The following is a 133,763-nucleotide window of genomic DNA, read 5'->3' as shown; positions in this document are numbered from 1 at the left end:
TGTCATTGTATACAGCCTCTTTTCAGCCAGGTAACTCACAGTGGTTTCTCTGCCACTGTCCAAGGGATTGTGTCATCCTCCTTTGATGCTTCAAATGATTGGGCAGAGATAAGGTCACAAATCATGGATCTAGAATAAATCCTTCTCTCTTGCTGGGAAGACATCAGTTGTGAAAGGGAAGCTTGTTTTGCTCCACAGATTTCAAGAAGAGATGTTCCACAAATTAGCTTTTTTTAAACTGAATTTCCTTTTTTTTTCATACACAATGTGCAGACTTTAAGCAATAAAACTTCTCAAACAATAAAGTATTGAACTTTAGGAGATTATTAGCAGAATTAATGTTTTGCCTGAAGCATTTTTGTCCTTTTTTTACCCCACCCAGACCACAAATATAGCCAGAGGAAAAAAAAACCCATGAAAATAGGGGTAAACCATAAGGCACCTTTGTATCTCATACTTGCTTGTACATTTTTCCTAATAAGACTTCTGTGCTAGCTATTGGTTTTATGTCTCTGCTGCAAACCTGTGAGCTCAAGTTGCTCCTCTTACACAGCTCCTCAAACCCACACTTCGCAGACTTGGGTTTAGCCCTGCTTTCATCTTATCATATTACTTCTTTCACCTCTCTGAGAAAAGCATTATCTATATGGGAAAATATTTTTCCTGAGGAGTATTACTTGTTATAGAGCTAGTATTTTAAGGGTTGTCTATATATCCATGCATACATTCTCACATGAGCTTATTTTCCAGCTTGATCAGCTCTAAGGACAAGTATATTCAACAATGGTCTATAATTCAAAAGAGATTACTTTCTTAGCAGATAAACATTCACAGTCTATAATCTTTAGGTTAAGAGGGAATATTTTATTCTGTCAACAAGCCAGTAATTTGTTTGGATTATTTTTCAAATCAATTATTTATAAAAATGTTAATCTCATGACCTTGAGAGAATAATAAATGAAGTTGATAGTTGACAGGTTAAATTCAAACATTTACTTCACCTGCATTTCCTTAAGCAAGTATTGTATATTTTTTTTCTTGTAAAAAAATCCTTTTAATTTTTCATTTCCCAAGATCAAAGGTATTTTAGTAATTAATAGATCTGATTCTTTTGAATTTAAAATAATTCACTCCATTACCATACTGCCTTGGGTTCCAAAATTATAGAAACAAGGGACACGACTTTGAAAATTTTATGTACTTTAAGTTTCAAGAAGTATACCATTAAGCATATTTTAGCATGTTTCTTCACAAATAATGAAATACTTTCTCCTCTTAGTGAGAAACAAGAGCCATTATGCTCCTGAATTATTTAGAAATACTTTTGATTTGAGAGGAAATGTGGGCCAGTGCATTCATATCGTAACACTTGTGTGCACATCTGTAAATCTCTTAATTAAATGCAAAAAAGAATCATAGGGCAGAAAGATATATTAATCCCTCCACTTGCTTGAGGCAACCAAAATGTACATTGGCATATTTTAATTCCCTGCCAGCAGCAAGCTGAATTAGCAGTGCTAATTCACAAACAAAATAAGGTGGCAACTAAAAATCTCATAAAGACCAGGCTAGCATTTCACACAGAGCACCACACTCACCTGTGCCTTTAGTCTTCAGCACAAATCTCAGCTAATTACAAAAGCTAGACCCCTCTGTTATTTTCATGAGCAGGGAGCAGAGTTTGCCCACACTGAGCAGCAGAGGTGGGGCAGAGCCTGTCCCAGCCAGGAGCTCAGCACACAGTACGGGGGATACCTCACCTGGTAGTCTTTGAATTTCCCAACAACTGCATGGACTCCTGTCCAAATTCTCTGTATGTATCCCCTAGCCTCCTTCTAATTGTTTCTATTAGTTTGAGTGTGAAGCTCAAACCTAGAGGTAGAAGATCTGTATCCTGTTCTCACCCATGCACTGGCAGGTTAAACAGTTAGAAAATTCAGTCCCAAAGCCTTTTCTCTTGAGGCTGGTGAGTGACCACACCAGGCTTCAGCGACATTGCTATTACTGGCAGGGAGGCTGTTTGAGAAACTGATTTTCCTGAATATTGCAGAAAGGGAAAAAGAAAAAAAATCTCTCCCATCAATATTTTTTACATTCCTCTTTGTGTGGAAGCAGACTGTTGTGGCATGGAGAAGTGATGAGAAGGCCAGAGCAGGAACCACTGGTGTGATTTGTCACTTCTCCATTGGAAAGCACACAAAGTGACACAGAGGAAGCAGGAATCTGACCTAGTTAATACAGTGAGTTAACAGCTATTCCAGTAAGCACTTACAAGAAGTCTCAAGCAGGTCTGGTCTGTGATGTTTGTTGTCTGACGAAAATTTTTCAATACACAAAAAATACATTATCATCATAAAAGACCTGGTCTTCAGTTTTCCCTCATTTCCTGAAAGAAATTTTCTTTCTCTCTTTTCACACTACTGCCCATGCATTTATGGATCCAGCACAGCTTCAGCATCAAGGCATAATGATACTCCAGAGAAATATGCAAGCTACAGTCAATTTTGCAGGTATAATGAGACTGCTAAAGTATCTGAAGTGCCACTGTTCACAGCCTGCTCAGATATCTCTGTTCTTCAGCGCTGACAAAAGTATAGACATGGCTACTGAAGACATGACAAAACTGGCATTTAAACCACCTCCAGTTTTTGAGGTTCAGTGTCAGTGTACCAGTGTGACAGTAGTCTTCTCATGATAAGTGATTATATTTCATGATACATTTATACATATAGTATTTATAGTATTAAGTAAATAATCAGTAAATACGTAATGCTGATTTGTTTGAACTGACAAGGTAATAAAATGCCCCAGAATAAAGTGCATATTAATAAACAACTCTGGTTTTGCAGATGGTTCCTTACTGACCTTCAAGTAAGAACAGTGTGTTCTTTGAGTTTTACTTTAGCTAGCAATCAATTACAGGAGATGATACTTAGGAAACATGAAATTACTTTGCTTTCAGTATGGTGATGATGCAGGTGTAAAAGGATCATCACCAGAAGAACAGGTATGGAAAACAGCAACCCTATGACAGAGTTTTCCAAACATCTTTTTGGTTTTGTTTTTAGTTTGGATTTTCTTTTTATGTACATGATGCATATTCCCTGTAAAGATGAAAAACTGCAAACCAATCATAAAGTAAAAGTAGTGTGAATTAATGCATTCTGCTTGCTATAAATCAGCAATGTATTCAATATTTCCAGCTAATAGTAGGGCCCACAGATGATATATCTAAACAACACTGAGGCAATTTCTATGCTGATTTACACCTGAGAGAGGGCAGTCCCAAGTCCTGATTTTCAGGATGGGCAATATTTTTGAATTAAGTATTGGACTAGCATGTGGGAGATTAAGATTCAGCAGCTCTCACACAGGTTTCTTATGTAGCCAGCTAGGATTTGATTTCTAAACACATCATGCAACCCCATTTTTCTATCTTCAGTTTGTCCTCTAAGCTAAAATAAAGAAGCAGAGACAGATACAAGTGCCAAAAGGAAGGATTTCTTCTTCCATTGACCTAATTTCTCAATCAACACATACCTCTTTTCTTGACCTTGCCTGTTTTACTACCTGATTGCTCATCTTCATTAGTGGTGCTTCTACAGAGGTAGTCCAGGGGAGCTGCTGGCTCTCCCTCAGCTCCACGCAGACTTTATGAATCAACCAGGGACACAAAAAAGACCAGGGGTAGATGGAACAACCAGGTACCTTAAATGAAAAAAAATGGAGTAAAGCTTAACTGAGAAACTTTAAAGGCAGAGATATGGGAAAGGTGAGATGACTGTCTCTCTCCCAGCAAGATCTGGGGTGGCCAAAGCAGAATTTAAGTGGTTAGAAATTGTAATACTGACAGCTTACATGTCTGCAGTGACTTTCCAGTCTGGAAGAAACCAGGCTGGCTTTTGAGGCTAAATAATTTGGATCAATGCGAGTAAATTGTGTGTTATGCTGGAGGTACTTAGCTGGGATAGTTTCTGGTCCGTCTTTGCTCTTCCTTGTACATAGTAACATACACCATAAGAGGAAAAGAAACAAAAACAAGAGCAAAACAAAACAGACAAAAGACCCCACCTGAACAAAAGGACCCCTCAAAAACCAAAACCCTCTTCCATTTACCTATCTGCATCATACAATGGAAAAAATGCAATACATCTCCTGTGTCCATGGTACAGCTGGCTGCTGCAGTCTCATACCTTTTCTGTCTAGACAGTAAGAAATCCTAAATTGCCTCTTAATGTACACCTTTTTAAAATTTTCTGAGTTATATTCATTATAATCTTCAGGACAGAGTGATGAAAAAGTTTCTCCAGCTTCTTCACTAAGTGAAACTACTTCTATAAACTTACAGCTAGGTTTATTTGAATAGATTGAGCGTAACTTAACAGGTTTGTGAAAAAGACGGAAATTGTGCTGTGTAAATATCTTTAACATTGGTCACTGCAATGTGCAGCACTTGCAGCTCTACAACTCTGAATAAATATCTGTGTATTTCTGGAATTTTTACTAAGAAGGCTTGTACATGACTTGTTCTGCAATATATTTGTTTCAATGGTGCTCTTAAATGAAAATGATTGAATTTAGTTTAAGAAATCTACCGTGGCAGCAAAACAATAATTCTAAGTTTGTTCCTTTTTAAGGTAACTTTACTTTATCATCTTGAAATGGTTCCATCTCTCTTCTGTTTTTCTGTGATTTAGGATATTTTACAAGTGCTGACTTTTGTATGGCTGCCCAGCATCATTGTGATTCTGCTGAAGCTTTGGAATTTGCACTTCTGTGCAGTGTGGTGTGTCCCATTCTCACTCCTGCCTGCAACCCCCAGCACTGGGTACGTCCCTGGCACGTCATACAGGAGTCACAAAGGTGTTATGCAGGGTGGGTAGAGGGAAACCTCAGTTTCCCCCTTCCTGCACGAAGCCTGAAACTTCTGCTGCACATGGAGCTGTTGCTATTCTTCCCACGTGGCAATCTTTCTTCCTTGAGAGAGCATCCTCAAGGGATGCAGAGTATTTATTTATTGTAACCTTTGGTTTCAATGTGCAAGCCACACTGTGCATTTTATGAGTCTGTAAGCCATCTCTGTGGGTACAAGTTTGCTCTGGGATCTTTTTTAACAGATTCAGTGTTTCCTGATTTAGTTTAGCATTATTCAGCTTGTGACCAGTGAATTGCTGTTCCTCCACAAGACTTCACAGATGTTCCACAAAATTATTTCACACTCTCCCTCCTTCCCACCCCAGACAAGATACCACAAACAACCCTTCTGTGTAGTCAGGTACAAAATGAAGCAAATAATGAATGAGGACTTAAAATTTAGACTGCTGTTCTGTGTTGAAAAGAATTACTTTGTGATGGAACTTTATGAATTAGAACTTCCTTTTTCTCTGCAAATAGTAGAAAGTCCTTTAACTAAACAACTTAGCTGACATGCCAGTTAAACTAAATTAATTTGCATTTTGTTTTAGATACTTTGGAAGGCTTTTTGCACTTTACTGATATTCTAGCCACAATATAGTCCCAAGTTGGGCATTTAAAATTTCTTAGCAGTGATTTTTCAAAAGTGTAGCTAGCTAATACTAAATATGCTGATAATGAGATTTTACACAAGTTTGTGAGTAATGGATAAAACCTTCAGAAAATTCTTTTAAGTTTATCACTAGCATTTCTGTAATTGCCAGCTATGATACAGCAGCTGCATTAGACTTTGTTTACTGAAACAGAAGGAAAATATTGTTCCTTTTTAGATCTGTGTTAAGAACATCCTGTGGAAAGATGTCTTAGAATAACTTTTAGGGGGTGTGAAGGATAGGTATTGAGCCCTTTTCCCAAATGATACTTTTGTTTGCAGCTAGTATCTTATCAATACATCCTTGGAGAAAACTTGCAGTTAGCCCCAGTTGCAGATCCTGTGGATAAGCAACCTCTCCTAAGCCTGGTTTTAGTAGAGCCTTGGGATCCTTCCTTCACCCGTGGCCTCACGGTGCCAGGAGCAGGGCAAGTCAGGGTGCTGACTCTCATGAGATGGAGACCATCAGCAGTTGAGAACATATTTCTCTATGAAATAGAGAAAATTTCTCAGTGCATACTTGTTGCCTGAAAGCAGAGGATAGTGCAGTCCTTGAGGGAAGCTGCAGTGTTAGTGCATGGTGTTAGCTGGAGAGTGTGCCAGGTGGCCAGGCTCCTGTTTGCAAGCCCCAGCCCACTCCTCTGCATCCCAGCCTCTCCTGTGGCGCAGGGTCGGCCTCTCCCTTTGGTCCCTTTATCTGCTTTAATCACCTGATGTCTTTGAAGTCACTTCAAAGGTCTCCTGTTAAAAATTCATATCCAGTAGATGAAGCTTCCTGTTGTTCTAGGCAGGAAAACTGCCTCAAGTAATTGTCCTGTTGCTGTCTTGGTGCTTCATTCAACAACTGGCTACATTTCCGGGCACCACCTTGCCTCCTAATTATGTGGTTAACCCTTCAGAACCTCTTACCAACAGCATGAAGGAATGAAGACAAATAGTGAAAACAAAGAGTTTTATTGCATTTAAATGTGCAATTATTGTGCAAAGTCTGCCAGGGATTGTTTGCAAATATTGCGTATTTATGATTATCACAGGATCTAGAGAAAACTGCTTCTTTTCCCACTAGTTTTTGCATCTGGAAAAATCCACTTGCCTTCACAGTGATTTTCTTACATTTCAATGATGTGAGATTGGACAGAGGTTCCATGTGTGTTTGTCCCGTACAGAAGATTTACTGTACCATTGTGTAAGTCAGGATCACCCACACTGAAGTCATTACTCACAGTCATAATCCATATATATTGCTTTATTGCTATTAATGTTGTTATTTTGTGTGAAGTTGTAATTATTTAATATTCACAATTAAAATCCTATTCAGTATTCTCAAGTTATAGCTGTCAAGTGTTTAGTAGTGAGGAGGTTTTACAGGACTAAAGCTGAGATGCCTTAGAGCTATCAAGTGGTGTGTCTTACCAATACTTCAAAAGACTCAGTAGGGCCAATAGAAAAAATTTTAGGCCTCAGACATCTGTTTTGTCCTAGGTAATTTACAAGAAATGGAAAACTGAGGATTTCCTCGGTGTTCCTTCTTCTCTCATCAGTATCTTCTTCTCTTTCAACTTGGTCACCTTCAAGTGTGGGTATCTGGGGAGGGAGCAGAGACCGGAGCACCACTCACCAAGCTTTCAGTTATATGTTATATATTCATATATAACATATGTTATATGTTAAATTTTCAGTTATATGTGTCTCTGAATTACAGCTAACCTAGATACCCTCTTGCTGTTCTCTCAGTTGTGAATGTCTCAACCCTAGAGAAAATACAACTCATTGTGTGCTGTGAGTCTTCATTTTATCACATCTGTCTGAGAAATTTTGTGTACTCTGTAATAACATCTTCGTGTTTATGAACAGACATTCAGTACATGCGTTGATATTTTTTATAGAGTGCTGAACTGATCTATTTGAATCACAGTATTTCTCTTAAAAACACCTGTTTCAGATCTGAACTACAAATATCAGTGAAGTCTAATAAATAACTAGACTGCAAGATAAACTCTTAAGGGAATGCAAACTATGGTGAAGTGGATATTCCTCAATTCTTTTCTAAAATTTCTTCTTTGAATCTACCCTGAAATTACTTAGTAGATGTCTATATTAACAACAGAAAGCGGGACCTGGAGGTCTCCTCAGTGCAAAATATTTAGCTCTAAGGAGAGGAAGAATCAAGAACATGACTATAGTAAGACACCAACACAGTTGCAGGAAAGGTTTAACTGCAGAAAATAAAATTTAAATAAATTTTGAAGGTTTTTCACTAGAATTATATTTTTTAATTCATCTACTATGAAATTCCTTAGGCTCTCCTCAGAGATGTCACACCCAACGAGGACTCTGAAGTCTGTAAGTCAAGCCTGTTGATTATGGGCATGGCTATCCACTTAAGCATACTCCCTGCTGACTCACCTGAAAGTGCAGCTTACAAAGTGTCCTGAAAGGCTCATATTCATTGGAGCAAAGTGAACAGGCAGAATTTCTCTGGGGTGATTGTCTTGCATGCTGTGCACCTGCCTAATAACAAAGAAGTGGAAGTCATTCAGGGATGAATGCATTCAAAACCTTCATTTCCATGGAAATAGATGTAAGATTAGTGCAGAATGAAGAACAGGCCTTCAATTAAGTCATGAGGTATGAAATCTGACCTAAGTTAGCTCTTTGCAATACTTCTCAGGCATGTTTATTACTGAAGATGGAAGAAGTGTGATTCATTGGCATATGTGTATCTCCCTACCTGCAGGCCTGCTCAGCTAAGGAAAGGAGTTTATTTTCTGGTGTCATACATTCTCCTTCATGAATATTAAATTTTTTAGTCCCTACTACAGGTCTTCTTGAACTTAGCACAGGCTATTTTCTTGACTGTGTTTATCTTCAATTCTACCTCAGGAAGGAATGCATAGATATCATCCTTAATTAAAATTAAATTGTTCCCAAACTGTATTATTCCCAATTTAGAGAAAGCTGTACTCTAAGCAGCGACCAAATTGGAGACAAGGTTGCCCTGTCTGGTATGATATCTCATTTCAGCTCTCTCATATCTCTCCAGCCAATAGAAAGGAAGGATATAGTGCAATACAACAGCAAGACTTCTAAAACAACACAGACACTGAACAGTTCTTCAGGTTATTTATTAACCCATTAGGCCATAAAACTCAAGACAAGGTGTGTCATGAGGGTAACACAAAGAAGTAAGCCATAACATTTCTTATCTTACTGATAACAGAATCAAGGTGGCTTTTAAAGTGGAATCTCTGAATTTATGAATACTGTAGGATAATGAAGACTGATTGCCATCATACAGAAGCACAGAATATTCTGAGCTGGAAAGAACCAACTCCTGGCGCTGCACAGGACACCCTGTGCCTGACAGCATTGTCCAAATGCTTCTTGAACTCTGTCAGTTTTGGTGCTGTGACCACTTTCCTGGGATGCCTGTTCCAGTGCCCAACCACTCTTTGGATGAAGCTTTTTCCAATATCCAACCTACACCTCCCCTGACATAAGTTCAGGCCATTCCCTTGAGTTTTCATGCCATTGAAATGACATACAACTTGCTTGTTAAGCCATTTGTCAGATAATTTTGAAAATGGTCAAGTTAACATGAATAAAAAAATCTTAAAATATATTTTTTACTTTTAAAAAAATACATTTCATACAGATGCAGAAGATGTGAGGGTTAAGAAAGGAGGGGCAGGAAGAGATGTGCACCATGTAACAATATTCCTACTGCTCATGTGTGAGCATGTTTTCAGCGTCATATATCTTCTTCCTGACAAGCTCTTATGCTAATCAGACAGCCATTATTATACCTGTGAAGAGCTGATTTCAGGTAGATGCTGGTAAAAAAGCTGATGACTTTGCCTGTGCTTGATCCATCTATTTGCAAAGAGAAATATTAGATATGTGATGGGGTGCCAACTGTCCTCAACTTTTCACTTTTCAGAGGCCTCTGGAGTTGAGACAAGCTCTAGACATACCTACGAATTTGTGTGCAAGAAAGCTGTTTGTGGTCAGGAAATATTAAATGTAACACGGTTGAATCCTGGCTTGTATGGATATAGACATATCCTTTATCTCAGTGTGTCTCTTTTTGTTTATGGTCTGCTTCTGACTCTTCAGATACCACAGTCAAAAGGGTTACTGAAATCTGCTACAGCAGACTGAAGTCCTAAGCCCCTTTACCTGTATTGTTATACCATGCTTGTCTCAGATAAGTTCATTCTTTGCCCATTCTTGAGTATTTCCTTTCTTCCAGAAAGATACCTAGATTAATTAAAATTCCCTTTCAATAGAAAATAGCTGGAGTTTAATTTAATCACCATTTTAAACCAGGTCCTTTCTGTAACAATATTCAACCAGAGGCATTCAAGTATCATGCCATAAACTTCAGGAAAATTCTAGGCAAAATCAAGGGAGTCTTAATAGTTGTTTGTATTAGAGTGTTTAGAATTCTGTATGTGTATATATTTATATATGCTAGCATATGTGGAGTGAGCAGAAAGAAAGAACATACTAATTCATAACAGAAAAGTAGAAGATGCATTGAAATAACAAGTGCTCTTTTACTGCAATCTGGAGATCAGTTTTCAAAATGAGAACAAGGCAGAAATATCTAACAGTCCCCTGATGGGTTTGAAAGGCATTTCATTCTTACCTTACACCAACTTAACTGCCATGAAATAAAAGAATAATCTTCAAGCTCGTAATTTGGATTCATGTGGAAGTTTTCACAAAGACTGAAGAGTCTCAGGATCTGTATTTTTCAAAGTCAAATGCTCACTGATGCAGAAAAAGCACGTGTCCCAATGTGGTGTGTGAGTCACTTAAATGACCTATTTTCTTTCACCACCAATGTAATAAGCAGAAAAGCCCTTTAAGCCAATAAACATCAGTGAAATTTTTCCAAAATTATTTTAATTAATCTATGATGATACCAGAAGACTGTAGGACAGAATGTAAAATAATCTCTCTTTACAAGGTGCTCACATCTAATATGCGAATGCTTGACATTCAGCATTTTGGTTATGACACCTGCCATTTGGATCTGCTGTTGGAATTAGTAAATACTGTTCTATTCTGTGGTGTAGCACTGCCTTGTCCTACAAATTGCCTAGAAAAGAAGGGGTCTTAATGTTGCCGTTGATTCCTGAAGGTTTTGCTCAAATAGTCTCCTGTAAGATGTGTTTTGTGGCCTAGAGCCTGGAGATATCAAACTCTTCTCAACAATTCTAATAATTGTAATCACTGTAGTCTACTCTTATATTTCCCATTAAATATGTTCCAAAATCTAATGTCTACACTGGGCAATAAATAAGATTAAGAGTCTTTCTCAATCATTAATCAACAAAGGAGAATGATACATCATCTTTCATTAAAAGAGAATGTAATTTTCTTTTTAAAAATAGGTACATTTACTACTTCACAGGTACAATTCTTAATGTTTCCCATATGACATAGGTATGAAAAAGTGTGCCCCAATAATTATTAAAGTAAAAATACAAGGATTTTAAAAATACAAAGTTTGTCCTGAAAGTGAATTAAGTGTCTGCTTGTGCAAGCACATTGGAGCATTCAAGCTAGAAATGGTTGATCCAGCTCCAGGACTGGAAGAATGACAGATGCATGAAGGCAGTGTGTACCAGCCTTATTGAATGTATTTACTTGCTAGGATGCAGTGTGGTGCAAATGCAGAAATGCAAAAATGTAGAAATTTTTGACATGTAATTCATACATCCCTGCAGCCCTAGGTGTGCCATATTTATATAGCAAACACTCAGGGCTAATCTGGGTCTTTTTATGTGTTATATTCACTAAAGCACTTATGGAAACGTTACCTGGATCACCACTGTATTTATTGCAAAGCCATTTGCTTATCTCATGTCTGTACATCAGAAGCCATTGTCTTCCAGCTCAATGATGATGAGCCTTTGTCCACATCCAGTACCTTTTCCCTATCAGGGCCAGATCCCAGATCTTTGTGTCCTATTTGGTCTTCCTTGTCTGTCTGTATGTGGGCAGAGTGTTCCTGTTTTGTGTGCTGCACAGGGAATAATAACATCAGAGAAGTCAGTGCTTGTAAAACCAAATTAATGTGTGGATGCAGGTAGGCTTCCATTAGCCCTGTTGTACTCACACTGATGTCATAGTGACACTTCCAGCCTCTTCCTTTCTGCAGTTTGAGCTCCTCCCTCCATGATCCAGTTTTTCTACACTTTTCCCATCCTTTATTTGATTGCAGTCTGCACAGCGCTTCTTGGGGTCAAGGACTTGTCACGCCACGGGAATTTGAAAGAAGCCAATAAGGTTCCTATACATTTCAGAACACTAGTCTGTAGCTTGGACCACTGATGCTGATAGGGAACCCAGAGGGGTCATAATTTGTTTTTCAATTCCAGTAATATACTAAATACATTTGAATATGCTGGCATGTACTGTGACCCAATAATTCATATGCTAAACAGCAGCATGTTACAACTTGCAGAATCTGCTGTGAATACTTATCATAATTCTTGCTGGCATGATTTAGCATGCAAGTGCTGATAATTTTGACATTGTAGTTCTTGACCTTAAAACTGTTAAGGTCTATCACAACCTTTTCTAAAAAAAAGACTGTGATTTCTCAAGTCTAAAAATGTATTGACCAAAAGTGACCAATGTATTCTTTACCCACCTAGTATTTTTCCCTGTATGGATGTTCATGACAAAATACAGGGTCTCTTCCCTTTTAAGCATTATTTTATCTCTAGGCATAAAATATGCATCAATTAAATGCTGTCATCTCTAAAATCTGATATCATTGCTGTCTGGATCCCCTTAAAGACACACTTTTCCACCCACAGTGCAGCACTTTGCTGACAGAGGGAAACAACTTCATGTGATTACTGTATTTTAGGTTATGGCCAACTCTAAAGTTTGGGAATTGTTTTACTGTGTGTAGTACCGCATCTTCTTAAAGTTGCGTGGAACTGCTCATCAAGGGTGGAAATATAATGCAGTGTATTAATTAATGCCTTTCACAGTGTGTTATGGTGTATAGAATTAGACCTCATATTCATGTCCTTGTATTCAGCAAAAGCTATCTAAGATGTGTTCTTTTCTTCTCTGGCAGTTTGTGAAAAAGTTGTCTGTCTTCACTGTGAACTTCTGTGAACTTCTCTTCCAAAAGCATTTATTTTGTTAGAGCATAACTCCTCTCTGTGACTGTCACAGTTAGAAAATGTCTTTTATTAAAAAGCAATTAAAAAGGCAAAAAAAATCTGAAAATATTTTCACATTGACCTAAAGTATTTAATTATTTTTGTCACTGAATACAATATAGTTTTGTTGTCTTCTAGTCCTGGATTTCTTTCAGATTTGACATCATGAATTTTTGTTGTGTTTTATCAGCATCATAATTTTGACCATGGTATTGATCTTTTCCTGCCAATTCTCTTTAACATTTGGATGCAAAGCTCACTTTCTCTAGACAGACTGTCCTAGAAACTAGACTACTATACCTCACAAAATAAGCCTGTTATTAAGATTTTCTCCTTGAATTTCTGTGTGGATATCAGATTGCCCAACTCCACAGTGTATCTACTGTCTTTGCTGATTCTTGGTTTTAGTTTTAAAAGATAAGGCAAAACAGTCACCCAATTATCTCTCTACAATCTTTTTCATCAAACACTTTTAGCACTGTTACAGTGTTCCAAGCATCATTCTTTTGGCTGCACTTCAGATCTGTTTGTTTCATGAGTCTTTGATTGTAAAGTGAGATTGTAAATAGTTACTTACTTTTGTAAGGTGTAAAGAGATTGCAAAGTGTTACTTAGTTTTCTAAACTTAATTTTATGATCTCTATCTTCCATAGGCATATCTGTGTTCCAGAGTGCTTTGTAGCTCATAAAATCATGTAACATTTTAATCTTCAAGACCAGTATTTCCACTGGTCTCATTCCCTGCAATCTGTCTATTTTCTGTGCTTCTCACACCTGTCTGGCTTCCTCATGGATCACACTTCCTTTTCTGCAGGTCTAGCTAAAATGTATGATGCCAAACAGCTAGCTAATAGCACAGGAGGAATCTCTTTCACCATGAGGACAGGTGTTTTATTTAAATGTCATTTTGATACAGCTTAAGTTCAAGTAACAGTCATGAAGAAAAGCCTCTGAATACCTTCTCATTTTTGCCTCCATTAGGATTTTGATGCTCCAGTTCACAGAGGCTGCAGGAATCCCAAAGCCAGTTGGCTCTGTATCCCTGGGACATTATGTCTGGATAGTTCAATGATCCAGGACATCAGTTTCATGTTGTTCCCTTCTATCTTCAATTGACATGCAAGTCTTGTTATGAAGTAATAGCGGTTTAATTAACATCTGTTTTCAGCTGTGCTCAGCAATAGATTAGACTATGGGCTTGGTTTCTTAGCTAAGCCTTCTACCTGCTGTGACACTCCTGAGTGCAAACTGGTTCCATGGCAGCTCTGTCAGTGCACAGGGACAGAATATCTCTTCATGTAAGTTGTTTGAATGCCAACAAATACAGTGCACTAATGCGATTTTAATCCTTCAGGCACATCTGTGCATACATAAGCATAGGTCTTAGGAGAGATGGAAACATGAGGGTACAACCTGAAAGAGTTTTCTCAGCTGTGTTACCAGATCTATGAGATGGAATGACCTGCATTTGGCGTGTTTGAGAACCAAGCCAAGCCTTCAGTAATGATTTTGCCAGAGGAAGATAACAAAATATGTCCTATATAGATATTCTTTAAGGACTTCTATAATGCTCCTTATTTCAGTCTTCGTTATACTCAGTCCCCTGCCAAAACACAGAATACACAATTACAGAACATTAGCATGCTTTATGGGGTATGGGATATTTTCATTTTTGACAAGGAACTTTTCAGAGGATCCCACAGTATATAAACTAGGGAGTTGTTGTGGGATGTTATGGAATCAGTGCTGTGCACTTGCAATACTTAGGCATCCTGGAGATGTAAAAATATTGAAATATTGAAGGGGAGCCTGAATTTCACATGATGCTGTTTTATGGTATAATAGCATTCAACTATTCAATCTGGAGTTGAGGTACGATCCTTACAGGAAAATCTTATGGCTTGTGGCTTCAGTCTTGAAACCTGAACCTGGTCTGTTTTTAAAGCAGATGTATTAACTTAACAAAGATATTGTGTAGAGAACATTGCTTTGAAAAAGGAGGCTCAAGGACCAGATTCCAGTGATAATTAGGGCTCAAATATTATTAAAATAACCCATTTTTCAATGGTTTCTTGATAGATTGAAAATAAGATATAAAATAAAATAAAAATAGAGCTTTTTATAGATAATTATTGTTTAATTAAAAGAAGTGAGAAAATTCCTTGTCATATGCATAGACCTTTCGTGCACATCCACAGTAGAAAAGAGGTACACCAATAAGGAAGTCATTGTAGGATCAGTGTCATAGATCATTATAGGCAACAACATTAGGGAACAAATACAAATTAAATAATTAAAAATTACCTCAAGCATCAAATTAAATAATTTACAACCATCATAAGATATTGCAATAAATTTATGCCATTAAAATCATAAGCAATGCAGACAGACCAGTTGCCAGGCATAAAGATTCAGCAGTGCCTCTTTGGCTGCACTTCAGATCTGTTTGTTTCAATGAGTCCAAAAGCATAGACAGAAGCCCAGTAACCCAAAGGAAAGGGTCTGACCTTCTTTTCTCTTCTGCAGTGGCTCTGCTTTGCCAACTTGCTATAATAGTTTCACTATTTCACTATTCACTGGTTTAACTACCTTGTCTTCCAGATAGCCAGAATCTTTTTCCTATATGCTAGCTGACACTGAGCTGCAGCTGGTGCACTGGACACCAGCCACCTCTTCATCCTCTTCCCTTTTTAAACCTAAAAAGTCTTCTTTAGGTATGGTAATTTTATTTTTTGAATGTTCTTAGACTCTGATTCTATCTGTCCTGTCTTCTGTATCTCTGTACAGTGTGAAGAATTTTTGTCTCTTCCCATTCCACTTTCACCCTGTGGCTGTTTTGATATGCCTCCTCCATTTCTTTTGGTCTTGTCACCCCCAAAATATGGGTAGGCAGACTGAATTGCTGACACTCATTACAAATGAGGCTGTGAAAATTAAATGTCTCAGTACACTGATGGGTACAGAATTGCACAGATAAACAGAGACCTATGTATGTGCTTACTTAAGTTTCACTACCACTCTGAAAGAGAAGCATCCTTTTCCTAACATTGTATGACCTTCCCAGAAACAGAATACATAGATTTGGATGGCATGGTTGTGTTCACTTGTGTGGGGTCTTTGCAATGTTTTATTAGACTTGTGTTTCTTCACATGTAAAAAAAGCTGAAGGGTTTGCTTTGCTTTTGTGTCTGTACTCAGCTCATTATGGTACCTTCTTCTGTGGGTTCTATTTTCAAATTCCTCCCTTTCAACACTGTGGCATCTCTTCCTTTATAAACATTGAAGATGTCTCATCTGGGCTGTATGTTCAGTATCTGTCCTGGGGGCAGAAGTCCTCTATCTATCCTTCATGAGGACTAAGGGGAAGAAAACTGAACATCAATCTTCCAGGAAGCTGAACTGGGTACCTGGCAGTGCTTGCTGAATTCTGTATCTAGTGAGCAGCATTGTCTCTGCCTGCAGAGAAGCAGAAAATGGCTTTATCCTGAACTTTATCCTGATTTACACTCACAAAAGATTGTCCTCACAAAATAGAGACTAAGCTTTTTAATTTTTATTCTGTAAAATGTGTTCTTTAGGAATGTAAAATATTGCAGGTATTATTAATCAAGAAATGCAAGAGAAGACAATTATGTTTGTCATGTTATTTACTCTCTTCCATCTTACAAGCCAAGAAACGGGAGACAAGTGCTTTAGCTCCATCTAGGAGGCAGAAAGACTATTACTGTATCTGCCTGAAACCAGATCTCACAGGTTTTTCTCATTTCTAAACTGCATTTTAAAGGCTGCAATGAATTAGTCTTGCTGTATCTCCCTGAGTCAGATTGCCATTTCTGCCATCATTTTTGTACATGAAATTCTGCAATGCAGAGAGCCAAACTTTGCCCACTCTAGCAGCATCTAAGTTTACTTTTCACAAAATTCAGTTTAGATAATGGAACTAATAGAAAATAAAAAATTATTTAAACCAAATAAATTCATTCCTGAAAAGGGGGAAACCAATTCTCATTATCTTACTGAAAGGAAAGACCCATGTTAATGAGAACAGTGAATGAAGCATAAGAAGTACATCTGACTCTGGATACCTCATTCAAGGTCACACAGAACATCAGGTCCCAAAAAACCTTCTCACACTTTACTCAGCAGGTAATCCATTTCTTCCCAGTTAATAGGAGTCTCAAAGAATCATAAAATCACAGACTGGTTTGGGTTAGAAGGGACCTTAGAGATCATTAGTTCAAACTGAGCAAATTGACTCCTACAAAGAGATTATGTTTTTCATTCCTATTAAGTTTATTTACTTTTGCTCTGTAGTGCCAGTACAAAGAAATGGTGGATTTTTACCTGCCTGATGTAGTAGATATGTGAACGTCTTCTGACCATCAACAACATTTTCTCATTCTTTGTATGAAAATTTATCAATCTAGTCAGTAGATCATAAACTTAGAGTAGATCTCTCACTTTTATGGTTGTCTTCCTGCTCCCTTCTCCATACACACTTTCTACCTACCTGTCTGGTCCTTATACAAATAACTGATTGTCCATCTTTCATTATTTTTTCCTGTGTAACAGAGACATGATTTTGCAACTTTTCTGAGCTTTAAAAAACACCACAGAGCATCTCCAGTTCTCTTCACTTAAGCTCTCTGGTGAGCTAATCCAAATTGCACCGTTTTTTGGCAAGCCTAGGGGCATGTCTGCAGTTTTCTGACATCTTAATAAAATGTAATACATTACTCCTAACACTAAACTCAGACAGAGGCAGAAACAGGAAGGTTACCATCTTCTGCTTAGTGCATTTTGTATAACAGTTCAGTCTAGACTACCTATTTTATTATCATTCCCCTTATCATCTTACGTATCTTCTATTATATCATGCATTCTGAATGCACACATAGAGTCAAAATGTAATTCCCAAGTTAAACAGGGATTTAAGGAGCTGTTTAATTTTAAGAACTGTTTCTGTCTACATGCTTTTCCTTTCTGTTGCCCTGCACCATTTGCAGAATGAAAGTACCCGGGTGAAATCCATGGTTAAGTTTTGTCACTGTGTTTAAGTTTTTGTCACAAAATTGCGCAGAACACCATACAACCACATAAATTGCTTTTCCCCCTAATTTTAGCCATTAAAATTTATATCACTTTATAACAATAAGACCTCTTCACAGCAATTTATAACAGAAGTGGGAAGTACTGCTCTGGTACACTTCTTATTCCAAAATTTACAACTACAAAAGGAGTTGCAGAGATTTAACTAGCTGTGTTGGTTTATTCACAAAAAAATAACAAGTGAAGGCCTTACATTAAAGTTTTAAGCCCACCACTATCTAGGGAGTAAAAAGGCTTGTTATTAAAAATGTTACTATATGGCATTGTTGTCTTCCCTCACTTGTTTTGTATTCTCCAAGACCGGTGCAAATATAAGTTTTTGTTGGTTTATAACTTACATGCTACAGAGGTTGGGATTTTTGCACTTCAAATATCAATATCCTTAAAAATGCAGGTACACAACAAGTTAAGATGCTTTTATGTTTTGAGTAAATAGTCACTTTTTTCTTTCACAAAATTGCCATTTCACTTGTTGGATCAGAAGATTAGATCTATTTTTATAAACACAGGTCTTGTGTGTTTCTATGAAGGAGAGAATTATGAAAAATTAGTCAAGGCCAAATGAAATATTCTAGCCAGATTCAACTTACCACTAAATATGTGCAGACACATTTAAATAGTAAGATCCAGATACCCTTTAATTTATTTTTTCCTTAGTCAATAAATCTTCCAGACTTTCAGATTTTCATTTCTGAAGAATTATCCTTTCACAAGTAATGTTTGCTGAAAAATGCATGATGTAGCCAGCAAGGATACCAAACTGATAAACAGAGATATTAGGAATGAGCAAACCATAATAAAGCCAAGGCCAGAGGACACATGCTGAGAAATCACTTCTCTGGTGAAGCCACGACCTTTAAATTAATGCAGTAGGATCTCACATGTAACTATGCATATCCTGAAAATGATCCAATTTGCTGGAACATAATTACCAGGTATAAACATTTCGTCTGTGGGGTACTGTACTCTTAAAACCATAATTATATCTTTACATTTTGTGTAAAATCATCTTATTTTGGAAAATTTGCATAAATGTATATTTTTCCACCTGGGATTTTCTGCATTTGTTAGATTTGATTGAGTTTACGAAATGCATTTCAACTGTTGTTTGATAAAGTGTTTGCCAAGGTTTAGCTTTTCCATGATATGACTCTGAAATCTTTACTGGAAATATTCAGCAAAATATTTGAAGATTTCATTCAAAGCTATTTGAGGGTGCTATGCAGATGTTTAAATAGCTAAACCTTCTTGAAATTCAATGTTTTTCAATTAGTTGCATGCAGTAGGGTTTCCATGACCTCTTTGTTTTCATTCCCATAGAAGATCTTTTCCTCTGGAAAGAATAGCTGGATTCAGTGAACATTTCAGTGTTCTTCAGTATTCATTCAAGCCCTGAAGCTCTCTGCTTTCAGGAGAATGTATCTGGTCAGTGTTCATTTTCTTTTGCTTATTTTTAAGGGAAAAAATACTGGGCCACATTTTGTCTCCTATTTGCAGCTACAGTGAAAAATTAGAACCAGGAGGTGTCTTTGCTCTTCTGCTTCTTATTAGGGATCACTGATCTGAGCATCAAAGAGGGAATATGAAGGCTGTTGGCAATTTTTAACATGAGGGAAATACAGAGAGGGAGAATAGAAAAGATGACTACACCAGTCCATCTGATTCTGCATCATATCATCACTAATGTCCATTGGGAGATGCCCAGATTACCAGGACATCAGGCTACCCCTTGAATGTTCAGCACCCTGAAGGTCAAAAATCTCTTGATGAAGATATGTATTTAATGAACACAGCTTATATCTGCACCAAGAAGAACTACTGTCTTTTTTGGGGTGACCAGCCACTCTCTAGGTTTATTTGATTGCCCTTATTATTTCGTTGGAAGACATGGTGAGCAATTCCTTATTTGTTTGTATTTTAATCTCTCATATGAGTCAGGTTGTTTTACCCAACCCTTCTTCTTCCCAGTCGTCTGTCTTGGGTCCTAAGGCCAGTTGTGGGTGCACTAAAATGCAGCCTGAAAGCAACAAAAGTAGGTACAGCATCTCTAAGGAGGCACTCACTGCTGGAGTTGTACACAAACCTGTATAATGCCAGAAGACTTAAAGTGACAGGAAACGAGCTGCAACACTTCTCTGCTCCAGCTGGTAGTTGAGAATAATAATTCCATATTAATTTTTTCTGTGGACTGACTGTATTTGCCAGCTGCTGTTTTCATATAATAATAGCAAACTTAATTTTAAAAGATGCTATTTATCATATTATTATTATTATCCCTAGCTCTTATCCCCCGTTTCTCTCTTTGCTCTTCCTCATTTACTTTGGCTAACAAGCTATGAAATGAAGAAGTAATGTCCAAAATCAATGCTTGCTTGTGTCTCAATTAGAGGTGTGTTTTCTGTGCTCTGAAGATTGACAGCTTTAAAGAAACTCTAGTGTACTGAATCAGTATTGCCTGAAGCAAAGTACTGCATCATTTCATATGAAAATTAACTTAAAATCCACTGGTCCCAAATGGTAAACAGCACCAATATTCTTCCTTTGGGAAATTCTAGTATGAACAATAATTACTATCCTAAGAACTAATAGCTGTTGATTCCACATTTATCTGAATATTTGTAGCTTACTTTTTAAGTCATAAGATCAGATTTAATGAATTGAGTCTAGAGTGTGATTTTAAGGGACTAAGAAGAAATGTATTTCTTCTGAATGATGACAATTTCCATGCTCTGTGCAAAATTTTCCCCAGTTTTTCAAATAAAAGATTCCTTTATTTTTTAAGGAGTTGTAGCAGAGGAGAAAGGATTGTGACCTGGAGGTTTTCATGTTTTCCATGCTCCTTTGACATTTGGCCATTTGAAAGGAAAAGGGATGGTGACCTTGCTTCTGTCTTCACAGCTGATGTGGGAAAAGTTTCCATAGTTCGTAGACAGAATGTAATTTGCTCTCATAAAGGGAAGGTTATATAACGAACCTAGCTAAATAAGAGCCAGGAAGTACAAAGGTTGGACAAGTTGCTCAATATTTAATTAAACATTCCATTACACAATTGTGTAAAGTGCCAAACCAAATTTGTTTCTCAAACGGACTAAATTACTTCTAAAGTTCCTGGTTATTTGGTCATGAACACATCTCCAAAATTCATTAACTGGCTAAACTATTTTGATACGTGTACATATAAACTCTTGTTTCTGGGGGCTTTTCTCCATGTACTCCTCTGACCTTGTAAATTAGCAAATTTAAACATGACAGGTATATTGTGAGATAAGAACTACCTGTTTGTCTCACAGAAAGCCTTTTGGTAGTGGTTAAGTGTCACTGTCCTTGTTGAAAACACATCTCAAACATCTCTAATGAAACCTACTTTGAATATAAAAGATCTAATTCACCTGCAGGTAGTTAAAGAGGACATCACTGCAAACCCGTATGTTCCCCAGTTGTGATACAGTGCCTTTGCTAAATGAATTGTGTTAGTCAGTTCTAGAGGGTCCAAGATTAGGTCTGGTTTAAATATTGCTGGTAACATTTTTTGGGTTTAGTTTCCTCTTTCTGGGTTTAGGTTCCTCTTTCTCACTTTTCTGTACTTTTCCGTATCTGCAACCTAATTTCTTGAGAGCAGTGGGATGGACACGACGCAGTCCTAGCTACAGGGCAAAGGTGGAGTCTGGTGTCACGTACTGATCACTGTTCATATCGTGATCTTTTATGAGATTGTTCTCATCTCTTGTCCTGAAACAGGAACATAGTATCCAGAATAATCTTATTAATGATACTTATTGCAAAACTGCTCATAATTTGCCAGTTTCTGTGGATGTCTAATTAAATCCTTTTCTTCCTCATTCTCAGCCTCTTCAGGACTGCATGCAATGCCTACGCGTTTCCAAAAATTAAGCTCTAAATAACATTCTCAAAAGTGTACACAAAGTGTTCGAGTTCTGCTTGGATTTCTATTTCATTTGGAACAGATTGTTGAAAAGATCAAGCAGGCTTCATCCCTGGAGGTTTTCAAGACCTGGATGAAATAAGGGAATGAGAAACCTGGTCAAACCTCAGTTGACCTGCAGAAGGTAAGACTATAAACTCCTGAGATATCTCAAATGTGAGTTATCCTTTGTTCCACTATATCAACTCTATTTTATCTACAAGTTTTTGAAGCCTCTAGCACCTAAAAGAAAACAAATAAGACTATTTATGCAACTGCATCTCAGTGTTGGATCTTTCAGATGAAGTAATGTAATTTTATAATTCATCTACCCATGTCAGCTAAGAGCAAAATGTATGTTACAATACATGCTTCTTATCACATACAGTTTCTGTAACAGATAGAGGCAGAATTCTATTCAAGACTCCCATTTAGGTATTTAGGTGTGTTGTATGTGTTGAAGTTTTCTTTGCAGCAAGTGGAGTGAGTTAGTTGAACCAGTATTATGGGCAGGATTCAGCTGATTCTATGTAGTCCCCTAGTGCCAGTTCGGACACACTGGGAAGTGCATTATACCTACTGAGGCACAGCTTACATGGGACTTGCTTCCCTCTGAAAACTGAAAAGCAGGTGTATTGTACCATACACCAACTGAGAAAACGCTTGACATCAATATCTAGGCAATTGAATTTCATTGTAGGCTACTGCTGAAGGATGAGCTGCTTTCTCTAAAACTCCACCTCCATGGACCCTAACAAAGAATGAGACACTTGATGTACCTACAGACACCTATTAAGTTAAATATCTTCATCTTAGATTGAACCCCAGCATAGATACCCACCTGCTCTGAATGCAGAGAGAGGGCATGGCTTAGCACCACGTGGCATGGCCAGGGTGCTGTTCAATGCCACATCATCACTGGGGCTGTGGTTTTAGGGGGAAGAACATCCACTAGAAGTGTGATGTTTTGCCTTCCTGTCTCCATCAGGGAGGTTGTCAGGATCAGCCCTCCAGACATTGTCCTCTGTCACCATCCATACCCTTCCCATTCCTCCAAGACACAGCTCCATGGAGTTTTGCTGAAAAGTGGTTCTGGTGTGGGAAGTATCCATGGGCGACAGAGCAGCAGAGGTGAGCCTGATCCCAGCCCAGCTGGAAGGACAGAGCCAGGTGGAGAGGGGCAGAACAGTGCAAAGCAATGGCACCATATGGGATTGAACCAGCAGAGCACACCTGCTGGAAAACAACAGGTGGCACAGCACAGCTGGTCCAGGTTCTGGGGGTTTGTGAATCATTGTTTTTCATTGTCTTGGGCTCAGGGATGGGAAAACCACCTGTGGAGAACACCCACCATCTTGTCTTTGTCTGGGGAAACCGTGTGGTGCTGCATGGGAACGGGCGCCATCTTGTCTTTGTCCTGGGGCCATGTGGACTCAACCTACAGGGAGCTCCACCACCCTGACTTTGTCCCGGCAGCCACACAGACCTAAGTCAAGGTGGTGAACAGCTTTTGTGTGTGAAGCACCTTCTCTTTTCCTATACTTTTGTTATTTATATTTCTGCTGTTACTGTGGGTTCTTTATTCCAAGGCTGTTTGTCTTCAGTAAATTGTTACCTCAACCCATAGTCTCTGCCTTTGTCCATCTCTTATCAGAAGGGGAAGGGGGAAGGGGAGTGGCTTTTTGGAGTCTAATTTCCAGCTAGCATTAAACCACCACACCATCTCAAGTTGATTTTTGTATTTATCATAGCTGATGAAGTATATCTTTGTCTGGGATGAGCATGTGAAGTATTCATAGGCTGATTGGTCTTTGGGGATGGTAGAAATAACTGCAGAGACATGTTAATATGTTCTGCTCTTAATTTGTAATTTTTGAGCCATAGGAAATGAGCTCACATTTCTTTGTTCAGTTTGCTTACACATTGTTATGGCTGAATCCTTTATCCTTTTTCTATTTGTTTAGGCATGCAATTGTTTGGATATCTCAGATTTTCAGTATCCCAGAACTTATTTTCTTTATAAGGCACCTAAACCAAAATAATTCACTTCTTGGTTTTGATAAGGCAGCATGGCCTTTATTCTCTTGAAATCTCTGCTTAGCCTTCTGTTTCTTTTTCTTGTTTCTGGGCTTCATCTGCTATTGTCAACTGGTGTACTGGCATACTCTTACCAGTCAGGCTCTTGAGCTATTTCTCATGTATTTTGTGGTGTTATATTACTATATAAGCACTTAAAGAATAGAAGATGAAGGCAAAAGGAACAGCTGGGTAGCACTAACATTATGCTCACACCACATAATAGGGCTGCTGTCCAGAATAACATTTTGTTTTGGTCCTTTCCTGAAACCAGAGAATTCAAGACCAAAGTCACACTGGTTATTTTCATAGCACTGTAATTTAGTAGAGCTTTGTTGATGCTCTTAGTGTAGTACTGCTGAGATACCCACCTACACCTATACCTATACACACACTGATTTCTTTAAATGGGCTAGAGGACAGACCTAAGCAGTATCTTCCTCCATTCTTTTCTCAGCATTGGCCCTGGTATGACTGGGCAGTAACCCAGCCCCAGCTCAGGAATCAGTGTATGCTGTAGATCCATCCAGTATAGCTCAAATGTGTCCATCTCCTGGGTTTGTGGAGATAAGGACTGAAGTATGTGTTTTGGCTGGCCTTCAGTGCATGCAATATCAGTCAAACCATGTTATCAACCCCAGGTTTGCCAAAACCATTTGCCAGGAACCTCTACTAACAGATTGTTAATGGTGTCAATAATGTCCCAGCACAGCCACAGTGCGCTGGGAGCTGGTAGGAAGCTCAGGCATGAACAGCCAGAAAATATTTATTACTTCAGAAAAGAGGAAAGAGAACAGGATTTGGGAATTACATTTCATAACAACAAGCTCTTTAAATTATTGCTAATTATTCCTTTTTATTGTTGTATAATCTTCTCAGTAATGTTTGAAGTGTTGGGTTTAATTCTCTTTTACAGCCACAGGAGGAGTATTTTCAGCTGCTTTCCAACAGTCAGTCATGAAGACTCTGCAAAAGCATTCTGTCAGTATGGGATAGAAGGGGTCACTTGTTTTTAACATACAACTTGAGCAGGTATCTTTTGACCATGTAGTGGGAGGTACAGGTAAGGTTCTCAATCTGAGAGGTCTTTTTGTCCAAAGAATAATGTGAATGACAGTGTTAAGACAAAATTCAAAACAAGCCTACAGTGGTTCCAGATGAAGAGTTTGAAACAGGCTGGAATTATCCCCCCCGCAGGGCTGACACTAGCAGTGCACAGAGCCTCAAGGCGGGACAGCTTGCCCTGGCAGCTGCAGAGACACCAGCCCATAGTGGGCTCACAGCCAAGATCTGGGCATAGGGCATGACAGGACATGCATTGAGGATTCTGACCCAGTCTGTTGTGCCATGGCATTATACCAGGGTAGCTCAGCACAGAGAAAGTCAGGTTGTGCCATGGGACCATATGGTGATCTGTGCAGGCTTGCTCTGAACACTGACTATAGGATTGCTCCCAGGAGATGGATCAATGGCTGGCTGTTAAAATGAAATTCAATATCTCTGCAAGAGCTTAATATTCCCCCACCTCTTCTTATGAATTCCAACATTTAATTTTCATCCTCAGGGAAGTGGCCTGACTTCATCGTCTAGCAACTGTGCTATCTCATGCTCTTTTATGTAGGTCTGAAATGCTTCTCTATATGCCACAATGGAAATTACAAGCTCACATTAATTGTTATGGACAAGTAATGTCCTTAGCTTCCCTCTGACTAGATGGATAGAGTGTGCTTTTCATGTTTTGCATCAAAAGGTTTCTTTTTTTTTTCTGAATCTGCCATCTTTTAAGACTGCTTTGAACAAATTGCAAGGGTTGAAGTGTGAGTATATAGTCAGTCACTCAGTGTTGGTCAGTTACATGCAAAGTCACTGTTGCTGGTCCTGAATTAGCATTGAATATTGTTTAGAAGTGATGTTTCACTTTACTCTTTTTATCATATCTAAATATTGGAAACACATGAGCAGATTCTTCCAAAGGGTTTCTTCCATATCCAAAGATTAATTCCTAATACATAATTCATTAAACTATATGATGTTCACAGAGCTTTCTGGCTCCTTTTTTTAAGGCCATTAGGTGTAATTTGTCTGGGCCACATGATGCCATGACCTGAAACGGTTGCATCGTGCCAGAACACTTTTATTGTTCATAAAGCACAAATAAAAAAACTATATTCTGCATATACATGTAAAGTCTTTTATACTTCAGATGTTGCACTGGAGTACAGATTTTTCTTTTTAAATGTTTTTTAAACACTTTCTTTTGCCATTTTACCTGCTGGGATTTAATTCAAGCCCTTTTGCTACCTCCGTATTAGTAAATTAAGCAGCATGGTAAAAGGACCAGAATGGCAACTCAGCTGCCTATACCATTTAGCTGTTATAACCATACCTGGCAGCCTCAACCGATAATACTCCCCCAAGCACTTCCCAAAGTTTGGGATTTAGTCTAGTCCAAACCTCCTTTCAGAAGATGGGGACTTTTAATAAATAGCATGCCTATATTAGCCTTGGAATCACAAAACTTTTAGTTTGCAAGCTTAGAGAAATGTTTCAATATGTAAATGAAAATATTTTTCCCACTTTTTAATGGGGATATTAAATGCAAAGTTAGAGGTGATGACTAATTTGGTAAGAATTGAAGTTTTTATAGCTAATTAAAATATTATTGATCAATCCAATGAAATGAAAAGTTCGCAGGAAGTAAAAAAATGCAAAGTATTAGATAAGTGTCTTTCACATTAAGATTACCAAAGCAGTGACCAGTTATATTCTATACTTTACAAAGAGAGATGCAAGACTCATTTTAACCTTAGGATGTCTGCAGTATGACTGTAACATGTACGTAGAATGACTTACACTGCCACATAAACTGTAGGTCCTTTACAGCAGGCTGCTATACATTCAGCTATTTCCCACCTATTATTATTAAGGGATTTTTCTCCAGGAGCAGACCTTTGCACTTCTTTTTGTTGAACTATGTGAGGCTTCTCTTAGCTCAGTCCTCAAGCTTTTCAAATCTGCTCTGGATTAAAGCCCTCCAGTTTAGCCCTTCACCCTTTATCTACCATCACGTGGTAAAATGCTCACAATCATATTGATTAAGCAGGGTTTGCAGGCTGCCTGTTCCATGTTATCTTCTTGTCTCTGAATAAACTGGAAATGGATTGCAAGAAAATGTGCTCTAAGACCTTTCCCTGGACTGAGGTGAGGCTGATCAGCCTATTGTTCGGAAGGTGGTTCTTACTGCTCATGAAGATTCACAGAACTTTAAACTTTTTCCATTTGGCAGATAATTTCTAGAGCTGTCATCTACTGTCTGCAGATGATAGTCAACCTCCTCATAATAATGTGCCATTTCAACACCCTTGAATTAATCTCTTATAGCTCCATGTACTCACTAGTATCAGCTTCTCCAAGTAGCCCCTACCTTTTGATTCCCCACTTCAAGTTGTTCTCTATCTCAGCAAATTTGCGGAGATACCAAGCTGAGTGGTGCACTTTACACACCAGGGGGACCTGGAAAAGCTTGAGAAGTGGGTCCATGTGAAAATCATGAGGTTTAACAAGGCCACTTGCAAGGTGCAAGACAACTCACACGGGTTGGGGCAATTCCTGGTATCAGTAAAGGTTGGGAGATAAAGGAACTGAGAGCAACTCTACTGAGAAGGACTTTGGGATGGATGGATGGATGGATGGATGGATGGATGACATGAGCAGGCAGTGTACATTCACAGCCCTGAGGACCAACTGCATTCCAGACTGCATCAAATGTGGCCGGCAGGGCAAGGAAGGGGATTCTGCCTTTCTACTCTTCTCACTCTACCCTGCTCTGGTGAGACCCCACCTGCAGTGCTGTGTCCAGTTCTGGGGTCTCCAGCACAGGAAAGACACATACTTATTGAAGCAGTTCCAGAGGAGACCATGAAAATGATCAACAGGGCTGGAGTACCTCTTGTATGAAGACAGGTTGAGAGATTTGGGGATGTTCAGCCTTAAGAAGAGGATCTCTAGGAAGAGCTTATTGTGGCATTCCAATAATGAAAAGGTACTTATATGGAAGATGGGGACAGACATTTTAGGGGGGTCTGTTGCAACAGGACAAGGGGAAGTGGTTTTATACTAAAAAAAGGATAGATTTAGTCTAGTTATAAAGAAGATTTTTTTTTACAATGACGGTGGTGCAACACTGGAACAGGTTTCCCTAGTAGGAAAACAGTGGTAGATGCTCTACCACTGTAAAGATTTGAGGCATGTTATATGGGGCTCTGAGTAACCTGGTCTAGTTTAAGATGTCCCTGGTCATTGCAGAGGGCCAGGACTAAATGATCCTAAAACCTCCAAATTATGCTTTTTTTTTTTCTTTTTTTTTTTGTGCCTTGAACAGCTGTAGCTGACAATAGAAGTGCTCCTTTTCATCAAGACTGTTGGTACAGACCTGAAAGAAAGCAATCAGTGCAGATAACCTGTCTCTTCTCCAAAGAAAACTATCAAGAGATGTCCAGGGTGAAGTTCAGTAATCTGAGAGGAATGAACTCCTGATATATTTTTGACATGATAGAAGTAATAGAAAAAATAATATTAGATTTCCAGTATCCTTCTGAATGTAGCAGGATGTTCATGATATCAAATATAATTGCCTTCACCAAATACTCTAATTTTGTCTATGGTTATAACCAATGTTTTTATCATTTCACCTGTGTGATCTCTGATCTACTGGCCAAATATTAGCAACTCCAGCAGTAATGTTTTTTTTCTTTATGGATGAAGGCCAATACACAATTTTAAAAATATTCTGTTGTCATATATTGTCTTCATATTTACTTTCAAATTTTCATGGCTATCTTACTATATTTGATAGCTGATGTTCAGCAGGAGCTAACAGAAAATCAGTTTCTCTCTGTGAGTAAATGCCATGATGTACATAATGTTCTGTTGTTAAATCTCTCTAAATTAGCTTGGTGAAGAACAACCATTTCTGCACTGATTAATTTCTAGTCAATTGAAATGGAATTGCCATCAGTGCTTCCACGCAAGGCCAACATAATTTTAAGTGCTATGACAGTCATATGTTTTTATTCATACATTATTCATAAAAGAAAAATGGCATTTCAGTTGACCAGAGAACTCAACAAACCTTCACACAAAATTTTTGGTGGTGTTGTTTGGGTTTTGTTTCTTTTTTTTTTTACATTTTACCATTTTCTGTGAACTCAACCTGATTTGTAGAGTTGTTAGAGCCTCAGATTATATTTACCTTCACAGCTGAGTCTTTGATTCAGCATTCAAGTACATAAAATAAGTTCAAAATAAGGCAAAAAAACTTCTTTTCATCCTTGCTTGCTGAAACAACACTTCCCTACTGGCCAAGGACAGTAAAAGTGGTCAGGTCCCTGACCGACTTTCAGCAGTCCAGTCCCCTGCAGGCATTTTCCAGAAAAATGTTGGCGGTTTTGAGTTATGTCTCTAGGCAACCTGTTCCAGGGCACTGTCCTTGCAGTAATAAACTTTTTTTCCATGTTTAAATGGAATTTCCTGTATTTCCATTCATGCTCGTTGTTTGTTCTCCTTTTACCAAATGCCAGTGAAAAAAGCCTGACTCTTTTATATCCTCCCATCAGGTTTATATATCCCATCATGTTGATAAGGTTCCTCTTCTTCAGCCTGTTCTCTAAACAATCCCATCTCTTTGAGATTCGATTTGTGTATTAGATGTTCCTGTCTCTAAACCATGTTCATGTTCCAGAACTGGACCTGTTCCAGTATGACTATGTCTTTCTTGTACTGGAGAGCCCAGGACTGGACACAATACTTCAGATTTGACCTCAGCAGAGCTGGTTTGATGAGGGACCACTGTGTCCCATTGTCCAGGTAATTAATGGCAGTGTTGACCAATACTGGCTCTCACACTGACTCTTCCACTACACCCCAGGTGATGGCCTTGACCTGGACATCATGTTGCTGATCAAACCACTTTGAGCCAAACAGTTCATTTTGGTTACATAGTTCAGACTTCACCAGTTTGTTGAGAAGGGTATTATGGAAGTCTGGGATATCTTCTTAAAAACAAGATAAACAAAAACCACTGCTCATTTCCCAGCTACTAAGCTGGATGTTTCATTTCAGAAGGCTATCAAGTGCATCAGGAAGGATTTCTCCTTTGTACATCCATGCTGACTATATTTAACCAGCTTCTTGTAATACATATGTTTGAAAATGTCTGCTCTGTCATATTCCAAAGGAATTGAGGTGAAACTGCCTGTAGTTCTCCAGATCTTTCCTCTTGTCCTTTTTGAAGAGAGGAATTATATTTGGTCCCTTCTAGCTCTCAATAGTTTCTCTTGATTGACCTTTCAAAGACAATTGAGAGTAGTCTTACAATAACGTCAACTTCCAAGTGATCATTGTTGCACCACACGAGACCCCTTAGACTCATGGATGTTCAGTTTATTTACATATTCCCTAACCTGGTCCTCCTCCTCCAAGGGAAAGTCTTCCTTGCCCCAGATTTTCCAGCTAATCTTAAGGACCTGGGAGAATCAAAGGCCAGTCTTACCAGTAGAGACTAATATAGTCAGTAGTCCTCAGATTCAGCTCCCCAGTTTCACATCCCTACAGTCTGATTTTCTAGAGTGCTAAAATTGACAGTTCCAGAAATTTTAAACTGAAATTTTACTGCCTATTCATTTTTTCCCTCTGCAGATAAGCATCTAAAATTCAGTAATCATTGCCAAAAGTGTTAATATTCCTGTCTGCTCTTCTCAGTTGAACAATGTCTCATATGCCTCCAAGAACGTGCTTCTTTGCACCCCAACCTGAAGTGCTTAAGAGCTGTGCTGAAGAACCCAACCATCAATCACACACCCCTGATTTACTTTTCATGTGACTTGCATACCAAAAAGGTGCACTCTGCACCTGTGCATCTGTATTTAGTCATAAATTAAGAATTTTATTAAGAATTTAATTAAGAAACAAGGAAGACAAGATGAAGACAAGATTAATATATTTATTTCAAGATCAACAGTTGAAGGTTTTGTCCCACAGCTCATCCCACATCAATGGGCTGCATTCTGAACAGAATGCAAGTTGGAGGTGATTGCTGTATTCTGTACATCTCTTCTCACCTGGATTTTAATTGAGGGTTACATGATTATACAGAAAGTCTAGTGTTCCTAAATGAGAGGTTCAAGATTTAGTAGGATGGACAGAGGACTTTCTCTTCCGTTCTTTAAAGACTGTAGCATAAGTATAAGCATCAGGACTAAGCTAAGAAAGCTAGCTATCACGACACCTCTATGGGGTTTTTTCCTGGTGTATTGCATCTGGATGACTGGAAAAAATTTCTCTGATATTAAAGTAGAAATGAATGACAAAGAGTAAAAAGTATGTTTCTGTGTGATCATTTAATTTATATAATGATTCCTTGCAGGAATATATTAATGAAACCAGAAACAATGAAAAAGTGAATGAATCTCATAAATATAGGAACTTACCTTCTCCTATTCTGTTTTGGTGATAATTTCTTACTATAACTCTTCAGTATACACTATATTGAGGGAATATTTATTTTTGATTAAACAAGCGTTTTGGAATTTAAATCCAACATGAACTTAATTGAAGGCTGACATTTCCATTTGCCATAAAACCTTTCTGTAATTAGATCTACTGTAGAAATAATTACTTTTCCTTTTTCTTATGTATGTGAAACTGTATAATTATTCCTAAATATAAAAATTATGTGAACAAATGTTTCTTGGAAATGTTAAAGACCTTTTTCAAAAGTCATTTTGGATACACATAAGTTACACAGTAACTTAATATTGATTTTTTTTTCCCAAATAACTTCCAAAAAGAGGGTAATTATTTCTCACAGACTAACAGATTTAAAGATCAAAAATCTGTATTATAAAATCAACTGTGGTTATTGCTAAGAGTTGTTAGTTGAAGTCCCCAGGTCTGCCCCAAGACTTTCTCCTGACTGACCTCTGGAGGCCAACCTGGTGCCCCAGAGACTTGGGGTATCTGCCCAGGCTGTGATGTGAATATGGCTGCCCTTTTCTTTTTCAGGTTCATCTCCTGGGGAAGTGAACACTTGTCACAGATACACAGGACACTTACAGAACACGGCCATGGCTAGCTGGACAAAGATGCTGCTCCCACATAGGGCTCCCATCACATCAGAGAAGCACAGAGAACACCATGCCCTCCTCCCCCGGGGCTGGCAGAGACAGGAGGTCTCCTGTGTGGGCACACACACATCAGAGTCCAGGCTCACAAGCACATGCTTGTGCGCAGTCACAGATTCCCTGAGTACAGCATGACCTTTCTGTCCATTTGATGCCCCTGCCAGGACTCCAGGCTCCCTTACCCCCACCTTGGGTCCGAATTTGCCAGCTGGTCTAGCTCAGGGCTTGCTGCAAAATGACATACAGACTCACATACTCATTGCAGAGGCACCCCACAGCCCCCCATCCCCATGGACTCTACCTGCCTGATGTTCTTGCTCCAGCATGGTGCATCTGACTGCTGCTGAGTCCAGCTTGGAGTTTGCTGTTGAATGACAGATGTGTACTCCATGCACACCCATCTTCAGAGTGATAGAGACACTTGTCCCCCGCACCCCAAACTGGCACCAGGCAAGTGAGCTGTGAGCCATGGTCCTGCTTCAGCTGCCACTGCTGAACCACAGTGTCTCACCCACCCCAGAATCCCAGTAGGCAGCACTCAGACCTCACCCTCATCCATGTGGATGGAACAGAGGATGAGATCATTCAGAGCTAGTTGCTACAGTATGCTATAAAAAGATAGGATGAATTGTGATGGTCAGCTGCAGGGCAAGAAGACAAGTGTGTTAATGGATCCATTTTACATGCAACCAGACCCTTTATAACCCTTTTTATCAGTTTCCCCCCTCATTCCTCCCTGCTCCCCCTTCCCCTGCATATTCTCTCATCAGCATGCATAGCTTCATTGACCCCCTTCCATCTTCATTGACCCTTAAGTTTGCAAAGTCCAGGTTTGCTTGCAGCTCCTTGATAACCCACAAATTACTGTGACAGGACAGGTTTATTTCTTGTCTTTGTCTCCATTATGCTTGTGTGTCAGGTTTGTGCCTCTGCATCTTCTTGTTTATGTCTTCCATCTATTCTAACTAACCCCTTTTTGCATTGAAAAGGTCCTTGACCACACATCCTTAAAGGAGAAGATGCTCTCTCCTCCCATACACACTTGAAGTTTATTCCATGGGTTGGCTGGATGACATGTCTGTTCCTTACAGGCTTCAATAGGGAACAGTTCAGAATATTGAGTGAGAGTTTAATTCTGCCACAAGGTATCATATTATTTATAATATCTAAATATGTGTTTAATCTACTCCTGCCGAGTGGTTTTGGGGTTTATAGACATGAAAGGAAATCCCTGACTTGAAGAGCTTACAGTATTTAGGTAGAAGATAATTAGAAGAAAGGCTCATTGCACTGAAGTGGAGTTAATCTTTCTAGAGGCATTCTATCCTCAGTGAATGAAGAAGTGCCTTCAGAAAGCTATTCAGACCTACTCTTAACTCCCCTACAGGAAATCCTTTCTCTCTCTGGAGAAGGAGCCTTGTCATATTAACCTTCTTCACATTCCAAGAGATGTTTCAAAATTACCAGAACAGTATCAGTCACCTTTGGAAAAAAAAAAAAAAAAGCTGGATATGAAGGGTCAAACAATGCACCACAAAGAAGGTGAGAAAGAGAAAAATTGGGAGAAGAGAAATTAAATGGAAGTAATAGAGACTATGTCCAGTGTTTGACGTATCAAAAAATGCAAATACTCTTCGCATTTTTTGATACCTCAAACAACCGGGCATAGTCTCTATTATGCTTGTCTGTCAGGTTTCTGCCTCTGCATCTCCTTGTTTATGTCTTCCATCTATTCTTACTATCCCCTTTTTGCATTGAAAAGGTGCTTGACCACACATCCTTAAAGGAGAAGATGCTCTCTCCTCCCATACACACCTGAAGTTTATTCCATGGGTTGTCTGGATCACATGTCTGCTCCTTACAGGCTTCAATAGGGAACAGTTTAGACTGATTGTAAAGCATGCATCCTCACAAAATCCTAGCTAGAGCCTTCATCAGCAGATACTTCCATATCTGTCAGTCTCCATGGTTGGCTTCTCTCCTGAGGGAAGCAGGATTAGGAAACTGAAACATACTTCACTGTGCTTCACTCTAATCATCAGAGACACAATTTGGGGGTAATCTCAGCCTTCCCATTTACACATACCTTGACTGTGTCTCAGAAGGAATCTTCCTCTTCACTAGGTAGGAAAATTAATGTGACTAATCTCCTCAAGAAGTTTCCTAAAACACAGTCTGGCAGCATGAAATTTGACCTTCAAAATCAAGTATCAAAATATCAATAATCAAAATATTTTACTGTTCAAAATATATTTTATTATAAATAAAAACATAATTTCTACTTCACTTTTTTTATAACAGATGTTCTGGTGTGGTTATGAGTTCGCATTCAACACACTGTTGATTCTGCAGTACTTCCTCTCAGTCAGTCCTGGAGTCTTGAAATAATTCACACTTCTGATGATATTTCAGGAATTAAGTCACAGGTTTAAGGCAAACTGATGGTTGAGCTACAGAAGTTTTACTTGACTGCATATGTTGCTCATAAAAAATATTAGTGAAAAAATCAATTGTACCTCCCTGCTACATTTGTCAATAAAAGTTCTAATACAAGGAAAGAATATTGCTTGTTACAAATTAATGTTTCAGGTTTTTTGCACTAGTCATTCATTCTCATGAGGGATAATGGTTATACATTTAAATTACAAACCCTTTTTCACAATCAGATTTTAAGTTCCTGTGTCTACAGTCAAAATTAAAGTCCAAACTGTTGCTCAGAGTACCCAAACCTGACAGTACCTGAACTTACCCTCTGCCACTTTGGCTATATAAGTGTCTATTTTGTTCAAGGTGGGGTATGCTGCTAGTTTTTTCAATCTTGGACACTCAGTGCCGCCTTCCTGTGAGGACCCATCTGAACAGACAGTGAATGAAAGCTTGTATCTACAGAGGGAATTCATATAGCATGCAATGAATATTCCTTAGTACACGTCCACAGGGTCTAGCTTCTCCAATAATAAATTTTGTGATGTTTTCTCTTCAGTTGGGACTGAGGAACTGCTTTTACTCACCAAGGAATTGGGAGACTTTGCCCTCTTTAGAATGGAAGTTTACAATTCTGAGCTTTTTTGCCAGGATCATTTCTTAGAGAAGGATTTTGTTCACCCATAAAAAAAGTGGGTGTAAAGTAAAGTAGGGCCACTGTGGTAAAATAACTCATATCTTTTGTACCAGAGAGCAGCAGAGCAGATGAGATGATCAGAGTAGCCTACTGCTTCCTGTGATCTACAATATGGAAACCATGCCCTTTATCACCACCACCACCTTCCATGCAGCTCTTCAACTCTTCAAAGAGTCTAGACTGTGATTCCTTAGTAGGTGAAGGGACTAAGCTGTCCTCTAGGATCGGCTGGTGATGCTCAGGTGACGCTACCTTCCCGAGAGCAGCTCCAGGTAGGAAGGCATCTGGGCAGGTGGCAATCACACTCACACACACACTCACAAGCACACCATGGATAGATGTGCAATGGTGGAGAGCCAGGAAAGGGTCTTTGTATGGAGTTCCAGTGGGGTTTATCGCAGCCACACACTGAAGGGGTCCAGGGACAAAGACACGGAAGAATGGAGTGTCCAGGGATATATATGGGTTTGAGGGGGGCGGATCTGAGGCTCAGGGTCCAATAGGAACAGGGCAAGTGGTGCATAGGAGGAGTCAGGGAGAGGGAGAGCCAATGGGATAACAGGGGCAGAGAATTGCAGCAAACTGGTGCCAATGGGGAAACAGAGAAGGGAGAACTTTCATGGGGAAGGACATAGAAGGTAAAAAAGGGAGAGACAGCCAACAGGCCAACTGGGTACATGTAACTGGGGAACAGTGAAATGGTGGTGCAAAGAACTATGGGAAAAGATTTTTTTCCTTCTATTCTTTATAGGGGGAAACCTTCCCTTTATGCTTTAACTTCATACATTAGAGGCCTCTTTCCACATCTTGGCTCTGGAGCCTCCACACTGTCCTGTTCCTAGGAAAAGCCGTAGGAAACAGTTATAGTGTGAATGTCAGATCCTCAGAAGCAACTTGTTGAGTTTTGGTCCTACAGAATTCACTAGTTGCAATGTAGACAGATCAAAAATTATTTCTGGCTCAATTGTAAAAATTCTAAGAGGGGTTGGTTTTAAAACCCTTTAATGTCAATGAGTTTCTTCTTTGCTAGCTTTAGGCACCTCCTCAATTTGAGTGTAGTTTTTTATCAGCTATCCAGGAGCACAGGGATGGGGCTTTGAACTTTAGGTTTATTGTGATGGGCTTAGAATTCAAATAATGACTCCTTAAAATGTATTTCTCAATTTTAAAAATAGATATAGATTTCTAGAACTGATAGATAAATAAATTTCCAATTTGGTCTCAGTAGCACAGGAGGACTCTTAAATGCTATTCAAAATAATTTCTAAATACGTTGCACTCAAAAAAAAAATCTGTAAATTATTGTCTGTGAGTTAATATGCTAATAGGTAAGATAACCAATCAGTTGAACTGAGACATTAAGAACCCCACATAATATTCAATCTGCTGTTTTAATTGCCACATTTTGAAGAAAACTTCAAACAACAAAGGACTGGGTTTTGATTAAATGTCTGAGTGAGGTCAGTGTATTTTTGTCAGAGCCTCTGCAATGATTCACCCATCTGTTGTCTCATTGCTTTCTTGTTCAGAAGCTTCTCCCCTGTATTTATTTTGATATTAAACCAAAAGCAAAAAACAGCCTATTTCCTTGATTTTCCCAATTGTGTTATGTTAATGAAGGATGACTTCAAAAGATCGAATTCCTAAATATTCATAATTTAGCATGGACTTTATATGCACTGATTAAATATACAAAGCAAAACCACAAAATTTTCTGTCAATTTCCATTCACTAGTAATTTGAGAAGTCAATTTGAGAAATTACCTTTAAAGCAATTGGATTATATTCTCTTTTTCTTACATAAATCTGATCCATAAAATTAAAATTAAATTACTGATTTCCTCTCTTATCTGCTGGTACATTGTATTTCTATACCTTCATAACCTTTGGACACCACTTCCCTGAACATTCTCCTGGAGAAACTGGCTGGTCATGGCTTGACTGGGACATGGTTGCTGGCTAAAAACTGGGTGGATGTCCAGGCACAAAGAGTGGTGATAAAAAGGGTTGCCCATCGCAAATGGTGCTCCTCAGGGCTCCCTGTTGGGTCCAGTCCTGTTTAACATCTTTATTGATGATCTGGATGAGGTGATCAAATGCACCCTCAGTCAGTTTGCAGATGACACCGTTAGCTGTGAGTGTTGATCTGCTGGAGGGTAGGAAGGCTCTGCAGAGGGATCTGGACAGGCTGGATCAGCAACAGTGTGGCCAGCAGAACCAGGGCTGTGACTGTGCTTGGCACACTGCAGCACCTCAAGTGCTGTGTCCAGTTCCAGGCCCCTCACTAAAGGAAAGTCATTGAGGTGCTGGAGAGTGTCCAGAGAAGGGTGAAGGGTCTTCAGCACAATTCTTTGGAGGAATGTCTGAGGGAACTGGGGTTAGCCTGGAGAAAACAAAGCTGAAGGGAGACCTTATTGCTCTCTTCAACTACCTGAAAGGAGATTGTAGAGAGGTGCAAATCAGCCTCATCTTACAAGTCACAAGCAACGGGACCAGAGAAAATTACTTCAAACTGCACCAGAGAAGGTTTAGATTGGATACTAGAAAAAAAATCTTCAAGAAACAGGTTGTCAGGTATTGGAACAGGCTGCCCTGGGAAGCAGTTGATTCACCATTCCTGGAAGTGTTCAAAAGATGTGTTGATGTGTCACTCAGGAACATTGTTTAGTGTGCACTTGGCAGTGCTGAGTTAACAGTAGTACTCAACAGTCTTAAAGATCTTATCCAACCTGAATGATTTTCTTAAAGAAGAAATAACAAACCTTCATGAAATAAGAATTTTCCCCTAAAGAATTCTCTTTCAAGGAAGTAAAGTCTTTCATTCTTTACACATGTTCCTTCTACATTTTAATTATAAATTTCTACCTCCAGGAAATGTCCCCCCAGCTGTATTTATGTGTGCCTATCTATATCTATCTATATTTACGTCTATCTGTAGGTATGTGTATAAATATATATATATATAAATTCTTTTTATGTTACCTACACATACTGCACAATCATTTATTTAATCATCAGCAATTAAAATTTAATACCATTTTACCACTAAAGACACAAAATCCAATCTCAGGTAGGCTGTAATGTTCTTAACACATATAAATCTTTGAAATTATGCTGGATGCAGAATTTTGTAAAATGAATATCTAAAAAGTCAGTTTTAACCAAGTTTCCAAGGTTTGGTACCTGTAATGAAGTGCACTTCCCCTGCTCAAACAGGAGCCAGATTTCAGCTGGAGAAGACTTGCAGAGTATAACAGTGGATATTTCTGAGTTCTGCAGCCTCCTTTAAACCACTAAACCACTAACAACTATCAGATTACAGGAATTTCAACATTTCTGATTTATACATCATTTAATCATTGAAAAATTAAAATATTTTTTGTTTTCTTCAGATCTTCAATTTTTAATACTGTTTTTTCCATTTTCCTTATAAATACATCACAGCAATATGGCCAGTACAATATATTTGAAGAGCACTATATATTTTTCATTGATTTTTATATTAGACAGTTATGTTTAGAGTTTTATAGTTGCTAAGTTTGTTAATGTGTAAGGGATGTGTTAATTGTTTTCTAAAATGCAAAATCATGCTGTCATGTATGTCCACATGTATTAAACTGAGGTCTGAGTTTCAGCCTTTGAATTCATCAATCTTCCTCATAATTTGAACGATCTGAATAATCCAATATTTAAAATTGGAACAAATAATCAAAGAACAAATGTGTTCTTTGATTATTTGGCATTAAAATCTGATTAAATTCATACTGGCAACCTACTATGTTGGCATAACTGCAAGGACAATTCTGCAAATTGAAGGCATAAGATGTCTCCATTACCCTGGGGGCAAGAAAGGCTATTCACAGTGGACAAAATTGCTGAAGCTGGACAAGACTTCTGGAGCTCATCTAGTCCCATCCTCTGCTCAAAGCAGGGTCAGATAGAGCAGGCTACCTGGAACCATATCCAATCAGGGTTTCAGTGTCTCCAAGAGTGGAGACTTCAAAACATCTTTTGGCAGCCTGTTCCAGTAAAAAACAGGATTTTTTTATGTTTCAGTGGAATTTCCTATATTTGAATTTATGTCCCTTGCCTTCTGTTCTTTCCCTTGATACCACCGTGAAGAGTCTGGCTCCAACTCGCTTATTGCCCTGACCTACACATTGATATATGTGTATAAATCTTCTCCAGTCTTTAACAGTCCCATGTCTCTCTGCCTTTTCTTGTATAACAGATGCTCCAATCCCTTAGTCATATCTGTGTCACTCTCTGAACCCACAGCAGTGTCTCTCCTGTACTGGGAATCCTAGGATTGGAGATAGCACTCCAAATGTGTCTCACCAGATCTGAGCAGAGGCCAGGATTGTCTCCCTAGAACTAATGGCAGCTGTCTCCCTGAAGTAGTTAGGATGCTACTGGCTTGCTTTGCCACAAGAGAGCTTCATGGAACTACTCCTTTCCAAGTACATTTGACTTTTTGACATCCTTTTCCAAGTACTACCACCTCTATCATGGTCCCCCCCTTCATTTCCTGTAGTAGTCTAATGAGAATAAAGCACATGCCACTGAACGCTGTTACTCAGTTTCTGGCATAAGCTTTGTGTGTTCTGCCTGCAGATCCAAGCCCAAATAAGAGATCTGAGGCTTTCCCAAACTCAGTTCCTATGCCTGGGAGACAACTTGGTGTGCAATTTTCATCCTTCTCTTCGTACTTCTTTCAGAGCAGGAGTTTCTTGCCCACCCTTACCTGGGAAGAGGTGGAGCCATCCTTGTTCTAGCATCTGGAAAAAAATACATGGAGATTTAATATGTTAAATGCATATGCAATGCATAAATATGGTAAATTTAATGTCTTAAATCAAGTAGGATTTGCAGTTGGTTCAGTGTGGAATTAATTTTGAAGCCTGTATAGGGGAGGTAGCTTGACACAGCTCATACCTTTTTGTCCACTGTTGTACCATTAACTTTGATGTATCATGTTTTGTCTTTCTCAAACTTGCTTTACCCCTATCTTACCCTTGAGGCTCTTTTCCCCAGTTGACTTTGCCCACTGCCAGTGCAGAAGTGAGGATATGCCATTACTGAATTGCAGTCTAAGAGATACTGAAGTTCACAAAGTTCATGCCCTGCGGGCTACAAGGTCAGAAAGAGTTCCTATGGTGTCCTAAATCCCATTGCCTTCCCATTTCCTGTTATAAATGTTATGACATTTATAGCCCTAGTGAAACAACCAGGGCAAGGGCACCTCACTATTTTGTTGCCAATTTTTAAAAGGCTTCAGTCTTTTCTGTGAAGCAAGAACATGCCTTCCCAGGATATTTTTAATGGGGGTGTAGACAGCCCCATTGAATTCCCCAGACTCATACAGACAAAATGGTTTCAATGCTGATGACTGCAACAAAACAGAGACACTTCATATTTCTTCTGAAGGTAGAATTCTCATAAGATTTGGAAATACATTTCTAATTCTCAGATAATTTGGAGAAAAAGTTTTGGAGAAAAGTTTTGACAAAAAGCATTTTCCCAGTCCTGTCTCTGAAAGACATTTGTTCCACAACAATGCAAATACTGAGTGTACTAATTGATCAATATTGTGGGATCAGGGTTTTGAACAATAAAACAGCTATTATTTTCATTTTAAAGCTTCCCTGTGCCAATGATGCACTTGAGAAGTAGGGAGTGGGAGATATTAAGACATTCTGAAAGCTAAAAAGAAACCACAAGCCTTAAATACAGCATCCACAAATACCCTGTCTGTACTGTAGAATACTAGCAAATGTTGCCAGTGTTCAGGTCTCATGTCCTTATGGAAGATAAATTTAGTCTTCCACTCATCACAAGGATGCATGTTTGCTGCTGCAGAGATACATTTTCTCTGGTGTATTTTCACATTGGTCTATCAAACTGTGTGCTTGTCTACCAGAGGGCCAATACCACTGGCATGTCAAGGGGTAATGTGTACCTTCATTATTCTATGCAAGTCTCAAAACAGTACAGTACCTTGAAAAGGTAAATATGAATGTTTCTTTGCTGAAAAAGAAAATAACCCTATCACAAGATGAAGGGAAAGAGAAAGGTAGACTGAAGAAAGTCATGCCCTTTTTCTGCAGTTTTGTCAGTTATGTTACACTGAGCTTTTTAATTTAATTTTATTTGAAGGAAATGCTCATCTTATGAATCACAGCTAAAAATTAGAGAAAATATCACATTGCAGTAATTTTCTTTCCCTCATGTTTTTGAATGTATCACTGTATGAGAAGGAATTGATTTTTATTCAGTCAAATTAAACTAAGTCTCCCAGAATGGTGTTTACAGTGACCCTCTCTACAACTACCTGAAAGCAGACAGGTGGCAGTCAGCCTCTTCTCGCAGGCAACCACTGACAGAATGAGAAGGCACAGTCTTAAGCTGCCTCAGGAGAAGTTTAGGTTGGACATCAGGAAAAAATTTTTCACTGGAAGAGTGATTGAGCACTGGAATCATCTTCCCAGGGAGGTGATGGAATGTCCATCCCTGGAAGTGCTTAAAAAAAGAGTGGACGTGGCACTCGGTGGCATGGTTTTGTTGATGAGGAGATGTTAGGTCATAGGTTGGACTTGATGGTCTCAAAGGTCTTTTCCAACCTAGTTCATCCTGTGATTCTGTGATCCCAAGTGTGATGTGGATATACAGAGCAGTTTGTAAGTGGCAGTGTGAGCAAATTGTATGTGTGTGTCCCTCCATTGAGTAAGTTTTGTTATCAGATGAGATGCTTTATTTTTCAGATTTTAGCCACATACTTCTAATTAAAATTTTGTGTACAGAGAAGAATATAAAATAGGACTGTAAGGGATCTTCAGAGATTGCCTGGTCCAATATTATCCATGATCTATTTACCCCCTCATCCTGTCCTGATAAGGTTGTTAATCTTTTTTAATAAGCATTCTGAGATGGAGATTTCATACCCTATTAAAATACCTATTCCAGTGCTTGTCTAGCCATACTGTAAGAATGTTTCCTTGTATCTGAATCTTTGTGGCTATAAATCAAGGTCATTTTTCCTTGTTCTATCCTGAGTAAGAAAGACCAGAAAAATAGATGTTTTTCTTTTTCTTGCTGTAGATTTTTGTGTACTTGAATGCTGTTAAAAAGTTTTCTCTAATCTATTCCTCTTCAGCAAAAATAACTTATTCAATATTCCTTCATATATTTTAGCCCTTTTAATTGTTTGTGGTTCTTCTTTGACTCTTCCCAGGCTGATCCACTGTCTCTTAAACCTCTCCAGCTGTCATGTTGCCAATAACTAATGGAATAGGTCAATTATTTTCATGTTGCTTCTGTTTTTAATACTAGGCTAAAATTTTGCCTTTTCTCACTGTAGGATTAGTGCATTTATTTATTTTTTGTTCATAAGTTCCAGGCCCTGTTTTCAAGACCTGAGGCCTAGTCAGTGTGCTTTTTATTATTCCTTTTCTGTCATTTAACTTCACTGAATTGTATTCTATTTATTTTGTGTAATTTTTTTCTTTTGTTGAAGTTTTTTTAAATTTTGCTCCTCATTGCCAAAATGTCTGAATCTATTCCAGCTTGACATGACCTACAACACTGACTTTCACAGGTTTGTACGTATACACAGTTTGTTCCCAAATTGTATGAGCAACAATTACAGCCTAAAATTGCTGATGCTGAAAAATCTCCATCTCCCTGGAACTGTTTTGGAAGTTCTCCAGCTGACTGAAAACTGTTAGAATAAACATAGCTAATCAGCCTAATGTAGTAGCCCAATTCAGAGCCATTTTCTGTTCCAAGAACTGATGGTTAATCTATAAAGTCAATAGGTTCCAAAATTGGTAGTGCTAGTTATCCTAAAGAATGACTGGAAAATTGAATAAATATAGCATCAGAAAGGTATATATGTATTTGTGGGTTTTTCAGCTGTGTTTAAATGGAAGACTTTACAATTTGCCTAAGCGACCATGAATTGAGTATCTGAACACAAATCCACTTCCAGGGAGCTCCTAAATAATCTCCTTCCATAACCTACAGAAACTGGATTAACAAGCAGCCAAGTGCACTGGTCCTAGAAGAGTTATAGAAAGAAGGAAGCTGATTGTGTGACTATGTAGGAGCCTGAGGTCAAGCCCTGTCACTGTAATTTTTCTAGACAGTCTTCAGTATAAAATGAAGAAATTACCCTTGCATCAAAAAGACAGGATGAGAGGTTTCTCCTTTGCCTCCTCCACCTGAAGAATCTTGCTTTCCTAGATCAACAGAGCTGGTGTCCTAGTCTGTCAAGCTTTTTAGCCCACTGATCATATCTCTGTCTTAGGAGTTAAATACTGGTGGAAACGTCTTTAAACAGAGGCAGGTCTACAGTTATCTTTAAATAATAATCAAGATTTAATAAGGCTGGCTCCACTCTTGCCTCCTTTTTAAACATTTTTTTTTTTTCCTTTGCTTAAAGACCTGGAATCAGAAGAAGACTTGCTATGTTTGTTTCTAATTTAAAAATGAACCTCAGAGCTCCAGGGAGGTTACTGACAAAGAGACAAATTTCAGAAGCACCCACATTCTGGGTTTGGCCAGCACAGAGTTAGTTTTCTTCATATCTAGTATGGGCTGTGTCTTGCATTTGTGCTGGAAAAAGTGTTGATGACACAGGGGTGATTTTTTAGTGATGAGCAGCACTTACACAATGTCAAGGCCTTCTCTGCCCATCACAGCACCCCAGCAGAGAGGAGGCCAGGGGAGCACAGTCATTTGGGAGTCTAAGTTTCTCAGACTTTGTTCTTAGAAAGCCATCAGAGCTTGAGTGGCAATTTGATTATAGACACTAAACTTAAATTGAGTAATCACAAGCTGACTCAATTCAATGGAAAACAAAAATCAGAAAGATAAAGCTTTTTTTTTTTTCAAGAAGGAAACTGTAGTTTGAATCTGTGTTATGAACCTTTAAGAAATTATAAAGTGCTTTAAGCTCCATCCTTCCTTTTCCTACCTTCATTTATAGGCTTCTGTCCCTTACCTCTTCACCTCTTCATAGAAATAGGAAATACCATTTCTTGTGACTCTAAGCTGGTAATTTATTTTGCTTTAAACTGGATCTGTAAAATGATGCTATTAAAAAAATACCTTTTTGTTAGAAAACTCACTGAAGTCAGCTGGGGTCATTGATTAGAGGCTTAGCTGTAACATGGCATAGGGAATTTCTTTTAAGCTGAGTATAAAACTTTGTGATGCTTGCAGCTCGTATCAAGAGGAAAGCACATTGAAGCTCCATGTCTCCACAAAAGAAAAACCATTTTATACAGAATATTGGGAATAACTAACAACCTAAAAAACTAAGGAGAAAATAGAATGTAGTGAAGACAGCTGAGCAACACCTGGCAAACTGCAGTGAATAACAAAATGTTCATTTGAAATTCATAAAAAACAAATCAAACAAGAAAGGAGTAGAATTGGTCCTACACCAAGAATGAGGAAGATAATCCAGTGTGGTGCTCCAACAAAGGACTATTTTATTTATTTTCAGCAATGGTGGTCTTTTTAAAGTATTGGCCTGTTACTGGGAATAAGGCTACAGAAATAGAAATACTGGATTTGAGGAAAAAAGCACAAGACTACTGCATTCTGTAATCTCTCAACCTTGAAAAAAGTAACAAGTGAAACTAATACTCTCCTAGTTATGATTTAGTAACTCACTCATTCTGGGATTTAAAATGTGTAAACAAATTATAAGGTACATCCATCCATTGTCAAGCTTTTAGATCAAGGTTTAAAAAGAGAGACAAGCTTCAGCAGGTATTGGTAAATGAGCCACAAAACTGAACACAAACTCTAAAATTTGTCTACTCAAGATCCTGACCAGAATTCTATGTCACGAACCCATCTTTAGTTGAAATTGATCTCAACAAGGGTTTAAGGAGGAAAGGGCATGGAAAGCCAATGTGGCTAATTAAGGAGTATGAAGAAATAAATCAATAGCACAAAATGCTCATAAACCAAAAACTGCTCAGTAGAAAAAGGAGAAAGTGTGACCACAGTGAAGATTTAAACAATCTTCAGAACAGACAAATAAAATAGAATCTCTTAAAAGGGATAGGAAAAACAATATTTGAAAGCTTTAAAACATGTTGCCTATGATTACTGTCCTGTGGGACAATGGTTTAGAGCCCATTATCCTGCATTTGTTTGAAGTTACAAAACATATTCTAAATACTGTGAGTTTTTGTTTGTGCCTGTTGGGGGTTTTTTTCAGTATTTTAGATTTCAGGCTTCTGGAGTTATTAAGCCTTTTTCTGAACAGTTTTCAGCGAGTCACACAAGAAGTTAAAGGTGAGACTAACTAGCTCTCCACCCCACCACACTTCTGAGCATGCACTAGTACCTAATTTTGATCCTTTAAAAAAACTGACTGACTAGGAATGTGTCAAGTGAAACTGGGGAGCTCTGAAATGCAAGATTGCTAGGCTGGTTTTTTTTGGATATGAACTTCTACAGTCTACATTAAAGTTATACAGCAAGGATATAAAATGTAATTAGTAGTGTTAAACACAGAGTTTGGTTTTAAAATAGCAAGCATCAAATGCTCGCTTGTGAGCTGCTCAGGGATATGTAAGGAAAAACCATCAGAGCTAGCAAATACATGGAGATAAGAAAACACTGAGTAATGTCAATGTTTTCAGACACGGAATATATTTCTGTCTCATTGTTCAATGTCTAAATACCCCAGGAACTCCTGTAATCTCTCAGATCATTCATTTCAGCCTTGTCTGGCAAACCTTAGGTGTCTAAAAAGGACTTTGAAGCAGTTACTATATTAAATTATTTTTATCTAATGACAACTGACCATATAATGTATTTCACAGGATAATTCAAAGCAGTTCACTAGCAATAAATATAGATTAAGCATGTGCTAAACTGTAATGATGTGTGTTTGATATTGTGCCAGCACTGAATAGCCAAGGTTCAATAGACCTCTAACTGCTTTTCCTCTTAAACCATGCTTTCTTTTTAAAATATGGAAAAAGTAGTCTATTTTAGTCAAACAGTTTTCTGTGAAATCGTCTGTTAGTCAAATTTCCATTTTTACCTCATGCATATACCAGATATGCTGAACATCCATTACTTTATTTTTTAAAATAAAAGTATTTTTAAAACTAAAGGTTAGTATACCAAATGCCAGAAATGGCAGCTCTTCCATTTCTTCAGAAAAAACACATTATTTACAAACATTTTAATTTGTATATGCAGATCACTGCTTTTTAATGTATGGGCTATTTCTTTGCTGTTTCTCATTCCTGTTTTTTATTATATTAACTGAAGTAATTTATTTCATTAAGGATAAGTAAAAAAAAACATTAAAGAAATTAGTTGAAAATGTCCATATCACACTTTCTTACATATTCTCAAATTTTATCCAATGTCATCCTTTATTAATAACTATTACTGACAGATTTTAATATCTTTGGCAGTCATGCTGTATTTCTTTTACAAGGCAGAACTGACAGTGTTCCTGCAAGGAAATACAGACAGGAACTTTCATAGACACAGCTCCTCTGTTCCCACTTACATCTCTCTACACGCATGAGGACATCTGATAGACGTAAACAGGACATAAGTGGAACATTTATACACAATCTTTCACAGAGTAACTTCAACAATTTTTTAGTATAGCTCTAAAGGAAAGAAGTTTGTCTCAAAGCAGACAGTGCATATTGAAAATACAGTAGGATTAAATGACAATATTATGGAACAAAAGCCAGTGTGCTATTGAATTCAAATAACCTAGCTCAAGAATCACTAGGAGCTAGGAGATTATGTGTGAGAAGTATCATTATGTGCTTGTTGTGTTCTAATACTCTTCCTGGGGATCTGCTGTCAGCAGCTGAGGAGGAGCACCACACCAGAGGGGCCTTGCCTCAGCTCTGCTCTTCTGCTTCCACTGCTCTGCAGACCCCGGGAGTGGCACTCGGCCACACCTGCATAATGCAGTGCATGGATAATGTAAGGTCACTTTATTACAGACAGCCCTGCTGGAACTTCAAATCCAGGAGCTCTGTTGACAGATTGAGATGACCCATCAGTGTTGGCTGTATCCAAGGAGGGACCAGCTGTAATCCAGTGAGGTCAGAATACCATACTAAAGCAATTTGCTACTGCTAAAATTTCACTCATGTACTTCATTCTGTTGGCATTCCTGGGGTGTCTGAGTGTAAAAGAAAACAGAATTTGATTCTTTCTTGCATGTTGTGAGTTGGGTGTTCCACATCTGTGCTCTTTGAGATATTATACCATAAATGATAAACACAAAGTCCAAGTTCTACACATGAGAGAGTTATTACAATCACAAAAATAGATTTTACGCTAAGGAAGGCTGATGTATTACGAACATGGATAAGACGTTCCAGGCTACAGATAGAGGTACTTGCATAAAAATACCTTTTAAATGTGAAAAAAAAACCCAGGAAAATTAAAAGGGAAAGAGAGAGAGAGGAAGTGATAATCTTCCTCTTTTGGTTTCATTAAACATACACTTTGCCAATTAAAAAGTTTCAAATGGTATAGTATGTGTCAGAGAACGTTGGTTAGTCCTCAGGAGATGTCAGATATTTATGAAGTTTGTATTATATACACTGCTTCTGACAACATCAAAGAAGGCAAGTGTATATATATTGATGGTTTTGATATTTTGAGTAAAAAAGATTTAATTGAGTTTAAAAAAATATTTTTTTGTTGCTGTTGTGGAGTTTTTTTGTTTTATTTTCACATTATATGGGCATAATTCCCTGCCACATACTTCTCAGGGTTACCTTTAAGTCACTGTGCTAATGACACACTTTCAGGAAGTACACCCCAAGACAAACAGCAGAGAATGGGTTATTATTAACTCCAGTTTGAACAGCATCTGTTTATTGAAATGAAAATCTGCATGGCTAGATCATTGTGTCTACTGATAAGCCAAGCAGATATCCGAATAATAGAAATAATCAAAGATCTGCAGGCATGCAATTTTCCTAACATTTGTATCCAATATTATATGTATATCCAACTATTCATTTTGCACCCATTTTATTTTCTTTTCCATGCATTTAATTGTTATCTTTTTAAAAGAAAATTTTTCATTATAGACAATGCTTTACCTTCAGGGAACCAGAAGATCACAGAACCTTTCAAATGCATTATCAGTTACAGATACATTTAAATTTGTACAACATATTCATATTTTTGACCATTTTCCTCACCTGTTTAAGGTGAAAGTGATCTCATGAGTCAGGATTAGTTCAAGTTACCTATAGGCAACAAAAAGAATAATGCAAATCTCTCAGATATTGATACTTCTATATTTTTTCTGAGTAGTTCTGCACTTAGGTTTGCTCAGGTGCCATTTCTTTTCTGTCAATTTAACTTTTTTGGTAAACTGTTTGAAAAATAAGACCTAGATAAAATACTGAGAATAATAGACTGCAAATTCTTATACCAATATTAAAAATAACAGCAAACTAATCAAGAAGACCATGAAATATCTTATAACCTATCAAAACAATTTTTAGCCTCCATTTATTAACAATGGAAATCCAAGGAACAAGTTACCAGACAGGAGTATGCTGTACACATTATTTTGCAATTTAAAGAATTAATTGATGTAAAATCATCACAGTCTATTAAGTTGGCTTATTAATGATAGACATCCACATATCTTGTACAATATTTTGTCTTGTATGCTAATTAAAATTGTCTGATATAGAAGACTTCACCACATCTAAAAAGCCATTTTATCAGTTGTGGCCAAATAAAAAATTTGAGTCTCAGTAGAATGAAGAAGTTAGGGGAAAAAGATATTTGCTGTAAGTAGCTTAGAATCTGTGTTTAAAAATATAAAAGTAATATTAAACCTGATTTCAGAGTAAATTTGTGTTCAATTACATTGAATTTTCAGATTGTAGCTCTTAAATATCTAAATCTCACAAATATACTTAGGAAAAAGGTAAATCTTTTAAACATAAAGAATTAACTGAAGGAAAAGGGAAAGCTTACATTGGTGATTCTGGATTAAACTGAAGGGAATACAGCTTTCTGCACAGGATAGAAAAACAAGATATTTCTAAACTGGATTCAGAGGTACATTCTCTTCCATACTTTAATATGTTAGTAAGTAATGTTACCATGTTGGCTTGGTAACATTAGAAAGTTCCACCTTTATTTTTGAGAATGATCTGAACTACATGTCAAGTTCAGGCTGGGGTCTAATGATTACTGTTCATAAAGTTCCAGGTAGAGGATGCACAACAAGCCTTTATTCTTTCTCAGCACATATTCAAGTCTTATACTGGGGTAAAACGTTTTTGCCTATCTTTAAACAATTGACAAAGACACTAAAGTTCCAAACACAGGTTCTTCAAGTTCCTTCTGCGGTCAGGGAAGGCTTCCAGACAAGTCTGTAAGATTTCAGGTCTCTAGAGACTTTTCTGCCTTGCTTTCTCTCTCCCCTCTGACCCTAGGGGGATGACAATCCTGACTTGGATGTTCCAGTTCAGCATCTAAATTATTTTGTCATGCCATAGATAAAGTACATGCCAAGAGGATGCCCTCTATTAAACACAATCTGATATCAGTGTTCTATCTTTAGAGGCATATAGCTTAACTAATTCTGCCACACTGAACACTTCCTGCAGGTGTCCTGCATTCAGTGTGGAGCCAAAGGACTTGCTGACTTATTTGCCCAGAGGAGCTTCTGTTGAACCTTCCAAAGTTGTGACTATGTAAGCAATGAGCCATTCCATTTCTGATTACAGAGAATGCTAGTACTATTAACTTTTAAGGCAAACAGAAATCAGGAGATTTTCATGATAATGAACTCTTGCAATCCCCATGCATGCTCAGGTTCTTATTCTTTCTTCCCTAGTGGCAGGTGCCTACATGGCCTTCAGGGTTACACAGGTTTCCCAGGGTTTTTCTGCTGACAGTTGGTGAAGCTGGTTCGTAGCTAATGATTTGTGGGCATAGCAACCAGAAAATGATGGAGTTTTCAGGTTTGGGTCAAGCAGCAGGGATGCCAGCAGAACTGCCACATTGGAATTCCAGCAGGCAGGATTGAATTTAACTATCATTAAACTTGCAATGGTTTTCTTGCACCATGAATAATCACAGGAATTAATGGGATCAGTATAGATATTTCTTGTACTGGAAGGTGTTACTTAGTTTCTGTGAATGGGTCAACAGACAATAACAAACACATGTCTAGTTCAGCCTTCTTTACAGATTGACAGCTATAAAAATTAACAAGAAAACTCCTAAAAAACTTAGCCAAATATCAGAGCCAGGACAAAGATGAGCTAAACTTTGTGAGAGTTTTCCCTCTGACTGGGTGCAACTGAAGAGTCCTGAAGAAAGCACACCCATGAGGAAAAGAGTGCAAAAAGCAGTCACGCACCTGGTTCAAAGAAGGGTGCTCTATGGGTGCAGAACTGACTGAGATGACCAGAAAGGTCCTTTTCCTCTTGTACTGAGGGAAAACAGGCTTTGTGTATAGGACAAAGAAAAATCCCATTTTTATCATTCATTTATTCTCAAAATGAAAACAGCCATGGGAGTTCCTGTCTACTATCAGCTGAAAAAAGTAATGAATAATGGAAATCACAGAACTCTCACTAGGTTGTCTAGGAAATAATTCATTGAAAGGATGTGATTGTCAGACAGTGGAAAAAGCAAATTATTTAGCACATACTATCAAACATGGTATGGTTTGAACCTTATTTTTGAAATATAATTCTGCTGAAGGTAGGAGAATTACAAGGGATTTTTTTAATCATACCTAAATGACATTATCCAAATCATAAAGTTAGGTCCCTTGAGATCAGGAGATCTTTTTTCTTCCAACAGAAGTATCTTAACTATCAGCAACTTTAAGTATTATTTTCACATGCTACTTACATATTCACAGAGGATCTGAAAACCAGATTTTTCTATATATCAGTACGAACAGGAGATAGGGCCAGCTCCTAGATGGAAAGGTTTAAAATAAATCTACATTGGTGACATGTTCAAAATTTTGTCAGGTTGCATCTGTGTCAGCAAAGTAGCAATGTACAGGTTCATTTTCCAGTCCCAAAGAGAATTGTCAGGATTAGGCTGCCTTAGTATAGTTAAGCTGACTGCAGGACAGGAGGATTCTTTACTTATAGACTCTACTGGGAATGTTTCTTGCCTGTGCTACCTGCTGAACAATTCCCCGGAATTTTTTAGCAGAGGAATTATTTAGTAAAAACCAGCTCCAGAACAATTTTAAGCATTTTGAATTGTGGACATTGACATTCCAGTGCCTGGACTCAGACATTGGCATAGATAACTGTCTGAATAGTTTTTGTCATGAAGAACTTAGGTCAGATCTTTCTTTAATTTTTTAACCAACCGTTTGCTCTTCTAAGCCTGTATCCTAAAGCATAGAAGAGCTTTTATTTTCAAATGAAATGGAGTGATGTTGGGTCTGAAATATGCCTGCCATCATCATGCTGGAAAACTTTCAGATTCTTCTCAAATAGAAACATGCTGTAAGCTTCCCATGAGTTGATGGTACTTTCTTCAATCTTCATCTGTACTCTATGCAAACACCTATAACCCAGGAGACATTGCCTCCTGTGTTATTGCCTAATACAGAAACTCTGTGGGCTGTGAATTTTTGCCGTCAGCCCAATATGTAATCACTTTGGATTCCTTGCCCTCTTTGTTTTTAGACCTCTGTTGCCTCTTTTATATGTCATCACTAAATGATTTTATGTAATCATAAAATAAAAATAAAATCAGGGCATTTATTTTCTTATTCACTCCATATAATATAAGCTTGTCACTTGGACCCATGCAAGTATGCTCATTTTTTTAAGGTTCTGTTGGCTAATCATAAGGGAGAGTGACGGAAGAAAAAGTAAATCTTAGTGTGCTAAATGTAGTATGTACACCCTTCTATGCCTAGAGTGATCTGTTTTATGTTGAAGATGTGACTCTTAAATCTGTTGCCTTTCTAGAAGTGAAGAATTATTGGGGATTTTGCTTAAGGCTTTGTTTTTCCCTTAAGGCATTCTCTATCAATTTTACCACCTGAAGTTTTATATCCCAGAAGGAAATACATTACTGGAATCGGCACCATCCCCATCTTTGCCAGTACTTGATTAGGTGAGACCTCCCATGGCTGGTTTATTTAGCTCTCATCTTTATAAGAAGTTATAATCCTTCAAAGAATTTGATAACAGCCCTTTGTTTCCTGGGAGCAATACAAACGTGAAAAATATGTGGATTATAGCGCAGATTATAGTACTCCTTCATTATAGTTGAAGCTACTGACTAAATATTTTTTTTCAAGTTGCTCCCTAGGAACTTTGTGCCATCTCCTGTGTCACTGAAGAAAAATTTCCGGAATGCTTGGATAGGAACCAAAACCAATTGGCTTTAAATCGAAACATTGAGATTGTTTCCTGATTTTTTAAAGGAACATCTTTATAAATGGCAATTCTTTATGCTTTACTAGACCCACTGACACATTCCTGCAATTCTAGTTTCTAGTATTGAACAAGCCTTGAGGCTATGAGCAAGTGGAAGAATTTAAAATGCCTCTTGCTCTAAGAACCTTGCTGAACTGCTTTGTAACAGAAATCCTTGAGTTATAATAGTTTATCTGTCTAGTCATGCTCACGCATCAACAGAAATATTCATGTGAGCTGCACCATGCACCTTTCTTCAAACACAAATGATTCTTTGTGTTTCATTCAGAATTACATCCAACTTCAGAGGCCTCTAACTGACATGATCTGTACACATTCAGACTATACCTGGGCTTATATTAGTGAATTGAAATACAGTTTGGACATTGTGTCCTGATTTGAAGAGTAAAATAGTTAAGTAGTTTCGATGCAATTTCTGGAGAATTGTGTCTGGAATACTAATTTATTAGTATAGGCATAGCCTCACTTTCATGATAAATACCACTTGTTTACTCAAATGGAAGCTCCCACAAAGGGCTGTGAGCTGCTGGCGATGGTACTTGGCTGCCTGCCTTGAAGCACAGTGGTTTTCTGTACCAGCACTTACGATGTCTCACATTTAAACATCACCCCTGCGAGCACCTGACCTAGACATAGCTAAGAGACTCTGTGTTCCAAGGAGCCAAACTGAGCTCAGGAGAAAACTTAATAGGTGCTGATTAAGAGCAGCATCTGTTCAAGCCTTTCCAGCAGCCTTCCCTGTGTGTAACCCTCAACAGGTATCCAGTACAGGGAATGGAGGCTTTGATGAGCAGCTGAAATAACACATACAGTCATAGCTCTGCTGTCATCTGCTGCTTCAAGGGAAGAATATACTTTTGAAAGTTAAGAATATATTAAAATGCTCAGGCTCGTGAATGCCTCTTTTTTTAATAGGCCACATTTCCACCCTGGTCAGAGTCCTGTAGTTCTGAGATGCAAAGGTCTGGTGTATAAAGTACAAGGTTTGAAACTGGGAGACATGAGTTTGATTTCCAGCAGTGGGTGTGACTCTGGGCCATTAGATAGGTCTGCACAGCTCTATTTTCCTGTTTGCTCTCCCACATTTTTCTTTTGTGTCTGATCCCATAATAACTTCTTCAGAGATGACTAGTTTTCTTTTAATTCTGTTTTTTTATGTTTTGTAGGCTACTGTGGTTTTCTTTTAAGTGCTGCATTTTGGAATAAGAACAAGGGAGTTTGTTCTAATTTTCAAAGGCTATGATTTATTATGTGCAATGCCTAATTTCATTTAACTGAAAACCCAGTCCAAACACAATACAGATAGTACTTGTCATAGAAAACATCAAAGGTACTTCTCTTCCAAGTAAAATCCATCCTAAGTAAGTAAACTGTGTGTATTCCAGCAGGAAATAAATATTGACATAGCAACCTGTCATATGGATGATAGGACCTGCAGCTGGAATTGACAGGAGAGGCAACCAGCAGCTCCCTGCTTACTTCTCAGGTCCTTGTAGGCCATGGCTCAGCCATTGTCAACACAAGATCCAAGTGCTGCTGGGTCACCTGGCAGTACTGGCTGTACACAGATGGAAAATAAGGACATGAATGCAGTTCTGATTCTGTGATTCTATGTAGTGGGTTATTTATTAATGTTTTATGCTAGCTCTGAAAAATTGATGATTCCTGACCTAACTTAAAACTCCTCAAAGAATTATGAGCACATTTGAAATAGAAGTGTTTGTACAGGTTGAGCTTTTCACATCAAGTGACTGAACATTTTTATCATGTCCAATTCTGAAAGCGGATTTACCACTGTGTTGATCCAAACAAAGAAACAAATTAAAAGGTGAAAATTGGGATGGGCTGGCTACTCGTGGAACTATAGAGATATTGCCTAAACATCTAGGGCTGGAGTTAGCAAAGTCAGATAGTATCTGGAGCTGAAACTGGTGAAGTCCATGAATAAAAATAAGAGTTTCTTAATGTAAAGCAAAAGGAAAACAAAGAAAAATGTGGGTTTGGTGCTCAGTGTGCTCATCTAATGACAAAGGACACAGAAAAGGTAAAAGTATTCAGTGACATTTTTTCATAGTCTCCTCTGGCAAGGTCTGCTCTCAGGTCTTTTGCATCTCATTGGAGAGGGTGTGAAAATGACACTATTTACACCAGAGGAAGATACTGATGAGGAAGTCTTAAATTCAATTTGGGATGGGATGAATCCAGTGATGTTAAAGGAACTGGCAATTTCATTGACATTGACTGGCATTGTTCATTTATCTATTATCTTTAAAAAGTCGCAACAATCAAGGAAGATTTTTACTGACTGTAAAAATAAAAAATGCTACACTCATCCTCAAGAAGTGCAACAAATGAGATCCAGGGACAAATACACAAGACAGGAACCTGGCGTGGCTCATGTCAGCAGAGATAAACTCTTCTCTTGGAAAATGTGTGGTGTCCTGAAAACTGTATGTTGGAAACGGTTCCTGCCCTAGTTTAACCTCCAAACCATACTGAGGCACTGCAAAGGTTTTGCTTAGTTTACTGTATAGGTACAGCCAGGACCAGTAGAGAGGCCATCAAAAGACCCAAAGCTGAAAGCCAAGTACTGCTGATGTATCTAGCCTGTGACCCACTGGCTCAGGACCAGAGAACGGCCCCTGACTCCATTTAAATAAATTATAGATGCATTCATTGCTTCACTTATTAGTTAGACAAATGCATAGGAACTACGGGGCAAGCACATAGACAAGCAGACTATAAACACTTTGCTCACCTGAAGCCAACTTCTACTCTAAGCAGCAGAACTTTTCTCACACTTGTTAACATTTATTTATTTTTATTTATGTGGAGCAGAGGTGAACAACTGAAAGGTACTACCTTTGATCTGTGGCACATCCCCCTGTGTGTGATATACTTTTCACATGTCTGTTCAAGTCATTAATTCTAAAATGAAAACGCAATTATGTGAGTACTTCAATTTTGAAGTAACTCATGTTTGATTTGTTTGTTACTGCTCAAAAAATGTTAACTTTAACATAAAAATACAAAGAGAAGTCAGCAGAGATAACCGTAAGTTTTTTAAAAATTACATAAATTCTGATATAATGGGAAACTTCCTCAACATTCAAGTTTGGTATTTTTGCTGAAATGCAAATAATTATTTAATTTTATTTTTTAACTGGGTATGAATGACTCTCCAGAAAAACATTACTTACAGAGAAAATCTAAAATTTTGGTTCAAAAACTGGTCACTAGGAGAGTTGTAGAATAATAATATTATTATAATAATAATAATAACAGAAAATGCTGCATCTTGTAAACCAGCGAAGAAGCTGTTTTTCTTAAGGCATGGAGAATAACAATATTTAAAGAAAATAAATAATCAATATGTAGAAAGTGCACATCTTCAACTACACACTGAAATAAAAAGTATTGGAAGTCACAAGATAGTACAGTTCATTATTACAGAAATTGTAACATTGTAATGCTGCTTGTGATGGCATTGATAGCAAAAGGAAGCATTTGGCTCCTAGATAAAGCACATTCCCTCTTAACTTATTCCTTTCCACAGCGTGGAGAAATATTATCTGACTACACTGTCTCTAGCAGGGTGAGGGAGAAGTTTCTGGGTAATGAATTAAAAACTAGTTTCCTAGGAGATGGATTGATGTACAGGAGGCAGTGTGAACCCTTTTTCTTTCTATCCAGTGTGCTCTCAGCCTGCAGTATTAAGCTCTGTCAATGGATCTAGGAGGAGGAGACTTTTTCCTGCACAAATATCTTGAATTACTCAAGAGCAATTTAGACAGTTTCCAGGTAACTTATGCTAGCCTCTCATACTCTCTGCAGAAGGAGAGCTGAGTAAGACCCAAGTACAGACTTTAAGAATATATTATTACTACAGTTCTGTGAGGTTATCTTGCCTAACACAGAGGTACAAATTTGGGGGGCATTAATCTGCATATCTGTTGCCTCTTAGCCCCTAAAATCAAGAGCCAAACAAGATAAAAATGATAAAACACACACGTGATACAGGGCTTCTACACCTTTCTAAGTTTAGCAAATTAGCATAATTGACAAGATTCCCCAATTAGAAGTACAGTTAAAGAAGTAATTCCCCTCTTGGTTCAGGCCCCTACTGAAGCCTCCCCTTGCTTCTGACCCTACATTGTTTATGCCTAAATAAACAATGTCTAAATGGGAAAGTGAAACAGCTTTGGTTTATGGAAGAAGTGAGATTAGAATAGGATTCCAGGAATGTGTTTGTCTAACAGGGTAGGAAAAGTACTGGAGTTAGCTAAAAACCCATATAATTATACAGTAATAGTCTGCAGAGCTACAAATACATTAAAAATATATAAAAAGTAAATTTGGCATAATTCTGATGCGTACAGTTTTTCATCTTTAGCCAAAAGTGAAGCCTGTTTTCTTAATTATTCACAGATGTTGCAATCTTATATTCAAGATGGAATATACTTTTTTTAAACTGTTTTTCAGATAATAATGCAACTTGAAAAACACTCAGTTCAACTGTAATCATCCATGTTTACTGTGATTTTGTAACAGGAGATATATAGTTTATCTGGATATAAATGGCTTACTTACAGTAAGCTGGATTTGTGGAGAAAAGAAATTTAGCTCATTTTAAGTGCATCTTATTACATTATTAGTGGATTCCATAGTGTGTTAATTTATGGGCAATAGGATTTCCACAGGAAACTTCAGAAATCTCACATAATTTGTAACACAGGAAAGCTAAGCCAAACCTTTAGTTATAATTAGCCTGGATATTCTTCTTAATTATATTGATTATGATTCCTTCTAAAAGGTAGTTAATTTTTTTTACCTTAATTAATTTTATAGTCTATTTTTACCTTGTTGGAAGAAAAGCTGTTGGATCTATCCTTTATTTCCCACTCCTGTTTTCATTTGGTGATTCCTTCTCATGCCATGAGTTAGAGCAGAAATACGCAGTTTGCTTTTGTCCTGCTGTTCATTTTTGACACACGTACTGATATTCTTTCTGATCTGTTTCCTATGGTAAAATATTCTAATTTTGCAATGAAACTTTCATGGTGTTTATCATTCTCACCACTTTTTTAGAAAGGTCTTCAAGACCTGCAATATGCTCTTTGAATGACAGATTCACTAGCACTTCCAACAGTATTACTGATGGGATAACACTGATCTGTGTAATTATACCATACTCTTGTATTTTTTCCATAATTGTCCCTTCTGCCTGTATATACATATAATTAGAGAATTTCAGTAGACTTCAACAACAAACAAATAATTTGGGGTGCATTTACAGCTCGTTTTTCAGCATAGATTTTCCATCTCTTGATCCAGCTCAGTCTTCTTCTCTGGGAAGAACAATGGAAAATGAAGGAGCAGTTTATAAGTCCTGTAAAAAATTACATAAGTATTTACACAAGTTATAAATCAACTCTGTTTAGATAATTGTAGATGTGAGTAGATATACTGAAGCCAGAATAATTTGTGGGGTTTTTTTACACAAATTGAAAGACTAAGCAAATTTACAGAAACAAAATGGTTAAAGGAAAGGATGGATTTCTCATGTTCTGACATTTAGGTTGGACTCAGTAGACTCAGTCTGGATGTTTTCAATGCACTAGTATCAGGATTTAGGTAACTTGTATAAATTTATGTGTTAAACTTGCCATCATTCATCTCCTTCACTCATAGCACCTAAAATTTATGTTTTTACAGATATTCACACTAAGGAAATTCTGTGAACTCTGTATATGAGTAACTTGAAGATAAGGTTAAATGATGACGGAGTTTTCTATAGGGGGTTGCAAGCAAACATACAGAATCCTTATAAAGTTGAAAATGCTAAGAGTTAGCTGTGCTTCATAAGAAATGATCTTCACACCTTAAGTTTTGAAGTAGTCAGAAGAAAAAGTCACTAAAGAAACAGCGATAAACATCTGAGAAGGTCTAAGAATTTAAACAGGCAGCAAACCTGGAAGGAAAAAAGTGAATAGTGCTTTTTCAAATTATACTTTTCCAACCTCTGTCCATGCTTTGCCATGAGATATTTAGATCTTTAGTTGAGTATCTTGATTAATCTGATCCAGCTGAAATTAAACTGAGAAAAGGATGCCTTGTTTGCAAGCTGTTCTGTAGAAGTAAATGAAAAATGTGCAGCCAATAGAATTATATTTTAGAAGAGGAAAGAATGAAAAGTATCACAGACTCAATCTTGTTTATAGTCTTGAATCTCACAGAATTGGATTATTTATCTTCACAATCACTGGAAGAATTGCAGAGACTGAGACATCCTCAGCCCCAAAGCCTTCCTGAAAGAAACTTAAAGGTGCAAGTCTGCTACAATCTCCTGGTTCATACTCATCACTCAAAGCATATTAAGCACTGCCTCACATTTTCAGCTTCACAGGAAAATAAGTCTTTCTCCTTTTCAGTGTTTGTGCCCCGACATGTAACAGTATTGTGAGAGATGGTAATAGATTTTTTAATAATATGACTCTGAGTTGGCAGCTTGCTTACAAATACAAGGAAACACATGGAAGGTTTGTGTGCTGATGGATTTCTATCTAATGGCCCAAATCAACAGTGATGTGTGTATTGTCACACATCTGAGCCCATTCAGGCCCCTGCCAGCCCCAGTGTGGTGCTGCACCAGAGGTGGGTAAGTCTGCATAGGCTTGGTCACAGCTCTGATTCTTCCACGATTGACTTTACCAGTAGCAAAGATGTTCCTTAGGTGACTTCTTCCTTCACCCCTCCATAGATAACAGGCTCTTCCTGCAAAGCATACACACATCTTTACAGTAGGAAAGGCAGAACTCTAATCTGAGGCTCAAATACTGTCAAGTGGAAAAGGGAAGAGAAAACATCTGTCATAATAAGTATTCTCAGGCATGAGAACTGAAGTTAGATTTGACTTATAAAATGCAAGGTGACTTGACTGAGATGAAAAAATGTGGGTTTAATTCACTAAAAGGCTCATCTGATATTCAGGCTAGGCTAATTTCTGCAGTATAATGTTGATCTGTATCTACAAATTTTAACATTTCCTTTTCTTTTTGACATTTTGGGGCTTTTTTTTTTTTCAAGCTGAATTGTTGGCTTATGGTGTTTAGCAGAGTAAAAAACTCAGCCAGCCACTATCTAATAGGACACTGGGTAATAATAATATTCTTTAATGCACAGCCAGTCAAGGTAAGATGAAACATGCAACTGATAGTAAGAGACAAAAAGAGAAAGCAATGATCAATATTTGGGGAGCTAGTTCAGTTAGGTAACAGGGAAGAGTCTAATTTCCTCCTATTTTCAATTTCTGATGCGCAAAACATGTTTTTCTATCACAAGAAACCTTGTAACAGTAAGGGAAATTATTACAAAGTTCTGCATGTTGCAGTCCAAAGTAATGCATACCCACATGCAAGCTCTTTGAATGAATGAGAAAAATATTCCTGCAACAGTTCATTGAAAACAGGAGGAAATTAGGCGCTTCCCTGTTACCTAGCTGAAAATTTTATTTAGCTAGGAAAAAGAAAAAGAAAGTAGGCATGGAATAAACTGTCAAGGCAGCATTAAAATCTCTAAATGCCATGTGAAAATATACATACCTAAGCAGAAAATGAAATCGCACCTTAAGAAACAAAATAGCAAGGGGTGAACAATGACATGGAAACAAATGCTTTTGATGCTTTGTGAACTTTGCTCGTAACAAAATACTTCTCTTTCGTTCTCTGGAAACTTGACTTTAAAATTGAAATCTCAAGAGGTCATATTATAGAATAGTAGCAACAGATTATAGAAAATCTTTGAGTGAAGACGACCAGAGAAATGTTCTCAACACCATGAGCAGGGCTAGATGGAGTGCTGTGTCAAGAAATGGCATAAAGAGCAGAGTCAGTTTGTTAAGAATGGGGGAAATTTTAATAAAAGATCAATCTGATATTAAGAACACAGTCTATCCAAGGAAAATCTATTGATGAAACTTAAAATAAAAATGGGTGAGTTTTAACTTTAATATCTGAAAGCCAATGTTCCAAAAAGTGTGCCATTTGAGATGATTCATCTGGTAGTTACAGAATGCTGTACTCAAACAAAGCGTAGTGTAAAGGACAAATCAAACAAAATTCAAACAAGTGACAGAAAAAAAAGCCCACTGAGTTAACTGGACCTTATTTAAACAGATCAGAGATGATTCAGGGCAAGAACATAAAAGGTAAAAAAGTTTTCTGTTATGCTAAGTTAATTAGAAAAAATAAAATGATTGCTGAAATGGAGATAGTTCCAAGGAGGACTTGACTGAAGAAAAGTGCGTCATTAATGGTATGGAAAAACTGGAAAGGTAAATACGCCATTTTTGCACTGTATGAGCAACAAACTAAGTAAAATAAAATTCTTTAGGAACACTTTTAAAGGTAGCAAAAGAGGAGCACTGTAACAAACTGTGGAAATCATTGCTTCTAGCTTCAGTGGAAGCCAGAGGTTCTGATGGGCTCAGGAAACAATTAAGCAAAATTGTTGGGAAAAACACGTGAAGACCGATTCGTTAGCTAGACATAATTACTTGCCTCAGGAAGCTGCTAACTTGCAGCTTGCTCAAAGATAGAAAGTTGGGAAGTATCATTGCAAACTTGCCTTACCCTTACGTTCTCCTCTACTCATCTATTCCTGGCCACTGCCAGAGATGTAACCATGACTGGAGGGTTTGTTGGCCTTGGGCTACAGGAAGGGTTAGAGAACAAAGTAAGAACCAGTTTGATGAAAGCAATAGCGCAATGTAGTTATTTTATTCTCGTCTTCTCTCAGGAGGCCAGTGAATCCAAATCGAAAAAATACAGGTCACAGGCCTGTAATACATGTTGGGGTCATTTAGCTTTGATGATGCTGAAAATGTTAAGTCCCTTAAAGCCATCTCTGTCACTGTTTACTTCCCATTCCTAATCTATCTCATCTGCTTAAAACGTACAATCTGCAGAATAGAGACTGTTCCTTGCACCATATTGCTAAGGGCAGATCCAATGCTCTAATCACCATGAAAACCTTGTAATAAAACATACATTTTTTTTGTACTGAATTCATTTGAAACCCTTTAAAATGACCAGAATATTTGTTTTTTAAAAGCTGTGTTCCTCTTCCTTCTTGTTCCACAAAATACTTAATATGAAAGCATGTATCTCATCTCAGATCACACCACAGATCCTCTGCCATTTCCAAATGGGTCAGAAGAAGATTCAGGCAAAATAATTCTAAGAAAAAGTTCTATTTCAAGTTATATTTTATCTGACTTCAGAGCTCTTGACTGCAATGTAGCATTCAAACTGCTTAATTTAACAGCTTAGATGGACTTCTAATAAATTTGTCTTAGCTTCTTCAAGAGTGCCTTTCAGTGCTTATATATATCTATGAAGTAAAGAGTTTTTTTTTTTTTTTTACATATTTAAACTTGCAGACTGAAATTATCATTGGGCATTCCTTGACTTAATAAAAAAAAATATTAACAGACATCTCTTTTTCAACTTCCATATACAATTCAGAGACATTTTCCGGAATGGTGCCTTGTAATTTGTTCTATCTATGTTTGGATTTGTGCCCTGATCATTAAATGTGTTTGCTTTTAAATATTTGTAGACTTGGTGGAGGAGAGAATACTGCAGATGGTACACATTCATTTTCATATCAAACCCATTTTTTTTCTAAAATAAATATAAAGTTTTAAAACCTGTTTTAGTACTTGGCTGTTAATAAGCACATGGACTAAGAAAAGTATGGTGCAGCAGTGTACTTATATATATATATGTATATTTGCATTGCACACCCTTGCAAATTATATCTTTAACATACAGGAATGATGTTAGGCAATTCTGTTCCCAGCTGGACAACAGAGTTTTCACTGAGAATCAGATTCTCATATTGCTTTCAGTTTCTCTGAATTTGAACAACTATGAATTCTATTATTCTAATTTGTATTACAGCAGCATAACTCTAGTGACATGAATGAAGATACTTCTAATTTACAGTAGAGTGAATGAGACTAGAATCAGAATTTCACTTCAAATATGTTCTGCATTGGTAGATATTAATAATGAAGATGGCATGAGCTAAGCAACAGCTAATTTTTCTTATCTGATCACTACCAGAAACAGAGCATATTATCTTAGCTTTGACTTGTTCTAATGGTACTAGTCAGCTAATAAATCAATAGTGTTGATCATACTCATCTTATATTGGGGTACTAATACCTTTGCAAGTTTTTGCATTGTTTGAAACAAGATCCTGCTTAACAGGATCCTGCTTTCTACATTCAAAGAGAAAAATGCCTGAGGTTCCCTAAATAAAGGTAATTGCTGGATGCTTCTCATATTTCCAGTTCAAAAATTTAGCAGCAGGTTTGAGGACTATCTCTTATGTTAAAATTATTTTTGAATCTTTAACCTACAATTCATCACTGAATTGGTGCTAAGACAAGAACAGACCTAAAGGAAACATGGTGCTGCAAATGCATTGTGGAACATCATTAACTTTACTTATAAGGGTAACTGATCAATTATTTCTGTTCATAAAAAAAATACAGTAAAGTATCTATTTTTCTTTTGTGGTCCTTTTCACCTCACTGCCTGATGTCCACCACCCTTATCACTCCAATGAAGTTTATGGCTGTATAGATTTCTAACCCTGGCTTTTTCTTTCACTCTTCCTTTCTTGGTCTTGGCTTGTTTCTACTTGCTCATTTATAGTCTTCACTATTTAGTTGATAATAGTCCATCTGCTTCTCAGAAACTACTTAGTACTGGTGCCAGGGAGCAGCAGTTCCACCTTGAAATACTATTATAGGAGGAAAGATACCAGAGGATCTTCATGGGCAAAATCTGGAATTTGACTGGCCAGGATGACTCAAGTAAATAAACATTAAGACTGGTGGTTTTCTACTCTCAGGGCATATTTCATGAGAGAGATGAAGGAAAAAAACTGTTCCATGAGAGGAGAGGGAGGGAGGGAGGAAGGCAGGCAGGAAGACAGGCAGGCAGGCATGCAGGAAGGCAGGCAGGCGGGAAGGCAGGAGGGCAGGCGGGCAGGAAGGCAGGCAGGCAGGAAGGCAGGCAGGAAGGCAGGCAGGAAGGCAGGCAGGAAGGAAGGCAGGAAGGCAGGAAGGCAGGAAGGCAGGAAGGCAGGAAGGCAGGAAGGCAGGAAGGCAGGAAGGCAGGAAGGAAGGAAGGAAGGAAGGAAGGAAGGAAGGAAGGAAGGAAGGAAGGAAGGAAGGAAGGAAGGAAGGAAGGAAGGAAGGAAGGAAGGAAGGAAGGAAGGAAGGAAGGAAGGAAGGAAGGAAGGAAGGAAGGCATGCACACAGTCTGTCTCTACTGACAGCACAGCAGTCTGTTTCTCTTAAGTGCCTGTGTTCATGTGGTTTGCTTCCCAACAAGATCACCTGCTAAAATGTCCAACAGAGGCAGAACAGAAGCTCCCCAGCTCAGCTGCTTCTTAAACCAAGTTGAAAAAAAATGCAAAATTAATTCTGACCTGAGAAAAGGGCTCCTAATTTAATATGGTATTTGACTACTATGGAACTCATCCTCTGAATCAAATAGATTTTTAAATGAAAGGGCTAGTCTCTGACAGAAGAAAAAAATGCTGCCTATTTGTGTGGTTAATAAAAATGTAGGTCTTCAATAAAATTATTTTTATGGAGAGGGAAATGTGTTTCACAAAGAGATAAACTTGGATGCTGAAGTAGGGCTTGTTTATTCTCTATGAATGTCAGTTCCTGTGGGCTATCAGATGCAATAAAGCATAAAATTCTGTTTGATTTATATTCACATGGTCTAATATCATATAATAAGTGATATTGAAAGCCACAAGACATATCTTCTAGGGCTAGTAATTTAATTTCAGTATTTTTGAATTAGTGATGGAAAGTTATGGATTAGAAGAGATATCAATGCATGTGAACCTTTTAACTAAATAAAGTACCAGACAGTACTCTCCTGAGATAAGAAGGTTAATAGATATACCCTTGAATTTAAGCTTCTTCTAAGTGCTGTGTCATCAGTATATTCTTTATAGTTATAGAAGTTTGTAAAACCACGTTAAGCAGCCTTTGAACTGAAAAAACACCAGTTAAAATAAGAATTACATAATTTTGAACATTTGCTGTACACTTCTATATGAAAGGAACAGATTTAAACTGTTGCACCAAGCTTGATGCAGATAGTGTAATTAAAAGAAAAGATAAATCAGAACCAAAATTCATCAGGGGAATTGATTCAGCTAACACACTTTCACAAATTAGAGAGCCAGAGGGGGACAACCATAATCATCTAGTCTGACCTCTTGCATTCCACATCATGTGATTTTTCTGAATTAATTCTCATCTCATCTATCACTTATCTTTTAGAAAGACATTTGATCTTGATTTTAAAATGCATAGCAAAAATGGCTCCATCTGAAAACCATTTCCTTGGTAGCAGAGTTTTGTACATGGTGAATATTTTCACTAAGTTTCTCTCATATTTTAAAACTTAATCTGTTTTCACAGGTATACTCATTTATACAACCAAGGATCAAATGAAGCTTTCTGGCTACAGATTCGTGATGAGCATGTGTGTTTAGCTGATTACACTTGATCTTTGGGTCACCTGCCAGCTTCTTAAAGGCCACTGAAGAATGAGTATAACAGAACCAAGAACTGACAGTAGGAATGCATAGGCTCAGCAATGATTCTTTGTCTACCTTTTCACTCTGGGATTTGTTAGCTAACCCATTTTTAATCTTTATAATGTGTACTACATTGATTTTTTTGTTTTACTACCCTGCTCCCTATTCAGAATGTGTGGTATCAATCAAAAAAAATGTCTTCCTATTCTCTAGGAATACCAAATTTAGGCAGCTAATTAATCTGTATAATATATATTTATCAATCAAATTTGTAATCTTGTTGAAAAAAAGAATGAGTCTTATGACAAGTTTTTCACAAATTCATGTTGTTTCCAAATAGTTATGCTTTTTCATTCCATTCCTTACTACTCATAGGAATCCTTTGGATTGGAATAGGAGGGACCTTGAAGATCGTCTAGTCCCAACCCCTCTACTATAGGCAAGGATCCTTCCATCAGACAAAGTTGCTTAAAGCTCCATCCAACCTGGCCTTGAAGACTTCCAGGGATGGGATATCCACAACTTCTCTGGGTAGCCTGTTTTGGTTCCTCACTACCCTCACAGTAAACAACTTCTTCCAAATGTCCAGTATAAACATAGTATATACTCTCTTTCAGGTTAAATACATCCCCCACCGTGTCTTATCACTACACACTCTTGTAAAAACTCCCTCTCCATCTTTCTTGTAGGCTCTCTTCAGGTACTGGGAAGCTACAATTAAGTCACCCCTAAGCCACCTCTTTTCCAGCCTGAAAAATCCCAATTCTTTTAATCTTTCCTGATAGGAGAGGTGCTTCATCCTTCTGATCACCTTGATGGCCCTCCTCTAGACTAGCTCCAAAAGGTCGATGTCCTTCCTGTTCTGGGGACCTCAGAGCTGCATGCAGCACAGCAGGTGGGGTCACTACTGGAGGAAGAAACAGAGGAAGAAACACTACATCAAGAAAGACATTACTTGATTTTTTGGCAGCTTGGAAGCAAATAGTGGAATTACTTAGCAGAGGAAGCAAGCTGGAGCATGAGTGTGATTGTCTGTTATTGATTACCAAATGGTCATTCTCTAAATCTCTTCGCCACTAGCAAAGACCACGACAAGCTCTCTTCCTTAAATAAGTCTCTTTTTGTGTACCAAGTAATCCTGTATTCCCACATTGTCAGGAGAGTTTAAATCACATCTCTATATTCATATCTCAACTACTATAACCTTAGGTGTTTTTGTTAGCTGCGAAGTATCTAATCTTTGTTTACGGTGTTTTCAAACTCTGCCCTTCTAATTTATGTAAGACAGACGCTGATCCTACCTGTATATCCGAGTATATTTCATAACATATTTAGACCCAAAGGTCCACTTAAATTCTGTGTGGAATAGGAAAGAAATTTTTTCTTTGTTTTACAAGGTACTAAAGCAAAGCAAGTAGGTCTATTGAAATAGGAGGAGGTATTCCAAGTGTAGGTATGCTGCATTGAACTTTGAAGGCAGTAAAGAAGGCTGCACACCAATAAAAAAACCACTTGGGTAACCTGAAGTACTGTCTAGAGATAAGCACTCAATGCACGGTGTTGATGAATGAGTATCTGTCTCTCTATTATGCTTGTGTTGGAGTAGAGTTGCATCATAATACTTCTTCCATTTCTATGGAGGTGCAGACCCTGAACTGAAATGGTTAACTGAGTGAGTTGTGCTATGTCACAAAGGAAATGGCACTTTTATCAGACTCATTAAATTATTCAGATATGAAGTGAACAGATTGCCTGAATAAGAGGGGATTTTATCAGTCATGGAGGGACAATTCCAGACCTATCCCTTCCCTTTCAGAGATTGTACACTTGGCAAAGTATGAAAATATTTCAAGAAGCAATGACCAGAAGCCAGGAAACCTATCATGCTGTTTAACTAGCACTTCTGGGTTCTCTTGAACTGCATTCTGACAGCTGAGCCCATTTCAGAATAGCTGAGGGGTAGTTTCTGTATCGAGATCCCAAGCTGGATGTTTGAAACTACCTCAGTGCAGTGAATTCATGCTAAACTCAAGCTACAGTGAGGTCTCACAATCTTCAAATCTAATGAAACCTCACATTTATCTGCTCAGCTCTCTTAGGGATTTTCCCACCAGTGCTGGGAAACCCACAGGGTTCCCGTTTTAGCCTAACTTTCAAAGCAGCACAGAAATGAGACAGTCTCATTATCCACTATTTTTTAATGGCTCCTTTAACCCTGCGCTTTCCCCCACCGCAGCCTTCCACAGCCTTTAACTTACAAATATCTTGAATGTATCTGGAATCGAATGTAGAAAGGTCTAAAGGGAAGTGTTTGTGCAAGAGAGCGTGAGAAACCGAGGAGAAGCAGAGTCAGAAGAGGGATGGGCAAGCTCGAAGTAGGATTGGGGGGAGAGATGAGGAGCTGGGGATGACCTGAAGCGGGGGGAGGAAGAGTGGGGGAGACATGGAGAGATGCGGAGGTGTGCGAGGGTGCGTGTGCATGGTTTGGGGAACAAAAATCGGCATCGTCTGAAACGGACGTGACTTTTCCAGCGGGGGCGGGTGCACTCTGGCACCTGAGGCATGCAACCTACCCCGACCAGCCTTTTCCACGACGGTGCAGGGGGGGCAGCCTCTGCGGGGGAGGCTGCACCCCTTGCCCGGTCGGGGAAAAGGCTCGTCAGGGCGGGTTGGGGACCGACGCGGATCCCCAGCCTGTTCCCGCATTGGTTCCCGTAAGTTCCCGCGTCATTTTTCTCCCCACACCCCGCTTTTCGCACTGGCAACCACAAGCCTCGATGGACGGGCGGGAGAAAGCTCGGATGCTCTGAGAGGGTCTGGGTTTGGGTTTGTTGGTTGTTGTCTTTTTTCCCAGCCTCCGGAACAACCACTAGGGATGTCCGGGATTCAACCAGAGGATGATTCCCCTCCGTACAAGAATTGGACGAGTGGGTCGGAACTAAACGAAACGCGGGAGGCTCTTTTAACCCCTTCCTCCGACTACGATGATGAGGAGTTCCTGCGATATCTCTGGAAGGAGTATTTGCATCCCAAGGAATATGAATGGGCGCTGATCGCCGGCTACATAGTCGTCTTCATTGTGGCTCTCGTCGGGAACGTCTTAGGTGAGTCGAGCTCCCCAAAACTTCCCGTTCTCCCTTCCCGAGATGGGCTGTGCACGGAGAGTAGATGAAAACCGGGGTGGGTTTGGCACACCCCGCTGGAAAGGCGGCAGTCCCCAGCCGAGGGGGAAAGTTCAGGTTCCGCTGAAAGGGCCATAAAAACCGCTCTCCCTACCGGGTGAGGAGCCGCGGCGGCTGCCGCTCTCCTCCAGGGCCGGGCACGGGCAGCAGGGTGCCGGAGCGCACCGGGGTGGCCCGGCGGCCCAAAGCCGCGGCTTGCCGGCCGGCTCCCGCCCCTGTCCCCCGGGCCGAGGTGCTGAACCCTCCCGGCACGGCGGCGGCTCCGCCTCTCAGCCCGCTGGGGAGGACGCTGCTCCCTCGCTCAGCCCCGGCCCGGCGCTGGGGATATCGAGCTCGGGCTGGTTCCCCGGGACAGCGACGGGGACGAGGGGAGCGGGACGGCGGCCGGCCCGTGAGGGGAGCCGGCGGTGTCGCCTCAGCCGCGGCGGGCGCAGAGCGCGGCTCCTCCCCCGCGGCTGGAGCGGAGCGGGGCCGTGGGGCGGGGGCGAGGCGGCCGCTCCCGGCGCTCATTGAGGAAGCGAGGCGGGGCGGCGCCTCCCCTGGAGCCCGCCTCCTCCCGCTTCCATTCATCCTTGAAGGAGGCGGCGGGGGCACCGGGCTGCTCGGCGGCAGCCTCGAAGGGAGCGGTAGGGGCGCTGGAGTGTGGCGGAGAGCTGAGGATAGTGAAGGGAGGGGGGGCATGGGTGGGCTGGGGCGGCAGCGGTGTGTGGGAGCGGCAGAGGGGTCTGGCCGTCAGCAGCCCGCCCTCTGTCCCCCATCGCTCCTCTTCGCTCCCCATGCCTCCTTTTCGCTTCCCCGAGCCCGCAGCCGCCCACAGCGGGGGCTCTCACCGGGCCGTCGGAACAGGCGCTTCTGCTGGTGCAGGGGAGCGTGGCCGTGCCCCCCTCCCGGGCTGCGGGTGGCCGGGGGAGCGGAACAGGTGCTGCTCCTCAGCAGTTCTGTGTTTGTGAATGGACGCGGTGTGGGCGCCGGGAGCCCGCTCCGCCAGGAGGAACCCCCGGGTGACGGCCATTGGCATTCCCGCGTCCATCCCTGTGATACTGCCGTGAACGGAGCGCGCTGGGCCCCGCCCCGCCATAAGGGTCCTTCATTCATGATTTTCGGAAGGAATTGTGCGTGTCAGGGCTGTCACTGCAAACTCTACAGGCTTCCCGAAGTGAGATGCAAATGAGACTACAGCCAAAGGCAATATTTTTAAAAGCATTTTTTTTTTTAAATTTCAACGGACTGAGGGTGCTCTTTTTTTAGGAGTTATGTGGCGTTGCGCTAAGTGCCTGTGTGCACGTTTGCTCAGTCCATTGCTCGGCGTCCAGCTTGACCGACAGTGTAAAGATAACAGCCCTGGCAAAGATGCTTCATTTTAGACCGGGATAAAAGCTGTCCTTCTTTCTAATTTTGAGCAAAAGACTATTTTAGGAGAAACACCTGTGCTTACCTGTTATCCTCCACCGATACTGTAGACAAGCTGTCCTCTCACCTGTAGAGATTCAAGGTCAAATCTTCAGCTGTAGGGGCTTTCACCCTGTTTACGCTTTTCCCCTCTGAAGCCAAGAGGAGAAAAGCTTTCCTCTGTGTGCACTCACAAATAGACATGATACCAATGCAGACCAGTGCAGACCAGTGCAGCTGTTCTTTCGTCACATTTGCCTGTGTTAACTCTTTGCTTGGGATGGAAACTGGTATCTGGCTGTCCACCCACCATTTCTTTTACTGGATGGAATGTCCACTTCTTGTCCTCTGAAATCTCTCTCTCCATGTTGTAGTACGTGGTAGGTAGAAAATCTGTGTCTTAAAATGGATAGAGAAGTACCTGAATACCTTTCTATCCACTCCTCTAAATCACAGTAAATCTTACAATAGATAATTCAGCTTTACAGCTGGACTCAATGATCTTAAAGGTCTTTTCTAACCTAAATGATTCTATGATCCTTCTCAAGCTGTTTGCTCCATATTGCTGGTTCTGTTTATGGGTGAATTGTTTGTGGTGTCTGCAGGTGCCTGGTAGCTGAATACGGTCTCATCTTTATTCAAGAAAGCTCACAGTACACTGATTGCAGGCACATGTGATTCTGAGGAGAGAAATGCATGTAATCTAATGCTCTTTACAAAGATATTTTTGAGGAACTTTTTTACTACAAGTGAAATCTGATGTAGAACAGTGCACATGTTGGTATCTCTGAGGAGCTGATTTCTGCTGCTTGAAAAATCTATATTCCAGGTTAATCTGGGATTTAATCATGGACTTTCTTAAAGAAGGGCAGGAGTGCTTCTAAAGAAAGTTTTAATGACTACTAGTGCTTTATAGTATCATCCTTAATGCCTTATAATATTACCCTTAAAAATGCATTGCATACCTTTGCTTATGTTTGCCCAGTGTTGCAGAGCTTGTGGCATGTGTAGTCAATGCTTTGACTCTACATATCCTGTTCAAATAACACTTAAGCAACTGGGAAAAAACCCTCTCTTTCCATGTGTGGTGCTGAAAATTACAGTTCTGCTTCTTATTTTGGTTTGTGCACTCACATGGAATAAGGAATGTCCCAGACATTGTATCTGTGCAAGTGGAAGACACAGCACATCCCTTAGATATTAGTAATAAACTGGATTGAAGCATTCTGACAGTTAATTAACAACCAAGGGTAGAATCAGAAGCTTAAACTTTGATTGACATCCATTGGGTTCTTGAGTGAGATACACAGTAGGAATTCCACTAATAATAGCATATAACAAGGTCTGCATTGCTATTTAGCTTTCAATTTAATTAGGGAAGTTGACACAGACTGACTGAGCTGCTGCACAAGCCAGCTAAAGTGAAAAATATTAGCAAGTCTGTATATGAATGCAGGTTTCAGTATTGTACACAAAGTGCTTCATGTCAGTGATTCTCTTGTATGCCTGGGTTGGCCACTTACCAGGTATTTCAATGTAAGTCAAGGAAAAGAAACAGATTTTAAGATGGTTTTATGACATATTTGCATGAACGTTCAGGAAGTCTGAAATATAGATGGCAATATCAATATGATTTATCCTATTTTCTTCTCCACTTGGTCACTATTTATCACTATAAGCAGAACAAGCGTGGAGGGTAAGGACTTCGTTTTTCAAACAAGACCAAAACTTTTCCTTACTATTGCAGAGCAATGAAACTCTTGAAATTTCTTTGCACATCTAGTGTGAAACATAGGACATAATGTAGAATGTATGCTGACTGTAAAGACCTTTTTCTTATTTATTTGAAAACATGTCATTAAAAACATTGCTTAAAAATAGGAAACTACCAGATAATTAGGGAAGAAAAGGTATTTTTAGGATGTCTAGAGGTCACTGGTTACTGATGCCATTCCAGGCTGATCAGTTGCAGTAGTTAATAACTGGATAAAGACTACAAGGGATTGAAATTAAATGTACAACTACATGTATTTAACTCTGTTTATACATATGAAAAATGCAAGTGACCCTTGTTGAAGTTACTCATTCACATGGGTCAAGATTTTTCTAATGAAAATGGTTTCTCTCAGGGAACATGCATTCATCAAAATGAAAGTGTACAGCAGAGATCACTTGGTTTGATCAAAGACTGAAGGCAAAACAAGCAACCTTTTGGCATCCCACCAGCTGGGCTGCTGGGCCTCTTGGCAGGCCTCCCCAGAGCTGGCAGGAGCTGAAATCTTTAGCACATACAAGCTGCCAGTGCCCAGCTTGAAAGTCCTCAACACTGCTGGCTTCCAAGGGTAAGAGACCATGCAGTACTTCAGTGAGAAGTCTCAGAAGCTTTCTTTACTCACAGTTTGGTGATACTTGGTTTTCATTTCAACTCAGAACGAGATTGTGAGAGACTTTGCCTTCTCTGGATAGATGTATTATTTATTATCTGTTTTACAGTAACTGCTAGTTTTGGTGAGATCTGTAAGAACCCAGCTATGCTCCTTTCTTCAAAGAGCTCATAGACTGACTCACAGAGTTCAACAGCCTCCATTTGATTTTTCTAGGGCTGGAGCAGAAAAATCTGTGTATGGCTCTAATACCAGAGTCTTGCTCAATGCCTATGAATAGGCAACTCTCTCAAATGCAGCTCTGTTACAATTTTAAAGATATCCAGTGAATACTGAGGTCTAGGCATACATGCCTATGTTGGTAGATTTGGATGAGTCATGTATTCTCTTAAATGATTTTCATGAATCGTATTTCATTGCTGTAGATGAGGCATATTTCATTTAATTACATTTTAAATTATTACTTTTTTTTTTCAGATTACTTGGGGAATCTGGCACTGAAAGGACTTTGTTTGTAATATCAGCATGAGAGTCACCTTTATCTGTTGGATGAATAATAACTAGAATGGCTTTATCGTTGTTAAGAAGACAGCACATAGGAAATGAGACAATATGTATATATTTTTTCTACCTAAGATAGAGAAAGTATGAGCTCAATTTATGTAAGAATTTGGTATCAACTGAAGTACATTGCTGTTTCCATAATACAGGGATTACTCACCATCTTTCAAATTAAAAAAAAAATGTTGAAGGGTTTGGGTTTTTTTTTTGGTTATAAAATACAGTTTATTTTCTATGTTGCTTGTCAGGTGAAACCTTTGTTTTCTTGGACATAAGCAGCTGACTTACTGCCTGTCTCACAAGTGGAATGTGTCAGAACTATGATGGACTGTTCCCCAGGGGAAGGGGTGCAGCAACTGAGGGCAGCAGCAAGACTGACAGGACAGTGTACTCACCAGCACAGTCCCACAGTGCCTGAAAGCTTGGTAGGTCTGAAGATGTTTCAGTTTTCAGGTTCAGGTTTCAGTCACCTCCCAGCAATTGCCAGACAAATCCATAGTGATGAAACAGGTCTGAGGTTAAGCCAGAAAATCAAGTCAGTGGATGAGTTTTACAATCAAATTCAGCAAGGCAAAAGCATACTTGCAACCTGGTTTTTGCCTGAGCTTAGTGTGAGTGCCTGAGCTAAAATGCAGCTCTGGGGCAGAAGGCTGGCTCCCAAAAGAGTACTCCAAAACTCCAAAAGCTCTGTTCCCAGAAGCCTGGTCCCAACTTATATGCTGCTCCATACCAGAGCTGGCCTCCAGCTAGCTCCTGGGCAAGGGGCAGAGGTTGTCTGTGGGTGCACTCAGCTCTGACAGAACTGTGCTCTGTCTCCGAGTTCTTTGCTCAGTAGGACTGCAAGGATTTTAGCCAATTTGTAGAATATTATATTAACAATGAGGATCCATCATAGAGATTTAGAAGTTGTATAATATGCAAGGCATTTGCTGGAATGTGTCACTAGCATAATGAATTGTATTTTCTTTGTATATCCTGCAGAAAAGGCACTAAGTCTTACATCTCCATTAGAAACAGACGTGGACCTAGAAAGGTTTTTCCTTTCCTATGAGTGCAACTCATATTGCAGTGACCGATGGATGCTTTTTGAAGTATATTTTTTCAAAGTTGCACAGCATTTCAGCTGTGAAACACACCTTCATTTTAATGTCAGCTTTTAATTGAATCAGCAGAGTGTGAAATCTTTTTATCATAATGTCACATACAGTATGACATCTAAACTTCTGACTCTTCCACCTGTAATAGAAAGTGTGGATAAAGATTTTGTAGGCTTTATTTGTAAGAATATCAATTATTATTTTGAAACACCTAGTCAATCAGTATAGCCAGCTCTGCAGAGATGACTGGGCTTGCTAGTTAGTACTGGTAATGGTTTGGGAGGCAGGGGGTGGATATTTTAAACCAACCTGTCATAATCGATATAGTTAGATTAGGAAAACTGTGGTGGCCCCTTTCACTTCCTCCAGAGCTGACCAAACCAGGCATTATGGGCAGTCTGTTTTTATAGCATAGCTGATCTTCTGCTAGTAACTCCCATTTCCATTAGATTGTTGATTGCCTAAGATTATGTAATGTGGTTCAGTTAGAAAGTGAATCCAGTGCCATTTAGATGGTTGTGCTATTACTCCCAATTGTGATCCACAGATATAAGCTCCAGTATACAGAAAACAGTTCTTGTTTTCTTCTCTAATGCCTTGATAAGCCAGTCCTTAAGATGTAGAAGAGGGCTGGAGCACATGAGTAACTCACAACTCTTTAGTCTGTTTAAAACCTTTGGTACAATAGAACACGTTGAAGGTGTAAAACCTAAGCAAACATATCGCTAAACCAAATTAACTGTTGTTATCTGTTTCAGTTTCTGTAGCTCCTCATTGTCTTTTTTGGGTGATTAGTTACATTGTACATTCCAGTGAAGCTGATATTCAAAAAAATACTTTGGGATTTCATGTGTTCTGTGTTATTCAACTACATTTTTTACAGTTTTGGTTTTTTTTCCTGTGTGATGGAACCTACACATACACTCCTGTTTATATGTGATACATAGGGAGCATGACCAAGCCACCTGCTCTTTTTGTTGTGTTTCTAAGAATTTCTTCAAACATGTTGGAACACATTTAGTGTTTGCTGCTGATGAGGAGCTATTGCCTCACTGGTAGGCCATGTAATTCCTCTGCTCAGAGTATTTGCCATCTTTTCAGCTATAGCATCACTATCACAGCTATCATATTCAAGGACAGTTCTTATCTGCCAGGCACTGCTACCAGATACAGGAATTTTTTTTTTTCAGTATTTCCTTCATAATAAGCATTGTATTAAACAGCTTATTTTCTTTGTGTCATTCTTTCTGATACTTTTCAGTGTAAGCCTAGTCTCATGTTGGTCTCCTTTCTTTCAGACAAGATTAGTTATGTAAAAATGAAGTGATGTGTGAGTTTAGAGCTTAATAGTGGGTAAGAGATGGACAGCCTAAGAATTAGATGTCTCCCTATTCATCACAGAAGATAATGATTTTTTTTAGATCTTTTGTTCTCATGGCTGGTTTCCTTCCAGCAGTATACATTCAGTCATTTCACAGGGGCTCTAGCTCTCCAGAATTCCCCTTGGCAGCATATCTGCTCAGCCTTTCCTTCAGCCTTCCATGATTGTGTTGCTTGACACTCCACCACTCAGATCTTGATTTACAGCAGCTAATACCATCAAAAGAGAATAAGAGGAAGAATTCTATATGGAGAACCAATTAATTGTGAAGAGAAAACAATTGGGGATGGGTGGGTTAGGAGATAGTTTTGAAGTATATGTTATTTATGCTCTATTTATCACATTTCTTGTCACTGGTTGTAAAATACTGTGAAAGAGTAAATTTTTTTTAGAAGCTTTCTGCCTAATGCATTTGGAGATGCTGATTACCAGGTCTTATAATCACAGCATCAGTTCCAAATAATTTCTATATGACTATATTATAATATTTCAGTCAAATAGTTGTGAGACTGAATTACCAAAGCAAAATAAAATCTTTGTGGTTTAGTATGAAAAATAATTCTTTGTTTACTTCCATCTGGGATTTATTATACATCAAAAATTAGATAAGAGATAAAGTCATTCCTTTATATATGAAATTGTCAGGTATTTCTGGGTATGGAAATTACATTTCTATTTTGGCCAGGAAGTTGCACTGAAAGGTGACCCATTGAATAAGTGGTTGACAGGACTTCTGGAGTATAAGGGAAATGATTTAGGATTGACATGTAGAAAACAAATTGACAGCTGACCCAGGATTCTGCCAGTGGAAGGACTGCAGCTCAATGTTTAATATGCTCAAGACAGCATAAATCTTCCAGGAGTCAAGCAGCTGCACTTTATACCAGATGGCCCCATTGTATTGTTTTCATATTCAGCTTAAGATACAATGAACTGTGCTAATTGATTAAACACCATTACAGCCTCTAATTAAAATGCCTCAGGACACTAAACCACAGGAACTGAATTTGTACGTGAAAAATACCAATCTCCCTATATTGTCATATTAGAGAAGGTGGGGGTTTTTTTCTTCAGGAATATGAGGTGAAGCTTTCTTGATGTATTTCTAAAAGCAATCCATCTTAAATTTTAACTTTGATTTTAACCTTTTATGTTTTTGTCCTTGTTGGGACTTTCCTGTGAGATTTTTCTGGGGAAAGGAAGATAGTCAGTGTTCGGAGGATGGGTCCAGAAACCAGCTTCGTTATCACAGAACTGTCCTGGCTTATGGAGAGTATCCACAAATTTTTTCCAAACACTTTGAGCCTGGCGACTCCAGCTGGTTTCCGAGCCTTCGCTGACACTGTGTGGAAGAGGTGGGAATAGCAAGCACTTCGCTTAAAGCTCTGAAGTCTGGAAAAAGAAAAGGGAAGTGTCCCCAGTGAGATGAAGGATCTGGGACAGTCTAACAGCCATTGGAAAAACAGCTGCTCCTTGTGAAACCTGGCCTGCCTGTTTGCCCTTGCAGGAATAGCTATAATTCTGATTGGCTTTGTAAAATAAAAGCAAAAATATGGAAAATACGTTGGACAGGTAATTAGGTTCCATTAGAGCACTATCAGTAGGGAAAATCATGCACAGCAGAAGCATGTTTCAGAACTGTTTTTTTAATTTCTCTCCCCCTTTTTTTTTCCATTATTGTAATCCTCTTTTCTTCAGTGTCTGTGTTAACACTACTTTCCCCACTTTCTTTTTCAGTCCCATTTATAGCTAGGAACATCAAAGGCTGCATAAAAGCTTTGCACATAATGTTAAATTGAGGTTTTATTAAATTATTTTTACTATTTCACAGATATTTTTAATGGAGGTATAAAGAGCTTAGTTTGGGCCTCTCTTCTGTGCTCTAGCTAAACAGGTATCCTGTTAATACTGTGGTATCTCCCAAGCTTTTTAGGAAGGCTGCTGCTGGTCTCATCTCCTGTTTTATGATTTTGAAGTACTTTTTGGTAAAATACAATCCCAATTGAGAATCTTTACTACCTTTCTTATCCTTTCTTCTTATCTTCAAGATAAGTGGAAATTCACAGCTCTCTGCTATTTCTTTTTGGGTAGGCAGATGGCATTTCCACTCCATGGAATTTTCTTTCCCTAGCATGTTACTTGAGTGTTTCTTTGTGAGCTGAGTGCCTCTCTGTAAAACTGCTTGAGATGAAAATGTATAATTAAAGGAGTGCAAGTGGAGAATATTTAAATTCTTTTGATCTGACACTTAACTAGCTGCACAATATTCAGTGGCATAGTCAAACTATGTTTCACGCCTTAAAATAGCAAGTTTTGAGCACAGGCTAGAAAATCTTTCTTGATGAGCTGCTAGAACACTATCAATGAAGCTGTTGTCCAAGACTACTGAGTAACCTTGGACTGTAGTAAACTCAAAAAAAAGTGAAGCTGGAAGAAATGTATTGAACTAACTTTGTAATTTAGGATTTATTTATGGCTTTTTATCATTCTGCCCTATTCAAATAACGTGTCACAGATCCTCACAGCTTTTAGCCTTGCATTGAAAGAAAACATTGCCAATGCTTGTGGCAGGCTGAAAACAGTACTGCAGACAGCAGAGGGCAGTGAGGGCAGAGAAAGCTGACTTGGTTTTAAAATACTTCCTCTTCAGACTTCTTTTCACTTTTTTTTTTTTTTTTAATACATTCATGGGATGAATTTCTGAGATACTTAATTATTATGGTAGTATGTAAATATTTATGTACACTTAAAGCTGATTAAGGTGCTCTTGTGGTATGTGCTGTAAAAAGAATGGGAAATGTTTTATGCTGAGAAGAAGAGAAGAGGTCAAAAGGGGAAATACACAAGCATAAGCAGAGAAATAAAAAGCAATAAATGATCTTGCATTTCTATGCTTGCAAACTATTGGGCTTTTTCACCTTCTGGGTGCCTACCCCCATGGGTTGGAATTCAGTGGAATTCAGGGGTAGTTTCTGTACCTTGGCTTTCCTCAACACTTCTACACCCTGAGTAGCAAGAGGCATAGTCTTTTATGTTACTCTGAGGGAGAGGAAATTCTGAAGTTCATCTAAATTCCATCTGTGTTAAGCCAGTGTGATCTGGAAGGTTTAGTACACGACAGGGAATTAGGAGTCCAAGTTTCTCATTCTGTGTCTGATTTACTTGTATGCCCTTTAACAACTTCTGCTCTGCACTTCACTTTCTTTGTGTCAGATGAAAATGGTAGTAATTCTTAGATCTCTGGGGTATCACAAGGTTTCATTTGCTCATACTGATAGATAGCTTTGAACTCAACATGCAGAATGCGTTGAGTTGATTTCTGATACAGCTGGCTGCCAGTGAGATTGACCTCCTATTTGTCAATTTAATGGATTTGTTTTATCAGAAATAATGTTTATGTTCAGGTCTTTTTCACATGGACCAGCAAAGGAGTGGGAATAGGCCTGGTCAAAGACCAAACATATCTGCTTAAACCTTGTGCCTTTAGGCACTGACATCCATGGCCGTAAATGATGTACTTGTCTGAACTGGGTAGAACAGGACTATTGAAACCATAATATGAGAAAAAAGTAGCCAAACTCTGAACTTCTAAATAACCTTTTATTTATTTTTTGCCTGTTGATAAAAGGAATAAGAAGTACAGAAAAAAATTGCCACTTAATATCAACTTTTGCCCAAGTAAAAGACAGGACCATACTTTCAATATGAAATGCATTTAAGGCAAAGAACCAGCCATAAGTGAATGTCCAAATCTTCAGATTTTTAGAGTTAAGTATTAAAATTGTCAAAAGTGAAATTATTTTTTTCCCCAGCGTTGCATTTCCAACTGCAAACGACATTCCAGAGGGGCAGCAATGTATTATTTTTCTGTTAGGTGCTGCCTCTGCACTATCAGACTGTAACTGTGGTAACCCCATGCACAAGTGGCAGTGATAAAGCTCTGATTATTTATGTTGTAATAGCCATCCGATGCTATAGAAATAATTACTTTGGTAGGTACCTTAAATCTTCCAATTAGAAAGAAAATAAAATCAATGTGATGCTTCCTTTAAGCCTTTAATTTATAAGCCTTGCCTTTTAGATATCTGAGGCCAAAACTAAGAAAACTGGAAATTCTGTATTCAGGAAGAAAACAATAGAATAAATGTATACTGCATTCTCTTCAAAACCAGTGCAAGAATATTGAAGATCTTTGTAGAGAGGTTTTCATTTGCATTTGTGAGAGCATGATACATATATAGCAAAAATTAAATTTATATGAGATACAGAATACAGAGCTATCTCTGCAACACATTAAAATATATGAAAAACATATGTTGCATTACAACAGAGGTTTTACGTGAACCTTGGAAGCCTGTATCTTAAGAAGATAGTTAATAAAATCACCTCGTCTTAGAGAAACCGAAGGTCACCTAGCCTCCCCCTTTCTCTGTGTCCTAGTCTAAGTGTCTAAACATAACCCTCATGAAGAACCAATCTCAGCTTCTGCCACTGCACTGATAAGATCTTGAAAGAGTATTCTGCCAGTTTTGGTCACTGCACTCTGACCAGAAAGGTTTGTCTCAGTCTGAAAGTGTCCAGAGAGCAGCAACAAGGATGGTTGCAGAAGTTCTAGAAATGACAGAGTAGAAGATAAAGAGCTCTGAAGTCCTGAGGAAATATGTAACAAAAATCCTTACATATATGAAGCATTGCTGCAGGAAAATAACTCTTCCTCATTCCTGCCTATGTGCAGAAAAAAAAAAGTTACATAAATAGCAGCAAAATAAAAGTAGATTAGACATAAGAATAATTTTTTATTTTTTTTGTTGGTGGGAAAATAATTAAACAATGTAAAACATTTAAGAGACATGTGATATCTTCAAATATAACAGATTTTCAAATTTAAATCTACCAAGAGTTGCTAAGTTGTAGTCTTGCTGTAGTTCTTTTGCTCTAAGGACATAAGATTTGTGGAATGAAGTAATATATTTTATTAGATCAACTGATACAGCTGGAAGACAGACAGAAGCTTTCAGGCACATCATCCTTCTTAGGATCTAAAGAAGCATCTGATCTCAAGAGCTTATGTGCCTTACAGACTGTGTACTTTTTTCCAGCTGTTTTAGCTCATTTAATGGCTATAAGAGAGCAGCTTAACTCTGGCAGATTCCATTTTAGGTTTGGGCAACCTCTTGAGGACCTTTTAAGCTCAATTTTTTAACATTCTCTGATCTGTTTAATATATCTAAATTAAGCATTGTGCTATATCCTGGCGGATTAGGAGACTTTGAATCTTCATCTAGATGTGCGTGATGGATGAATAATTGTTTGCAGGGAAGACCCTTTGATGTACAGTGAATTGTATCCTTGTCTTACAAGAAGTATTGTGGTGTTTCTGGAAAATTTTGCGCATCAGTTTTTAAAGATCTTTGGGTGAACGAATTTAAAAATCTAAATAATTAAAAACCTTTTGATTGCTCCAGTCACTCAGGGTTTGACTTCCAAAATTATTTTAAAAATTACTTTTCTGCTGCTTTCTCAGACTTAATTATGGCATTTTTAATTTAGCAGCTTATGAATTCAATGTAATGATTTTAAAGATCAATTTGCCCCATTTCTAAAAGTCTCAGTTTGAAAAAGAGCAACATAAAATATACAAAACAAGCTTTAAAGGCATATCTTATAAGATGCCTGCTACATGCTGCTTTTGATCACCATCAAAAATGTAACATTTAATACAGTAGAAATTACTTTTATTAAATTAAAATCACAGTTACCCAGAAAATTGTTACAGATTCTCTGCAGATGCAATAGATTTGTTAAATCCAGCAAAATATTTTATAAAATTATATTTGTACAGTGTAAAAGATTCTGTGTTGTAGCAATTTGATTGAAGCATCATGCTATCATAAGAAAAGATAAAAACTTTTACAGGTATAGATGTATATTGCTGTAGAATAGAGCCAATGGCTTGAAAGAGAAATGAAGAAAGTTGTATGGATAGTTAGTGAAGATTAAGAGAGAAATAAGATGCTTTATATATTGGATTATTTCCCACATTGCAGTCTGTGGAAGGTCTGTTTGTGTATCAAGGATCTCTCTACAAGTATCTCTTGTTTCCACTCTAAAAGAAAACACATGGTTCTTGCACTGAACTGCGTATTCAGATATTCTGTGTTAAACAAAGGACACAAACATTTCCTTAATTCCATGAAGTCAAATGTTTTCTTCTTAAAGCATTCCCTAAGTCACTTCCATCTCACTAACTTGTCTTTCCAAATTCAGTTTGCCTTGCAGTGTGGAAGAATCATCACATGCGGACCGTTACCAACTATTTCATAGTGAATCTTTCTCTGGCTGACATTCTGGTCACAATTACTTGTCTTCCAGCAACTTTAGTTGTGGACATCACAGAAACGTGGTTCTTTGGGCAGACCCTCTGTAAAGTGATTCCCTACTTACAGGTATTATTTTTCTGTTTGTGTACACGTTACCCATGTTATGAAAACCAGAAATGACAATAGCATCTCCCTAATACTTCTAATCCAATGAATGTCTATACCTGATACTGAGTAGGTATCTCAGAGTACATGCTGAGGCCTAAAAGACTGTGGAATGTGATTATGCATAATAAAGAATGGTTTTGATCCATCTGATTGTTGGACTTTGGCAATACATTTTTGGGGACATTTTTCTGATGCTCTTTACTTTTTGTGATTTTTTTTAAATGATTCAGAAAGGATGTAAAGCAATAGAAATATCTGTAAATAGAAATAAAGTTATTAATATTTTGTCTGTGTGGTTCTGAACAGCTACACAAGTATCCAGGACAGAGAATCCAACTTCTGAAGGCAGTATGGGCTTTTTTTGTGTTTACTGGTTTTGTGTCAAAGTATCCAGGTTCACTGGGAGTTGATCAGATTGTCTGCCTTAAGCAACAATTGCTTCTACTCATTTACTTAACTAGTTTTGAAAATACTTGCATCAAAATGATTGACAAATGCCTTCCCTAAGAGTAGGTGTATGGATGAACTGACTGGGCAAACTAGAATGACAAGTGCTTGGCTTTGTAGTCATTAAAATTCAGAAGAATTAAGCAGTACTCAGAGTGTATGCAGATCATCAGCTCCCTGCCTGCAGCAGTTTATATTTGCAGAAGATACATCTGTGGCCAAAGAGCCACATTGTCAAAGGCAATGTTCTCCAGCAGCTATGAGCTCTACTTGATACAATCAAAATCACAACTTTGTTTTTCAAAACCTCCTTTCTAGTGAAAGAAAATCTGAAAGAAAATCTGAAGAGTAAGTGATCACCTAGCATACGAATTGAAAGAATAAAACTGAAGTGATAGGTTATTTCCTTTAGTGAATAAAAGGTAAAATGTCTTAATCTGCCTTAAGCTGATTGTTGTCAAGGACTTTTTCATGAGATCCTGAGTTTCACTGTTCTTGTAAAGTAAAAAGCAAAATAATGGCTCTAGTATGCTAATATAACATAGAAACCAACTAATTTTTCTATAAAGAAAAAAAGATTAAATTCACAGTCTAATGTTTTAAAAGCTTTTTGTTTTCAGATTAAGTTTTATAAATTTCCAGTTGATTAAATTTTCTTTTTCACAATTTGATTTTGCAACACTTACTCAGTTTAGTTAGCATCTTAATGTGTGAATTGTCCTGTAGATTCTAGTAGGAGTTCAGCAGATGAGGATATCTGTTGTAATTCTGTAAGAAATTATTTTAAAAGGAGTCTTTTTTCTGGGAGTCTATTTAACAATTGCAGATAAAGAACTAACTATGTTGAAAATAGAAATAATTTTTAAAACTCTGGGGGAAAAATGCGATAAATTATTTTTGAAACTCTGGGAAAAAGCCCTACATTTGTATTTACAGAATATTCCTTTTTCTTTAGACAGTTTCTGTCTCTGTGTCTGTCCTAACACTCAGCTGCATTGCTTTGGATCGATGGTATGCAATTTGTCACCCTTTGATGTTTAAAAGCACAGCCAAGCGAGCAAGGAACAGCATTATAATTATCTGGATTGTGTCCTGCATCATAATGATTCCTCAGGCTATTGTTATGGAGTGCAGCAGTGTGTTCCCAGGATTAGCCAATAAAACCACCTTGTTCACAGTGTGTGATGAGCACTGGGGAGGTGAGTCTGTCATTGACCATAAGAGCTGAGTTTGTACCGCTATAAAATAATCAAAATATCAGGAGATGTTAATATGAAGTCAAATTGTATAAACATAACACAAAATGTTCTTGATTATATATGCTTTCCTGGAACTATCACTTTTCAAATTCTGTGAAATCTCTGGGAATTTCTTTTGTGTTGTTGAGGCTTAAAGTACATTTTAAATGAAGTTTAAATGAATGAGGCTGACAAGTGTCATGACGATGTTAATGCTTCCCAGAGTTCAGAAATGTTCCCACCCTTCAGTGCTTATGCCTATATAATTCTGTGACTGATGGACATTGCAGGTTTACAAAGACTTCAGTATTTAGCTTTAAGAAGTAACTATGCAAGAACAGATTTTTCTGTTTATCAGGTATTTTGCTAATTGCTGGCATTTGACTAGTGCTTATGGGTATCTCCTGGGAGTTCAATGCAAATTACAGATAAATGTCATTGCAGAATTTACAGCAGTGTCATCAATATAGGGTAGTGAGTTAAACTAAAATTTGAAATTTGTCATGGACAAAATCATTCAAAAACTTTGGGGAAGAAATCAGTTACAAATTAGTCTATACAGTAAGTGTAATCCTGCCCTTCCAGATTAACTTTGAATCTAACATGTTCTGTGTGTGAATGAAGCTATAAGGATTGCCAGGGAGTAACTTCTATTTTGTCTTCGTTCACAGCAAGTGGTGTGAGCCACCCACCCGAATGGTTAGGGCTCGACTCTGGTGGGCCTTGGCAGACCTCCAGTGCTAACAGTGCATGAGTTACATGCTGTGACTCTGACACTGGATATAATGGCCCTCAGTAATACCATTATTCACACACAGGAAAATAAAGCCAAGTTTGCCAAAACATGTAACTAAAAGGTGCCTGTTTAAAAGCCTTCAGTCCGGCTAAAACAGAATAAGATATTCTCCCAGATCTGTCTCTGTAGAAGAAGATTCCAGTCCTGTGAACAATTATGATAAAATACAACTGGATCACCTGTACTTAATTATCATGATAAATTATCTTAAACAGCCTGAACTGCTGAGGGCTCTTCCATGTGCTGTTCTGGAAGTTCCTTCCCTGCTAACGGCTTTCACAGAGCCACCAGAGGATTAATGAGAAGACACTGGGAATCACATTCCCTGCTCTTTTTCTCCTTCAGTTAGTCCTCTGGGACAAGGCAAGGGAGTAGAGGTGGCCACTAGCTCACTGGTGCTCATTGTTGACAAAGGTGTGCTCTAAGTTTGTAGTAGAGAGGAAGCCTCTGTTAAGCTGTATTGTACTTAGTGTTTCATTGGAGAGGACACATCTGCTCTTTACTTCTAGTGTTCTCTCTTCATCTGTGAAAAATTTTGTATCCCCTTCTGCTGCAGGATACTGCAGCAGTTATGTGACAATCTTCTTTCACAACATTCATTTCAAGTACTATTTTTGTCCACTCATTTTGGTGCAGAACCAATTATTCATGCCTTCATCACTTCAGGGTTAACTCTGCAGCAAAGATTCTTTTCATCTCAGCCTAGGAAATGATGTGGTTAATTAATTAGGAAGTCAAGAGAGCATTTCATCAGGGAATGTAATCTCAGAATTTCCAGCTCTGTATTGGCCACTTTTTAATTCCCAATAGGAAAGTGTTGCTTTTGAACTACAGAGTCTGTGGTAGGCTTAGAAATATTTTAAAGAGTGCCTCTTGTTCAGTTGTGCTGAAGTAGTTTCAGCCTGAGGTGAAGCACCCACTATACAAAAAAAGAACAAGACACAACCAACAAGAAACAACCAACCCAAACTCCTGTGTGCTTGCAAGACTCTACTCCTATGGAGTATATTTGTCTAAATTTAAATCTACTGGTCTTCAGGTTATGATGTGAGTCTTCACTTGGATGTTTAGAGAGATAAAAGGGATTGTAATAAAGGCAGATACTTGTGTATAGAATAAATTTCTTTGTGTCTGACTTCAGAAAGGGTGTGCAAACACTCCAATTTTTCTTTAAATTTTTATTTATATTGAGTATGAAAATAATAATTTTATATTAACAAGTTTCCTGAAATGGGAAGCTTTTCACTCCAGGGAAAGATAACAATCCTATTTTTATCTTGCTGCCTTTTTAATGAATAATCCTTCTAATGGCAATGCACTATCATTGCTAGTTATTCTGCTGGTGCATTTTGGATATCCTTAAGAAAATCTCCATGTTCTAATAATAGCTAATCAGAGTAACTTGAAAGAAGAATCTTTTTATGCGTTAAATTACAAGCAGATTTCTCAAAATTGCTTAGTAAAACTAGAGTTAACCATATTTTACAATGAGGATAATATATATATATATATATATATATATATATACATCCCTTTCAGACTATAGAGTGTCATTAAAAAATAATTCCCATTCCTATTCTAATTTCTAATTTCCCATTAGAAAGTGTCTAAGGACTCTGAGTTAGGTCAAAGCATAGAATATGTGTTTTTTTCCTACAGAAAAATAGTGTTTGAAATCACAAAGGCCCCCAAAAAGAAGAACAAAAGAAAAGGGTAACAAGGCAGTGGTTTGAAAAGAGTGGTGAGCCTTAAAGCTGGAAGAAGAAATAAAAAGCTAACAATTTTAAAGAAAATAGTTACATTTTTGTTGGATTTTTTTTGCCTTTTTTGACTATGCAAATATAGAGGGTCAAAGAAAGAGCTAACTAGGAGGATGCTGAAGGAGAGGGAAATTCATGCTACTACAAATAACCTTTCTTTGTAAAGAGAAGGTGGAGATGTAGATGTTGCACACACTGAGGAGGCCCTGAGAAAATCCTACAGGAGAACCAATTTAGAGAAAGGGGTTGTATTTGGGTGTTTGTTGCTTTGTTTAGAACTGCATACAATTAATGCTGTCTAAAATTACAATACATCTGATAAAATCTTCGCAGAGAATCATGTACACCATATGTTCCGAGGATGTTAAACTGTGAATGTTAAAGACTGCCAGTGACTGCAAATGGAGCAATAGTTCAGCCTAAAGCAGGGCTCAGTTTCTTTATAATTGCTTCTGGCATTCCTGAATGTAAAATGCATTGCCAGTTCTAGGCTGAGGGTTTTTCATCTTGAGTACTGTCTAATAACAATATTTTATTTGGGAGTGCAGAAGGATCCAACATGTGACCTATGCGGGCTCACTTAAGGAGCCAGAGTTGGCCACAGTTCTATAATGGCCTGTAATTACCGTGCTGAATTTGATGATAAAGTGCCAAAATAAAAGAAATGTATATTAAAATGAGTTCACCATGTGTCCAAGTCAGCTAAGTACGTTGTCTTAGAGCTATTCAAGAAGAGAGTGTTAGCCAAAGTGCTTTAGCCAAGCAAGTGATAAAAAGAATATGGAGATAATCCTTTTCCAAAACTGCATGGTTGAATGGAAACAAAGGAAAGACTTTGTGTTCCATTTCCTCTTAGACTACTCATACAATAGTACAAAAACCACATTCTCTTAATTCTGGAAAACAAATAGCTGGAAATTGCAGTACTGCAAGAAGCTTTATACATCCTGTTTATCAAAAGGTTCAGAATTTAATGAAAAATTTGTGGAATATTTTAATGCAGGAGGAAGTCAGAATATTTCTAATACTAAAATTATGCTGGGTGTTATTGTAAGTTGATAACTCAAGCACAATATATTAGGTTTCAAAATGTAATTTTAGTATTAGCTAACCATAAGTACTCTGACATAGGGACTTAATTTGGAGGCAGTGCGTTATGTGGTTGATTTTTTTGTGCTATTGGCACCCACTTCCTAACATCCCTAATTATTAAGCTTCATTTTAAAAATGTACACTTTTATTTACATTGCTTCTCTATGTTGGTAACTCCAAAACCTCATGGGTATCTTCCTAAGATTAGGGAACCTGGTGACTCTGCTGATGTTCAACAAACTTGATAGTCCTGCTTTTCCTTATTCTTAAAGAAGCTGTCAGGAATACCAATTTTTTTAAGCACTATGGCTAAATGGACTATTTAATTTGCTAGACATATCAAAATGTTTTGAGTCTGTTTATTTCGGTTTGATTACACATGTATATGTATACATATATGTATATATATATTTACACAAATATAGCAAAATTTTGGCAAAAATCCAGTTTCAATCTACTGATTTCAGGCTGGGAATGGAAGACCAGGTAGAGAGGGAAGCTTTAAAAAATTTTAAAATGTGTTTAATAACCCCTGTAGTAGACAGATGAAAGCTTGTTCTAACGTACTGATCCTTTATCAGCTGGGGTAATTACAGTGTATGAATGAAGCTGAGTAGGAATGCTGATCTGAACCCAGTCCAACCCCTATGACCACCTGTTTGCTTTATGTTTTATTCTCTCTTTTCAAGAGAATAGTAGCCAGAGACATGAGCATCATTATTTTATTCTTAAAGAGATGGTTACTCCAGCTAAGAACAATCACCCCCTGTCCCGAAGTCCATTATGTGACCACGGAAGGCAAGGACACTTTTCTCCTCTTCTGCTTGGCTGTAAGAGTTTCAGCTGTCCCAGTCAGGCAGGACCACAGACTGATTGATGTTTGCATTTAAGGAGCCTGGAACTCACTTGATAAATGAATGGTATCCTTGGCCAGCCCTCCTCCTTCTTGCTGCTGTGATTGTCAAACAGCTTTAAAGCTTTTCTTTGGCTTGAGAAGCTAAACAGAGTCATGCTTCTTAGGGAAAAGTTCTGCAAAGGGCTTTGCCCTGGGTGGAGGAGGGACAGGTTTCCTTTGATGTTTAGCAGCTGGCACTTTCCAGGTGGCTAAACTTCAAAGGCAAGTGTTAGGATCTTCCTCCAACCTGGTCCTCAGTTCTTTGTAGATAGCTAGGCTCATTTAATGTTTTACTTTACTTGGAATGCTAAATTGGAAGTCATAAACTCCAGATGGCCTTTTAAATATGTACCGTGCTTCTACCTGAAAGGGGCCCGTCTGCCGGCAGAGCATTGATGGGGCAGGTGGCACCTCCTCCTGAGCAGAAAGAATGTACTTAAAATTCTGACCTCCTGTGATCCCAGCCAGTCACGTTACTCCAGTCTCTCCTTAATCTCCCCACCTGTGAAGCATGCATATCAGTACTTCCCTGGCTAGCAGGACTGCTGTGGGGCTGCATTTTCTGGAATGCAAAAGCAAGTTTGGGATTATCAATCAACATATAATCTCAGGTTAATGCCACTTATAAAAAACTGCCCCAAATGGTCTGGCTCCCCAAGGGATATTGACAATAGTTAGTAACTGCAGCTGCTAGTTAAGAGTTGGTAAACTGCTTTGCTACAGGATCTTAGAGCAAGTAAGATGTCAAATACTACTCATCTGAATTTTCTGAACCCTGATCCATCAAAACTATCAAATGTCTGTGGCAGCATCTCTATTACCTTTGCTGGGAAGGAAGATTGGCTGTATTTTTCTGTAGCAGGTTTCCATCTCCTTGATACTGAAGGTTTTCTGACTGACACTTCCAGGTGGCACTTTCAAGTCCAATGACAAGTGGGAGATTACTTGAGTCTGCATTTAAGAGTGAGCCTGGAATTTACATGATGGTATTCTCCTCCCTGCTGTGAGAGTTATGGAGCAAGTCTTTGTATATCTTTGTCTGAACAAGCTCTGAGATTCTCCTGGCATGCTTTTCTTTGATAGGGTCCACAGTCACAGTCACTTTAACAAACAGAAAATAATTTTGATGCACCAAAGGTTTGATCTTGTGCAACTCTTTTTTTTTTTTTTTAATATTTTTATTAAAACAACAATCAATACAGAATTTCTTGCAGACCTTATAATCCTGAAACATTTGGAAATTCTGGAAATTAACATAAACTTTCCTTCTTTATTCTATCCAAGGCTCAATGATTAGGATTACTTTGCAATTTAACTCTTCATGAGGTGCAGTTTCTCTTCTGCTATGTGTTGTTGCTCTCCAAAATGTTCATTCCATTCCTGAGGCCATCCATAGATGTTAAGTTCTAATTAATAGCAACAGTTGGTAATGGCAAACTACAATTAATGTTACAAAAGAAGACAAGTTTTCAGGCAGTGCACATTCTGGTATAAACTACTAATGGAGCTTAAGATGCAACATTCTTACACAATACACTCACAGCACTTTTAATGTTTTCTCTAAGCAAATAACATTCATAAATTGTCTTTTGAAAAGAGATATATGGGAAATTAGAACACAACAGTACCAAACTCATTAATGTTAAAGCTGAGTTAAAAAACATCCTGGAGATAGCCTAGGTTTAAAGCACTTGAATGTATTGATTCTATTTTTAAAATATAATAATTAATTACTGAGTCTTAGTAACATATTCTGCCACCAAACAGTGATTTATGAAATGTCTGTCTTTCCTCCCATCAGTGTCCTGTGTGCTGTAGTTTGCAGTTGCAGTGTTTATAGGTGCAGTTTACTCAGGGACTAGTAAACTAGTAGTAAATGTAGCATTTGCAGAATTTGCATAGTAAACTAGTAGCATTTGCAGAATTAAAACTGAAGACAGTTACACAACCTTTCAATATGACAAGGATGGGTTAGATTGGATGATTACTTACCTCTTTTTAGATAACAAAAATTTTCACTTTTAGATAACATTTCATTTTTAGATAACAAAATTAATCCATCACTATTTTAACAAAAAGTAAAATAGAAAGTAAAGAAATAATATGATAAGAAATCAGTAATGTGATATAGGAGATCCTTGAGATAAAAAGCATGTTTCTAATAGAATGTATCTAGAAGTGATTAAAAAAAAATCTTGACCATAATATTTGGTACATTTTCCTATTATGTTAAAAAATACATGCATATCTATATGAATAATTTTCCTAAGGTGATTTTGAAATATATGTATATTTAAATTCAACTTTCCTATTTGAATTCTCTTTCCAGCTGAGGTTTACCCCAAAATGTATCACACATGCTTTTTTCTGGTGACATACATGGCACCACTGTGTCTTATGGTGTTGGCGTATTTGCAAATATTCCGAAAGCTGTGGTGTCGCCAGGTAAGTCACTTAGCACTGGCTCTGTTTACTCGCTCTTGCAACTTTGTGCAGATTCCCATGTACAACCTCTTTCTTTATAAACTCCATGTTGTCGCTTAAGACTTTGATTTTTACATCCATTCTGGTGTACAGACACCTTGGGTAAGCATTGAGATGTATTGAAAAATTAAGGGAGTCAGAAAGTAAACTGCTTTCACGTTTTCTGTCTGTGAAGGGCTTTCTGTTAGAGAGAAGGAAAGCAAAAGGCAACAGAAAAATTGATTATACTTAGAAGAAAGATCTCCCTCACTGTATCTGAAATGATTACCAAAATACCTTAGGTGACCTTATTTATACTGCTAAAATCTCCTGTAGCAGTCAAAATTTAAGACTGGCTTTCTTATTTTGTTAGTTTTATTTTTATTTTTCTTACTCGGGTTGGTGGCAGGTCCAATCTGAACGAAATGAAAACTAGAAGCTCTAACTATCAGTACTGGGAGACTGGAATTGCCTGATGTGAATCTGGCTGTTACCAATAACATTTGATGTGATTTGATGACAAATAATTGACACCATTTCTAATGTGAACATCTGTTTCTTTCAAGCTTCAAATAAAAAATACAGGAAAGAAAACAAGAATACTAAACAAAACAAACTAAAAAACCCACCAAGACAAACAGACAAAGAACATTTGAATTTAAGTGTCAAAAAAGATGTAGTTTTTTTTCAGGAAACTTTAAAAATTATTTTGTGTGTGTGAACTGCAATTTGTCATGCACCAGTCTGTGGTGCTCCCTTCTGTCTCCTGCTTTGTCCAGGATTTATCTACAGCTGTAGTCCACCACCAGCTGCCCTGTAATTCTGTAAAGGACAATAAACTCATCCTGTAGAAGAAATAATGCAAGATATTCTCTCTCAAGTGCTTCTAACAATGGTTCATATTTCCATCAACATATGGGCATGAATCACTTTTCTCTCACCAGCTTGTTTGATACCATCCAATTTTGAGGCTGTCCTGGGCAAGGGCTAATACCGGCCCTATGAGAAACATTTTTCATGCAGTTCAAATTGATTCATCAAAGAAATTATAAATAGACTTTAGATTTCTAGATATACATATGATAAAATTAAAAATCAAGTCTTATGCTGACAGACTATATCTCTTGCAAGTAACTCATATACAGGAAGTACCAAATCCACTTTGAGGCTTTTATCTTCCATAAGTCATAACAGCAATTCTTGTTACTTTAATCAGATTAGGTTAAACCAGAACTGCTGTTTATCATGCTTGTTATGCTTTAAATTGCTAAATTTATCATGCTTTAAACTGTTATTTTTGCTTTTAATTTCTTAGGTTGATAAGATTAATTAACAAGATATCTTGGAGATAAAATTTAACCTTTACAGTTTGAGAACACTCTTCTCCAGAACAAAGGATTTCTTGCTTAGTCTTGTTATTCAGTTCAGTCTAAACATACTTTTAATATGCTCTTCCTTGCTGAATCTGTCCTGCATCATCCAATGACTTTATCACAATAATCCTTCTCAACCTTCTCTTCTATACCTTCCTTACAACCTGCCAACCCTCTCAAGCTCTAAATTAACTAAGTTAATGGAAAACAGTTGTTCTTAACCTACACGTAGTTGAAATTGCTGGTTCAGATGCAGAACAGAAGCTGAATGACTGGAAACCAACCTTTATTTTGGGGTTCCCCCTGCCTCCATTCCCCAGTTGTTTTAGCTGGTCTGTTTATTCTTCACAATATTTCTTCTCCCTATTCATCTTGCATGCTGACAAGGTTAGGATGATCCTTTATTTTTCAGTGGCTGGAAGAGAATTTCTACTACAGGCTTAGTGCTATCGGTGGTGCCAAATTACAGCTGTCTCTGCCTGGCCTAGATGATAGCATTATGTACAAGAGGCTGTGCTAAGTGAAATTAAAACCACTGCACATCTACTATCAACTCTGACTTGGCTGCAGCCATCAGGCACTTTTCTAAGTGCAGCAGGTGTGCTGTAATCAGTCATGCAGCACAAATGAATTCAGTGCTCTAAATGTATTCTTTGGTAACAGTTTAAAATAAAAATCATGCTGTTTACCAGAAATTCAGGTAAATGTGGTGATCTTATTGCAAGGTACAATGAGCCTTTCAGATGTTCATGATAGAAAAAAACACAACAAACAGTAGATGCTTTCTATGCCCTACATTTTTTCTAAAGGTTCTTTTTTAAAATGTAATGTGTTGTGCATGCAAATTTTCAGATGAAAAATAGAACATTGATTTACAAGTTATTGTTACCGTACTTTGTGTAATAGCTCTTAAAATTTCTGATTGTATAAATCAAGCAGATCTTTGAATTAACAATTCACCTTTATAAAGACAAGAAAAATAATTTTAAAAATACTAGAAATTTTGAGTCATTTATTTTAATGATTAGCAAGGAAATAGTGATTTAGAAGTCTATATTCTTGTGTGGATTTTAAGTAGATTAAAAACTGCTTCTGAACACACAGAACTGAATGCACTTATGATGAGAGTGTTGATACACGATTTCTAATATCAAGTTTCAAGTATGCTTCAATTTTCTGATGTCCAAGTGCATTGACACTAAAGTCCATTTGTATTAATAATTAGCAACTCCATAATTTTTTTTTTTTTGGTAGTTGAAATATACCCTTCCAATCTTTGAAAGCTGATACTACATTTGAGAGATTTTCTTTGGTTATAAACCCCTTGATAACTATCTGAGGAGATAGAGAAAAGGTGCATAAGAAAGTAACTCTAAATTTTAGTACTTGTTTATCCACCGCTAATAGGCTTTTCATAAAACATTGGGATTACACAAATGCTTCAAAATTATCTCTATGACTGATTCATTACCAAAAAGCAAATATATGCATTATGGTCCCATGTATACACTTATACATACTTAATCATAGAATCATAAAAACACTTATAATGAAAAAGGCCCTTAAGTTAATGGAATCCAACCACAGACCGAACACTGCCAAGTCCACCACTAAACCATGTCCCTGTGTGCCAGATCCACTTATCTTTAAAGTATCTCCAGGACTGTTGACTCAACCACTGGCCTGGGCAGCCTGGTCCAAGGCTTGACAACCCTTTCAGTGAAGAAATTTTTCCTTATATCCAATCTAAACCTTCCCTGGCTTAACTTGAGACCATTTCCTCTCATTCTATCACTTCTCTGCTACACCCCACAGCCAGGTAGGGAAACCCCTTGCAATAGGACAGATGTGCAATTGTAAAGCTGAGTTGTTTTAAATCCATGGATACACAAGAAAAAGCCAAATGTTATAACTTATCTCCAATTTTGCTTCATAGATTTCCTGGTCATTACATGGCAACTTTGCCAAAATATTCCAATAGTTGTAAATCATGTTTGGTGGTGCGCATAAATGCTGATCTAAGGGCTTGTCTGTGCAAGGAAGATATTCACACACAACGCCCTCCCCCTGCCAACAAATAACTAAACCAAAAAACAACCAAAAAACCTCAACATAGTAGTTTTTCTAGAACAATTCTGAATGTGCATGCTTTTTAGTTTACTTTTATCTTTCTTAAATAAATATAAAAAATTCATAATTTTCTGGTCAGTTTTTCTGGATAAGCCCCATTATAAAAAACTAAAAAAAGCTTACAATAGACAATGTGAACTTTCCAGATACTTTTGAACTTGAAATATTTCACAAGAATAGTCACCCTGCACACAATTGTGCTACACATCAATAAAACTGTATTTACAGCCAAAAGGTTTTCACACTGTATGACACTGAAAATATTATAAATGTAATTGTAATAAGAGTTCTCTGAGAAAGTCCTTGACATCTGCAGTCTTTCACATTTCGCTGCAGGCAGGAAGTAATTTAAAAGAACTGAAGCAAAATTGTTTAACTTGGCTTGTTTTATGTGAGGGCACAGAAAACAAAAAAACAATTCTTTTTTTAATAGCATCATCCTACATATGCTCATTGCAACATGGCTTTGACTAAACCAATTCTTTCTGTGTCTTGTCACCTTTCCATGATTTCCCTCAGTTTTAAAGACATTTGCAGAGATATCCACATTTCAGCTGCGATTATTTGTTTAGTTACTTCACTGTCATCCAGGTTGCATGTATGAAGTTTTATGGCACTTAAAGCCATGCAGGCTTTAAATCCTCATTTTCCAGTACTGGAAAACTGTTTGGTATCTTATATTAGCAGCATATTAATGGGGAAAACTACTCTGCTATACAACAAAACATTTAATGTAGACCTTTATAGCAATGTAATTGCAGCGATAGGGTTAATAATTTTAATAGTTTGAGGACACAAGCAAGGCAAGGTATGTGGGAAGTACAGAAATTTTGAGGGCATCAGTTGATATCTGTGAATAAAACACAATTTTTTATGCAGTCCCTCTAGTGTGTCTGAAATTTAGTTTACTGCAGCAACGTCAATTAATTTAATTTTAAAATCCTTTTTATCTGTGTGAGCTTACATTGTGTGTGTCAAGCTGTCTATTTTTCTTGTTATATCTGTGGAAAAAAATCAGTTTTTAAAATATTTTTTTTTCAAAATGCCCCTTATTTTGTCTGCCTTAGATCCCAGGAACTTCTTCTGTTGTTCAGAAGAAATGGAAGCCTCAGCAGCCCTCAGCACAGCCCCGTGGGCTGGGACAATCAACAAAGTCAAAGATTAGTGCTGTGGCAGCTGAAATAAAACAGATTCGTGCAAGAAGGAAAACAGCACGTATGCTGATGGTTGTCCTTCTGGTTTTTGCACTTTGCTATCTACCAATCAGCATCCTCAATGTCTTGAAAAGGTAAAGTTTATCCCAAAATAGAAACACTTGGTAAAGCTTTCTGTCTGTTACAAGATTCCTTTTATTCTGGCAGATACTTTTGATGGATAAGCTTACTTATTGCATGATAAAGAAGTGGAAAATAAGCATACAATCACAAGAAAATATTATCTATTATGTATTTTTTATATATATATATATAAAACCTATCCACAGTACTTAAACTAGAGGCCAGATTGTGGAAGTCTTATTAACAAGATCTTCCTCATGAAAATGATCGAACCTATCTCCTCATTAAACCTTGTCATTTACATGGGATTACAGCTTGTTTGCTGTAAATGCCCCCAGGGTAGTCACCTGAAGCAGCAGTTGAAGGTTAGCAGCAGAGTGGCTTGGCTTTGAGGACTGTGAAATGCTGAGTTCAAACCTAAGCTACTTATACAGAGTTTTGAGATCTTAGGCTAACCCTTCAGTTGGTCCTATGAAGCTTTATTTTAATTTTTCATCTTTTCCTCTCTGTGCATTTCATATGTGTCTACACTCTTGGTTTTTTTACAGTGCCTGACAGACTGAGGCTTTGGTAAACTTGCACCTCATGAGCCCTCTGGAATACCAATAAGTAATGGCACATAGCAGAAGGCAGAATATCCTAAAAATAACAAGCATGTTATTGGTGCTTTTTTAGTTGGGGTGTTATTGGAACATTTTAGTTTTTAAGAGATAGTTTCAAGGTTTAAGTACATCCCACTCAATTCTGGCTCTTCCCTGAGGCCTAATTTAAATACTTTTCATTTGCAAGTCCCTCTGTAGAAAATCTAGAGAGAGAACTATTTCCAAAAGATGGTTCAGGCCACCTACAACCTGAAACAGAGGAAATACACAGCCTGCCTCAACAACAGTAGCAGAGTAGGCCCAGAGTTATATTTTCATTTAAATGGCAGAAGTAATGTGTAAAGAGTCTGGGAAATGCAGATTTTACTGGAGGAAAAATGGTAGCTTCAGGTTTGCGGGCAGTTCAATGCCTTTTCAATTCAAGAGATATTTGGAGAGTGCTCTAAAGAGTGTATTGGAGAGTGGGCTTAGACCCAGGAAGCTCAGTGACATGAGTACATCAGAAGCAACTTTTCCAGTCTTTTCTTGGCTTATCTACACCAGATGACTTCAGTTACTCGGTAAAAAAGTCATGCATCTTCACCATAGTAAAGTCTCTGTTGTGCTAAGCCACCAAGACAGGAGGCTGAGGGTTGGGGAGAGGATTCTCTCAAGAGAGCACTGTTGAATCAGCCTTTCTGTGATGCTCCAGATAGGTCATCAGAGAGAACATTAGGCTAGAACGTGTAAAATCTTTTAAAATTAATTCTAATTTTGCCATCTTTCAGGTTTTCTTTTCTCTTTCTGTAGGGTTTTTGGGATGTTTAATCATGCTGATGACAGAGAAACTGTATATGCCTGGTTCACATTCTCACACTGGCTTGTATATGCAAACAGTGCAGCCAATCCTATTATTTATAACTTCCTCAGTGGTAAGTTACAGTTACCTAGAATTCAAGTTTAACGTATAATTTGAATGTAATGAGCCATAGCAAGAATTAATGACCGTTTAACTTCAGCTCAGCTCCTCCAGTGGGAGCTAGATCCTCTTCCTAGAAGAATCCCATTGCCTTCAGGCTGTTTACCAATGAGTAACCTAGAGTGTGCCAGGGCCTGAGTCCAAGTGCTAGAGTGTGGCTGTCCATGACATTTATGTGGTAGAGAAGTTCCTGGCATGACTTGGATCGGAAACAATTACATTCCTCTAAACACTCCCTGGATGCTCTCTGGCAGGCAGCACAGTCCGGGGGCTGTCCCCTACTGGCATGTTGTGTTCAAGTATTGGGATTTGGAGGCTGTGAGTCTTTAATAGTACTTGCATGACCAGACTGTGCCAAGTAGGGTCAACTTCAAAGAACCAGCCAAGATGCTGTTTACTTACTTATTATAGATTTGTCTTGGTTTGAATATGTGTCATTTGGCTTGGAGAGCAGAATCAGGATCTGAACTGGTTGTATTGCAGCTAAATACAGGGAGGCAAAACTCTATTGATCCTCTCATACATATACATATTGGCCCACTGTAGTGTTTTTGTGGTGTGTAGTGTGGGACTGATCTGAACAATTTCCTCTGAGCCCCAAAAGCATGGAACTGTCAAACATTGTGAAGCTTCTTTTAAAATCTATTAATGATAAAACACAAATTAGCCATGCTCTCTCATTTCACATATCAATTGAGGATTCAATCTGTCAAGCCTATATTTGCTCAATTAGTTTTTTGTTATATATGTAATTAATCAGCAGACTATCTTTGAGGTGGTTTAATTAATCATTTTAGTTTGTCCGTTCTGTCTACCAATAATAATTCAGTCTTCACATCATACCTTGCATGTCTGCTTAGAAAGGTTGTCTTTTTTCTGTCTTTCTCCAAGATGATTAAACTGTAATTTTCTACTTCTGCATTAGAAGAGCATCTGGGTGTTTTACATTAATTTTGCTCTAGATAACTCCTTTATATACCAATCTATAAAGTTTGATGAAATGTGGTTTATGGTACACTTTTTTCATGAGTGATTTTTGTGTGGTTGACAGGGAAATTTAGAGAAGAATTTAAAGCAGCATTTTCCTGTTGCATCCTTGGCATTCGCAGCCACCATGACGAACGGTTCACCAGAGGTCGTGCCAGTACAGAGAGTCGGAAATCCTTGACCACCCAGATCAGCAATTTTGATAACATTTCAAAACTTTCAGAACAGGTTGCATTGTCCAACGTAAACACAATTCCATCAAATGGTACTGCATCTATTACCCACTGTTAGTATACTGGTCCCTTTGCCTTTTGATCCCATAGAAGTAAATTCTAATTGTGCATCCATCAATATTGGGATCTAAGCACAAAGAGAGAAGGATGTTTAAAATTAAGAACTGACTGCAAGAAAAGAAAATTAAAATAAATATTTTATAGAATATGCCATAACTTTGATTATGTAATGGCAAGAGAAAATTTCTTCACATTTATTTCAGAAGTCATGTTGCAGATAGGGAGGGAGTAGAGAAGTCATACTTTATACAAGTATTTTCTTTGGATACCTACTTCTTTTAGCCTCATAAGTAAATAAAGAACAAGCACCTGAAAGTATGAAAATTATTTTCCCTATCATTGGACTGTGTTTATGAACAGCTGTATTCTACTCTGATCTAATTATCTGAAGTTCTGGTATATTTTATAACAAATATTTTGGACAAAATTGGGTGTAGAGATTGAAGTACCATAATGTCCTTTACTATTTCAAATTATCTGCTTAGCATGCATTCTGGTGTGACTTAGGTTGATCAAATAAGATATTAATATTAATTTATTTTCCAAAATTTTCTGTTCTTTTTCATGTTAGGTAGGCTATTGAATGTGCTCAGGAGCAGCTGGGAAGCCGATTTTTGTTCAATGTAGAAGGAATGGGGATTTTCACCTGAATTCAGTAGAATTTCCATTCCTTTATGTATGGCACAAGCAAAGTTACAAATACAAAACCCATATGACAGTGTGACTGTAAATTATGTTTTACCCTTTGTTTCTCATTTATCATCATTTTTTTCTCTCTATCCTCTGCTTATGGCAGGGGAGTTAGACTAGACTGTCTTTAAATGTCTCTTCAAACCCAAACTATCAATAATTCCATTACTGACTTGTAAACAGGAAGCTGTGGTGCCCTGCTGGTCAGAGAGGCATCTGGATAAGGACCCATGGGGCAATTTACTAAATAGTGCATATTAATAAGTAGTAGAACACATGAAAATGTTGAAAAGTAAAAAAAAAAAATCAAGATTTATGCATCAGAAATGCCCTTAGTCTTCAGTCAAGAAGCTTTCACTTAAAATTTTCAAATGCAATTTGAAACATTTTCTGGAAGACCATTTTATTGTTAGATTATCACCTGCAAAGTATTCAGAGAGAGATAATCAGAGAGTGAGTTAGCCAACTGATACAAGCAGTGAAACAATCTTAAAACCTTTTTTTTATCTACAGATATCCCAGCCATGCTCAGCCCATTGAAGTCAGCGGAACTGCATCTCCACATACCCGGGATGAACATGACTTCAAATATAGATGAAGCCATGAGGGTTTCTGCAGAAGACACTGTCAGAACAGAGAATGCAGAGTGGGATAAATTTGTCCCTAGCATAACTAAACTTACTTCGATGGAGTTACAGCAAGGGTGACTTTGGCTCAATACACTACAACTGCCAGAGGGTGTCATGCTTTTAGCTGTGGTACAGACTACAACTGGACAAAGGGATTCCTTCAAAATAACTGCCTATCCTCTTTCTTCTCAGTCTTACAGAAACCTACTTACCTCAGTATGAGCTAAAGAACATGTCTTTACAATTCTTTTTAAAGATTGGATTGTATCATACTTTGTAAATATTGTAGATATTTATTTTTATATATTTTAGATGCTGTGAAATGTTCTAAAATATATCATATAAAGAAATATAAGTATTTGAAAGAAGGCTCAAACATGATTTATTTATATCCTCTTTCTAGAAGTGATTGACTCATGTACAAGGAATGCTTACTTACGCACTAGTGATATCCTGGCATTACTTTGCACTTCTTTTTCTGCAAATCCACTTGTAGTAAGTTCTATGTTTATTATGGAACTTTCACTTCATACTGATTTGGGGAGAGTCCACATTACTTTTCTAAGTACAGACATGCTTCTAAGATGTGAATTCACAGTGCTGAAAGTCAGATGTTTTCATAAGGTTACACTTAAACAGCCTTTTCTTTTTTTTTTATTTCTTTCTCAGATTTGAGTGCCTAGAAAATAACCATTTAAATAAAACTTACGTGATGCTCAAAGGTGCTATAGGCTCAAATTTCCTACTCAGGCCAACAGGAATAACAAGTGTCAGCACCACTGAAGGTCAGGACATTTTAACTTTGGTAGCTCATTTTAGTCTGTAATGTTTAAGAGTTGCTCTAGAAGATCTCTTAAAATCTTTGACACAGGAAATATTAGTTGTCTTTCATTTTCATGACTTCTCTCTCAACTGCTATTTAATACTAAAGATACAATCAATTTACAAATCTACAAATCTATTTATGGGATAATCTCTCTGGCCTGGAGCTTCCTACTATGTATTGTGTTTTTCTCCTTAAAAGGATGAAGATGGTGCATCACTGGAGATTTTGTCTTCTAGAAGAATGTGGTCTATTGGTTAGAAAAAGGCTAATTATCAGAAACTGAGATACAATTTCCCTGTGGTACTATTTTTGTGTTTCAGTCCAGATTTTTCAAAAGAAAGGGTAAGATGAGAGGGAGGACTTTGTTTTTCATTAAAAAGAATTTGGCCTAGAAAGAAGACTGTGTCATATATTCAAATGTTTCTGTAAAGCCAATTGTTAATTGCCCAGGTGTTATTTGATTACCTTTTGTAAATATTTTTTCTAGGTTTTCCTTTGACCTAGTCATGCAATGTACTGTCTATCATGGCAACTATAGTTTTATGAAGTGCTCAATCACTTTATGCTTTAGGCTTCCCCAACAGCTGTTTTACTTGACATTGTTGCAATTCCTCCTAGTTTACACTGGTGTTAAGTGAGAGAAAGGGATTTGCATTCATTTGTATATTCAGGTTTTCTATTTAAAGAGAAAAAGGAGAATACTCTTTTTTTGATTAAAAAAGAATAAAGAAAAATATATAAATGGACAGAATGTTTAAGTATCAAATAAAATAATAGGAATTTCAATATTCCTATGTGTAAGCCTAATTTTTAAGTATAGCTATTATGTCAATGTTATTTCAAGAAATTATTTTGCTTTGTCTCTTCTAAGAAAATAAAACCCAAATAATTGTGGAAAGCACCGCAGGGTTTGATTTCATAGCTATCTCAATTCCTTTACCATGAGAAGGCTATTTTTGCTCTTCAACCATGGAAAATGCAGAATTGTTAAAGAGTGTTGAACAAGATATATCTTTTTTATATATGTAATTTGAAATGATTGAACAAACAGCTGCTGAATTAAAACATTACAGATATGGGAAAATGGAATTTAAAAAGTCCTCTAAATTTTTCTTTTGTTTAGCTATAACCAAAGAAATAGTCAAAAAATTAAAAGCTATTATAGTAACCCAGCTGCAAAATAGTTATCAGTAATCATTTATTTGAGACATAAAATATTTCAGCTCACAGTTGAAAAATATCTATTACATGCAGATTTGGCAAAGCTTTATTTTTATTTCAGAAAATGCATTTTTAGCTTTTCGTTGAAGAAAGAGAAAGAATGTAGACAGCTATGGTTATTTAAGAAAACTTGGACAGCGTAAGAGGGGAACGTATACTTTTCAAACATAGAGGGTCGTGGGTCACTGTGGAAGGCCAGCAAAACTTTTAGGCTTCATCTGGTGTGTTGTCCAGATCCCTGTGAGAACAGAGAGGAAAAGGGTACAGTACTCCTAACCTGGGCCAGCAAACAAAGAACTAAAATATCAGTGTCAGTCATGCTCATGGAAAATTTCTAATTAGCTCCTTTCTAAAGAGTGGGTGAAAAGCACCTGCTGACACGATTCGTATTCTTTTTGCTTCTACCTTAATGCCAGGGGGATAAATTGTGTTAGCTAAGTTAGTTCTGAGGCAAGAACATTACTGAAGGTCAATGGCAGTTTTTGGAGCCTGGAGGTGTTCTGTGCCATGTTAGAAAGGGAGGTTCTGGCCTTGAATTTGTCTTTGTAAGAGAAAGACAATTAATTTTAATTAATTTTGTCTTTGTAAGAGAAAGCATATCTTTTGTTCTCTTTTTTATCTTTTCTTATTTTCACCTAGGTCTTCAGAATTAAAATGTTCCAACATTTCTAGGAATTTCTTAACTTAGCAGTACTTTTTATGTGGAGAAGATAAATAAAATATGAGACATTCATTAGAAAATTATTCTGAGTTTTCTCTGGACAATTTCTATTGAGTAAACAGCATATCTTTCAGACTCAAATTTTACAATCAGATGTTATATCGGATTTGAAATTCTGAGAATAGATAGAGAGCGTTAACGAATTTTTGACAGAGACTATGCTTATCAAGCTAAATATTGGTGAAATATGGTTATCAAGATAAATATCTGGTTATTTTTATGAAAATATTTTTCATTCAAAAATAAATATTTTGATGAAAATATTCCTATGGTTTTATTTCTTTAGTTTTAAAAAAATCAAGAAATACCATTTTTAATTAAAATAATCACTGGGAGCAATAGCCAGCATTGGAGATAGAAATAGCTGGGAGAATAGAGGGTATAATGAATGTACATGTCTTATCCAGCATATAAATACTGAAAATTATCTGAAAGCTGAGCCTTAATTGCATTTTGTTACCTCTAGCTGCTTTGCTATTCTAATATTTCCACTACTGAAATGGAGAGAAATGGAGAAACAGAGTTTTCATGCCATTGTCTCTACTTGTCCACAGCAGCATTAAACATTTGGTTTAAATCACAGCATATTTGTTCCTGCAGATATAAGTTGTTGTGCCACCATCATTCTGGTGCTTTGTCTCTCAACACATTTCACATTCTGGTCTGTTTCTCCTTTACTGCTGTCACTGTAGTGATAAGCTTGTGCCTTGCAGTCACAATGAATGTAAGATAATATCTCCCTGTCTCCACCTCCAAAAACACAATGTTTTTCCTTTTCTTCTGGACTGCACAGAGAGAACCATCTCATTCTCTGATATTATCAAAATTGATATGTGTTATTAACCTGGAGAATGCTTTATAGGATGGAGAATACACTGAACATTAGTTTAACTCAGCCCTCACTCTATGACGTATCATATCCTACTGCTGCATAATGCAATGGTTTAAGGCAAAGGCAAATTTAGCTTTCCAACCTAGAATTTGTCTCACAGCTGAAATTATATTAATCTCTCAGGCTGTCCTTTCTACTTGACAATTAGGTTTTTCAGTGGCTATTGGATATATTGGGTGAAGTAATATTTATTGAACAATTTAAAAAGCCCACAAACAAATATTTAGTAACTTTCTTGTTAAGAGCTTACATAAATAATTCAGTTAATAAAAAAAAAAAAACTAAGCTAAAAATCTGCGTTAAAAAATATATGAGAAATTACATACAAAATTGATTTTTCCTCAGCTAAGAAAAATAACCGAAATCTGGACTTTGGGTTATGTTTTGCTTTGTCAGTAGGGACAGGATTTCAACCACTCTATCTGTCTCTCTGATAGCTAAGCTGGAAATTTTATGACATCTTTTTGTTTAGGCCTTTAAGGACCAACTACAGTTAAACATATTCTGTATGAGATAGGCCATCTGTGAAAAGAAGTAGCGTGGAGAAATCAGTAGGGATCTGTTGCATCCTCCTCCTTCCACTGCAAAAGCAAAGAAGCCAGCAGGTGCATGACTGCATCCTTTATGGTTGACCGCTTCATTTTTAAGTACCAAGTCAGCTGCTGACTTTTGTATGGCAAACTCTTTCTTGAGGTATTTTACTGAACGCCTGAGGTTACACTCATAGTTCAGTCTGGGTCTAGACTATAGATTAATTCTCTTTTCCCCTGGTCTGCCGTCCAACGTATTCCATAGCTCTTCTGTCTCCTTAACCGATCGAGATTGTATTCCACATCTGAGGTGAAAACAAACAAATTCGCATCTAAAATGCGTTGAAAAGTGCTTACAGAAGGTGATAGGACATAGCAACAGGCATTTTCCAAAGAGCTTATAAGCAGGAGCCAAAGACCTGCTCTGTCAATTTCTCTGGAGACCAAATGCCAACTAAGTGCAGAGGGAGTGACAGATCCCCTGGAAGATGCCGAAGGACTCACGCGTCTCATCCGGACGCAGTCGGGCTCAGCGACTGTGGCACGAGAAGAAAAGTAAGCAGAGGCGTGACAGCGGCGGCAGAGCCCGCTCCGGGGCTGGCCGGCTCCGCTCGCTGTCCCTGGCCGCCGCAGAGGCGGAGGCGGTGTTGTTCGGGCCTGGCCGGGCCGGGCCGGGCGGCGCTGTCCCGCGGCCGGTGCTGAAGGGGCGGCGCCGCTCGGGCACCTGGGCCCCGCCGGGCGGGAGCCGCCGCGCCGCGCCGCCATGGCCGCGCTCCTCGGCCCCGGTAAGTGCGGCGGGAGGGCAGCGCCGGAGCCTCGCCTCGCCCCGCGCCTCCGGCCGCCTCCTCCCCACGGCTCCTTCTGCCGCGGGTCTCCGGGGGGGCGCGGGGCCCGGAGGTGCGCGGCCGCGGCTCGGCCCCACAGCTCGGGGAGCCCCGGGAGCGCCTCCGCGGCAGGGCTGGGGCAGGGCGCGGGGGGCAGGGAACGGCGGGGAGGCACGGCACCGGAGGGAGATAGGGCACCGGAGGGAGATAGGGCACCGGAGGGAGATAGGGCACCGGAGGGAGATAGGGCACCGGAGGGAGGCACGGCACCGGAGGGAGGCACGGCACCGTCGGGGACAGCCCCGGCCGGGACGCCTGGTGTGAATGAGCAGCCACTTGTTTGCCGGCTGGAGAGCGCTGGGTGCTGCCAGTGCTGCTGACACTTCTTTGGATTTGAGTGGAGAAAAAGGGAAAATCAACAAAGCCGGTACAGAAAAGATTTGGTACCGGAGAATATGATGAGACGAGTATGTTTTAACTCTTGTTATTCTCCTTTTCTACTAGCTACATACCATATACTTGCTGCTTCTCTCTTTAGCACCCAACTATTCTAAACTTGTATTTCTGTGTTAAAAGTATTCCTTAGTTCTGCCCCAGGTTTTGTTAGAATAAAGTTGTCCTTTATCACTTTTCAACTATATGCCAAGTATATTCAGCTGTAGTTTGCCATTTTGCCTTCGGAGCTTATTATCTCACTGCTGTTGCCCTTGGATAGAAACCATGGCTTGGTTTTCCAATACTCATTATTATTTATTTACATTATTTTATGATTGCTGAATTGGGAAATGTAATTCCTTCATTCCTCAGTTCCCAATCTGCAAAATGGAGGCGCAAAAATGTTCCTTTTCGCTCCTCCTTTTGACTTTAGATACCAAATTCTACAGAGAACAGAGAATTTTACACCTACCCAGTGAATCAATAGACCTTTGCATAAAAATAAAGACATCTCTATAAATTTAAATGTGTGTCTTCTTGTCAATATGGATCCCTCTAAAATTCCTTGGTGACCTGAACTCTTTCTATGTAGAAGTCACTTAGTATTCCAAACACTAGAATAAATAAGTAAAGTGAGCAACTAAAGTAATAACTGTCAATTTAAAGAATTGCCTAAGCTACTGGATAAGAATCCAGTGCCCTGGATTCTAAAATCATATAGGAAAGCTTGTTTCCTGTAGGCTTCTGGCAGTGTACCCCCTCTGTACTGCTAAGGATATTAATATGTCATTAGACCTAAAGAAGCCCATTCTTAGGCTGAAGTGCCTTCAATAATAGATGATGTTACTCACCTCTTCATTTTGCAAAAACATCACCTCCTATTTTGTGGCCGGTTTCCAGGTAGGTTCAAAATGAGCAGTAGTGTGAAATACTCCCTAAAAAGTAGCAGGAAGGCTGTGCAATCAGTCGTGTTTTGACTGTCTCAGCCACTGGTCCTTTAAAACTGTCTGAACATGAGGGAGAGAGCACAGAGACTTTGTGCTGTGAATCCTAGTTAGATGAGTAAATCTTCTGTTGTGTTAGAATCTACAAAATAGATAAATGGTCATCCAGCAAAATACCTTTTCTTAATAAATTCCTGGGTTTATAATTTTGTATTGTTTTATATATGCAGTCATTTTCACCTGTAAGGTATTTGGCAATATTTTTTCTCTGTCATTTGAATAAGTAGTGAGTAATTTCACAATAAGAAAGTCCTAGAACTAAATGTTGTCATAATAAGCTAAAAATGTCCCTATGGATAGGGCAGCTGCACATTCCTCAATGTCAAGAGGTAGGAGCTGTTTCTATCAATATGTCTTCAAGGCTGATGAACAGACACAGCCTAGGAGTGTTTCAGGCTGGAACTCATGGAGATCATCATCAGTCCTGCAGAGAACTGCCATATTCCTGCCAGGAATATGTACAACTGAGGAAGGATTAGCACCAGCTATAATAAGCACATGCAGCCTCTTCTTTGTCTCATAGGCACACTAGATGCTGTTGCACCTGTCAGTTATAAAGTATTAAACGTTGCTTCATATTTATCAACATGCATCCAAAAAGTGTTCCCTACAGCAGCATTATTGGGTCACTGGTAAATCATTTCCAGAAGGGATGGCATCACCTCTAAACTGTAGCGGGTCTTTAAGGTTATCAAGAGGGATATTTGATATATAACTTCTTATTCTAAAATGTATCATTGGAAAAATTTAATTTCTTTTGATAGGGTCTGGACAAATCCTGAAGTAATATTTCATGCCTCTTGCACATGATGTTTAAGGGATTAAACAACGTTGGAAACCACTCAAATTCCATATGAATTTACCCGAACATGAAGCAGGGGGGTGGGGGGGTGGAAGGTATTTTGTCAGAGAGGTGCTGTGTCCTTCAACAACTAAAGAGAACACATCAGGTGTTCAGCAGGTAGTTTTGATAAGGCCTGAAATCAGTGACTGAAACTTAATTTTATAGAAAGACACATGATTACAAATTAGAGGTTGTCTTACCATGGGAATGTTAATGAAAGATATAAACTCCAGCTGATTTATCCTTTCTTTACAAGGCAATTCAATTTTCTACTGATAATTCACAAGCAGTGCTGCTTTAAAATTCTTTACCTTGAAACCTCCAGAACTTCTTTATGTAATTAACAAGCTCAATGCATTCAGGAAAGCAGATAAAAACATAAATGTGGGGGTTGTTTTCAGGAAATGATGCATCTGTGAAGTAAAAATAAAGAGGGTGAAGAGTACTGTATGTATAAAATAAAATCACATTTATTAACTAACAGTTCTGTAGTTATCAAATCTCTTTCACACACTCTATTCATAGGAATTCCTAAACAGCCTAGCTTGGTGAGTTTTAATGCAAATAAAATGCTGTTTCCTCTTAATTTTTTACTGTCTTCCTTTCTGTAATTTATTATGGATCTGAGAACTGTAGCAATTTTATATATCTGTGCACTGATTTAATGTATAGCTATGGTTTCTGTTCTAATACTGGGGTAAAACCAATGCATAATATGCCACACTGAGACTTTGAACATTAAAGTTTAATTTTCCAGTTGCAAAACTCAGGAAAAGCTTTGTTCTGCTAAAAATTAATTAGATAGCCAATTTGAAAATATAGAAAAACTATAGTAAATTATATTTTTTAAATCCATGTGTAAAGGAAAAGGGTCAGTACAGTATCTGCTGCATTAAATAGTCATTATATTCTATTTTTACAGTGTTGTTCATTTACTTCACGTGTATATCTACTGTCCAGACTACTGACTGTCTGCACTTGAGGGAGCAATGTATTAATGCTGGAAATGGATGTGAGAGTGTCTGGAATGTGGTTGAAGATGCCTGCAATATTTCAGGTAATTCTGTACAGTGTACAAAGCTTAATTTTGAATTGCTGTATGGTTGCATATTCATAGTTTATTACAATATTGCTGTGGTAACTAAATGAAGCCAGTGAGATTTCAAAGAGAACAATTATGGCAAAAGACAGTCAGCTTCTTTACAATGGCCAGTGCTACTTTTAGTAAGAGTCACACTGTGTCTTCAAGAAAGTGATAAATGAAATTTCTGCACTATGATCAAAGTCAGAGCCTGAACCAACTCAAGAAGTCTGAACGCAGCAGAAATTAGGCTCTTGTGGGATCCTGTTAAATTAAGCCTGCATGCAACGGGAAGAGGATTTCCGACTTTGTTTGACACAATTTGGAGGAGTTGATCTGCCCCTTCCCTGGCAGTGTTCAAGGCCAGGCTGGATGGGGCTTGGAGCAGCCTGCTCTAGTGGAAGGTGTCCCTGCCAATGGCAGAGGGGTTGAAGGTCCCTTCCAATCTAAACCATTCTATGGTTCTATAATCTTCCACAATACTCAAAACAATGTAGTAATTAGACTCATTTTAAATTATTGTAATAGAATAAGAAACAAATAAAATAAAGAAGACCTCAAAGAAAATTGTATTGTAGGGGAGCATGCTGTATTTATTCAGTGAAAAGTACCAACACATCACAGTGATTCACTTGCTGGGGGAGGCGGTATGATAAAGTGCAGATTATGTCATGACTAGGCCACCTTGAATTGATTCTCATGTAAATGAAGGCAGATAATTAGTCTCTGTCTATGTTTATTGCATTTCCAATAGTTTGTGCTTTGTTTCAAAATAATCTATGTTTTAAGTAGGGAAAAACCAGGTATTATAAATTTGACCTGAAACTCATCCTAATCTCTGTGGTTGTTCAAATGAAAATGTTCCTATCTATGAAGGCCTGTTGTCTTCTTGAACAAATCTTGGGTGTCATTCCCCAGCTCTTTCTTTAAATCCTTCCAAGACCTTGCTGTTAAATGCTGAGAATCCAGGTGCTGTGAATATAGAAGGGAGAAGAAGAGTGGCACTATAATCTGGTAGTGTCATTGACCAAGCTAGTAATGACACTTTTGTTGATTGCTAAGTGTCAAGTGATCTGCCACTACATCATCACTAGCAAATGCTAAGGGCCAGGGACTATTTTCTGATTAAGTTTACCTTTCATGGGCTCGTGTGTAGTGGTGAATCAGAATTATCTACATCTCACTGGAAATCTCCCTTCTTCTGATGATGACGTTATTTGAACAGAACAAGTCGTGTTGTGATGCCATAATGTGTTTGGGGCCTCAGCTGCAGCAGTGTTGACCACGTGAATGTTCCTTTCTTGATGCCAGGACCCAGTCTGACAGTCTTGGGGAGAAGCCAGGCAGCAGAAGTTGCTTGCCTTCGTGGTCAATAAGCCATTGCTAAAACATTCACCTGCAGTGTGAGCCACCTGAATAAATGCCTCTGTCTGGCTGATCTGTTGCATGTATTTGATGTCCCAAATTTCCCAAGTCACAAGACAATATTTAAAATAATTAGAATAGAAAATTCTCTGAGAGGTCTTTATTAGTGTGTCCTTTCCCAGATACTTATCTACTTTGCATAGAATGGCTGAATACTTTTAAGAACAGATGAAGTAAATGCAAAATACATGATAATATAACAGTTACAACAGTCCCCTAAGCAGCTGGTCTTCAGCCCACATTCTATTGATCTATTAAATATTTTATGTGAAGTGAAACAGTTTCAAAAGATATGGCTGCTGTTTAAAAAAAAAAAAATAAACTGGAATATGCAGTACTTTCTGGCTCAAGTGACCTGAAGATGAGCTCTCTAGAACCAAAACAGAACAAGCTGAATTTGCTTCTCTCACATCATTCATGAACAAATTATCACCAGAACTACTTGTTACAAAAATATATATTTGTGCTGTAGCCTGTTAATCTCAACACCCTGCAGTCAGATGAAGTGGGCCAGCATGATTACTTCTGTGGCTCTCCTTTGGATGTACACCATTGTCTCATAATAATACATTTCTCTCTCTTATTGTCCTATGTACTTATTCACTGATATTAATAATATTTGTAACTGAGCCAGAGGAACCTTCCAGAAATAATTATTCTTGTGATTGCTTGTTTGGATTTGCATCTGTATGTTTCCTTAGGATAATAGCTTTTGGCAAAGACTCTCCAGCATTGCAGAGCCCTCAGATATTGTGTTGGGTCTAGGATGAATTATACTAAATGTGCTTATTAGGTACCATGATTCCAGAGCATGTAAGTCCAGTCAGACAACTGATGGTACCTCTCAGACAGCCCACAGAAAATAGAAAATAGAGAACAGAAAATAGAGAATAGACATAGAAATAGAAAACCATATTAGTGTGAATAACATTATACTGTCCGTCATGTGCAAGTCTAGAAACTTCATGTATGATTTGTAGGAATGGAAGATGTCCTTTGAGTACAAATATATTACTTGGAGGCAATAGACAATGGGATAAATATTTGTTCTGTTAGCTTCTTTATTCAAAACCTAGCTACAAATGATAATTAAACTCCTTTGGGGTACAAGTTCAACAACTCAGTCCATCAGAATGTAACCTCAAAGTTAAATGTGTGCATCATTAAGACCTCCATCTTTTGCTTTTCAGTGCAGGTCTGGGAACACTCTCCAAACTAATGCCTAAGTCCCTCCTTTTCCTGTCAAATTTTCCATCGCTGCTTGCCCACTACTCCAGCAGCATTTCCAGAGCCTCAGTTTGTACTCTTCAGAGTCCAATCCTTCTTTCACCTCTGTGGCAAAAATATGGTGGAAAGAAAAAACAGAGTGTAAAAATGTCTATGAATCAGCTTCCAGGTCAGGATAGGGAAGATAGAAATACTAAGTTTTGATGAAATGAGATTTTTAATTTTGAAAAGATCAGAAGACTTTCAGCACTGCAGAATGAAGACTTTAAGGTTTGGGCTTTTACGCTTTGTTTGTGGGATTGGTTATTTGTTGGTTTTTCTTCTTGTTATTTCAGTAAAAAAAAAATAAATTCTAACCTGTGATTTAACCATAAGTATAAATTTTCTTAATTTTTTTAAATGGGGAATAGAAAAAGTGTTCAAAGCAAAACAAAAAAATACTCAGAGCACTTAAATTTTAAGGAATCTCATTTTGAATTAGATTTGGATGAGTTTATTTTTCTTAGGATAAAGGACTCATTGGGGTTGGAAGGATCTCTGGAGATCTATCTAAACTGTGGTCTCACCAGTGCTAGAGAGGAAAACCTCAGACTTTCCCCTGTAGTCTTCAGTTCCCACTGAGATGACTGAAAAGCTGATTAAGCAAAAGCAGAGATTATCACTCTGGAGTGTCAGCTTCTACTCTGTCACACTTCTGTCTGTGGTCCTGTGTATATGAATTATGTACAAATTATGTACAATAATAAAACAAATTATGAATAATGGCTTCCAAACATTAGGTTGAGAGAGCATTTTTTTTGTAAATGCCTTAGAAGCATATGTATAAGATAAAATATATTACCTGGAACTAATCTCTGGTAAAGCACCAATAATTGAAAACCAGTAATAAAATATTTTCTGCTGTTTGTCACAGCTGAATCAATACCATGTACAAACAGAGAAATACTGATAATAGGTTATTTCTACACAGTTTTCAAGAAGTCATGCAAGGGAGCCCCATAAATCTGATGCACTTCCTGATTCTGTCTATGCCCTTTGCATGTTCATAGCCCCACAACCTCTGCTCCAGCCCCAGCCATCAGGTGCTGACTCAGGGGACCACTGAACACAGCCCCTGACTGAACACTGAACACACTGAACACAGCCCCTGACTGAACACTGAACACACTGAACACAGCCCCTGACTGAACACTGAACACACTGAACACAGCCCCTGACTCCTGGCCACGACTTGTCAGTGTCGTGAAGACAGGTGAGCTGAGTGAGGCTGGGGTGCTGCACAAAATATACTGGGGTATGGGGGTTTATTCTTCTAGTTCTACTCACCTTCACCCTTGAAGTGTACTCTGGACCTTGAAAAAGACAGTCATAAATTGTGTGAGTAAGCTAATTTTTACACAAGCCCCTCCTGATCTTTATTCCTCTTTTTCTACTGGAATACATTTTCCTGAAATTCTTTTATTATCCCTTATTTAGCTGATAAAATACAGAATAGAATATATACTCACTCATCTTCATGGGCTGTGTCACCACATCCTTTCCATCCTATTTTTATGGTCAGGGAGTATCCTGTGTCTGCAGCCTTTGATAAATCTCCTGAGCTCCTTGACTAAGGGTCAGAGCTCATGATCTGCTTCTGAAAAAGCAGAAGGAAAGTTGGAAATGGGGTTGGAGAGACACAGGCAATCCCAGCCACCATCACCTCCTTCTTTGCTGATGCAAGAGGTGGAGTGGGAGCAGAGGCTGGGACCTACAGCTCTTGCAGGCCTGGGACATTCCCCTCTAGTATCATTTTATTTGATATACCCCCCAAACCCTCCTTAGTCAGCAACTGGAGAAAGGGCAGTACTGAGAGTCTGGAAAAAGGGGATCAGGACAGGGATGTGAAACCTGGAATAGCTGATTCTCATTATTTCAGGTAAAGGCAAAATGCACTGTTTCCTCTTGCAGAGCTTTGCCTCCATTGCCTTGCACTGCTATTTGTGTCAACAACATGTGATTTTAAAACTCTGGTCACATCAAAGCTTGCCTATGGTGCTGGTGACACAGGACTTTTCACTTTGCCTTTTTACTGAGTGTAGAGTCTTGCTCCACACCTGTGGGGAAGCAGCAAGGCAGGAACCAGACAGCACAGGGCAGAGACATCAGCCTGTATGCTCAGTAGCCTAGAAGCAATCCTCATGCTGCCCTGTGACCTGGCTGGATCTTGTGAGCCACATGCTGCTTCTCTTACATATTGTGAAACATTTAATATCTATGAGGTAAAGAGAGGAAATGTGCTGGTTTGGGGACCTACATACCTGTTTGAACAAGGTAGATCATGCCTTTCACAAAATAGAACTTAACTACATGCTTCACATGTAACATTCTTATGTGTAACTTTCTTAAGCAGTAATAAATCATAGAATCATAAAATGTTAAGGGTAGGAAGGGACCTTAGAGATCATCTAATCCCCTGCCATGGGCAGGGACACCTCCCACTAGACCAGATTGCTCAAAGCCTTATCAACCTGGCTTTGAACATTACCAGGGATGGGGCATTTACAGCCTCTTCCAGTGTCTCATCCTCACAGTAAAAAATGTCGTCCTAAAATTTAACCTAAATTTCTCTTCTTTCAGTCTGTACCTATTACTCCTTGTTCTTTCACTACAGTTCCTGACTAAGAGTCCCTGTCCAGCTTCCCTGTAGTGCCCTTCAGATGCTGGAAGGTTGTTGTGAGGTCTCCACACAACCTTCTCCAGGCTGAGCAGCCCTAACTTGTTTAGCCTGTCCTTGCAGGGAAAGAGCTCCAGTCCTGTTATCAGCTTCCCGGACTTGCTCCCACAGCTCCATCTCCTCCTTATTCTGGGAACACCAGAGCTGGATGCAGCACTCCAGACGGGGTCTCATGAGAACAGAGGTGTAGAATCACCTCCTTCAACCTGCTAGCCATGCTGCTTTTGGTGCAGCCCAGGGCACAGCTGGCTTTGCGTGAGCACTCCCTGTTGGCTCATGATGGGTTTTTCATCAACCTTCACATTCAAGTCTTATTCTGCAGGGCTGCTCTCAATCCCTTCTCTGCCCAGCCTGCAGGTGTGTCTGGGATTGCCGTGACCCAGGTACAGGACCTTGCACTTTGCTGCCCTGAACATCATAAGGTTTGCATTGGCCCACTTCTCAAGCCTGTCAGGGTCTCTCCAGGGGCATCCTTTCCCTCCAACGTGCCACCTGCACCACACAGCTTGGTGTCATCAGTAAACTTGCTGAGGATGCACTTGATCCCACTTTCATCATCATCATCATCATCATCATCACCATCATCATCAATAATAAAAATAATAATAATAATAATAATAATAATAATAATAATTTGGAAAAGCTTTTACCTCATAAAGTAGATGGATGATTGATTTATCTTAGTACCACAAACTAGTACATGTGCTTTATTTTCACTACCCGTACACGGAAAACAAGACATCCTGTGTGAGTGTCTTTACCACTGAGTCCAAGTGCATGTGCAAACAGACTTGAAACTGGGCCAGCAAATTAAGGTTTCTGCACATTTATTTTTTTTATGTTAACTTCTCCCTCATTTTTGTTATAAAAATCCTAAAAATCAGACTACTCTTGGCCTACTTTAAATTTGTTGTCATTCTCACACTTAGGCAATGAAGATGTTCTATAGGGTAGCAGTTCAAGGGAGTATCCAAATGGCATTTGTAGGCTCACACCATCCTCACATGAGAGGGAGAATCTGACCCAGAGCTGGCATCTCCTCAGCCTGGGGTTCTCATCACCATTTTCATGGGGCTGGGTCTACCCTCTGTGTCCTGTCTCTCACTCTATTACATGGTGATGCCTCAAGCCTGCACTGTGTGTTCCTGTCCCTGTACCAGGCACCTTGTTTCTACTACACAGGATCAAGATAAGTCTCTGAGTTCAGTGTGTGCCCCTTCCACTCCTGGGCACATTTTTAGTTTGGTCTCAGTGCCTTACCTGCCTAAAATAAAAGGTGTGAGTTTAAGGTTTTATGCACTTTGTAAATGAGAGCTTCTGGCAATGGATCAGATCAAATAAAAGAAGTCAATATTGTATTCACAGCTTTATTATATTACTTTGAATGGTATTAATTTTTTTTAAAATATGACAAACCATCTTCTCTTAGCAAAGCATGTTATCTTTGTTCTTCAACTGAATTGTTTTATGTAACCATATCCCTTAAGCATTCATAAACATTAATTAAATTATAATTTTAATGGTGCATTCTAGGTAATAGATGCAAGGCAGAAGACACTGCTGGATGTAATAGAATAATCCAGGTCCTGGCTGACAAATACCCAGAATTTAGAAACTGTGTCTGCACTACAGATGATATCTGTAGCATCACAACTTTGCTTGGGAAATGGTGCAGCATTAGTAAAGGTAACTAAGCATAAAGTTATAATTATGAAGACCAAACCCAGTAATTTTATAACCATCATTTTAAGTGTATTCAACTTTCTTTGCATATTCTCAAGTCTGATGAATGCCCCCAAAAATTAGTTTTGTCTTTTCTATTATATTCACACTCCAGCATGTATATGAAAGAAATGCCACAAGCAAAAGTAATAAAATGCTTGTGAGAAATTGAAATGGCTCCTAAATAACTCTTGTTAAATCCACTGGAAAGCAAGAGTGAATACACAGTGTGTGTTGAGGGCTACTCATTGCCCAGGGAGATTTGAGAGCCACTTGATCCAAGTTGTGTATGTAGAGAGACACATCCAGTACCTTCTGATTGGGAGAATGAGTGAATGGGGATGCACAGGGGTGCAGTTGTGTCACACTGATTTGCAGGAGGACCTTCACTACATCTAGGACAGGCTACTGGATGTGTGAAACATAGTCACCACCTCCATAAAGCTATACATAATATTTTAAAAACTTTTAAAAATTCTCAGGTGATCAATGGGCCCACTCCCCTCAATTTTTTTTTATTTTTTTTTTTGAGAACTCTTATCCTTGCAGAAAACCTATCTCTGTAATTGAGAATTACTTGGTATATGAAGAAATTGTAATTTCTTGTCCAAAGTCTCCTGGCATAATAATTAGCAAAGCTGACACAAGAGAGCTAAAATCAGCCAGTGAATGAGAGCCTGCAAAGTGAGTTTCAAAGTGATTCCTGGCACTGATCTATCACACCCTATTGGCATCACACAGCATTCATCATACAGTACTAGAATATATGGCCTTATTGCAGAGGGATAATAACACCCTGATCTGCCCCAAACTCCTTGCCCAAAACAAGAAGGATGGGTATCTGAAACCTGATAGTGATGTCATTGGAGCACTTGCTTTTGCTTCTAGCAAAAAGACGTAATGTTGTATTTTTTTGCCAACTGAGATTACATTTATCTTCACTGTAGAAACAAGTTTGGATGGACTTAGTGCTGAACTTACCTACAAAGGACAGCATATGGTGTTGCTATGCACTTTCAGGAGCAATTCTCTCTGTCTAACTTAAATTACTATTTTAGGTAATGAATCAAGCATCTTCTGGAATTGTCATTCTCTCTTTAAAAATGATGCATTTGCTTAAAATCATAATCCATGATATGTCAAAACTGAAGGTGGTTAAAATTATGTGAAGCTAAACTTTTTATGCAATAATTTTAGGGAATATTTTTACTACTGTTTTGCAGCTGGACTGTTAGAGTGGACTGTACTATACAGCTAACAGCACCTAGTAAACATGAGGAAGATTCATTAGTTTGTAAGACTCTGAAATTATGATGTCTTTACACACAGCTCAGAATTAAACTAGGGCTGTATCACTCATTGAGACAAATACCCTTTCCCTGAATTTTTGTGCTGTGATGATGTGTATTCTCAAGTCTGATAAATGCTCCCAAAAAATTAGTTTTGTCTTTTCTATGACATTCACACTCCAGTTATCCATCATCCATTTGATTTATAACTCTGTTTGTACCTATTTCTACAGACTATTTGGAGTCTTTCTCGAGGTCAGACACTGAACTGAGTGTTTGGCATCACAGAAACCCTGAAGACCAAAGACGCTCTGAGGAACTGGAGAGCGACTGCAGCAGCGCAGAGCAGCGCTGCCGAGCGGAGCCTCGCTGCTCTGCCGCGTACAGGAGCTTCCAGCGCGCCTGCCAGGCAGCTGCAGACACCTGCAGCTTCCCCGTGCCTGGAAAGTGTTTGTTAGCCTGGAAAGAACTGAGGAAAACAGTTCTGGGAAAGTGCACGTGCTCAGAGCCGCTTCAGACGAGATGCATTAAAATCTGGAAGGGAATATTTAACAACCCGTGTTTACAATACTCTCAGGAGAGCCAAGCCTCAGGAGCTAGTGAAAGTGATGGCAGTGATGATGACTATAATGCTGATGTTGATGGTGAGAAAAATCTGGTCACTGACACAGGTTAGTGCTATTCCAGCAGTCTGAACGTTTAGTACATAACAATAGTGTCCACAGTCTACAAAAAAAAAAGGTTTTCTTGCCCATTTGCAATTCAACATTGAAAACACGATCATTTTAGGAGATTTATTTATAAATAAATTCATAATCTGAAAGAAAATTATAGTCTGAGTGCAAATACTGTTGTCAATCAAATTAATTTGATACAATCTGATCTAAATCAGCCAGTTTTAATTTTTCACTTTAACTAGACACAGTATAAGATCAATAAAAATAATCTTTGAATAGCAAAAATTGTCTGCCAGCCTTGTCTTTAGTTCATGACAAGTAGTTAGTTGAACTTGGAAACTGGTCCACTGATAAACACATTAAGGCCTCTGGCTTTTATTTATTCACAAGAAATCTGACTTTATAATGCACTGAGAAGCTCTAGAAAACTCTTCTTGAGTTCATAGGTTCTATAATTATGTAAAAAAACATTAGCAGCAGCCTTTAATAAACTGTGCTTTGACCCTAAAACATATGAATGTATGCAATAGAGGGTTTAGAATTTGTTAGTGGGTTCTGTTTGGTCAAACCAATTTGTTTTATCCTTTATTTTCACTCCTGGCACTATGCCAGCAAGACAGCCAATACTTAAATGTTAAAAAGCTAAGATATTATTTACAGTTTATGCCGGTATCTGTATCTTTTTCTTCTAGACAATATTAGTATGGAAACAAAATTGCAATGGGGTTTATCTGCTCTCTCCAAACAAGGTAAGGCTGAATTTACTGATGAATCCTAATAAATAATTTTATCTCTGTTTTCAGACAGTATACAATGTACCTTCAGATTAAAATTAATCCTTTTCATTCAAATGGATGAGCAGGGAGTTAATAGATCCAACATATTTTCAGCTAAGGTACTGGATAGAGAATACAAAAATGCAACAGGTAACAATCAAGTAATGTAAATATAAGTCAGCTAACAATCATGATTCTGTCAAATTTACAGAGGCAAATCTTATCCCACAAGCATTTTAGGGTCTAGAATTTTCTAGATATTTTTGGAAGGTTTATTTCACAGTTTGGAAATATCTAAACTGATATTAATAGCAAAAAAATGTCATTTATATTCTCTTCTTCATTACCTATTACATAGCCTAGCATAAGACTGCACACTGGAGATTTCAGCAGTTTCACGAGGGTGGCTTGTGAGCACCAAGCAGTGCAAGAAAGAAGTGTGAAGTTACTCACTAGGCTTAAAAGCAGTAATGCTAGAAGAGCTGTGTCAGAGTTTTGGGAATCAATCTTGATTTACTGGGAATGTTGTAGACAGGATACCTACCAGTCATCACTTGAGAAACATGCTCTTGAGATTTTATTTTAAAACCTGTTATTCTTTTTAGTGTACACAACAAACAGAAGCTGTTTGGATGTGAACAGGGAGTGCATTGAAGATGAAGTGTGTAACAAACAGTTGTCCCTATACCTTAAAGTTTGCTCAGTAAATAAGAAATGCAATGTGGAAGGATGTCAAGCAGCCATAAGGTTCTTCTATCGAAATATGCCTTTTGAAGTTGCCCAAATGATGATATTTTGTGACTGCATCCAGCATGATGAATCCTGCCACAGAGCCAAAGAACTTCTCCATGGCAAGCCCTGTGCAGTTACTGTAGTTCCACCCCCATCATGTCTGAATGTAATCCACATGTGTGAAGAGAATGAATCATGCAGGTGAGTATTTTGCCCACTAAGGTGCTTTTGAATAATGATTTGGTCAAACCATTTTTATTACACTCTTTATATCTCAGCTATAACAAAATTATTTTCTGTACTGTATCTGCTGTGTTTGACATCTTCACAGATGTTTGCACCAACTGTGGCAATTCCAGAAGTAATACCACAAGTAAACTGAAATGATTAATTTTCAGAAAGGTTTGGAAACTAATGTGGGCTTTTCTTCTGCCTGTGTCATGACACTTAACACCATTTCTGCTGGACAAACTATGCTATTGAATATTTTCATTACCACTTTCTTCAGATAACACCTGCCTGTCTGCACCTTTGCCCTCCAGCAATTTGCACAAGGTGTGCCACAGACCAGACAAAGTTTGTTTGGTAAAAGTAATTACCTTTCAAGAGCAGAGTCTGACCCTTTGTACTCAACAGCCATGCAAACAACTTGGCCTGTTCAAAAAACTTCTGTCTTATTGTCTTCATCTCAAGGATACTTGCAAAAACCTTTCAAAAATCTGGCCTGAAGCATACACAGACCACCAAACTCATGAAGGATAATGCCTTTTCAAAGTTTCATTTTATATTTTTAAATCATACAACAGGATTACCCATACTTGTAGTTCAACTTCGTTGCCTCCTTTTATGGACGGTCAATTGGCCCATTTTGTTTTTCAGTGTAGTCACCTTGTGGATTAGGGTTGAATTTTACCTCAAATTGTGCTCAAATTAACCTTCAGTCAATAAACCAGGAGGCCAAGAGATGGTTTTGGGTTTGTGCAGATTACTCAGATTGCTGTCGGTGAGATCGACCAAAAAGGGCTAGAAATGTATGTCTGTACATGTAAGGTAATAATGGCTGAATTCCCCATCATTTTGTGAACATTAATGTTTCTCTGGCATTGACAATAAATGCATACAATTAGCAAAATTAGTCTGTGAATTATGGCTAGTCACATCCATAAATCATGAAGTGAATGAAAATAATTCCATTAGAACAGAGGTGGCATCTGCTTTGAAACCTTTATTTTTGAATGAAAATATTTACAAAAATTTTCTAGCCTGTATTGGAACAGTCCACACTTTTCCATGTGACATGCTTGTGTACACAATATCAACATCAAGTTAATAACATATCTATATGATTAAGGAAGAATATTTTAATAACTTAATGTACAATATACTAGACTTTACCTTTATCATCCTCTAAAATTTAATGACATAGATTTGTTTTCAGTTAATATCTACATATTTTTTAGCTAATTTATAATGGGTATTTTCTGTTGTAATATACTGTGCATTAAAGGCCAATTTTATTCCATCCTAACAGCAAATAAACAGAAATAATTTGAGATTATTGAACTTGGTGACAAGTTAATTATTTATGTAATTTATCTCTGCTATTAATTCATCTTTAAGTTTACTGAATTACTTGTACTTTTTCCTGAGCCTTGGAATTTGCAATTTGTTTGCATTTGGGTGGCCAAGGGGTTGACATTGGATGTAGATTATTTTATGCAAAATAAGCTGAATGTTTATTCTTCGTTCACACTGCTCAAAAACTGATCCACTAGAACAGCACCTGCTGTAGTTTCATTGTGATGACTGGTCTAATTCCTATATTCATGTTTCTTCTCTGAATATCTGATGTTGGAATTCATACTGTTTTTTTACTGGACTCTGGGAAACAGGTGCTGATTAGAAGTGCAGTTGCTTTTTGTCAAAATCAGAGCAAAATTTATATCAACTATCACTGAATATTGTGATTTTTAAGGTTTAAATGCTACCTTGGAAATACACTCTCTTTTAGTGGTATTCATTAAATGTCTTTTTATGAAATCACAGTTGTTGAAGAGTCATTGTACACTTCTTTTGTTTTTCTTTTTTTTTTTACCCCTACCAGGAAAAAATACACAACTTTTCGGTCAAAGTGTTGGAGACACGTGACAAAAAAATGCTATAATGATGAAGCTTGTCTTGAAACTTTAATCAGGGATGACATGCCCTGTTCTGCCAACGCTGATTGCAAAGAAGCCTACATCATCAACTGGGGCACGATGCTGCACATGGAGTGCACCTGCCAGAATTTGCCTCCTGTGGAGCAGCCTTTGTGTGAGCTCTTCCATCACATGCTGCACAGCAAATCCTGCTTCAGTGACTTACGTGAGTAACGCTTACAGCTTTACAGAATAATTAGTTTTAAAGAGAATTAAGATGCTGATTTGCATCAAATCTTTACTATATCTTTGCTACCATTGGTTTCAGTGATATCTACAGATGAAGGCTTTTTAAAATCCAAATCAAAACAAAAATTGGACACACAGTTTTATTCCTCTGGTCTGGGGAAAAAGTTATAATAGTAGTAAACCAATGGAATTGACTACATGTCTCATTATTTGAATTTTCTGAAATAAACAAGTAATTTCTAGAGTCTATTTTAATATGCAGATTGGAATAGTCCAAAGCCTTCTTGTTCTTGGTTTAATGTTGTACTTTGGTACACTTTTTTTACAAATAATATGAAGTAGCATTTGGTTTTTCTTTCTTTTCTTCTTGGAGTCTGAATTTTAGTAAACCTTACATGTATTCAGCAACAGAATTCATTCTGCAGAAAATAGCTTCAAATGTTTAAAGTAGGCTTTAGGATTTGGTCTTCAGTAAAAAAACTGGGTTAAATTGAGATGAAATATAGGTACTTTCTCAGAACCAGTAATGGCTTTCATGTGCTTAATTAGCTAATTATTGTTGTTAAAGATACATGTCCTTGCCAAGCCTTTGGTTAAGAGAATTGTTAATGCAATAAACAGCAATATGAAAGCAAATATTAATGTTTTAGTGTGAATCTGCAAAGTGCTTTCAAAGCAAAGCTCCTCTGTCCCCACTTACTGTGCCATGGGTCACATCACAGGATGGTTTTCTATCATAGGGCAGTTCCTGATCTCCTGCAGCATAAACTGAACCTGGAGGTTCATCTGCAGCCTTTGCAGTGCTCCAGCTGCATGCAGACATCTGGTCCATCAACCAGATCAAAGACCAAAAGTATTCTCTTCTCCTCAAATCCCTGACTTATCACACCCACTACTTTGCAATTTAAATCCTCTTAGGATATGTTACTCGCCAGTGCATCATGCCCTATGCCAGCTTCTACATGTATACTCTAAAATTATATACATTCTTGAACTAACCTGGGCAAGGTGACGATACCTAAAGATTTCAATGAAAAGAAATGGTTATTTCATAGTTTTATCTGATGGACAGTACTTTGAAAGCATATATGGATTGCGTGCATGCATTTCATTGAATGAAGTGGCCACTCTTTTAGTTCTAGAAACCAAAACAGTCCCAATGATAAGGGTGTAATTTTTTTTTCGTGTCACTCAAAGGCTACCCAAAAATTAAAATCAAGTTGCTGAAACATTGCTCTTAGTTTAGTTAATCATTACTCAAATCCAGTCTCTCAGAAAATACTAAAAGTCTTATAACAACTCCCCTGGAAAGGTGATAATGTAACACTGCTAGACTTGAGACTTCTAGCAGTGATTTTGCTGATGAATATTATTTCCTTGCTTGCTTTAGAGCTGAATTTAACAGTCCAAATGAGTGAACACATCACCATGCTAGTTATTTCTTAACCTACAAAGCAAAAGAATGATCCTCATGTCTGAATAATCAAATAATTGCTGACGAGCTTTTGCCATGCCCTGAAGTAGTCTCAGGATAAAATGGTTTGAGGGTTTTTGTGATTGAAACTTCCCTAACCTAATTAGGACTGAAGAACAGGAGCTTATATTTCTTGTGTTGTACAACAATTTCCTGGTGGTTAAACAAAAAATTCAGGGATCCAGAGCCTTTGGTGCATCAGTACATACTCCACTGAACACTTTCAGCTTATTGTTATTCTTGCTTTTTTTTGTTTTGTTTTTTTTCCCCTAGATATTTAATTGTAGTGCAGCTAAACTGATGGTGGTGATTATGGGTTTTATTATAAAGCATGTTTTTAATGCCATTCTCTGTGTGGCAGTACAGAGATGTGGAGTGACTACTCTGTTGCAGCGCCCACCCAGCCGCATCTGCTGAGTTAGTCCTCTGGCCTGGTGGTGATCTTTGGCAGACTTTCAATCTTACAATGGCAATGATCTTAAACTCTGAAACATTTCTGAATGGGCAAATACCCAGGATTTGGAAAGGGGGTCTTTGCCTCCAGAACTGCTGTGAACAGACCCACCAGTGGTGTTTACACCATGTCGTATTCCTACTCTTGCATGGCATTGCCTTTGCTGCAAGTGTTTGCTTTCGAGGCTGTGCTCACAGGATTGCATTTGCTGCAGACTCAGTAAAAGACAAGAACTGTGACTGCTGCTGTATGAAGCAGAAGCACAGTTGAATCATTGCCAATGTAGGATCAGTGTCTCAACAGGAACAAGCAAAAATGTCAGTGAGGGAAAGAAAAAATTTAAGTTTTCAAAATATTTTATCTCTGAATTGTATTTTTGGATTTCACAGAAAAAAAACAAAACAAATGACAGGTAGATTTAGTCCATCGTTATTTGGACAATGTTCCAAGCTGCAAATGTGAGCCTTTCTTATATTACAAAATTTCTCAGCTTTCTGTTCATGTGATTAACCAGACATATCCTTGCATGGTTTAGGCTCCTACTCTGTAAACTATACTACCTAAGTAAACCTCCTATTTTTCATTTCAACAGAAGATATGTATTTTCAGGTATGTTCATGAAATTATGCCCACTGAGACAACAGGCCCTTGTGAAAAAATTTGTTGATGTCTAGAAATGGAGCTGGAGGATAAACTCTTCCTTGTGGAAATTCTATATTCTATATTGGTTTGGTGGACACAATACTTTTGGCGGGCCTATTTTTAAAACAGTTTATGTGAAAAGAGAATTTAAGCTGTTTTGTTGCAGAGAATATTTTCAAAGCTTGTCATCCATAAGGAAAACTGAGGTGGAACAGGAAGAACTGCTTTGCATTCAGTCAATTTGTTCAACTATCAGTAAACAGTATTTTTGAATAGCTCCCTTTATAAATTCTGTGGCTGTTATCAAAGTATCAAACAGTATTCACTTATATTATTATTTTAAAGTAATATTTTGAATGGATATTTTCTTTCCAATATCCAGGTCAAATTTCTATTCGGAAGAAAGGTTTTCACTGGGTAAATACAGAAATGCCAGGGGAAAGGATTTCTGGAGCACAGCTCCATTCTTCTGCAATTAATGGTGAGTTTGGGCATGTCACTCCATGATTTCCACAGCAATGCTCTTGAGATATCCCTCATGTATGATAGAAGAGACCAAAGGCTGGTCCCTTGGGTGGATTCAGGCAGGTGGACTCAACCTGTTGCTCATTCATTTGGTCTGGAAATCTCCCTATCTGTTTGGCTTAACTTATATAGCCACAAAATAAAGTTAATCAGACTGAACCAATTACTCTGATAAATGGTTTTGAAATAGATGTCTCACAATCACTGTACTATAATTGGGGAAAATTAAGCTATTAAGCCTGCCAAAGCCTGACTATCTGTACCGTCATTAGAGAGTAGCAGTCATAATGTGTAATACAAATTATTATTTTTGGCGTCACACCTACTTCAATCTCTCTTGACTTGCTCTAGTAGTTAAAACAACAAAATGAGAAGCCACAGTAAGTGGTCTGAGAAGGGGTTTGTGTTACACTCCATCAGACTCCACCTCCTTAAACAGCAGAAGGGCACACAATATCCCATGGACTGAAGAGCTGCAGCTATTTTTATTTCCATGCATTTACAGTAAGAAATTAAGCAACATAAAGTTAAAGGATATTGAATTAATATACAAATGTTTTCATTGCTGAAATAATATTATTTTATATTTCCTTTTGAGGGGCCCAATTACAAAGTGAGAACAAAGCTTAATGCACAAATATCACCTCTAATGAGAGTGACCTGTTCTACCTTGTGCAGGGCAGATTACAATTCTCCAGACAATACTACAAATTAGTTCCCAGAACTGTTCATACAGAACACTTTTAACTGTGAAAAAAATAATTCAATTTCTGCATGCAGTAGAAAATAAAGTGACTTCTAACCTCTCCATCAGCTATTCAACTATTCCTGAAGTGGGCAACCTGGATAAGGGATAAGGAGTATATAAAAATGGATTAAGGGAATGAGATTCCTGAGACCTGTATGTGCACAATTAAGCATTTGGCTGTAATGTTAGCATTAAAGTTACTTAAGAATCATGAATGTCATCCAAGTGCTCTGTGTAGCCAGAGAAGAAAGTCAGGGACCCTCAAAGGAAGAGTAGTCCAATCTTTTTGGATTGCATTTACTGAAAGTATTGACTTCTCCTTGCCAATTACAGAGGGAGCTTGAATCCCTAGTTGGAACAAGACCCTAGTGGTTAAATAATGCAAGTCATAATACAAGAAATTCTACACTGAGAAAATGCAAAACGTGAGCTATTGCACCCCTGTGACTAGTTCTAATGTAGCCCTTTTTGGTGGGTAAAATGTATTTTACATTTCACTCAGAGATTCAGATAAATATTTGCAACAAGCAGACTGTACCCAGTTAATTCTGTTCACATTGAAGTCTGAAAACTTCCCAAAAACCTTTCCTTGAAGTCTTAACAGAACTTTGGATGGCTTTAGAAAAATAAAAAGAATGCTGACCAGCCTAAACCATACAATAAAATACTCTTTCTATTGTAGCACACGAGATGGGAACTCTAAGCCAAAAAAGTCTCATAGGAAGCCAGGTCAAGAAGAAGAATTTGATTCAGGATATCTGCCTGATGGTAAAAACCATACTGCAAATTGTTTCATAAACCCCACTGCCAAAAATCTAACTCAGTGTCCTAGATTCATATGCTAATAAATATGCTTCACTCAGGCTGCAAAGGGAGTTAGCATCTTCACAAAATATTTATCTTTAATGAAATCAAATCCCAAGAAGAATTCAGGGCACAGAGGTAAAGCAGTTAACTTGTCAAATATGGCCTTTCACATGTGTGAAGACTTTCGAAGACATTTGCTTCTTGGCTATTTTCTGCTTGAAAAACATGAGATAAAATCTGCTGATATCTCTACATCAAAATCTCAGAAGAATCCTTTACTTAGTTTTTCATTGAAAGATAAAAGGAAGTCTTTCACCAGATGAAATGAATGGTGTCTACAGATGAACATGCTCAGAAGAAACTCAGTATATCTTCAGCTTTTTCTTAGTTTTATGCTTTAAAATATAGCTTACTGTTCAAAAAACACAGATTTCTCTATTTTATTCAGCAGAATTGAAAATCATCCCATTGGATAAGATTGCTTTAATAGGAGACTTTCACAATAAAAAATAAATTTAAGCATATATACATATATTCAAATACATTTGTAAATAAATAGAACAATGGAAGTTGAAAAATTATTATTCCAGCTTTGGGTGTAAAAATGCAATACCAGGATTATGTAGAAATCTTTACTAGATTTAAAGACATTCACATTCTCAGGAGGGAGGTGAGAAGCCTCATCTTTGGGCTGATACAACTCTGTTAACAAGATGTGGTGTGGGCAGAGTCAGAATCATACAGAAGTTAATGAGGCTTTTCCTGTAAGCTTGAATTTGATCTCATTTTGCAAACAATTTCAAAAAGTGATAAATCGAGTAAAATTTATCCAAACTTCTAATGTGCCTACCTAATTATATGTCTTCAGCCTGGTTTTGGCTTTATCCTATGCAAATTATATCAATGAATTTACAGATCCAAGTAATTTAATAGAATGCTTCCTGCACTTTAGTTTGAAAAATTATTCATGTGAGAAGACAAGGATTTACTTTTATCACCATGGAGCTTTGAGGCAAAGTTGTGGGTTTTCTATGGAAGAGGAAGCTAGAAATACAGAACACTTACCCTGTTCTTGTGAGATACAATAAAATTGGGCTTGACCCAAAATGGTTAAAATTTTGTCTTAGATTTTAGTGTTATCATATATTTCCTACTGAGGAGTTTTGCTGCGCTGAGTACTTAGATAACCAAGTAATTGGCTGGTTTTATCTGTAAGTATACCAGCTGCTGTGGAAACTGAGATTAGTTCAGCTCCAGTGACTTTAATTTATAAGGTATCAAACACTGTCAGTCTGACAGTTCTATAATTGTAGAAAAAAGCCTGTGACAAGCTGCAGGTAGCCAGGAAACCTCTGAGCAGAGGCTGGGATTAATGTTTGTTGAATATGCATTAGCTATACGTAAGCAGGTAGATATACAATAGAGTAAGAATCACCAAAATCCCTCTTTGTTCCCTATAAAACTGAATCAACATCTCTTTTACCAGCTATTCATCAAAAAAGTAGCATTTTTTCAGATTTTGTCAAAAAAATAGAAAAAAGGTTTCAGTTGGTCATTTCAGTGTTTTGTTTGATTGAAATGAAGCACCTTTTACAAATTTTATAAAACAAAAATAACACTGTTCTGCTGAAAATCTATTAGCCCATTTTTAACCATCCATGACTGTACAATTTATAATTTGTTAGCTATAATAATTTTTGTGGTGACATACTTTAAAAGTTTTCATTTGTTTAAAATACATGTGAAAGTCACTTTCCACTTCAAGAAAGTAAGAAACTGTTGCCCCTACAGCTGCTCCTACACTTGTAAAAAGTTTTAAAAAATAGCTGCATGTACAATTAAGGTTCAGAAACTGGAAAAAATGCCTACAAATTACTCTTTCGCTAAAACCCATCATCTGAAAGAAATGTTGTAACTTGGGAGTTAGGCAAACTGCTGATGTAGTTTTTAATATATGTTATTAGAAGTCCTTCTCTAAGATAGACCTCACCCCTCTTTCTTCAAAGATTCAGCATACTAAGTATTTTCCAGCACTTTACTGGATTAAATGGAATGTTCATCCCATTTGTGCAGATTGTGGTGGTTCATTGACTGCTTTCATTTTCTTACCTTGGAAAGCTTGAACTTGGGATAGTTTTCAGAGAAAAAGTGAGCACCATCCTACATCAAAAACCAGGCAGGTCCAATGCCCTGCTCAGCTCCTTGTTTTCCTTGCTGTGGAATACATATTCACTGTCTCTTCCTGGGGCTGCTCCAGCATCCATACCACCTGTGCTTGTATTAGATGATACATTACACCTGCTGCATGTATGCAGTGTACACAGAAATGTCTCATTTGGGGTTTCTGTGCATATACATAACACATGGAACATATAATAGCTGATTACTTATTCAGAGACCAGAAAATGACCTCTCACAGCCCAGGTAAGTGGCTCAATGATGAGTCCAGGAATCCATCTCTTTCTTAGTAAATGTTTCACTGGCTATGTAAGATGGAGAACCTCAGGAGCAGTTAGGGCTCTCTGCATTTGAATTCCTATATAAACAAAACTTATCTGATTGTACAAAGATGACAGAATCAGTGCAACAGGAAAGTCACAGAAAGGCCTCATGTTTTATGCTTGTGGCTCTGTATTTGTGGCCACTTGTGAAATCATCTAACCTCCACACCTCTCCATCTTGTGTCCAGGGCTTATATTACACTCTCAACCGAAATGTTTCCTTAAGACATTTGATCAAAACCAATGGATTCAGGGAAAAAAGTTACTCCTCCTCTGGAAAATTTGAAACAGCTCCCAGTTTTTCAACAGTTGGAATTTTTAGCACATAAGTCACCTAGGTGACTTTTTGGTGAGAAACCTAACAGAAAAAGGAAACTCCATGGGAATGGGGCCCAGAAAAACAGTGTTAGATTCCATTTTAAGTTATTTGATTCTAGGTGGAGTATTGTTCCACACTGTAATTACAGTAATATGTGAAAAAGGAAAATTAGTCTAGTTGATAAGTAAGAGCTAAGTCTGCTCTGACACACAGAATAAAATTGACATTTTTAAATCAGTAGGGAGAATACTTAAAAATCATAGTACCAAGCTATTCCCCTGCAACAGTGAAAGGCACTGCTATACATATGAAGTGCTATTGGAGCTGGTATTTATTAAAAGAAGTCTGAACATTATGTTGCATCAAATGGTAAAGGAAGAGTCATTCCTACCACTAACATACATCTAGGTCTTTTTCCTCTTCTTAAGTACTTTTGTCAAAATTTATAATTTAGCTCACATATGTATGATTTCCAATACAGATCTCAAGTCTGATTCTTATTACTAAAAATGCAAATATTTAATTTCTGTTTTCTGTTTTTATTTTTAGGTGAAACTGTCTACATTATTGCTTACTCCTCCTGCATAGCTCTCATCCTAGGAATAGTACTGTTGACTCTCCTAAAGATCAGGTAATTTGATAAGGATATTAATCACTGGTTCTAGAAAAGTGAAAAAACAGAAAATAAAATGTTTTGACTTAGTTAAAAGGTGGACATTGTGACTGTCTTTAAAAACAGTCCAGCATGCCCCAGTGGTGGAAAGAACTGACATTGTGGGTATCAGCAGGGAAGAGTGAAATACGATATGTATCTACAATGCCCTCCATTCATGCAGAGATCCCAGGCTTTAGGAGGTTTCATTTCCTGTCCCATGGCAGGGAAAGGTGAAATCTGAATTCAAAAATTCTGTAAGACTACTTTCCTAGCCCCATAGCAGGCAGGGGTAATGCAAAAAGGAAATGAGAATATTCAGCATTATAACATACTTAGAAACCAAATTGTGAATGCTGCTATTGTAGTTAATATTCTTGCCAAATGCCATTTTTGCTCATAGGAGTCTGTAAACAACACTCACTATCCCTACCATCCTTTCCCTTTCCCCCCTCTCTCCCTCTGTCCCTCCCTCCATATGGGAAACTGCCCATACACCAATGCTTTAAGAAAAAAGAAATGTGCATTCACTTAGTTAAATGAACATGGCCTTTTCTTAAATGATACATTTTCTTGGACCAAATTAAATGGCCAGATTTCAAGAATTACACTGTCAGATGATAGGTAACAGAACATGATGTAGCAGGAGTTACATATAGTGGGAGGGATATTGGGTCAAATTTCATTATTAAATTCCGAGGCAGATCAAAGAGGAATTGTAGAAAAATGCAAAAGGCAAGTCAAGGATATATGGGAACAGAGGCTTTCTCTTTAGGTTTGCAGTTACAGAAATATCAGCATATAAAGAAAATTCAGATTTAAAGAATACAGAAAATAGAAGAAAGAAAAATGCATTAATAACAATGAAGGGGATCATTTTATACCACAGTGTTCATCATAAAAAGAAGGGAATTCTGCCACTTATTTCAATTAAGCCAAAGTTCAAACCAAAATCTGGATAGTTTATTGTTAAATACATGCACATTCTTTGTTTTCAGAGCCTGCAGAACAAAATATGAGTCAAGAAGTCCCTCGCCAGACCATTCTTCTGAAACATTTATGGCCCATTATAAAAGTCGCAAATGAACTCTGTTGTTTATGCTTTTTAAGGGTATTCCTGAAAGCCAGCCTGTTGTACATATGTGATAATAAAATATATATTAGAAAAACTACTATAAATTATGGAATTTTGTAGTTAAGCATACTAAATATTTTTTTATATTTATTAGCTTATTTTAAGCCTTTCAAAAGCTGAAAAAAAGGGGTAAAAAATGGCAAAACTGTGGTATCTCTTATTTGTGTAGATTCACAGATCTGTCCTGAGCTGTACATTTCCTACATTTTTAGATGTACATAACACTGGTATAAATGCTGTATCAACAAAAGCAATCCTTGAAGCCCACCCTTTCTGATCTCAACTCATCTGCAAGAAATAAAAAAAATCCACTCAGAAACATTTTAGAGACCTGATAAAGAGCACATATGTGGCAGTTTTGTACACCAGGCTCCCAGGTACCAAGTACCTAAAGCAGCAGTCACAACTAAGCTGCCTGGAGTTTGATGGTAGAGCATTTGCAGGGTAGGAGAAGATCACAATTACAACCCCCTTCAGAAATAAAAAGACTTTCTGGAATAATGCTTTGACTCCAAAATGCTGTTGTTGAAACCATTTCTAATTTCTCCTCCAATATGCTTCTAAAAGAAATGAGTGAGTTTTGGCCACTTTGAATACAATAACTTCAGAAAGCATTTTTTGGTCTGAATGCCCAGTCGAGAAAGTCACTTGTTTGGGGCTGAAGTGCCTGCTTCTCAAGAGAGAAGCTATCACTCATCTCATCATCTGTTTCCTATTCATTGTCCCTAGGCAAGACCCGAAGTGCCTAATTGTCCCCTTGCACTGTCCTGGGAGTCATGGTCCCTAAACACCATTCTGGATCCCACTTTGTGGCTATGAGCTCTGGATTTCTCTCTATAGCTGAGTTGTTTTGCCAGTTTTAAGCTTCTGTTTACTACCAGTGAGTTGTCTTTGTTAAATCTTTGTAACAATCTGGTTCTGATGAGCACAGAGTAATGGACTGCCATTTCTTATTCAATTGTTACCGTGAATAGCTCATGTATTGTCTTGTTATAATAGCATCTGATTAATTAACTTTATTTTGAATGTGATTAGTTTTAATTTTGTTTGAATTATCACTAAATGTAACTCACCTCCAGTTTTGACCATGAGATGACTGATCTTTGGTAGCTCCCAAAATTATTATTGTAGAGCAAAATGTTAAGTGTGCAGTTCTGTTGGGGAGAGGCTTAGAAACCTTGAACAACTATTAGAACATGGATTTTCTTTGTCTTTATTATCTGCATAAACCAAAGAAAGTCCTTTTTGTTTTGCAATCAAATGTTCTGTCGTTACTAAATCAGCATTCAGACAGAAATATAGAAACAGAAAAGTGAGGTTAGTTTTTTCATCAAAAAGATCTCCTTTAGCAATCCAACAATTTTTACAGTACCTGGCTTAACTCTCACCAAAGTGGTATTCATATTCTGAATTTTAAAACTGTGAAGTGGGGTCTTAAAACTGAAAATACTGTCGAGAGTATGTTGGATAAAAACATTTCATTATACAGGAAATTTACTTCTGACATGAAACCTGTGCTGGTTTTCAATCTGACTTCAAAAACCAGTGAACCTTCTGCATCACAAAATTTGAAGAGATCCATTTAAATTCAGATTTAACTAAACCTCAATTGACAACAACAATAAAAATTACCTTCTGTCTTGGAAACTTTTTGTTTTCAAATTATCTTATATCTAGACACTAGAAACCCCTCTCATATATGTTCTTAGACACACACATGCTCACAAACAAGTATGTAAAATGTGTTTGAAACTGAAGGTATGTTACTCTGAGAGGCAGCAAGATATTTAGTGGCTATTGTGTTCTGCAATTTTACAGGCTCTCTCTTAAGAGATGACTAAAATGCTTAATGGGAAAAGCACATTCCCCCCACTCTATGTGTAAGAAGTAGTCTGTCTGTATCTAGGTGTTAGTTATTAAATAAAGGAATTTCTGCTGGGATGATCTGTATTCCTGTGATCCTGATTATACTCTAACTGCTTCACAGTTTTCTGAACAGAGAATGATAGAACCAGTTAGTTTGGAAAAGACCTTTAAAATCTTTGACCATGATGGAAGAAAAAGCAGTATTTTGTACGAGCTTCATTACTAAAACATTTTAAAACATCTGCATCCAATACTCAGATGAGGAAAATTAAGTCTCATTGCTGACAGGATTCCCAGGACATGTCATTTTGGGTAAGGATGTAGCCTTCATCCTCTTTTCAATGGAACTGGGACATCCCAAAGTGAAGAAATGAAGGCTGATTTGGCTAGAGGGAGAAAGCATGAATTTTTGCCTTACAGAACTCCCATCTGAAAGGGAGAATGCTGGGTTCCAGTATTTTCTTTGAAGATTGTTTATGCATTTTATCTAACAATAATTTCAAATTAAATGTGTGAAGATTTTTTGAAACAAGTACACAGGACTAGCTCTTCCTTATGCATTGTGAAGCTACAAGGCTGTAAAGCCCAAGTTTCTACTTCTGTCATGCCACAGTGAGTCTTGAATTCTTTAAAAGGAACATTTTTTCCCTGGCTGTCTCCCCTGCTTGTGTGGTCAAAAGAGTGAGCTACTTGGATAGGCATGGGCTCAGCCTTTTGAGGCTGCTGTGGGGAATCACATCCTGGTACTCTGAGCTAGACATCAGACCAAGCTAGGAACACAGAAGATGGATGGAAGCAGCATCAACACCAGAAGATGGTGCCATAAAACAGAGAACACCATTCAGTTCTTTTAAAAAATTACTGTGGCTGTCTTTCCACCAAAGAAAATACTAACCTTTATGTTCAAGCTAGTGAAGATAACTAACTGCAGCTCATGTTGAGGCACTTCAAGAGTAGCATGGGGTAGGGAATTTTGCTGTTGACTTTGCCAAGAAAGTTCCTTCATCAGCATTTTCATGTTTCAGACCACATGCTGAAGTCATTCAGTCTCCCACAAAGTGTATAGGGAATCTTAGACATCACTTAGACGGCACAGATTTCTATCCTGCCTTGGAACATCTGAAGTTAGATAATGCCTCATTGAATTTTTTCAGCTCCTACCTCCATTCCTGCCTGTAGCTCTTAATGTTTAGTTAATGGAGGAAAGAAATGTTTCCCTAGTAACTTAAAAGAGATTTGTCTGCTATAAAAACACACAGGAACACCAGATTAAAAGGTAATCCTAAGAAAAAGCACTCAAAATGGATTACAAGGTAACAAAGTCAACACAGGCATACACGTTAGTGACAGCTTATATTTGCTAATGCTGTATGCATGAGCTGGTTAGTCAAAGCTGCTGAATCTGGCATAATACATGAGCATATCAGTTTCAATAAACAGCAAGACAGATTTTATTTCAGCTTCAACACCACATATTGCAAAATCACAAATGCATTTAACCAGGCGGATACATGACAATTCCTTGACAAACATATCATCTCTTTGACATTGGTTTCAAAGGACTAAGTTGACTTTGGCTGTAGTCCTTCTGCCTGCTGTGTTATTGCAGCAATGAAGATCAACACTGCATTACAGCAGGACTGTAGAGAAAAATAATCTTCAAAAATATAACAAAAGAAAATCATTTATCAGCAAGTCAAGAACTGGGATTCATTTACTTCTTGCCACTCTTATACCTGTTTAGCCACTTTTCTAATATTTCACAATCAATGAAGAGAACTTCAGACAGTGTCAGAAATCTTAGAAAAATTCAGTGGCAGAAAGTACCAACTTTCTGATAATCACAGTAACTAAACAATATTTCTACCCCTTAAAACAAATTCAGTGAAAAAAGAGGCAGATCTTTCTACATTCACACTAAC

At 38.0% G+C, this 133,763-nt stretch overlaps 2 protein-coding genes across 2 annotated transcripts; both read left to right on the top strand.

Annotated features, from left to right (window-relative positions):
- Window positions 1–67,533: 67,533 nt before the first annotated feature.
- On the top strand, window positions 67,534–99,467 carry HCRTR2 (hypocretin receptor 2). Its single transcript, XM_005518107.2, has 8 exons — window positions 67,534–68,381; window positions 81,539–81,717; window positions 83,162–83,405; window positions 90,317–90,432; window positions 95,021–95,241; window positions 96,622–96,743; window positions 97,842–98,042; window positions 99,274–99,467. Exons 1-8 carry the CDS (start codon window positions 68,153–68,155, stop codon window positions 99,465–99,467), a joined length of 1,506 nt encoding a protein of 501 aa, XP_005518164.1. The 5' UTR covers window positions 67,534–68,152.
- Window positions 99,468–104,727: 5,260 nt separating this feature from the next.
- GFRAL (GDNF family receptor alpha like) lies at window positions 104,728–130,783 on the top strand. The gene is made up of 10 exons (XM_088052629.1): window positions 104,728–104,830; window positions 107,609–107,743; window positions 114,669–114,821; window positions 116,380–116,817; window positions 117,516–117,572; window positions 118,205–118,532; window positions 120,436–120,695; window positions 123,671–123,769; window positions 128,738–128,819; window positions 129,839–130,783. Exons 1-10 carry the CDS (start codon window positions 104,728–104,730, stop codon window positions 129,924–129,926), a joined length of 1,743 nt encoding a protein of 580 aa, XP_087908755.1. The 3' UTR covers window positions 129,927–130,783.
- The last annotated feature ends 2,980 nt before the right edge of the window (window positions 130,784–133,763 follow it).

Source organism: Pseudopodoces humilis, chromosome 3, assembly GCF_049639895.1.
Source record: "Pseudopodoces humilis isolate 2021_Gansu_Grassland_sample_001 chromosome 3, ASM4963989v1, whole genome shotgun sequence".
Taxonomy (NCBI): domain Eukaryota; kingdom Metazoa; phylum Chordata; class Aves; order Passeriformes; family Paridae; genus Pseudopodoces; species Pseudopodoces humilis.
The sequence above is the reverse complement of the archived record's forward strand: the minus strand, read 5'-3'. Positions and strand labels throughout refer to the sequence as shown.

What these genes read in the sequence shown, in the direction of transcription:
- GFRAL (XM_088052629.1), top strand. Translation starts at nt 104,728, where the DNA reads ATGAGCAGCCACTTGTTTGCCGGCTGGAGAGCGCTGGGTGCTGCCAGT. An exon ending in AGGGAAAATCAACAAAGCCG is followed by an intron (nt 104,831 to 107,608) that starts GTACAGAAAAGA and finishes CTATTTTTACAG; the next exon opens with TGTTGTTCATTTACTTCACG. An exon ending in CCATTCTTCTGCAATTAATG is followed by an intron (nt 123,770 to 128,737) that starts GTGAGTTTGGGC and finishes TTTTATTTTTAG; the next exon opens with GTGAAACTGTCTACATTATT.
- HCRTR2 (XM_005518107.2), top strand. Translation starts at nt 68,153, where the DNA reads ATGTCCGGGATTCAACCAGAGGATGATTCCCCTCCGTACAAGAATTGG. An exon ending in TATTTATAACTTCCTCAGTG is followed by an intron (nt 96,744 to 97,841) that starts GTAAGTTACAGT and finishes TGTGGTTGACAG; the next exon opens with GGAAATTTAGAGAAGAATTT. An exon ending in AAACACAATTCCATCAAATG is followed by an intron (nt 98,043 to 99,273) that starts GTACTGCATCTA and finishes TTTTATCTACAG; the next exon opens with ATATCCCAGCCATGCTCAGC.